Source organism: Trachurus japonicus, chromosome 19 (genome assembly GCF_045865225.1).
Source record: "Trachurus japonicus isolate A0001 chromosome 19, Traja_1.0".
Classification (NCBI taxonomy): Eukaryota; Metazoa; Chordata; class Actinopteri; order Carangiformes; family Carangidae; genus Trachurus; species Trachurus japonicus.
In genome coordinates, this window is record NC_140925.1 from 9,661,009 (window position 1) to 9,779,520 (window position 118,512).

The 118,512-nt window shown below is 41.1% G+C and overlaps 10 protein-coding genes and 1 pseudogene across 12 annotated transcripts; 10 read left to right on the top strand and 1 right to left on the bottom strand.

The window, feature by feature from the left end:
* Nucleotides 1-3,547: 3,547 nt before the first annotated feature.
* On the bottom strand, nucleotides 3,548-31,226 carry LOC146967396 (melanopsin-A-like). Of its 2 annotated transcripts, XM_085762098.1 has the most exons (11): nucleotides 30,994-31,226; nucleotides 24,983-25,119; nucleotides 22,624-22,757; nucleotides 18,415-18,618; nucleotides 16,173-16,344; nucleotides 14,545-14,706; nucleotides 13,371-13,478; nucleotides 10,781-10,952; nucleotides 10,452-10,643; nucleotides 6,032-6,103; nucleotides 3,548-3,834 (listed from the first exon to the last, which is right to left on the bottom strand). In XM_085762098.1, exons 1-11 carry the CDS (start codon nucleotides 31,114-31,116, stop codon nucleotides 3,634-3,636), a joined length of 1,677 nt encoding a protein of 558 aa, XP_085618224.1. In that variant the 5' UTR covers nucleotides 31,117-31,226; the 3' UTR covers nucleotides 3,548-3,633. The 2 variants fall into 2 exon arrangements, with proteins under 2 accessions (XP_085618224.1, XP_085618225.1); XM_085762099.1 differs by lacking the exon at nucleotides 6,032-6,103 and having other exon boundaries at nucleotides 3,549-3,834.
* Nucleotides 31,227-40,709: 9,483 nt separating this feature from the next.
* Nucleotides 40,710-46,642, top strand: LOC146967397 (GTPase IMAP family member 8-like). Its single transcript, XM_085762096.1, has 5 exons — nucleotides 40,710-40,867; nucleotides 40,970-41,656; nucleotides 45,306-46,058; nucleotides 46,189-46,347; nucleotides 46,439-46,642. Exons 1-5 carry the CDS (start codon nucleotides 40,843-40,845, stop codon nucleotides 46,591-46,593), a joined length of 1,779 nt encoding a protein of 592 aa, XP_085618222.1. The 5' UTR covers nucleotides 40,710-40,842; the 3' UTR covers nucleotides 46,594-46,642.
* Nucleotides 46,643-49,109: 2,467 nt separating this feature from the next.
* LOC146967398 (GTPase IMAP family member 8-like) lies at nucleotides 49,110-52,272 on the top strand. Its single transcript, XM_085762097.1, has 5 exons — nucleotides 49,110-49,212; nucleotides 49,304-49,990; nucleotides 50,861-51,613; nucleotides 51,742-51,900; nucleotides 51,983-52,272. Exons 1-5 carry the CDS (start codon nucleotides 49,188-49,190, stop codon nucleotides 52,135-52,137), a joined length of 1,779 nt encoding a protein of 592 aa, XP_085618223.1. The 5' UTR covers nucleotides 49,110-49,187; the 3' UTR covers nucleotides 52,138-52,272.
* Nucleotides 52,273-54,920: 2,648 nt separating this feature from the next.
* Nucleotides 54,921-57,489, top strand: LOC146967399 (GTPase IMAP family member 8-like). The gene is made up of 5 exons (XM_085762195.1): nucleotides 54,921-54,945; nucleotides 55,039-55,716; nucleotides 56,318-57,028; nucleotides 57,171-57,256; nucleotides 57,373-57,489. Exons 1-5 carry the CDS (start codon nucleotides 54,921-54,923, stop codon nucleotides 57,487-57,489), a joined length of 1,617 nt encoding a protein of 538 aa, XP_085618321.1.
* A 2,534-nt stretch (nucleotides 57,490-60,023) lies between these two features.
* On the top strand, nucleotides 60,024-62,813 carry LOC146967400 (GTPase IMAP family member 8-like). The gene is made up of 5 exons (XM_085762197.1): nucleotides 60,024-60,048; nucleotides 60,454-61,140; nucleotides 61,532-62,284; nucleotides 62,398-62,565; nucleotides 62,650-62,813. The coding sequence occupies exons 1-5, from the start codon at nucleotides 60,024-60,026 to the stop codon at nucleotides 62,811-62,813; spliced, it is 1,797 nt and encodes a 598-aa protein (XP_085618323.1).
* Nucleotides 62,814-64,586: 1,773 nt separating this feature from the next.
* Nucleotides 64,587-67,102, top strand: LOC146967401 (GTPase IMAP family member 8-like). The gene is made up of 3 exons (XM_085762198.1): nucleotides 64,587-64,633; nucleotides 64,723-65,409; nucleotides 66,318-67,102. Exons 1-3 carry the CDS (start codon nucleotides 64,609-64,611, stop codon nucleotides 67,100-67,102), a joined length of 1,497 nt encoding a protein of 498 aa, XP_085618324.1. The 5' UTR covers nucleotides 64,587-64,608.
* A 2,396-nt stretch (nucleotides 67,103-69,498) lies between these two features.
* Nucleotides 69,499-71,527, top strand: LOC146967402 (GTPase IMAP family member 8-like; the record flags this gene model as incomplete). Its single annotated transcript, XM_085762199.1, has 2 exons — nucleotides 69,499-70,207; nucleotides 70,749-71,527. Coding segments are annotated over 2 exons (1,488 nt in total), but the record flags the coding sequence as incomplete, so codon positions are not given.
* Nucleotides 71,528-73,813: 2,286 nt separating this feature from the next.
* On the top strand, nucleotides 73,814-76,399 carry LOC146967403 (GTPase IMAP family member 8-like). The gene is made up of 5 exons (XM_085762200.1): nucleotides 73,814-73,838; nucleotides 73,928-74,614; nucleotides 75,146-75,898; nucleotides 76,026-76,193; nucleotides 76,278-76,399. Exons 1-5 carry the CDS (start codon nucleotides 73,814-73,816, stop codon nucleotides 76,397-76,399), a joined length of 1,755 nt encoding a protein of 584 aa, XP_085618326.1.
* Nucleotides 76,400-78,637: 2,238 nt separating this feature from the next.
* On the top strand, nucleotides 78,638-81,222 carry LOC146967404 (GTPase IMAP family member 8-like). Its single transcript, XM_085762201.1, has 5 exons — nucleotides 78,638-78,662; nucleotides 78,752-79,438; nucleotides 79,969-80,721; nucleotides 80,849-81,016; nucleotides 81,101-81,222. Exons 1-5 carry the CDS (start codon nucleotides 78,638-78,640, stop codon nucleotides 81,220-81,222), a joined length of 1,755 nt encoding a protein of 584 aa, XP_085618327.1.
* Nucleotides 81,223-83,122: 1,900 nt separating this feature from the next.
* On the top strand, nucleotides 83,123-94,779 carry LOC146967405 (GTPase IMAP family member 6-like). The gene is made up of 4 exons (XM_085762102.1): nucleotides 83,123-83,208; nucleotides 90,528-91,214; nucleotides 94,211-94,423; nucleotides 94,513-94,779. The coding sequence occupies exons 1-4, from the start codon at nucleotides 83,184-83,186 to the stop codon at nucleotides 94,647-94,649; spliced, it is 1,062 nt and encodes a 353-aa protein (XP_085618228.1). The 5' UTR covers nucleotides 83,123-83,183; the 3' UTR covers nucleotides 94,650-94,779.
* LOC146967406 (GTPase IMAP family member 8-like) lies at nucleotides 83,621-86,034 on the top strand (annotated as a pseudogene). Its single transcript, XR_015034431.1, has 4 exons — nucleotides 83,621-83,759; nucleotides 84,527-85,279; nucleotides 85,392-85,559; nucleotides 85,644-86,034. The product of XR_015034431.1 is annotated as a GTPase IMAP family member 8-like (transcript).
* Nucleotides 94,780-118,512: the final 23,733 nt, after the last annotated feature.

Genomic DNA, 118,512 nt, shown 5'->3' on the forward strand with positions numbered 1-118,512 from the left:
AGACAGTTAACCCGCAATTGTTATGTCGTACTCAGCAACATTTTTTTTATTTATAAAAATAAATAAAAACAACACAAAACATTTTGTACAAAGAAAACAAAACTCAACATAAAACCATCACTTCAATAAAACCATCACTTCATTAGAGCAAAAATGTAAATGTTCATAAATCCCCATTCATGTGAATGGTAAAGTATATTTATATATAATATTCATTTTTGTTTTGTAATAATGCCAAAAAAAAAATTATTATATCCATGACATTTTTTAACATGTAATTTCTATTTGTACATTCATTGATGGAAACGGGTGGACCATTGTTGCCTCTTTAAATAATATCTGAATGTTTCATTTAAGTGTTCATGATTCAACAAACACAAAAATGACAGTGCGTAACGAGAACAGTTATTACAATCATAGTCAATGATGCAGCAAATTTGTAGGAATCTCAAAGGGAACTGCAATGCACAGAGGTGGAGGGAAAAAACATACCAAACAGAAGAAGACGGTGAAACAGCTGGTGAGGTGTTTCTGTACATCTGTCTACGATAACAACCCTGAAACCACACGTCTATGAAAACAGTGAAGTCTCCAACATCTGCTGTAACAGTTGATATCACAGCAAAGAAATGGCATCAAGAGGAGGAATGCTGAATTACAGTACTGAGTCCAGTTCTTACACACACACACACACACACACACACACACACTGGGTGATGTTGTGACAGTTTCGTGTGTCAGGGGCCGGGTCGCCTCGTGTCACCGCGCTGGAAAAATCATTGCCAAAGAGCCAGAGGGAGGACAAACTGGCTGAGCGCTCTCCTGTTACTGTTTAATCTACATGTCAGTTTGTCTGATTATTAGGTTTCTGAGGTAAATCAGCTCATTTTAAAGCAGCATTAAGATTTTTTTGTTGTTGTTTTTGTTTTTTACCACTAGAGGGCAGTAAACTGGTTAAAGCAGAATATTTGTCCGAGCTCACGTTCAGTATCTCAGTGTTTCCTATACGTTGGCCCTAAGAGCTCAACGGTTCTCCCTGTAACAAGTCATTTAAAGGAGAATTTCTGTCATTTTCTAAGTAACGCTCTACAGCTCTAGGTCCCCCATAGTGTTGGAAAAAATCAGAGAAAAATATGTGCAGACGTCACGGGACCTACAGTAGCTCTCCTCCTGCTAGCTGCGCTACACTGCAATTAAACAGCGAAGTAATGGGGGCAGTTCTTCTAACCCCGACTTTGGCCTCTATATAATGCTCAAAATATCACTACAAATGCTATAGTGAGTGTGCATAAATCCGTTAATATGAGAGAGCAGCAGCAGTTAACGTGTGTTTTTATCACTGTTTACTCGTTAGCTTCCAGGGTAGACCTTACTAGTCAACTGTCGAGCTCGGGACCGTTTCCATATCAACAAAGAAAAATGCAAGGAAAACATGGATTTAGGAGGAAAAAAATGATTTTTGATGGGAAAAAAGCAGTTGTGTTCGTATTGATGCTTTTTTCCACATCCAAAATCATTTTTAGGGACCTAGAGCTGTAGAGCGTTACTTAGAAAATAACCGGAATTCCATCCCAATTACTCCGAAGCCGTTTAATTTAGGTAAAAATCTTGCATAGTTCCTTTTTGAGACAACATATGCAAAAACAAAAACATGCAAATTCAGAAAACTACATCATCAATTTGACAGCACAGCGCTGCAGAAATAGAAGTGTTTCCAAGGACATAAAAAGTGACGGACCTAGCTGGGGTTTGCTTCTGTTCATTGCTTCTTGACTTTAGAGGTTATGAAAACATCTACTTGTTTGTGTTTTGTTTATTATTACCAGATATTTTTACAAATACGAACTGAAAGCTTAGCTCTGGTTTTCACCCTGGTCCGTCACTTTATTCGTGTCCCTGGGAACACATACCGTAAGTGGTTTTCTAAATTTACAGCACATTTGTTTTCTTAAGTCGCAGAGCATTGAGCCGTCAGGGCCACTGTAGTTTCCTTTATCTTAATTTAAACATATTTATTGTGGTTCTGGTCCAGGGTCTCAAATTTAGCATTTATATATTTTTTGTCTAAAACATATTTGCACCACCCGAGAAATACTATGAGAATCCATCTGAACTTTTGACAGATTTCCAAGCAGTGAAACATTTTTTAAATATTGAATGCCAAAATACACCAAAAGGTGGGTTGTCTGAATGAATCTGACATTGCTGTGACAATACTAACCATCTGACGTGTAGCTAATGTATAACTCCACTGTCACTTTAAAGCAGAAGCAAGCGATATTTTTGTGTTAATATAAGTCTTAAATAGTTATATCTTCCGACAGCAATCACTTACATAGAGTGTTTGGTGTGAAACACGGGTCTGTCAGTCACTCTGCTCTGCTCTGAGCCGAGGAGAAAACTTTTCTCGTATCCTACAAGTTTTATCCAATGAGGAGAGAGAACGGCTGTGTGTGCAGCCAAGGGATGCGCCTGAATGTGGTGACGTAGGGACGAGCATAGATATATATAAGAACTAGATGACTCACCCGCAGCTGTTTCCCAATGACAAAGCGTAGCCAGTATGGCGGCCATCTTGGGACGGGCAACTCTCTCCCTCAGATCATTAAGCCTCTGGTGCATGTTCTGCTATAATGACCATAACTTGCTCAGTTTTTGTCCGATTTCAAAACGGTTTGATTTTTATGAACGTTTATGCAGTTATGATGCAGCATATTTAGAATCACGGATCATTTTAATAATGTATTTTTTTTTGTAAAAGTAACATTATAGTGACATTATGCAAATAGTTAAAGTAATAGCTACATACTGATTTATTTTTCACAGAGTTATGAATCGTTTTTTTAGTGCAGATGACCGGATCACCTATCTACTGCACTGTAACTGCAGCCAGAGTCAGAGCAAGTTGCCCGTCCTCATATGGCCGACTGTGAGCTACGCCTGTGTGTAGTCCGATCCACCCCCTTGGGGACGAGGACCAATAGATCCATGACGAGGGCGGGGGCTGCTAACTCCATCGGCTGACAAGACGTTATGGTGCGTTCAAGGCAACCCGTAACTCGTGTTTTTCCGACCTGTGAAGTCGTACCAGTTCGATCTGGTACGACTTCACGGGTCAGAAGTTACGAGTGGCCGTTATAGTGACTTTCACCGGTAAAACAGGTCGGAGAAACACGAGTTACGGGTTGCCTGGAACGCTACAAAGTCGTAAGTCGTGACGCGAAGCTGTAATTTACGGTTTCAAAAGCCTGCCTGGAACGCAGCATTAGCCAAAACGACCGGATCGCTTACTTCTGCTTTAACTCACTCACCATCAAACTCAAGCTTCTGCTTCTCTCTGAGTTTCTAAATATTTTTTGCTTACTTTATCATCACTTACTTGTTTACTTTCACATTGTGCAGCTTGTGGACTCATGAGGGGAGAAGCTCTTGGTGCATGTGCATGAGCGCCACCTACTGGACCGGAGTGTGGAGCGTTAGATTGGCAGGAATAAGGAAAACAATTTTATTTTTTGTACTTATTTTAAAGTAGCTCTGTTTCCTTGATGTGACTGTCAAATACTGAAACACTCTCTCTCTCTCTCACACACGCACACGAACAATTACACAGTCATTGCACTTTTGACCGGCTCTTCATTGTAACGCTGTCGTCTCCAGCCTGGATACGTCAAGGGGCTCCTTGGCAACGGAGCTGTAAGTTTTGGTCAATTTGTGGTTGCCATGAAAACCTGGGGGACTGTGCAGTATAGACGGGCTGGATATGGAGGTGACAATGACCGATGATGTTGTTTTACACACAGTCCTCGGCTCCGACTCCTCCATCACGTTATCCAGCTGTGTAGGCAGAAGACAAGAGAGAGGAAGAGAGAGAGGAAGAGAGAGATGTTCAGGTATTGTAACTGAGACCTGACGGGTGAGTTGTAGGTGGTCGGATGTTTGTGGGAGAGAAAAATGTGGAAGAGTGGGCGGGCGGGCGGGCGGCGAAGGGCGAGAACAAAGTTTCATCAACTGTTGCTCTGAGTTGGATCAATACGGCTCTCCTCCACTTAACCCACCCAGCACAAGACATGAACTACTCACAGCTGATCAAAGGCATTGATTGGTCGGATTGATGAATGACTTTTCCATAGTGCCCTTGATGGAGTGCTACTGTATCACTCCGTCGACCCTCACAAGATGAATAGCTCTGCACTATACTGTAGGGCAAAGTACTCCGACTGATTTCTTCAAAAGTCAATTCTGTTTTGTTACAACTTGAGTCTTTTTTTTTTTTTTAAATACATTTTGACCTTTTTTGGGGGGGAAAGTAAAAAATATATGAAAAAAATACTGATATTTGATCAATATGAAGCGAAAAGCAGCTGATAAATTCAGCTTTGATTAGCTGGAAACTGGGGGACGCAGCTAGCCTATACTAGCCTGAGCAATAACTTTAGATATAATAACTTTAGTCAGAAATAACAGCCAAAACTACGTGAATGAGGCTCAAGTTGTAATATTGGTGAATAATATTAGTAATTATACTTTAGGATTGACTTAATTTTACAAATATAAATATACAGAATTGCAACAATCTCAGGTTAAATCTTCATTTTGCATCATTTCACATCAAACTATTGGGAAATTATGTCATTTGTACAATAATTAATAACATTTTTTTAATAGTATATATACATTTCAAAGTCTATTTTTTCAACAATTCTTATTCCAATTTTCTTTTCATGTCTGTGGAGCAGTGAGTCAGACTGCGGCCTGTTGTTAATGTGGCACAGTCGGGCTGTTGTTAAAGCTTTTGACTTGCAGGAAGGAAGTCAATCGCTTCCCACTTTTTGTATCGACTGCACAGCGGAGGAATCGAAAACAGCAAACACAGTCACTTGGTTGCACAAACATGAGGATTGGATGTGAGGAGGAGGAGGAGGAGGAGGACGACGAGTCAGGTCGATGCTGCTATAAGCTTTTGATTTTCCACAAGGTTTGATTAATACTGATGTCAGAAGAACAGGAAATGAGTGAAACGGGACAAGACGGAAAGCTAGACTGGGCTGGATGAGGTGGGGAGGGGGGGCTGAGTAAAGCGATATGCCAACCATTCCGCATTGCTTTACAGTTCCCTTTAAAACAGCTTGTTCAGTATTTCTTTTTCCCAGTGAGCTATTTTAATCTACAGTATATCACTGAGCAATGCAGAATGGGCGACAAACACATTTAAACAATTTGAAAACACAAGTCACACCTGAGCAAGACAAATGGAAAATAATAAATTAAAGGATAAAGATGGTGCAGATTCCTCTCTTTGTAATCGGCGACAAATCCCTTGAAAAGATTAAATTTCATCCCAAAGACAAGAATCATGAGTGATCGCAGCCACCTGGTTGGTTTGAATGGACACAACTCCTTCACATTTACATCTGATTGTGAGAAAAACATTATATCTGTATAGCTTTTGTCCAGAAACCTTCAAAGGCTGCACTGTATTTTATTCTTAAATAATAACATGACGCAGGTTATTCAATTACAGCAAGGGTCAAGGGTCAGAATAACAGAACTTGTGTTAATCGCGTTAACTTTTTACAGCTCGAGTTAGAGCATGAACTTCGCTAAGCTGCTCACGAGGAAGATAATCTTGCTTTAACAAGATCCTGTTTCGCAGATTATTACCTTTTAACAACACACATTTCTTATTATAACACATTTCTTTATCTCTCTATATCAATCTATTTGATATTAACACTCATTGTATTATTTGTTATATTCCTGTACTGTTTCCTACTATTACACAAAACCAATTAATAAAAACAAGAGTCAAATGGTTCATAATATAAAAACAAACAAACTTGTTTCATGACTATACCTGCCTGGACCTTCTGTCCAGTAATTTCATTAGCTTGTGTTCGTTATTAGGAAAATTTTGCTGTTTTTTTTCATGGGATTTGTCAGTTTCTTTGTAAAAAAAAATCCACAACAACAACAAAAACAGATGCCACATCTATTGAACAGAGTGAGAGGTGGAGGATCTCATGACTCTTACAGTAGCAGGCAGACGACTGATCGGCTGCAGGCTGATGTCCGACATGGAGATGTCTTCAGGCTCTGTCAGAGTCTGAACAGTACGCAAATAAATAAATATATTTTAGTGACATTTAGAGTCAGTCATCTACAAAACTCTTGAGGTCAAACTAGTACTAAATACAGAGGGACTTCGATTTCAGATAAAAGAGTATCTCATTGGAAAATAATTTTTCTTTCCATTGTTTCGGAGATATATGGTTTTTCTTTTCAGTCATATGAAAATATGTGTCTGTTAAATATGAAGCTGGAGCCAAGAGAAGAAAGAAGGCAAATGAGCATATTTTCCAAACTGTCAAAGTTATTAGATATATAATATAGATATCTATGAAACACAAAACTTGTAGCAAAAGGTCCAAACGGCCAAAATATGAAAATATAGTGAACTGAAAGAGAAACTAATCAAAGTAGATCACACGCTTCAGTAAAATAACAATATTGTGTCATGAATGTGATGAGCACCAAGATGTAAACTGTGATTAGAAATGAGGTTATATAGAATATGTGCTTATAGTATACAACATATATATCCTGTGGTCTGTGCAGAGTTGGAGGCAGATGGAGGTCAGCGACTTCCTCGTGAATCTGTCGTCTTCCTCTGCAAGCGAACAGTACAGTGTATGTCTACACATGGGGTCAATGCCACACGAGCCGTGGATTAAGTCTGAAACTCCCAGATTACTGGATTAGTTTTTGGACCCTCTGTAATGGAGTCCTCAATGAACCTGACCTGTGTGGTTAATACGCCTGTAGTACTGTACTGTATGTGTGTGTTTGCATAATGTGCGTATAGAGAAATAAGATGATTACAGAGAGAGACGGAAATGCTCCATACTGGATGTCCCACATAGCATGACACTTTGAAGTCACTGGAGCAGATTCGTATAAAAAGTGTCAGGTTTTACAAAACTCCAACATGTGGTTATATTAAAATGCTAATAATTAGGCTGCAAGCAATTTAAAAGAACCTCACAGAGTGTTTATCAGTTCCTTTTCCTTTGATCCTTCATTATTTTTTTACGTTTAACATTAATTTGGAAGTAAGGAGGTCACGATTATAGATTAATTGATCGTGGCGTTTAATACCGTGGTTTATTGAGAAAACAAGTAATTGTGACATCCCTATTTGGAAGCGAAGACAAAGGTAAACTGATGAGACATCAGTGCTCATCCTGAACTAATGCTGATGTGGTTGGTTGACTATTGGTTATCCGTCCTCTTAAAGACAGTTGCTGGACCATGAGTGGGTCAATGGTCCACCTTGTTAACGAATGATGTCATGAGAGTTACAGGAGTCGATGTGAATGGATCTGAAACTGCACCTAAAGGCAAATTATAAACAGACCTCGATGCTGAGGAGACAAAACATGAGAATCAGCTTCTCAGGTCGAGACCACGCGAGTTAAGGCATGGACAGGTCTTAAAGGGATAGTAGCATGTTTTTAAAGTGGGGTTGTATGATCTACAAATAGCCCCTAAGTACTTTAATTGCAGTAGAAGACTCTCTGCACTCCTCCCGTTAGCAACGCCAGCCCATAATAGCCCTGCTCAGAGATTTACAACATACATTGTTGTGAATGGACCCAAAGAAACGGCCTATTTTCGCGGCCTAAAAGAGGTTTTACCTGAAAAAAAATACACAGTTCCATTGTTCGCGATAATATAATTTTTTCCAGCCCCTCAAAGTGCAGGAAAAACACAGTTTTTATTTGGACTTAACCAACTCACGTATCCCTCCGCCCAGGGTTAGCGCCCGCCGATCAGCAGTTGGTTAGCTCCAAATAAAAACTGTGTTTTTCCTGCACTTTGAAGGGCTGGAAAAAATTATATTATAGCGAACAATGGAACTGTGTTTTTGTTTTTCACATAAAACCCCTTTTAGGCCACGAAAATAGGCCGTTTCTTTGGGTCCATTCACAACAATGTATGTTGTAAATCTCTGGGCAGGGCTATTATGGGCTGGCTTTGCTAACAGGAGGAGTGCAGAGAGTCTTCTACTGCAATTAAAGTACTTAGGGGCTATTTGTAGATCATACAACCCCACTTTTAAAAAATGCTACTATCCCTTTAAACTGCCTGCGAAGAGACGTCAAGGGTGGAAACTAAGTGGGTTAAAAGTGGTTAATGTGGTTGCTCCATATCCATTAGAAAAAGAATGTAAACATCTGTATCGTAGGTATGTAACTGAATCCAGCAGTGGTGATATCGGGATGTTTAACTATGAATGAAAACCTTCAGCTGACCGTCAGTATCCCTCTGTGTTGATTCAGCTCCTTGTGTTAGCGATTACTTTGTCTCCCCTGTGTCCACATCTGTGCAGCCAGCCCCCCCGTCGCCGCCCCCCCCGCTGCCGCCACCGCCGCGTTGCACGATATCCTTTTACAGGCAGTTTAAGACACATCGACACCTCGACTCATGCGACTCTAACGACTCTCACATGACAACCAGGTGGAGCGACGACCCTCCCGTGACCTCCACTGCTCTCCAGGTGTGAACAGCACCACAGAGGTTAAGCGCTGAGGCGTGTGCGCCGGGAAAAAAAAACTCCTTTAGAGGTGGTTTGGAGAAAAAAAAACTACACCCCCCCCCCCCCACAAAGGTCACACAGCCACTTCACTTATGGATCTATCAGCTGTGCAAAAGGAAAGAAAGGAGCCAACTGAAGGATCAACTTCTGTTTCACTTCCAAAACGGCGTGTTATAAAACCCTGATGGCCAATCTCATGTCATGTCATATCCTCAGGAAATTGTGAGTATTGAGTCTTGTGTTGAGTTGTACATTCTCCCTCTTTTTTCTGAGGGCAGAGGAAGTGTTACTAGATATATTGTATATCAAAATGTTTTTCTCTCTTGGTTATACTTATTTGTAGCAGTTCTACACTTATTAAATATGTTGATCTGTGACTATTCTGATACTTAAGTTATGATGCTATATTGTATTGAACATCTATTTGTTTAACTCATTTTATGGATTTCTTGTTTTCACGATCATCTTATGTGAATAAAAAAAACAAACAAACAAACAAACTATAGGCTATGAGAAGCACCTGAATGTAATTGTTCAAATCACTGACCTGCAAAGAGCCCGTCGCTCGAAACATTGTCTATTTTAATATACAGCCCTTGAATAAATATATTTCCTATTTTGTGTTGTTGCGAGTTCTCTTTTTCTGTCTTATTGCAGTGTTTTTCAACCTTGGGTCGCCTGGAATTCAAATGGGGTCGACAGAAATGTCTAGTAATTGATAAAAAAAAAAAAAGACTGATAAAAATGTTTTTTCTAGTTATTCTTCTTTTTAAAAACACCACAGGCAATCTTAAACAACTGTATTCTATACTTTCACTTTCTTAAATATAAATCGAGTTCAAATAAAAATCTGAGTTGGCGCATCTTGATTAACGCAGGTCGCCAGAAATTTGTGATGTCAAAATGGGGTCAGGAGGCAAAAAAGGTTGGGAACCACTGCCTTATTGGGTCTTAAAATCTATGTTTGTTTATTACGCAGAATGTCCCATATATGTTAGACGAGAGATGAAAATTACTACACTGGCTACTACTTGCAGCGATAGCATCAAAAACATACACAGTGGCTGCAGCAGCCAATATCCTCCCATGGTCTGAACCCAGGGGTACTGAGAGTTATGATGGCTTATGTCAACTCCAGTCAAACATTTATTAGATGTTGTGTGCACCCAAAACGTCTACAGTACATGCAGACCCTTTTAGTTACAGATAACCGATGCTATTCCAGTCTAGGGGATGTTAGTGTCTAGAAATCTTGTTTTAGAAAAGTCAGTCAGAGCTACTGTTTGTCTGCAGGAAGTTTCATTTTTAGTGTTTTTTTAAACATTTTTAAAAAATACTGAAACATCAGAGAAGGTGGCATGGGAAATACTGGAACCACAGAGTCAAAATTATTCAGGACAATCAGTGTTTTTTAGAGGGGATATCTGCAGCGTGACCTCATCAGATTACACACCGAGGAATCCTGTTCATAACCTTGAGGAGCCTGGATTTTAACAGGGTTACAACCAACATGACCTTACAGAGTTACGCTGCCATGAAATACCGAACGTAAACATGACGTCTATTGACTTTAACAAGACTCCATAACAGCGTGACCTCACTTCTCATATTTAGGAGGACAGGATATAGATTGACCTTGACGTAATGACAAAACAGAAGCAAAACCTCCCATCTTAAACCTCAGGAAACTAACGTGAGAAAATTTAAACAAAGCTCAAACCGATGACACTTTTCTGACACTAAAAGCTTTAGAGTTAGAAATGTACTGACTCTCTGACTGCAGAAATATTCAGTTTAAAACAGACTAGTGTATATTAAGAGTATATATGTAAGCAGGCGAGACCTCCGTACTCACAGTGATCTGTGAGAGGTGACATATGGCTGGGTCAGTGGGGTTGTGGGCGGCAGTCCTCTCAAACTCTCCCGTGTTGTAACCTCTCACCTTTAACCTCTGGCTGGCACATCGCACCTGTTTTACATCACTGGACAACTGACGAGAGACAGGCGTCCGAGACGAGCAGTCCTCCTCTGTGTCTGAGAAACGGGCCTGAGACGACACGCAGAGACACACAATCTCAGACACACGACGAGACTAAAACTGGGCAACCTGTAATTCAAAAAGCATTTGCCATAGGAAGTTTTTTAGGACTGAGACATACCATATTAGATATGAAGTACACTCACTGATTCGCTCTCGGACTGGGAGGAGGTTCGGGCCTTGCCGGGGCCTTTGCTCTCTGATTGGCTGGTGAGGGTCGACCGACGGGTGGACTGGAAGCTGCTGCTGCTGAAACGGTCTCTGCCAGTGATGCACAGCAATGCACCGAGGTAGGGGATGTACCTGCTGAGGGCTGACCTGAGGCGGGAGAGACATTTAAATCCCATAATCATTTTAATACATGACAGTGAAGCGTGGATGAAATTTCCCACTTTTAATTCTCCAAGTCAAAACAGAGCAGTAAAAAATCTGTATAAGCAAATTAAAGTCAGTGACCTCAGCTCCGACATGATTTAGTCCCATCATCCAGCTGGTTGTGAGGCTCCTTTTAAGTTGGATTAAAGATGTGAATTAAAGGGATAGTTCAACATTTTTGGCAAATTCGCCTTATCGCCATAATCCCTGTATTCATAGAAGTAGGTTCATTATCTTTAATTATCGGTGCATGTTGTTTTGAGATCTGCGGGGCAGAGATGTGAGCGGCTGTAAGACAGTCAGACTCCCACCCTGAAATGTTATCTCTGAAACTATAGAAGGTTTTCCCCAGACTGAATGTCACCATTCTACTGTATGTATATTCTGCATTTTGATTATCTGTAAATGAATTAACCACCTAGGTTCGAACCTCACCATTTGGGGACTGTCTCTCATCACTCTAAAGTGTAACACCTTCTGTCTACCCTGACTTCCCCTTGAAATATTGTAGATCTGATGGTCTTAGTGCGAGAAGTGAAAAGGTCTAGGTGGCTCATTGTCATGTGAAAAGACCCCCTGATGGTCAAAAGGTCCCCAGACGGGAATGGCATTCAATTGATATGTGAATTAGAAGTGTCTCTTTTCTGGGTTGATTGAGTATCATGTTCTTATACCTCTGAATACTTCAACCCAGGCAGCAGGGCTATTCTTCCATGTTAAGAAGGTCACTGAGTGTTTAATAATCTATACCATCCCTGAACTAAGACTGATGCCAGATTTCTGAACAATAGAATTTCATTCTTAAAGAGTTTACATTTGAAATGATTGATTAACTTTTAATTCCCACCAATATTTAAGAGTATGTTATTTTTAAATGGAGTCAGATTAAATGAATATTTACTTTACTTTATTTTGAAAACCTCATCTTAACACCGGAAAGACAAGATACATATTGGGGAGATATTGTTATATGTCTCTAGATATTTCCTCCCCTACACTGCTCAGCTCACCCAATGGAGGTGAATAGTACTTTCCCTTTTCCCTCATCAAATACACAATCCAACCACTCCAAAACACTCTCGTGGACAAGTTGTGACCTGCACATTCACCACGCTATGAAATAATAATGTAATAATGAGTTGTTTTTGAGGCAAATGCGTCACTGAAACTACTTTCCAGACACGGCTGCTGGGTGAAGTGATTTCAAAAGCACAAGTAGTTCTGGGTATTTGCTTTATGTGTCGTAATGTTACATAATTATACATGATTATTTCATAACAGTGCAAATGTGCAGGTGTGAACCTACTTCTACGACCATAGGGATTATGGCAATAGACTATTAAACTATCCGTTTAAGGGGCAGCATACGTATGTAGCTGCTATATACAATATCACTAATTTGCCTCAAGATTGCAAACATAAATGAAGAATATAGATTCAGGAGATCAATGAGCAACTTCCACTTGTCCCCAAAACATGCAACCTCCTCAAGTAACATAGTTAACATCAAAATCTAAGTACACACAGGGGCTATGGCAGCTATAGAGAAGCCTAGAGAGCCTACACATTCATCCTAAAAGCTTCTGACACTGTTAGAGATTGTTGAGATTAAGCAAACTGAACATCTACATAATCTGCTTCTATTCAGGAATACACGTGTAGTAAAGGACAGCTTAGCTAACTGGGAAAGAAAGAGCATCAATATCATCTCTGTATGAGAAACATAATTAATGACATTGTGTTTGATCTGGCCTGATGTAGCCTGATCACGTATTAGATCCATCTACTGCTGCAGCACTGCTGTCAAATGCAACACTGAACTACGACGAGACATTAATCCCCCTCCCTGAGTCCGGAATAAATCCATTTTAACAGAACGCCGCCTCAGCACAACGTCCACATAACCTAGATCAACCAGAGTAACGTAAAAGTTCACCAGTGACCGTGTGTGGATCTAAATAATCTCCACCTTCAGATGGAGAGACTGAGCCGTAGCTGTCCAGACCGATGCAGCAAACCTGGCAGCAGTACCAAGAAGTTGACATACTCTCAAACCAAAATACTATTCGCTGTCAACTCTGGGTAAAAGCTGGCATTGCCATGGAAACAGCAATATATATATATGAGAAAGCATGAAAGAGCCTGAGGGGAAAAAAGAGCCACACACGATACCTGGCTTCTTCAAAATCATTTTGTTCATACTGTTTCGGTGTGTATTTTTTTGAATCTTTTAATGGTCTGTTTGCAATGTTTTTGTTACGTTTATTTATTCATAATCATATTTTAAATCATAGTTTGGTGCATATCTATACTGTAAACCTGCATTGGCAATAATAGTCGGTGTAATTCAGCATCACATACCTGTATTTTGGATGTGTAATAGCGTAGATGATGGGGTTGTGGATAGCAGATGCTTTTGCGATCACGGCAGGAACAGAGTTCATATAGGGAGTCAACAGGTCAGCATACCTGAGAGAGAAGAGAGGAGAGAGAGACGGAGGGAGGGAGGGAGGGAGGGAGGGAAGACAAATGAGCGAAGGAAATGAGACACATTCATGTGCCCGGTATGGGATAAGCAGACGCTCAGTCACACCCACATTCATGTTTAAAGATGCCATAAAACGTGCACTTGAACTATCAGAGATACAGCATCTCTAAATGATGACAGTGCAGCGGACAAAGGAGGAGCCCATCAATAACGTTATTACAAATGCAGAGACAAAGCCACCCCCTAACATTATCACTATGACGATCATACACGGTCATAAAAACCTTGAGGTTAATAAAAGTCGTTTTGGACGACTTTGAAACACTAAAAGGTTGTTTTGCTGATTAAGAAATAACAAAAACCAAACAATGATGCGAATATCCTGATAAATTACCAATGAAATAAAGGAGAGCTGTGGGTTCAGGACTATGAATGAATGACCTCTTTTCATATACATGAAGTCATGTGAGCTTTTATTTAAATAAACACATTAATTTGGACTTGGATGTCTCTAAAATGTTTAAGTCGTTACACGCAGGAATAAGGGAGAGATGAATGAGAGAATATACTTGTTATCTCAAGGAAATTTAAATCGAATGCAACTGGACTTGGTTATTTGTCTAGGAAGACGTTTCACCTCTCATCCAAGAGGCTTCATCAGTTCATGTACGCATCTGACCAGGCTGGGACTAGTGAGTCAGATGCGTACATGAACTGATGAAGCCTCTTGGATGAGAGGTGAAACGTCTTCCTAGACAAATAACCAAGTCCAGTTGCATTCGATTTAAATTTCCTTGAGATAACTATGACCTGGACAAATAAGAATATTCACAGGCCTACTTGTTGTTATCTTCTGCTTAGAGGAAACATTTATTAAAATCATGAGGTGAATGACCTTAGGTAAGGGAAACTAAAATAGCATAACCACAACCACAAAGTTATCAGCACTCCCCAGAAAATCAGTTTTCTGTTCTCATGAGTGTCTCCTAAGTAACCTGTAATAGTGCACACACACACACACACACACACACGTACACACACACCTACCCGGCGAATGCAGTGAGGGCTGCACAGGAGTATGGAGCCCAGGAGATGACAAAGAGCAGGATGACGATGAGCGCAATCTTGGCCATCTTCCATTCGCTCTTCATCTTGTGGAACCTCTTTGCAGAGTCTCTGTGTCCCTCACAGTTGATCTTTGTTATGGCTCTGTCAAACACACACACACACAGTTTTATCTAGAAAGTCTGCAGCTCAGAAGACACACACAACAGGACTGAAAGTATTGTGCTGTTAGAAGGACCGTTGGTGTTTGGATCTTGGTCTTGACAAAACCAAGCACAGTACAGGGGATCAACCTGTCTGTCAAACCATTCTTGAATAAAACATTGTGTAGTAAACTCAAGATAGAGAGAGAAAGGATTACTGTAGGTCTACTATGGGCAATGGTTAGAGGGGAATCCTCTGTCAAGACCTATGTCGATTATTGGCGACATAGATTTCCCATCAGCGATGTGGGATAGTGGATTGAGTTCGAAGGCAGCAAAAGGACTGAGTACGACGAATCAGCTATTTCAATGGCAGTGAAACTAAATCCTGCACTCAACTGCAAAAATCAGTTTACACTACCCCCCAGTGATGTGGGCTGATTCCTTCAAATACAGCACCATATTATAAAAGCCATAGAGAGTGGGAATACGTATCAAACGGTATCTTATTATAGTAATAGAGAAAAACGCATGCCAAATAAAAACCATATCTTCTGCCTCTCCAGATTGCTAGCAGCTGATAAGAGAGAAAATACGGGGGCTAGAATTAAATACAATTATTGAGGACAGGACTTGGGAGGATATCTGTACGAGTTGCCACAAAGGTATCAACCGTCATCTATGGGAAGAGTTTGATTGGAAGATTAAAAAAAATGAGATTTTTCAGGGCTCCAATGACAGTAAAGGTTCAGTATCTTCACTACGTTTGGAAAATGACTGGAGACTTCCGGGATTGTCCAGCACCGCAGGGATGTTTGGCAAGATATAAAAGAGGAATTGCAAAAAAAAAAACAAGAAAATTGCCATCTCAATGGATCCGTGAGTTGTTTTCGCTTGGAGAACCAGTGGGTAAAGATTACTGGGTGGCGTGCTTCTACTAATAGCTGAAAAATCATGGTACGGTAAACTGGAGTCAACACAATGACAGGAAACTGTAAATAAAGATGGGAATATTTTTCTTCAAAGATGGATTTTAAATGGAAATTTCCATTTCAATCGTTTTTCTCAAGAGGGTGTTTATTGTCTTTTTCTTTTCGTTTAATGAAATTTGACAGCAATGTTATTCAACATAGACATGTATTGTATTTGTGTTTGTTCACACACACACACACACACACACACACACACACGCACACACACAGAAACACGATTTCATCATCACCTCCATTGCCAGTGTCTGCTGCACAGACGATGTTAGTGTCCAGGCTGAACAAGACATCAGGGGCGATCAATAGGAAATCCCAGACGCATCATTAATCAACGAGCCATCAGCAGCAACACATGTGTGTGGGAGTGTGTGTTATGTTGTGTTGTGTTGCAGCACACATAACAGGAGCCTGACTAAACATAAACAGTGTGTGGTGTGTGTCTGTGTGTGTGTGTGTGGTTTTTTTTGCGAGTACTGACCGCGTGGTGTGTCGGATGGCTCTGAAGATGCAGCAGTAGCAGAAGATGATGATGGAGAGAGGGATGAAGAAGACGAAGGTGAAGAGCAGCATGGTGTAGGAGCGGACGGAGGGGGTAAAGGTCATGTAGTCCCAGGAGCAAGACGTCATCAGACCCTCGGGGACGTAGGCACCTGCAGGAGAGCACGTACACACACACACACACACACACACACACACACACACACTTTAGCGCCATGAGATCTGACGGTTACTATTTTCATGTCAGTTGCTGAATCGTGCAACGTTCAAGCTACTTCACCATCTGAAAGACCTTGAACTGCTTTCATCTGTAATATGGGCAATGACAGTTGTCCTCCAAGTGTGCAGCCGCCTTACGATTATCTGTAGGCGGAGCTGAATTTCAAATGAGAGCGGTATCAATCTTCTTGTCATGACCCACAGAATCAAAGCAAGTTGAAGAGCACAAATACATAGTAATTTAGACATTAAAGCCACAACTTTGTGTCACTTTGGCAGCACTTGAAAAGTGGTAGGAGTCATCTTCAGTTGCTTGTTTGACTTGAAGTGTATTATTCAAATGTATGCAGTATCCGCTTACATGCAATACCACCTGTCAAACATGGGCTTTAATATATTACTATGGGACCTAAGTGGCCCAAGTGCAAAATCCATCAGAGAAACTGGGTGGAGCTGCCTCTGTTGTGGAGATTATCACTCACAGTGTTTGATATTCACACCACAGGGTTCTCCTATATGGGAGCGCATCCTTCATCTTCACATACAAAATACACTATTATGTCTTGATAGTGACAATACACACATACTGATTTATACATATCAGGAGCAGTAGGAGCAGGCTTTAAAAAAACCAAAACAATATTTCTCCTTTTTCCAGACACGGAAGGAAGCCATATGTCACTTTTATTACGTGTTGTGTTAGGTTGTTGTGATGGTGGAGGCCCCCAAACTCAAGAGAGTTTGTAGTGGGAAACAGCCACCACAGCAGAGCGGATGCAGGGGGGGGGGGGGGGAGCAACAAGAGGGGTTAGAAGTAGAGGTGTATATATGTACAGTATGTGTACAGTAATGTGCAATATGCCTGAATGTGATGAACTTCTAAATTTAGGATTTCATTTCTCCGTTCATTAGTGAAAGTGAAGTAAAAGAAGGAAAACATTCAAGCGCCTTGTATTATTTTTTATGCACTGTTTGGATTTTTATAGGTACTATAGTACTCCATGTATCCTACTAAGATTGTAGAGCACATTTATAGACAGGGTTGGTTTCTATATTTGGTTTAATTAATAACTGGTAATGCAGTCTGTCAAAAGCCAAAATCTAAAGTCTTTAATAGCCAAAAGAAGTCCACTTTCCATTGATTGTAGCACTTAACAAATTGCTACTGGAGTTCCCCAGGGCTCTGTAAATGGTCCTCTATTGTTCTGTCACCACACATTACATTATACACCAAGCATGTCCAAACTGTTCCACAAAGGGTCGGTGTGGCTGCAGGTTTTCTTTCCAACCAAGCAGCAGCACACCAGACTTGACTCATTTAATCAGCTGATCTCAGTCTTCAGACAGTTGATTGGTCAAACTGTGTGCTTTTGATTGGTTGGAACAAAAACCTGCAGCCACACGGCCCTCTGTGGAATAGTTTGGACATTCCTGCATTACACAAAGACACAACACACTGACACTGATTTTTATACATACACACTTTCTTACAAATGTGTATACAAATGTCTCCTATGTTTAAGTGCAAATTTAATTTCTCTTCCCACACCGCAGAGACTGAATGACTGTGTTTTGTTGTACTGGTTAATAAATCGCACCCAGACAAGATTGTTTCTGAATGAAGAGTTCCTGTTACTGAATTTCAATAGCAACGTTTATTCCCACTTGGGGGCACATACAATGAATGAGCCTTGAGTTGTTTGTAGGAGAGCAAGACTTGTGACCTTTTCAAAAGCTGCTGGGCTGTTGTTATGTCAGCTACATGTAAGCAAGAGGTGATCTCAGCTCTGATAAATGATTTTGTAATAACTGTATTTGGCATGTTGACAAAATAGCAAAGCAATATCTATTGGACATAATAGCGCAGGTTTCAGCAGGAATTTGAGATGCTGACATAAATAAAAACAGTGTGAGAGCACTGAGGCACGGAGCTCAACAAAATCCCATAGAGAAATCAGACTGATCAATAAAGACTCCGGGTCTCTGAGTGTAGTTGTACTCACTCCAGCCAAAGAATGGGGGTAGGCTCCAGCCCATTGAGTAGACCCAGGCAACTGCCACAATGCTCAGGGCTTTCTTGCGAGACATCGCTCCCAAGGAGGCCAGAGGTCTGGTTATCACCACGTACCGGTCCACGGCAATCACCATCAGCGTCATCATGCTGCAGATACCAAACAGCGCTCCACAGAAAGCATACAACTCACAACCTGTTAAGAGAGAAGGAGAAAAACATTGAATGCATCCCACAGGATAAACACACTTTTGTACAATAGTCCCTGCAGCTGTTGAAGAATAGCTGAAACTACTGCAGCTGTTTGTGTATCTAAACGACTCAGTGCTGCAGCTTGTTCACTTCTTATGAATGTTTTTCTAGTGCCAAATTAGAAAACTGTTGTGTTTTTTTCGCATTTCACATTAGCATGAGTTTCCGTGATACATTTGCACCCTGATTTATCATCATCATCAAAACTGTTTGCATGGCTTGTCCATATGTTGGGAATCCACCATCAGCACAAAATTACCTGTTCCCAAGCTCCACCGGTCTTGTAAGACTTTACTTTTTTTTCCCATGGTAGACACATTATAAAATAACAAAGATGATTAAGTTTTCCAACTATTTTGTTTCACGGTGTGATTTTTTTTTCTTTTGTCTTACATATCATATGTCTTATCCAAGCCCATTTCTTACAGACCAACTTGCTTTCCATTTAGTCATTGTTCACAGCTAATTCAGTCCTCGGAGAGATAACAGCCAATACTGCTTTAAGACTTGTTAGGCATCTCCCAAATTTAATTTCTTTTCAGTCACTTCCAAAATCAGTCTCTATTATATGTTTTGCTCCGGCACAGTAATTTCGTATTTGATTGGAACAAAGGCCAATTGAATTGAATTATGTAGGAAAGGAGCGGGTATGGGGGAAAGAGGTAGAGGAAGGGGAAAAATGCAGAGCTTTAAAAATCAATGGAGGGTGGAAGGCAGGAAAAGGGAGAGTGTAAAGGCAGAGGCAGGGAGAAGGCGAAATGGGTGAGGTGGAGGGAATGGAAAAAGACAGAATAATTAAGAGGAGGGAATTGGATGAGAAAGGAAGAGAAGATGAGGTCGAGAACAGCAGAAAGGGACCCAAGGTGAAGGATGAGTTGGGATGTCAGGTGAAAGGAGGTGGCACCAACATGAAAGATTGATGGAGAGGTAGGCTACAGTAGATTGGAGAAGAATGTGTGGAGGAAGGAAGACGGATAGGAAAAGTGTAGAATCCACAAACAGCATGCTTAAATATTTAATACATGTTGAACATACAGTAATGAAACTATTACTCTGTACGGTTTCATTCAGAGGCTGCCAATACTTCTAACATGTCTCCATTCGTTCCATAATCTGAGCTGCTGTTCTCCATGGAGTCTATTATTATGTTAAATCTATCTATAATGCATGGAGAGCTCTGATACACCCATTCATGCACAGTTGCAGGTATGTGTGAGCCTACAAAGACACACCATAGCTACACACTGACCAAATACAAACTATCAATCTTCACTTTATCAGTTGTTGTCCCACAGGCGCAGAGCTTGTGATGACTATCGGCTATAATGTGGTCACTGCGCCAAGTCGTCACATCCAAACACAAGACAAAATCTGAAGTGTGTCGCCTTGGTGAAGAAACTCAAACAAATACCACTCAGGCAATTAAATATGTATCAGAGTGCCTGCATGCCGGTCGTCCTGACTGTCTCTGCGTGTTTGACAGCCCCTTTTTAAGTTACCGAAACTAATGAAGTCCAGATTGGCTCCCAAGTAACAGCAGATGTTCTCTGGAGAAGAACAATATTTTAAAGTCCTGGGGCACTTTGTGGTAATAGCAAAGTTCATTGCATTGTGGTCAAGCCAAGATAATGAGTACATGTAAAACATCTCAGAAAGGTTGTTTAGTAAGATTCCAAAAGGAATTGTTGGGAGCAAATGGTTGACATTTTTGTGTCTGCACATCCATTCCAGTTCTGGTTAAAGTGGAAAAGTTGTTGAATAAGTTGTTGTTTAGGCTACCCACTAACATTAATGTTAGTTATAGCTTTATTATACATGCAGTTAGCGCGCTAACGTGTATAGATTGAGTCGGCAACCAAGGGAACGCCCATAAAAACGTCACTTCCGGTAAGAGCCGTGGGGGAAAACAAACTATTCTCCCCATCTGTTATAATGGGAAAGCGCGGCATTTTAAACCTTTGTCTAATGCTTGTCCGCTGTCATGTCTTAGTTTGAATCACTTGTATCTGCTGACAAAGAGCTATATATTAAAAAAATTCAGTACGATCGGGGTCGATTGTTGTCCATACATTTTCAAATACTGTGTCAATGATCCGTGCTTTCCCATTGTACAGGGAGAATGGTTTGTTTCCCCCGTGGATCTTACCGGAAGTGACGTTTTTATGGGTGTTCCCTTGATGGTCGACTCAATCTATTTCAACAACATGTAACACTATGTTAGCCTCTGAATATTCATGCAACACAATAACATCCATGGAGCTGCTGTAGGTTTGTTGTCGGGGGGAGGTGGTGGTGACAAGACAAGATGCCATTTTTTGACTGCACTGATTCGCTATTGAAAAGTGAGAGGGTGGGGTCAAGGCTAGCTGGATTTGTGTGCTGACACCAGCAGAAGATTTTTTTCTGAGAACTTGTGATAGGGTGGGTGGGGCATGGGGGCTGTGGAAGTGGGAGAGCAGTGTGTTTTGTGTCTGTTGTATATTTGTTATGTTTTGTGTTTTTTTTGTATCTGTGTTCAAAAAAGAGATGCTGCATCTCAAGTGATTAATTTTATTGCTGAACTTGCCACATTGCAACAGCTCTCGACGCAAACGCTAGCAATGCAGCAATGGCTAAACTTACAAATAGCTCATTTATAAACATTTTGAATGCTTGCTGGCTTCTTAAAAAGGATGGATTTTGGGTAATTTAAAGACAGAAGGCGTACTCTTATGAGTTAGCCTGGGCAAACTTAACGGGCATTAACTTTGTTTACATTCTCAAAGGGACTTTTTCACTTCTCCCACGCCCCCCACTTCCTGAACTACTATAGCTTTGGTGATGTGGTACAACAAATTAAGCCAGGAATGCTCTTGTTGCCTTTTTTTAATGGGGTCATAAGTGTTGGACAAGGGTATTAAAACAATCCTGCTGATGGCACTACAAAGCGGAAAAAGCAGAAGATCAACAAAGTCAGCAGACATGATCCTCTGGGAAAATGGATGTCTTGCAGCAAACTGTTCAACTTACAGACTTATAGATCATCCTGCTGAACAGTGGCTTCCCTGCTGCTAAGAAAAACCCCATCGTTAAAAAGTGCATGTGGAGTTTTGACATCTATCAATTCTTGTATAAACACAAATAAAAGGCAAGGCTCAGCTGGCTTTCTACTTGAGATTTTCCATTTACCTCATTTATCTGTTGACCTCTCTGGTTGTATCTTTAGAAAAGGATAAGCAGACAACAAAATGAAGGGTCTTTTAGGTGTTACAGGGGGGATGGTGTTGGTGTTGGTGTTGGTGTTGGTTAGAGTCCTTTCGCAATAACCACCAGCGGGAGTTGAGCTGCAGATCTGACAGCGATTGGCTGTCTTCATTTAGGTCAGGACAACTCCTGGAGGAAAAAACAGCGCTCCGACTATCAGTGTTTGATCAGTGGAGTGAGGATTCTCTTTTACCACCTCTCTATCTTGGCTCCCAATAGGTTGCACACTGATCTATAATCCACAGCACAGTATGACCCTGCCCCCCACCCCCTACCCCCCTCAAATACACCCATGTAAGACACATTATCAACATGTACTCTCATATGCTCTTTATGATCAATGAAACATAGATTGTGCAGAGTAAGCCTTGGGTGCTGCTTCCTCTGCTGTGGCAGAGAGGGATGACAGAGGGAAGCAGGTTTGTGTGTGTGTGTGTGTGTGTGTGTGCGTGCGTGCGTGCGTGCGTGCGTGTGTGTGTGTAGAATCTCAATCAAACTATAGGTCACATTCTAAAGGGTATGGAAACAATACAGGTCCCTGCAGAATTCAGCGGCGTCCAATAAATGTTAACAACATTTGTGTGCACATGCATTTACATAAATGTGGACAACCTATCACAAGTTGTGTTGTATTTAGGCTCTTGATGTATTGCATTCTTTATTTAAAAGTTCATGTGTTTGTGTAATGAAGTTAAAAATGTGTCACCTTTCTTTCCGAAGATCCATCTCTTGTGCATGCTGGTGATGAAGAAGATGGGTGTCTGAGTGACACACATGAGGAGGTCTGTGACTGCCAGGTTGATGATGAAAATGTTGGACGGCGTCCGCAAGCTTCGGCTCCTGCGCACACAGAAACACATTGCTGTTTAAATACTGTCAATTAATTAATGGTTTAACTGAAATTATGAATTAAAGGGTAGGCACTCATAAGATGGATAGCTTTTCGATCTATGTAATATTTATGAACTAAGTTTGAACTAAGGAATGTATTATTGAAGGTTGATTGACTGTGATTCATGCTTGACTGTAAATAATTTGTGCAAAAGATTGAATAAACTAAACAAAACACAAACAAGACTATAACTAAATTAGCTATCTCATTATCTCACATGTCATTATTGCAGTTTAATTCATAAAAGTGGTGCTGAACAAGGACATTTATAAGCCTAACAGGGTGTTGAGGGCACTGCACTCGACTGGCTCACCTCCTACCTCACCAACAGACAACAGTTCGTCTCCCTCTCCGGCCACACATCCACCCTCTCCCCGGTCACGCAGGGGGTCCCCCAAGGCTCAGTCCTCGGCCCCCTCCTCTTCATCTGCTACCTCTTCCCCCTTGGTCACATCATCCGCAATCTCAACCTGGACTACCACTGCTACGCCGACGACACCCAGATCTATATCAGCACCAAATCCACCCAGAACCCTCCCCTCACCCTCATCGAAACCTGCATCTCCACAATAAAAACATGGCTGACTCACAACTTCCTCAAACTCAACAGTGATAAAACAGAGTTCCTCCTCATAGGCACCAAATCCACCCTCAGCAAAACCGGACCCATCTCCCTCACCATCGACACCTCGACCATCACTCCCTCCCCCCTGGCACGCAACCTTGGCGTTATCCTGGACCCCACCCTCTTCTTCGATCACCATGTCAGCTCCGTCGTCAAGACCTGCTACTTCCACCTCCGCCGCATCGCCAAAATCCGACACTGCCTCTCTCCCTCTGCTGCCGAATCCCTCATCCACGCCTTCATCTCCTCCCGCCTCGACTACTGTAACTCCCTCCTCACCGGCATCACTTCCCATTCCCTCCATAGACTTCAAATGGTCCAGAACTCCGCTGCCCGCCTCCTCACCCACACCCGGTCCCGTGAACACATCACTCCCGTCCTCCACTCTCTCCACTGGCTCCCCATCAAACAGCGCATCAACTTCAAGATACTCCTCCTCACCTTCAAAGCCCTCCACCACCTGCCCCCCCCCCCCCCCCCTTACCTGTCTTACCTCCTCATTCCCCACCGCCCCACCCGTGCCCTCCGATCCTCCTCCACTCTCTCCCTGACAACACCCATATCCAAACTCAAATCCTTCGGCGACCAAGCCTTCTCCCGTACTGCACCCCGACTCTGGAACTCTCTCACCCCATCTGTCCGCGACTCACCCTCACTCCCCACATTCAAGTCCCGGTTAAAGGGATAGTTCAACATTTTGGCAAATTGGCCCATTGCCATAATCGCTATAGTCATAGCAGTAGGTTCATTACCTTTAATTGTAGGTGTAAGCTATTTTCAGTACGGCGGAGCGCAGCAGCTGGCTGCTCAGAGCTACGCTATGGAGGCTAACGGAATTCAACATCCCAAAACTCCACAGCGCTTTTGTAGACAAGTTGTGACCTGCACAACCACCACGCTATGAGATAATGACGGAACGATACGAAACGGAGCCGTTTTCGAGGTAAATACAGGGTAAATACGGAGACTGCTTGCTGAAAAACTGTCCCTGAACGCAATGCGCATCAGCGGTTTTGTATGAATTTACCTCGAAAACGGCTCCGTTTCGTATCGTTCCGTCATTATCTCATAGCGTGGTGGTTGTGCAGCTCACAACTTGTCTACAAAAGCGCTGTGGAGTTTTGGGATGTTGAATTTGATGAGTTTAATGAGGGAAACCAAGAAATTCCGTTAGCCTCCATAGCGTAGCTCTGAGCAGCCTGCTGCTGCGCTCCGCCGTACTGAAAATAGCTTACACCTACAATTAAAGGTAATGAACCTACTGCTATGACTATAGCGATTATGGCAATGGGCCAATTTGCCAAAATGTTGAACTATCCCTTTAAAAACATACCTCTTCTCCCACGCTTATGACCTCCCCTACCCATGGCCGGTCTCTCCATCACCTTGCTCATTAATGTGTCACTGTGTACTGTCTCTCCCTCGTCTCCCCCTGTTTGTCTCTACCCTGTTTCTTTGTGTCTTTGTAAGCGTCTTTGGGTTACTGAAAAGCGCTATATAGATTAAATGAATTATTATTATTATTATTATAAAAAAAAAACATGGTACCTGCAGAAGGCATATATGACCAGGAAGTTTCCCAGCAGGCCTGTGATCCCCACAACCAGGATGACAACACCAATGGTGTAGTGAGCGTGGTCTGGGACGTCGACCGTTGGAAATGGGTGGCTGGTAACTATTGAGCCCTATAGCAGCAGGAAAAACAAGTCAATCAATAAAAATCACAAATCAAGGACTCATGATATAAGTCATTAATGGGAATCTAAATCTAAACAGTCCAGTCCTTTTTTTTTCACTGCAGGTCCAATAATCATTGCTGTCAAGGAAAATTTGCTGGCTTAGAGCCTGAATGTCACTGCAATAAAAATGGAAATTGAAAATAGGCAACAGCCAATACATTATTACTATCTCATCACTCATGATGAGCCCACGGTTTTAATTTAATTGATTATTAAAATGATAAATTGATTAATAATTCTTCCACCCACTACCGCTCATGGGAAATTTGAAAACTGTATATCTTCTCTTTCAAAATTTCAGGACTTGAACGTTCAGTTTTTATTTTCAAATTGTTGCAATAGCCTTTTTTTTTTTTTTTCTTGTTATGCATGTTGTTACTCAGTGGCCGATGATAGACTCTGCCTGTTCGCCTTTTAGACTAATTGTCCATTTTTCTTTTTAATCGTTGAAATGTTCCCCTAAAGAAAAGGCAAACATCCTCTCAGATCGATTGTGTGTTTCAGCCCTCGTGTCTTCTGACATTTAAAGCAATGAAATTCAAGATGTGTATATTCTTTGGTGGATGCACATTCAAATGTTGTACTTAGACTAAAGCCTTGAATGCATGGGAAAAAATCCATTTAGTCTGGAGCCCAATCTGAAAGAACTCAATGGACAACAAGTATGTCCTGTCTAAATAATAATGAGATAACAATTCAAGCCATAATAATAATAATAGGGTAATAATTGCTTTGAACTTGTACATTTTTTAATGATGTGATGACATTAAGCAACACTACCCACTCTAAACAGCTCATCTTGTTCCCAGAGCTGAGAGAAGATGAAAGCATCTATCTGTGCTTTATGCTCCAGTAACTATTTTCTTTTTTGAAGGTCATCAAGAGATCAACGACCACCATCGACCGCTGACAGCAGAAAAGAAACTCTCCAAGGCCTCTGGCAGAGCTTATGTGGGTTTATAGTATCTGTAGCTGCCTGGCAGGACCTGAAAAGTATTTTATTCAGAATACAGCGCAACAAGTAAAATGACTATTCATCAGCAGAGATTGAACCATACATCCAAGGTTGAAGATGTATTTCTATTCATCACTCAGTGTGAAAGAGACAATACTTCAAGAGAAACATGCTTTGGTAGGAACAAAACACTTTACAATCTCTCAGCATCAACAGTGCATGATTAAATACTTCTGAATACCTCATTGTTGCTTAAGATATAAAAATATCTGTAGTGATTCATTGTAATTGGAAACTTTTCAATTGTTATCTATCTATTGTAGTACATCGATCACAGAAATGTAAATGGAGATGTTAAATATTTCCATTGATAATAAAATATGTGAAGTGAAAGGCTGCACAAAATAGAAATATTCTTGCAGTAGCAGCTCATTATTAAAGGTATGCTATAGAGTTTTTGACCACTAATACAGTAGTGCTATAGATCAATGCTTATATAAAGGTTTTTCTGTAGTAAGCTCCTGTGTGATCACCCAAGTTGCACTATATTGTGTTGCTGGTTGCTGGTTGTATGCTCCACCGCTCATCAACATAATAATGAATATCAACAACACAAGTTTTAAATATATTTTTGAAAATCACCTTTACAAATGTTTTATGATGAAGGAAATGTCCTTGATGTGTTTGTTTGACCTCAAGGCTTCACAATAAAGCTAAAAAAGAGGAGGTTTTTTCTTTGTGAACACCTAAAAGCAGACCTTTTGTCAAGGAGACGTTTTCCCCTTGACACCATCATTCGGTGTGTGAGAAGCTGCTGCACCTCAGAGTGAACCGCTCCTCTCGAGAATTCATTTCAGGAGCCCTGACACACTCCACTGCATTAACACTTCCCTTTTGTCTCTTACTGTGTGTCTTTCAAGCATGTGCACACCCACTCGCTCACTACTGTATTTGCACCGAGCTAAATCTTCCCCTTGCTGCCTTAGTGTTTCACTAGATGACACACACACACACACACACACACTCACATACACGTTCTTTCATTAATCCTGGCCTCCACTGGCCTCCTAAGCGTGCGCGTGTATGTGTGTGTTTGTTCGACATCTGTTTCAGCAGGCCTACTTTCCCTGCAGGGTGACAAGCTCCTGTTACTGAACGGAGAACATTTGAATGGTACAGTGAAAAGTGATGGAGTGGTTATGTAAGCAAATGAGGGGAAAAGGTCATGGGGATGTGTTACTGAAAGTGGGGACAAGTGCAGTAAGGTGGTATGCAGATGTGGCGTGTACGTCGTATGTGTGCGTGGAATGTAAACACACTCAGATCCAGTCTAACCCCGTCACTCGTGATGTGGCGGTGTCACACTCAAGGTCTTCCTCCCTCCCTGCTTTATTTCTCCCCCCGGTTGCATTTCTCTTTCTTTTTTTTCATGTCCCTGCCACTCTCCCTGCTGGATGTATTTCTCATCTCTGCTATCACTGCTCTTTCCCAATCTCTATTAATTCCTCCCTTCATGTTTCCTCCTTCTCCCGATCACTCCTCCCTTTCCTCAATCGCCGCCTGTCTCCCAGCATGAGCGGCTCGGGGGCCAGATAAATGGCGATCACACAGGGAAGGTTGAAAGGAGAGGGACAGAGAGTAGGATGGCATGGCTACATTTGTTTGTGATTTAAAGACTAAAATAGTGATGGCATTGCTGGGTTTTTTTTTTTGTTTTTTTTGTCTTCGTCAGAGCCGAGCAACTAATATAAATGTAAATGGTCTGGTGGCTGTCTAATGCACAGCATTTCAGAACCGGCAAAGGCAAACAAACTGAGAGAGGCATAGATAAAGATTATAGACAGAAGAGAAAATGAGAGACGGAGCCGAGACGAAGAGGAAGAGAATTAAACATCCACTGATGGAATTAAATCCTAATTTTAAAAAACACACGCATCCTGGCACATAAGCATAGCTGTGCACGTTTGTGTGTTTGAATGCCTGTAAACACACATGCCAGCATTGTAAAGACTCATCATGTTTATAGGCACCATATGTGTACTGCACATACACACTATAGATGGATTAACGTGTAAAACAGAAAATTACATCAGTACATTATAGCCTATAGTAATCTAATAAATACAGCCAAGGGGGCCCTTTAAATGAAAAGCTCCTGTGGTGAAGGCATTATCGAACTCCTAATCAGTGTAATGGTTCGTTTACAGTAGAGAGGTGTATTTCATTAGAAACTAGAAACAATTATCTGATTCTGCAGCCGCTCATGTTTCATTTTGCCTCAGAGAGCCACGGACTCAGGGTGACTGTGTGATTGAGCATTAAAAGTAAATGAAGAGCTTCGCTTGCATATAGAAAAGGCACTAGATGATAATTCAGCACTGCACTCTGTGTTTCTGACAGGTCTGTTACATCACATCAGGATTATATATTGACATAGATTTTGTTGTCATTACTACACAAGTACTAAGTATTGGGTTGGGCCACACCTATCCTTAAACTCAGGCTTCATTTGGCATCAACTACACATGAAGACTGTATTGCATTTGCAACACAAAATATTTCCACAGAAGACCAATCAGGGATCAGTAGATTTATTCACTCCTGTCCCTCAGACGGCTTTTTCCATCCACCCTGAGATGGGTCGGACCAAACACAACTCTATATCTAAAAACTGTTTGGTACCATAAGTTACAGAGACGAGACATTTGTGCTTATATTTGTTGTATCTGCTGTCACAACACTTTTTAACAAACTGCATCATGCAAGAACAAAAACATAGATTTATACCATTGTTGGTAAGATGCATGTGTTTCCCTTGTAAAGGTTTTAAAGGTGTTCTGGTTGGTCGTATCTGATTGTGTCCACAGATATTTTTTAGTCTGCAACGACGAAGTTCCAGACACATTCACAAATGTCAATTGGTGTGATGATGCCAGGCCAAGTTTCTTCTACACTGGTGGCACAAGAAACAAAAACAACACCAGTCCAGCTCCAGAAAAAGACTGGATTTTGTAGGCAGGCGATTCCTTGGACAAGCTGCTTGTAGGATACAATCCAGAGTTTACAACTGAGAAAGGGAAGCACGTGTATGTAGAAAAGAGGAGAAGACTAATTAAGTCACAAAATTTAGTTTTTATCGAATACGTTTTACTAGCTTTATAAATTTAAATGCTTGAATAACTTCGTTTTTACAATGTTACATCACTGAACCAATCAAAAACTGATTCTCTAGAGACCTGACTATTGATGAACAATGCACTCACTGCACATCTGATTATCTGCCCACTGAATCCGCCACATGTCACAAACAAGTTGTTGATCTGCCTAACACTGAGTGGGGCAAATAAATCATTATCTGCGACTCCTTTGTTCATCAGCAAACACTCTAATCAACCACAAGGCAGTCAAAAGACAAGGACACACAAACATTATCACTGTGTCACACAATGGTAATTCAGGTCTGAGGACTTTCTGACAAAAACTGATGTGCACAAACACAATCACATCACATCAGCTGTCACAGACACCCACAAGGATTCACAAATTGGAGCCATATTTATTCTATGATTAACCAGAGATTGTAGATCAGATGGATGATTGAAAGTGAAGGAGTATGAAGCAGTGGTGAAGGGAAACAAGAGCTCTGGAGCCAACGACAGAAAACCTGGAGAGCTGCTAAATAAAAACCACACTTCTTCTGGAGTAGGAGATCCCATCTGTCTCAGCAGAAGCTGCCCTCGGGCACCGCTCCAGTATCAGCTTTCCCTGCGCTTCCACCATGAAGTCCAGACCAGAAAAGCTGCAGAGAACTGAAGCCTGCAGGTTTGAAACATCAAAGTCAGGATCCAAACTGAACCATTCACACTTGCTGAACTACATTTGCCATAGTGGTGCACCCCATGTGTTTCTGTGTATGTCCTCCAAACAGCTGTTACATACTCTCTCAAATCACACTCAAGGTCCGTCTGGGCTCCTGGGGGCAAACTCATAGGCAGCAGTATTTTCTTTTTATACGTTATAGTTTTACGCAAAAGTCCATGGATGTGGATACACATCTGTATAATAGGATTTCCCTAAAGGCTACGCATAAACTAATCCCACGCTCAGACAGAGAGGGAGACAGAGAGATGGAGACTGATTCATCCATGAGACTTGGTGAGGAAATCATTCTAGCCTCACATCTGGGACTTTACAGAAGTATAAATACAAACACAAAACTGTGACAAACATCTCAGCTCAAACCTTGGTGCAACAGTTAGGCTCAAAAATCAATACTGAGCACACAGAAGTCCCCTGACTGACTGTGTGAAAAAAAAAGTCCTTAGACTCACCACAAATTCAGAAATGCTTTGACAAAAATACAGACCTGTAATTTTTTTTTTTTTTTTTGACAAACGGTGGCACTGACATGATGCGCAGTCTGTTACAGGCGCTTCACCCATAACAGAAACTGAACAAACATCGGAGTTCCATTCAGGTCCGATGCTGAATGAGCGGAGCGCAGATGCGCAGGGGGAGGTGATGATGTGACTCATTCATTCACAGAGTTAACACCTCGCTCGTTCACACCTCCCTCGTACTGTATACCTCACGTTTTATGAATGATTTGGTAAAGAGAACTAAAGAAATTAAAGAAAAACTGATGTCTTTTTCGCCTCTTTTACCAGATGGCGAGTTGGTCTCTCTGGCTGCTCTGGATCGCGGTTACGCATCGCTGCGGCGCGCACCAAGTCACACCAAAAAGGGATGTTCCTTGAAGCTGCCACAATTAATCAAACTATACAACAACCTTTCCAGAAAAATAAAAGAGGAAAATGAAGAAGAAAAAAGAAGAGGAGGAGGAAGCGTGGGAGCTTGGCACTTACAGTTGTGGCGACTGGCGCCAGCTCCATGAGCCGGTGCGGACTGATGGAGCTGATGTTCCAGGGCGCCCGGGCGGTCGGGTGCAGCGTGGGGATGCCCGGTCCGATCATCAGCCTGGAGTCCATTCCCACTCCACTGGTGATTTATGAGAGGATTTCTGAGCGCGCGAAAGACGTGTGTCAGAGTGGAAATGAGGTGGTCTGACTTAAGAGTCCAAGTGGGCAGTAGTCATCGCCGCGCTGCTCTCATACCCCACTGACAGGACCACTGGTGGAGCAGCAGCTGTGGAGGGGTGGCAAAGAAGTGCGCGCTCTCTCTCTCCCTCTCTCTCTCTCTCTTCCTCTGTTTGTATGCGTGTCTCTTGTCCAATCCCTGCTCCGGGGATGCCTCTGAGTGTGTCAGTAGGTCTGGTGCGTGTGTGCACTGGTAGAAATGTCAGTTGTTCTGTTTGTTTGTTTATTTAACTTTAAAGGGGGAGCAGTGTTTCTTCACATGTCAAAGCCTCTTTTCATTTTTATTTCCCCCACCTCCCTCTCTCTTTCTCCTCTGCTTGACTGTTAAGTGGGGAACACTAACAACACCATCAAGCAAAGAGGGATCAACACAACAAGGATTCACCCTTCAGTCTGAATCACACAGGGACTTGCACGTCTTGTGTTATCTATTTACAGGCTTTTTTCCCCCCATTGTCTTCTGGGACTTCAGCGGAGAATCCCATTTTCATCTTGCGGAAATCTTGCTTGTGCATTTGCATAATAACAGATAAAATCTATTTGCAGGGAAGAACAAATGGAATGTGTTTTATTTGTTCGGAGAGAGGCATTTGATTTCTGAGTGCTGCTCTGTAAGTAATAAAGATGGACAGGAGAAATTGATTGATAATGGAAGGATTAAAAGTATTCATTTCTGAGGTTAAATTGGTCACATCATAACTTTAGTGTGCAGTGTTTTGCTCCAAAAGAAACAAAGGGGCACATGAGGACATAAGAATGTGAATAATAAGAGATATTAACATAAATTATGCAAACTTAAAGTGAAAATTTTGCATTTTTCTACACACGATCCTGTCCATTCTGAGTAGGTGGTCATGGTAGAGGTACAGGTTGGTACAGTATACCAATCAATAGCTAGTTGGGTAAGCAGACAGCTTGCACAAAAAAAAACCCTAAGCAGTTTGCAAAGCCAGCCAATTAATTAGGTTAATTCTCTGTGTTTACTTTCAGCCATCAGACTCAGAGTTGTGCCAGAATTGTGTTTCTCTTCAATAAGTCAGAAAAGGCTCAATTATTTGTACTGCTGTATACATAAATTGATTCACATTTTCAATATCTGAGTTTTCTTGCCACTTGGAGCAACATGTGAACACACAAATGTCCCACTGACACAGCGGAAATGTTATCAAATGTCTTATAACTACATATCCAAGAGGTACAGATAAAACACTGATATAAATTTGGAGCCACCTGTTTATGGTAAATCCAGAGTACACCCCCTTTCAGTTCTGGGTCTTAAGATGCTAAATGTGCAATTTGGTGGTGGGCCTTTTGACGTCAGACAGTTACCTGCTGCAGATAAAAACAACAGCCACAACAGCAAAGACGTGGTTTGGAAAAACCAAACAATGCGCTTAAGTGCTTCGCCTACTGGTTTAAAGCCTATTGCAATGTTGACTACAATCTAAAACACAAAGATATTTCACTAATTAAAATCAAACCCCCCTACCGCCTTGCATTTGTGTGCAGCTTCTGTTCCTGAGTTTCCGCCATGAATAATGGGCAACATTGTTTTTACAGAATATTTTGATGTCTCAGTGAATGAATTCTTGAATTATGGCCAAAAGCATGTTTTCGTGAGGTCACACAGATCTTGTCTTTAACCTTTGACCACCAAATTACAGTTCATCTTGGAGTCCATGTGGCCATTTGTGCCAAATCTGAGGAAAATTGCCTTGAGACATTTCTGACACAATGTCATGTTCATGACGGACTGGATGCTCGGACAATCTGCCAGCAAATTTCTCGCTATATAACTGTCGTAAAAGAAAGTCCACATTTGTGTGAGTGAATCTGTGGCTGTAAAGCTTCACGCTATAATGTTTGTTTAGAGCCGTGTGCCCAAATCACAGCTACAGCCACTGATAGAGATCAAAGATGAACTATATTTGTGCATAATGACACCACTGTCTCCGTCTCATGATTCCTACAGCGTGTTAGCTGATTTACTACAGAGGAAGAGAGAGCGAGATCTGTACCCGGGACATGTTTTGTATGTGGCTATAACTGCTCCCTGGTGAACAATAAAGCATCCCTTTCATCTCTACAGATCCAGGATGACATTTAGCTGAGAGCTCTCTACCCTGTGGACCAACACAACAGCAGACGCTGATAGAATAATGGTGGTTTGTCAACAGAAGAAGAACGATGCTGAGGAATTTAAGCATGACCATCCAGCAGTTTTTTCTTCTTCTGGAGGATAATGAAAGGTCTCATAATGCCTAACTCATTTATGATGCTATACTGTAGCATCCTTCTTGACCTTACCTCCTCTTGTTCTCCTTACTCCATCAGTTTGGCTTTTGCGCACCAAGGCAAACTAACCCTTGACCTCATAACCTATTTTACTGTTTATGTAACACCCTTTCTGTAGCCTTCGGTTTTCAACACTATGTTCCTAATGCTCCCTAATGCCCTTTAATGCTACATGCTACAGCAAAACCGCCTCTTCGACTCCCTTAAACCCAATCAGGTTAACCCACCGCAGGAATGCTGGGTGCTGATATGAGGAAATTCTAGGAGACAGTGGCTTTAATCCGGTGGGAATTTAGTTTTTCGTTGTTTTTTTTTTTGTTCTGTAGAAAGATGTGATTGGTTAGAGGAAAGGTGAGTCACGGAGTCTTGTGTGCAAAGACTATCTACAGATCCTTCCAGGCTTAGTCCCCGGGCACTTCAGGGCTTTCTGCTTTCCTGGCTCTCTCATAACACCTTACTACTAGACAAAATCTCCACCACTTATCCCCACACCCTCCCCCCATCCCACACACACACGTTTAAATGTTTAACCTCCATCCTCTTCCCTGCTCACTGAACTCTCTGACAAACAAACACATCCTTCCTGCATGGATGCTGTGTATTTAGATTTCAATGTGTTTTCATGTGCGTGTGTGTGCGTGTGTGCGTGTGTTTGAAAGCAACACAGCCTTCTGGCCGCTTCGAGACCCAACTGGTCCTGTGATGGGAATTCTGGCCGATATTAAGAGGATCAGAAATTGGGTCTGGCTTTACACAACAGTAGCATTATACAAACAACTGAGGCCAAAACAATACCACTCTGTGTGGCGTGACCCACCCGCCACCCCACACCCCCACACCCCCACACCCCCACACACTCACACTTCCTTCCTACATCTTACTGATTCCTGTGCAGGTTAAATAAGGTTGTTTTTCATCCCAGAGTACCTACGTCATCCACGCAGCAGCTCAGAGTTGAGAATAATAATTATTAGTTTCAAGTCCAGTGACCCAATTTTCAGGTCAGGGGAGTTGATATATCCAGGATATTGCAGACATGTTTGTTGTTGTACATGCCAATAAATAATCTGTCAACAGCCAAATCAGTCTATTAAGCACCCGTCAGGAAAAGTAAAGTGTAACAGAGTAAAGTGCACACAAACAGAAATAGTGCAAATATTTAAACTATTGCAGAACACACAATAAATAATCTTGGTTGTGCTAAATATCTGGCTAAGGTGAAGCCTGAACACTGGAGCGTGGACACATTTGCCTGCAACAAGGCCTCACAAATGTGTTCCCTAATTGAGTATGATGAAGGTTTCGTGCCAAAGTGTTTGGTGAATTGCTCATCTGATTCTGTCCAAGAGTCATCAGATGGGGAAAGGAGGGTTTCATGGCAATGCACAAGAAGAGGAGGACCACAGGGGGCAATTAGCTACAACTGTCTGGCATAATGGAGCCAAAAATCTGGTTAATGAAGTCAAGTGGTCTTCTTCTAGTTAAAGTAGATATCAGTGGCACGGCCGTTTCGGCTAATGCTGTGTTCAAGGCAGGCTTTTGAAACCGTAAGTTACAGCTTCAAGTCACAACTACGACTTGGTAGCGTTCCAGGTAACCCGTAGCTCGTGTTTTTACCGTCCTGTTGTCTGTGAAAGTTCCCTATAACGGCCACTCGTAACTTCCGACCCGTGAACTCGTACCAGATCGAACTGGTATGACTTCACAGGAAGGAAAAACACAAAGTACGAGTTTCCTTGAACGCACCATGAGTTAGCAGCCCCCGCCCTTGTCAGGCATCAATTGGTCCTCGTGCTACGTCACCACATTCACGCGCATCCCTTGGCTGCACACACAGCCCTTCATGCCGTTCTCTCCCCTCATTGGATAACACTTGTATCCCACAAGGAAAATTTTCTCCTCGGGTTACAGCAGAGCAGAGTGACGGAGAGACTCGTGTTTAGGCTGAAATACTTCATGTAAGTGATTGCTGACGGAAAATAGGACTATTTAGGACTTATATTAACAAAAACATTCCACTGATATCTGCTTTAAGCTCCTATTTTCTCAAACACAATAAACTGCAAGAGCATTTCATGAGATCGCTGGGTTTCCTAATGTGGTTGTGCGTCTGCAGCCTCCATCCACCAGTGATGACGCTTGTATCAATCACAAAAACTATCACTCTATTAATGTCCAGTTATTTAATGGTGCCGCCCTCTCCCTGTTGAACGCGATTATGTCAGTAAAGTCCCCCTTCTTGGCCGTCTTCCGTGTCTCCATGTCGTAAAGTGGGCAGGGCGAGGCCTCTAAAGCAGGAATATATCGGGGCATGACATTAAATTATTAAATTACGATCGTTTTCACGCCGGTTCTACACCGAAATCGGCAACGTAGGCCTACACACTTTTCGCACACTGATATTTACACCACAATCTAGACCAGATTCTATGAAAGTTTGATGAATGAGGGCCTTTGAATCAAAGATGATCTTTTTTCCCATGAAATTAAAATTCCACCATCTGGTTGACACACCTTTACTGCTCAGCAGGAGGTGCCGGGGGAAGTTCATCAACTGACATCAAATTGAAAGGTGAATAAGCATCAATCAAATCAACTATCGTAACCCAATTTCCCCTGTGCATCTTCAGCTTTAACAATGAGTGCATCCAGGCAATTCATAAGCTGCTTAAAGGCCAAGACATGACGCATGTCTCTCGTTTTATCCCTATTTTCCAAGAAGTAACAAGAATAGAGTCCTTTCTCCCAGTTCTGTATAGGATCTATTAAATTGCTCCCTTGAGCAAAAGTTTCAGTCCTCAAATGAAAAGGACTGAATGCTCTTTTTCTTTTCTTTTACACTTGTGGGGTCAAGGATCGCAAACTGGGGGCAACTTGTTTTGTGGGCAGCAGTTAATGTGTTAATATTTTTTTATGTGACAGCTGAGGTTAGTGTCATTTCAGATAACAGATGTAACTGACATTTAGAAAATCTGTATCAGTGTGGGGGACATCAGGCCAGGCTGTGGGACTAGTATCACAGATTTTCCTAGAAACGACATGTGGGGTCAGTACATTGACATATTCACTCTGCAATTTCAAATAGGATGTACTTAGCAACCAGGCTAACGGACTAGACTGATAGAGAGAGAAAATAACAGATGTAGGCAACTGAATTTCCTTGCAGAATGAGACCTACGGTATACAGTTGTCCTTGTGAGTTTGCCTCAGTTAGCTAACATTATTAAGAAAAAAGGACCAGTCTATGGCCATGCTGGCTCCGTTGTGTTATATAATCTATTAATATAATCAGAATGACAATATACAAAAGACTGTAGCAGGAAGGCTATACCGTTTACCATATTTATTCTCATAGTTTGGTGAAGCAATAATTTGCTAACCATTGCCTATAATCCTTTGGTTAGCTCTGTTAAATGGTCTCATTATAGCATACACAATTTCCCCATGCTGTCTGTACTTATATGCTGTAAGGTACAAAGTGGAGGGAGGCAGCTGCATAAGCTGTGACATTTCTGGAGCACACATTACATGGTCTAGGTAAATATTTCCCCTACTGGAGTCATATAAAAACACCTGTGACAGGAGAGATGTTGTAAAGGCACACGAGGCACACATAAAATATACAATCATGTTTCCTCAATAGCCAAACAAACTGAAAACAGGGATAGCTCCTGTTTCATTGTGAAAACAATAGCAACTTCCCCTCCAGGTTCCAGGAAATACAAAGGAATTTCCCAAAGGGGGGTTACTATTGGTTTTGTGCTGCTAAATGCAATTTGTATACTAATCAATTGCACCTAATTGTCCAAAATTGTAAAGTGGCAACATATAGCCGTTAGAAATAGAGGCTATGAGCAAAGACAATACAGATTGAAATATCCACATTTAATTAACTCCGAGCCAAGAATTAGATTATAGGATAATTAAATGAACTTTCATTTCACACATTTAAATGTGTAAATGCCCAAACAGTAACCTTGAGCAGAAAGTGGTTGGGAATGAAATGAAAATTAACTGTACATCATGAGAGTAAAATATCTGGTTAATATCTGTTTGAGAAGTTGTGATTTGTTTCAAATACTGTCCATTTATAAATATTAAAAAAATATATAGAATTTATATTCAAACGTGAAAGGTAAATCAACCAGATGTTGTGGGCACAGAAGAAAGCAACATAATAGATTTGAATTTTGGACCATCAGGAAAGAAACATTATTGAATATAAAAGAATAATCGATACTGCCTATAGATAGGATCTGAGCCATACAACCTCCTCTTCACCATGAAGACATGGAAAGAAGACAGACAACACAAACCTAGACAAAACTAAACCACATAATTCCCATGTCCAGGAGAAGTAAACAAACACAGCAAGAGTGAGTAACGTGGAGGAGGCTGTGACTCCTGGAGGATGAAGATCACAACCCAGAACATCTGGAATGAGGCACCGACTGCCAGGGAACCCGGACAGAAGTCCCAGGGCGTCCAACTGTCCAATACAGAGAGGCTCAGTGAAAAGAGACGAGGGAGGGAGCAGAACATAGGGGAAGAGAGAGAGAGAGAGAGAGAGAGAGAGAGAGAGATAGGCACACAGCCTGCAGGCTCATGTGCTTGAGGAAATAAACAGGCAGAGGATTAGAGAGCTGCCGTGGTTATCAGAAAGTTAACAGTAATTTCATTGGCAGGTCCACATGACGACTGTCGCCTGCGTACCAGGTTTGTGGTTTCATGGAGACTGAAACTGACCCACTATTGGGAGAACAGTACAGGTATAGAATGAAAAAAAATAAGCCACTGAGAAAGATTTTGGTTGCCTGTGCACACGACAACGAGCTCACACAGATGTGATTATATGAGGAATTTTTGGGTGTGTTGTTGGCGACTTCAACACTACAAGAGGTAGGAAGGACATTCGATTCCAAAGGCCCCAAACCACACTACCTATAAATCCAGCAGGATTGCTTGCCAAGCACTAAGTCACTAAGGTCAAACCTGACTTCAAACCTTGACTACTGTAGATATTCCTGAAGTAGCAGCACCTGTTTCAAAACGATAACGCCGTCAGGGCAGCCCCAGCAAAAAGATCATCAATAAAAACCAAACCCCTGCTCACTACAGTGACTAGCCAGTAGCCACATAAGCCTACTCATTACCAGTGTTGTGCATTAATGCACTAAATGAGAACTCTTTATTGAGTTGTGGACCTGTACGCCACAGGACTACAAACAGGGCAGGACCTCTGCACCACCTTGTGACAATGCAACGGTAGTGCTCATGCTATCAGCACTGTCTGAAATGACTGTCACATCTGTGGTAACATTGGGAAACAATACTGTAGCTGTTGTGTATGTGACAGACAAGTTTCTTTAGCTTTTGCATTATAAGGTAGAGAGTCTGACATTATGATGTCCTCTGGCTCATTTATCAAAAGTTCAAATATGCTCAAAAATACTAAATAGGGGTAGTCTACTTAAAGCTAAATGACTCCTTGTCCTGATTACATAAAACATATAGGCTACTGTGTTGGCCAACATTTAACCCTCTGAGTGGTTTGCTGTTTAAGTTATGAGAACAGTGATCTGATTAAGTATTGTACAATTTATACTAATGGGTAATTGGCCATCTCTAACCAGCATTAGGGAGGATTTTCATAGAGCAAGCACTGTAGATTTCTAATGTTCCAAGTAAGCAAGGCAGCACTCCAGGGAGCTGGATTAACATGAATAATTATTAGGACAGATGAAAGTGAATTATAGGGCTTTCTGGTCATGCTGGCAAGAACTCTGTGACCCCTCTCTGGCATACTGGTGTGATATGTAACAGCTATTACAAAACATTTCCAGTGTATTCTGCTCACACCACGTTGATCAAGACAATATGATAATTAAACTGTCATTGGTCGGCGTATGTGTGAGTGTGTTGCTATTAACACGGTTATGTAAAGGAGCTGGCAGAGGCAGCAGGTACAGCCTAACACAAGGAAGCTGCTTTGGGACCTGGAAATGATCCAGACCAACCAGTTCAACAACATACCAGCACCAACGGAGTCTCTGGAAAACTACAGGTGACGTAGACAGAATCATTTGTTCTCCTCCATGTCCAAACAAACTTGTCTCAGATTAGAATTTGCTTCATTTATGACCACTGTTGTAAGAAAATATGCAACAATGTGACAATGATATACTATGACACCAAAAATAACCAAAAGCAAAAATGATCATCAAATGAAAATATATGATGATTGATACAGATTTATGCAATATAAATCTACCCAGTCACACAAGCCACGCATTGCTGATGTGGTTGTAAATTCTGAAATTACTATCAATGCAAACAGGTGAAATATCAAGTTGTTGGAAAAATATGTCTGATTGCAGGACATAAACAAACAGCAAAACGGATTGTATGAGAACAACAAGTGTAATATTCAGGCACACATTCAACTTGACAAGTTCTTGAATCACCTGATGTTTTGGTCTTGTCAAGGCGTGAGTTGACAAAATAAACATTGACACAGTGTGAGGGCTAAAGTACAGAAAGTCCTAAGCTCACTCAGTCAACAGGATATAGAGAGGATGAAAACTTATTAGTAGATTTCCCTTTTCAGAAAACATGGAGAAAGTTACAACTGCCAAAGGTGAGTCGATAAAAAATATATATATATAGACTACTGTAATTAAATGGTTCTCCTAAGAAAAGTGTAATTCATCCAAATGTACCAAATATTATTGAATGGAGTGCAGTAAATTGTAAATTATTTTTCATGTTACAAACACATGGTTTTAACATTAGACTTCCTCTCCTTATATGATTTATTCTATCATCCGAGAGGAATTCAGGATCTTTATACAGCAATATGTACATTGCACTGTATGTAGTGAAAAAACAATGCCTAATTCTCATAAAACCTGTTCATACTAAAGGAAAAAAGTAAACAAACACACAACATGGAGTGCACTAACTGGTGTCTATATACTATAAATTAACTCAACCACACAAGTCACATATTACTGATGTAGTTGTAAACTGTGATGAATGTCAGTGAAAGGTTTTGTTGTGTGAAGAAAAAAGCAGCATATGAGTTTCATGAAACCAACAGCTATGATTTACAGGTCCAGCATGGAACAAGGAAATCAAGATAACTAGTTTTATCAGGCATCTAATGTTTGAAAATATGCTGTTGGTCCTGTTAATGGTAGGAGGGAGTTGCAGCAATAAAATATGTGGAAGTGTCAGAGCTACATTCAGTGTTGAGCTCACACAATTGACAACAAGACATAGAGAGAATGAAAACGTATTAGCAGATTTCCAGCTTCTGAAAACATGGAGAAAGCTACAACTGCCAAAGGTTAGTCGACAAAAAAAAAAAAAAAAAAACTGTGATTCATCAGCAGGATGTAAGTATGTTTGCCATTATGTTAATGTCTCTGTCTCACTGTCTTTCTGTCAGAGCTGAATGCAGTGATTGTGGGATCAAGGGGCTCAAATAAACATCTGGTCGGAAACATAACTCTGGGAAGAAACGTGTTTGATGCCAAAGATGCAACATTCGACAATGAGAAAGGAGAAGGAGAAGTATGTGAGCGCAGAGTCACGTTGATCCAAACCCCCGGGTGGCTACCAGGATATCAGCCCTGTGATACAGCAGAACTTTTCAAGACAGAGACTATTCTCAGCGTCACTCTGTGTCCACCTGGACTGCACGCTTTCCTCCTGGTGATTAATGCTGAGCTACCATTCATAGATGTCTACAAGAAGGCAACAAAGCAACATATGGAGCACTGTTTTGGTGAGAGGGTGTGGGATCACACTGTGGTGGTCTTCAGCCACAGAGGTGACCTAGACCATGAAGACTTTGAGGATTACATCAGAAAAGGGGGGGAACCACTGCAGTCACTTCTGGAGGCCTGTGGTAAAAGGTATCACATCTTTTGTGTTGACGGCAATGACAACAGCAAGAATATCAGACAGCTGTTTGAGAAGATTGACAACATGGTGGCAGAAAACAGCTGTTATGAAATCGAGACCACACGGATCCAAAGTGTTCAGGAGAGGAGGAAAGAAGTGGACAAACAAGCCGAGGAGCTGCGTCTGCAGACAAAACAACAAAGGGAAAAGCTCAGAAGTCTGCCGAGTGGTGAGTTGAATTTGCTTGCTGTTAGAAACATTTGTTAATGGTTACAGGCTATCCTTGATGTTTAGGTATAGCCATACTAATAGTATTGGCAATGGCATTAGTAGCTCAACTTGTTGATGTTTCACTGTGGGCAGTGATCTACTGTCCAGATGAATTGCTTAAAGTTATTTGTTTAGCGCTTTTCCCCCACACCAGTCACACAAGTGCTTTACAACAACAATTAGTAAAATCCAATAAAAGAACTTGAACACGTCAGTAGAAGTAAAAAATTATAGATTCTAGAGCAGCGGTACTCAATAGGCGGCCCCCTATTTGTGGCCCCCAAACTGTTATTTCTTCAGTATGTGTTTTGGTTGGGTCAACACTTGTATATCGGGACTTGTCTCCATGCCAACGATACACAGACAGCCTGTTACTGGGTCGCCCTGCGAGCGCATTTTTAAAGGGACAATGAGGCGTTTCTATTTGGTTATAAAAAAGTCTCATATTAATGTGGATGAATCTACGCTAACCACACTTGTTAATGGCTCCATTGTCGATAAATATATCATTTTGTCTCTATCGTTATTTTGTTATTTTAATTAGTGGCGGAAACGCTGGGCGAGCTGACCAGCGTTTCTTTACTTTCGGTTTCGCGGACGCTGCCCAGCGGGTCATGAGAATAACGCCGCCGAATCGCCGTGGAACTACGACAGTATATGTGATCGTCTTCGAACCTCCGACTTTCATTGTTGATGAATGAAAACATTCTTGGCAAGATGTCTGTCTTGCGCCGGTCCAAGAATTTCAACGTGCGCGCGAAGGCTCATGGTAAATGTAGTATGAGAACACTTTGTTTTCCAAAACTCCTCGTTGTCCCTTAAGTTTCACTTTCATTTTTGAAGCGGTTCGCATATTGTCACTTTGCCAGCTGTGAGCCTATTGCGCACAAATGAACACTTGCAACTAGGGCTGAACGATTTTAGGAAAAGATCTAATTGCGATTTTTCTGGCAGATTTTTCGATTTCGATTTGTTTCACGATTTTCTTCAAATCATGTTTCAGTGCAATATACATAATGTACAGTAACATTTAGGGATGTCCCGATACCACTTTTTCACTTCCGATACGATACCGATATTGCAGCCTTCAATATCGGCCCGATACCGATATTGATCCGATATTAGGGGTGGTGGAAAAAAAACGATTTATATTTTTCAAATTCTAATACAAAGGAGATCCTCCTGTTGCTGACTGACAGGCTGCTGCTGTCATGTTCTTCTATGGGACAGACAGTAGTGAGCTTACTTTTGAACTGTAAAATATTAAAAATTAAACCTTATTTACAACTGTTATTGAATTACTGTATGTACATCAATGTCAAACAAAAGGCAAAAATCTTCTTGCTTCAAGGTTTTATTTGTCACTCCAAATTGAAGATTATAGCCTGCCTTACAGTAAAAATGGCATACATAAAATAAAAAGAGGAGTAAAGCAATATATTAAGCAGCAATATTTAAGCATCAAAGATGTTTAATCAAACCCACATAGTTTGAAACAACGTTCAAAACACACAGCCAGTGTCACAACTAAGCATAAAGCCCGCTAGCTTAATGCTAACGTATAATGTAAAACGCCATAGACAGGCTAACATAAATTAGCATCGTTAATTTAATGCTGGCTTTAGCACTGTTACTCGAGCCCGGTGTGAACGCACCGTAACCTGACCGTAACACGGCACAACATGTGGACCACCTGGTCTTCCTCCAGAAGAATCTGACCACCGACCTTTAGAGCAATATAGCGTATTACCGTGCGTTCACACCAAACGCGATGGAAGCGATGCCATCGCCCGTAACGCGAGCATCGCGCCGCTTGACATATTTGTCACATTTTTTCGCGCTATGATGCAACCCACCTCCCGCTATTTTCTTTCTCTCCTCAACCATGGCTGAGAAATAAATATAAATATAAATACATATGAAATATTCACAAGGAGGAAGCTGTAGGTCCTCTGACCCTCTGCAGGCATTATCTTTTTTTATTACGACCGCGGTAAAAGTACGACGTCGTGTCATAAAGCTCCGGGAAACGGCCATGGATGTATATTATTGATCTGAGGAAAACACACACAGCCCCTGGGTTGTTTTTTTTTTTTTTTACACAGCCACAGGTTCTCTGGAGGAGGGTCTGGTGAGCGAGTACAGCCACAGTGATCTTCTCCACCATGTTTTGAAATGTGTGTCTGCAGCTGTGCCGGTGACGTGGTTGAATATCAACACTGATTGGATGTCGCGGCACAGCGTCACGCGATGTCGCTTGAAAAGTTCAAATTTTTCAACTTCAAGCGATGGACGCGATGATGCGATGGCCGCGATGGACGCGTCATCGCTTCATCGCGTCGCTCGTATCGCCCGAAACGCGCCGCCCGACGCGCCATCGCGTGTCATCGCGCCATTTACATTGACTTTTAATGGAAAGTTGTGGCGTTCATCGCGTCCATCGCGTTTGGTGTGAACGCACGGTTAGCGGGCAAGCGCGACCTGTCCATGCACCCGTGTCTGTGTTGTTGTTGTGATCATGTGATCTCTGCATGCTGCAGCCGGCCGCTCTTCTTCTCTGGCGGCCGGCGCACCAACATTAAGGTGCAGTACCGCCACCTACTGTGTTGGAGTGTGAACGACAGTCACCATCATATGGGACAGAAGTGGCAGGATGGCACGGAGACGGCATGCATGTGTGAAATAGTCGAAAACAGATCCTAGGTCAGTCAGGAGCACTAAAAAAAATCGCAGCTTTGACGATCACGTGATCGCGCTGTTTGAAATCGCGATTTCGATCAGAAAACGATAAATCGTTCAGCCCTACTTGCAACAGTGTGTCCGCCTGGCCATCACACACCATTTGAGCCAAAGTTCCAAAGACTGGCAAAAGACACAAGTAGGGATGCATTTTGAATTTTTTTCTGGCCGATTACGCTCGTTAACCGATTAGATTACTACGCTGGCGCCGCAGGTGTGTTTAACGGCAAAAAAATAAAAAATAAAATCGCTCAAATGTTTTTCTTTTTTTTGCCGTTAAATACACACGTGCGCTGTGACAGCTGATCAGTGCCACATCCACTGTGCTCTGTCTCAGCTGATCACGCTCATATCCTCCATATGAGCGCACAGAAACGTTTGTAACAGCAACGGAAAAAGTCGCTAGATTTGTTGCTAGTCGCTTTTGACAAAAAAAGTCTCCAAGAGGGTTTGGAAAGTCGCCAGATTTTGCAAGAAAGTCGCCAAGTTGGCAACACTGTGTAGCCGACAGCCGTACAGCACACTATACTTTGTCCCCAGAGCAGCGTTAAAGGAGACCGATTACTCAGACAAAACCAAGATCACACAGTTTATAAAAACCATTATGTTTTGATTGTAGTTTAAAACAGGTTTACATATCAGAGGACTACCATATTCACACACAGGGTACCTAAGAGTGTCTATTATCATAATCTGTAAAAACGGTTTTGACGAGTTAACTTGTCAATGGTCCTGAACGTTCGGCACTCTGTGACGAGTTTACTCGTCAATGGTCGCGAAAGAGTTAAATGACAAAAGCCAAGATGTAATGATTAAGAAATGTCCTTATTAATACAGTTATTACATTTGTCAAATCTGTTTTCATACAGAGCTTAATCCCCACCTGAGAATCTTGATAGTTGGGTGGGTGTTATCTGGGAAGAGTGCTGTCGGAAACACCATCTTAGGACGTAAAGTGTTTGAGTCTGGAGAGAGGACGATGGAAGTCTTAAAGCAAAGTGGTAAGGTTGCAGGAAGAGAGGTCGTGGTGGTGGACACTCCTGGATGGTGGAAGTACTTCCCAGCATTGCTCACTACTCAGAGTGTGAAGTCTGAGATAGTAAAAGGAGTGTCTCAGTGCTCTCCATCACCAAATGTTGTTCTGCTAGTGGTGCCAACTGACACAGCATTTACAGATGAACAAAAAAAAGTCATGGTAGACAACATGAAGACACTTGGACACAGAGTTTGGAGGCATGTTATTGTGCTGTTTACATATGGAGATGCTTTAGGGAACAAAACTATTGAGCAACACATTGAAAGTGAAGGAACTCCTCTCCGTTGGCTGATTGAGAAATGTGGAAGGAGGTATCATGTCATTGACAACACCAAGACTGCTGGTGACCAGGTAACAGAGCTGCTGGAGAAGATGGAGGAGATGGTGGCAGGAAACTATTTTCTGTACCTCAGTCACACAGATGATCCACAACCTGAGGAAGAGGAAAGTGAGAAACCCACTGAGATCAAATATGAGAGCACAGCCAAGGAGATCATAAAACAGCTCAACATCGGATGGGATTGCAAGCAGTGGGAAGATCACCGTCTGTTAAAAGGAAATGACAGCATGGAAATACGTCCACACTGTAAGTATCGTGAGGCATTGATAGAGCAGTGAAAAGCTACAATACGTTCCTGCTGTGACTGAATTTGTTCCATCCTTTTGTGTAACTAACGGTTTATTGTGTTTTTTTTTACCAGTTAGTGAAGAACCAGTTAGTGAAGATAAACAGAGGCTCAAAGATTTTGAAGGAGAGGAAGAAGACAAATCAGAAAGCAAGAATGATGTAGGATCAGGCTTTCTGGACACGATGAATGGACTGATGGAGAGAGAGTGGATCAGACGAGAAGCATCGTTCTACAATTTCTTTGCAGGTGAATTAATTCAATAACTCAAGTGATTGCAAGTAATGTATTATATTATTTTTCACTCTTGTATTGTTTTAATATTTGTTTTCTGCCCCAGACCAGACAGCTATCTCTGAACCAGATCATCATCAGCTGCAAGTATCACGACAAAAAGTACTATTATGGTGGGAATCCTGCACCGTTTCAGGCTACGAGTCATCCTCTGTCACCAGTCGGGAACCAGAGGAAGACTATGAACAAGGACTTCAGTAGTTTAATATAAAACCATATGTTTGTAATACAGTATGAAAGATAATAAGGCATTTACTGCACTTCAATCAATAATATTTGAGTACAAAGCTTTCATCAGGATGATTTCCACTTTTCTTTTGAAATTTGTTTAATTTAGGGTTTCTTTAGGGTTCTTTTTTCTTATTGTCCTTTGGAGCAGACTATTGTTATCTGGCCAGTATCTGAAACAACCCTTTAAATAGGGCCTCAGGTCACAACTGTTTATTTTATTTGAATGTAAAAACACTTACTGGATCGTATATTAATATTTTATTACCAATATACTTAACTCTTGTTGACTCCAGTCTGTGAATAAATATGGTCTGGGTGGAAATGTACATATTTGTATAGAAGACATAGTTTAAACTCGTGGACCTGCGCTGTGCAGTGTGAAGGGCAAATACCACCACTAGGCAGAATGAATACCTGTCATACTGCACACTGTTTTTACTGTAGACAACAGCTTGTTATATTTCTCAGAATGATTTTGTGATATATGCAAACTCTGATACCATTACTACAAGCAAGAACTATTTTGATTTATAAATTAGAACCTCTGATTAAAGCTTTTACACAAATATCCAGTGTTGAGACTAACGCCGTTAGAATAAACGCGATTACGTAACGCCGTTACATTCCTCTGTAATTTGTAATCTAATTAATTACTTTATCCAGCGTTACTAACGCCGTTTCCGTTACTAACATGACTTGTGTTGCCGTTACTAAAATCGGGGCCCCAGCGCGATCATGGTAAAAAAAAAAAAAAAAAAGCCTGCAGCCAGCATGAGTTCTAGGCTATTGTTTTTTCTTTTCTTCCTTTCCTCCTCCTCACTTCATAAGCGGGCTGCAGAGTAGAGAGCACACTAGCACAACACGGTTTCGATAAATACCAAGGATAAGACAGGTCATGTTTTGCGGATAAGGAACAAGGAAGTAACTGACTTGACGATGTATAGCTGCGTGACATCATTGACGAATCCTTGTAGGAGTTTATTTTACACACAAACCGACGTAGCTTCTGTGCGGCGCACACACACAACTTTCGACCGGTAAAACCAAAGTGATAGACAGAGAAGAAATGGCGAGTACAGAAGAGGAGGATAAAGTGGGAAAGTCGGCGTTTAAATCACTTTATGTTGTTTAACTGTTTAGTTTTGTGCAAAGAAAGTACTTGAAGTAGGCTACTCACTGTATGTATAGAAGACAGTTGTCTGAACATGTAAGCCTTTTTGTTTCTTCTTTAATTTGCACTGTTTGCACTGAAACATAATATTTTCAGATGTGGGTCAGAGACTAAATACCTTTTGGGGTCCTTGACAGCCAGGTGAAAAGATTGAGCACCACTGACTTAGAACCATACTGTATGTGTTTAGAAAACAGTCAGGATTTAGTAGACATTTCTACTGTAGCTACATTTGATATCAGGTCTGAAAGGGATTGTTACGCCAGTTGCTGATGTGTCAGTTTCAATAAATATTATGTTGATGAGCAATAAATTGAATTATTGAAGTTCATATCCCCCCCCCATGGCAAAGGATATTTGTTTAAGGTTAATTATCTCTCTATGCTGTTCTACTCTATGAAACTGGCGTGTGAAACATGCTTCTAAAAAGCCGAATTCTTTGACATATTACTTTGTTTTAGTAACGCAAAAATTACTTTTCCTAGTAATTAGTTACTTTTATAATAGAGTAATTGAGTTACTAACTCAATTACTTTTTTAAGAAGTAATTTGTAATTGTAATTAGTTACTTTTTCAAAGTAATTTGCCCATCACTGCAAATATCATTGCAAATAATAAAGTCCAACTTTGAAATGCTGTTATACGCAACACTAATAAAGCTGGATTAAATTGATCAAAGGTTGGGAATTGTTTTTCTGTTCTTTTTTCAAACTTAAATAGAAGCTTACAGCACAACAACAGGCGAGTGGTAGTGAGCTGGCTGCAGCCTTGGCAGAGTTACTCTGATTACTGGAGAAAAGAGGAGGAGTAAATGCAGGGCTGCAGATAAGCACGCAAAAACAAAACAATCCAGTTCGTAACTGACGGTGGAAGAAGAGAAAACTTCTTGAGACTGGATGTAGTTGCAGGGTTAAATAGGTGAACAGGTGATTGACTGATAGCAGACCATCATGCATGATGGACAATGTCTCAAGTGTAGAGAGAGAGAGAATAGCAAAATAGACTGATGTCTACATACTATGGATGCAAAGTATGAATTCATCCAACCACACAATATCGCTGATGTAGTTGTAAACTATGAAACTCAATATGAACAGCTACAAATGTCAATGAAGGTTTCATTGGATGAAGCAAACAAGCAGCAAAAGAGTTTCATGAAACCAACAGCTGTGATTTACAGGGCCAGCATGGAACGAGGAAATCAAGATAACTAGTTTTATCAGGCATCTAATGTCTTGGAAATATGCTGTTGGTCCTGTTAATGGTAGGAGGGAGTTGCAGCAATGAAAATATGTGGAAGTGTGAGAGCTACATTCAGTGTTGAGCTCACACAATCGACAACAAGACATAGAGAGAGTGGAAACTTATTAGCAGATTTCCAGCTTCAGAAAACATGGAGAAAGCTACAACTGCCAAAGGTGAGTCAAAAAAAAAAACTGTGATTCATCAGCAGGATGTGAGTACGTTTTCCTTTGTGTTCATGTTTCTGTCTCACTGTCTTTCTGTCAGCGCTCAATGCAGTGATTGTGGGATCAAGGGGCTCAAATAAACATCTGGTTGGAAACATCATCCTTGGAAGAAATGTGTTTGATGGCAAAGATGCAACATTCAACTGTAAGAGAGGAGAGGGAGAAGTATGTGAGCGCAGAGTCACATTCGTTCAAACCCCAGGGTGGTTACCAGGATATCAACCCTGTGATACAGCAAAACTTCTCAAGACAGAGACTATTCTCAGCGTCACTCTGTGTCCACCTGGACTGCACGGTTTCCTCCTGGTGATTAATACAGAGCTACCATTTCAAAATGTCTACAAGAAGGCAACAAAGCAACACATGGAGCACTGTTTTGGTGAGAGGGTGTGGGATCACACTGTGGTGGTCTTCAGCCACAGAGGTGACCTCAACCATGAAGACTTTGAGGATTATATCAGAAAAGAAGGGGAACCACTGCAGTCACTTCTGGAGGCCTGTGGTAACAGGTATCACTTATTTTGTGTTGACGGAAAAGACAACAACAAGAATATCAGACAGCTGTTTGAGAAGATTGACAACACGGTGGCAAAAAACAGCTTTTATGAAATCAAGACCACACGAATACAAAGTGTTCAGGAGAGGAAGAAGGAAGTGGACAAACAAGCCGAGGAGCTGCGTTTGCAGTCACAACAACAAAGGGAAAAGCTCAGAAGTCTGCTGAGTGGTGAGTTGAGTTTGCTTGCTGTTAGAAACAATTGTTAATGGTTAGGCTATCCTTGATGATTAGGTATTAGTCATACTAATTGTATTAGGGTAGCTCAACTTGTTGATGTTTTAGTGTGGACAGTGATCTATTGAAATTCAATTCAAATCCCATTTTAATGGCATTTATAAAGTTTATAAATGTACAGTAAAGAGTTGTGGAGCTTGTGGGTTTTAAATGAAAAAATAAAGTTGGGTACGAATTTATTGATAGTTTTTCAAACTGTGAGAAATAAAATGGGTCCTGCGAAAGACCTCACTATCAGAAATGCCTCTCCTGCGCAGTTCCAGGTGCAAATGGTGCCTCACCCAGTGTATAAAAATAAAATGGATGACAGTATCAAAACATCTTCCGTGTCTGCAGCCATTACAGTCTCATTAGAGGCTTTAACAGGAACTGTTTTAGTGAGGTAGCTGGTATGACATAAATACCAGCTCTCCACCAGAGCAGGACATTAACCAGTATCACCAGCTGCTGTCCAAGAGGTGGAGTTACAGTCTGTCATTGTGATAAGAAACCTGCCTGAAGTTGTAAAGTGCTTAAGTACAGTAGAGGGCAACTGGACTTCTTTAATTTCTTGATTTCAAGAATCTAAAGAAGTCCAGGTCATTGACTACGATGACCTGGGTGACTATGAACCTTCAAGGACAAGCCTGCCTAAATTTCTCACATTTCAGTAGGATGTCAGTTTAAAAAAATGATTACATTCCTTTTTATTTTACGAATTCAGCCCTTACGCTTAGACTATTTTGATAGATTTTTCAATGACAAAAGCCAAGAAATGTCCTTATTAATACAGTTATTACATTTGTCAAATTTGTTTTCATACAGAGCTTAATCCCCACCTGAGGATCTTGATGGTTGGGTGGGTGTTATCGGGGAGGAGTGCCGCTGGAAACACCATCTTAGGACGTGAAGCCTTTCAGTCTGGAGAGAGGACGATGGAAGTCTTAAAGCAAAGTGGTAGGGTTGCAGGAAGAGAGGTCGTGGTGGTGGACACTCCTGGATGGTGGAAGTACTTCCCAGCATTGCTCACCGCCCAGAGTGTGAAGTCTGAGATAGTAAAAGGATTGTCTCAGTGCTCTCCAGCACCAAATGTCGTTCTGCTGGTGGTTCCAACTGACACAGCATTTACAGATGAACAAAAAAAAGTCATGGTAGACAACATGAGGATACTTGGACACAGAGTGTGGAGACATGTTATTGTGTTGTTTACATATGGAGATGCTTTAGGGAACAAAACTCTTGAGCAACACATTGAAAGTGAAGGGACACATCTCCGTTGGCTGATTGAGAAATGTGGAAGGAGGTATCATGTCATTGACAACACCAAGACTGATGGTGACCAGGTAACAGAGCTACTGGAGAAGATGGAGGAGATGGTGGCAGGAAACAATTTTCTGTACCTCAGTCACACAGATGATCCACAACCTGAGGAAGAGGAAAGTGAGAAACCCACTGAGATCAAATATGAGAGCACAGCCAAGGAGATCATAAAACAGCTCAACATCGGATGGGATTGCAAGCAGTGGGAAGATGACGGCCTGTTAAAAGGAAATGACAGTATGACAATACGTCCACTCTGTAAGTATCGTGAGGCATTGATAGAGCAGTGGAAAGCTGCAATACGTTCCTGCAGTGACTGAATTTGTTCCATCCTTTTGTGTAACTAATGGTCTATTGTATTTTTTAACCAGTTAGTGAAGAACCAGTTAGTGAAGATGAACAGAGGCTCAAAGATTTTGAAGGAGAGGAAGAAGACAAACCAGAAAGCAAGAGTGATGTAGGACCAGGCTTTCTGGACACGATGAATGGACTGATGGAGAGAGAGTGGATCAGACGAGAAGCATCGTTCTACAATCTCTTTGCAGGTGAATTAATTCAAGTGATTGCAAGTAATGTATTATATTATTTTTCAGTTGCTATTGTTTTAATATTTATTTTCTGCCCCAGACCAGACAGCTATCTCTGAACCAGATCATCATCAGCTGCAAGTATCACGACAAAAAGTACGATTATGGCGGGAATCCTGCAAAGTTTCAGGCTACGAGTCATCCTCTGTCACCAGTCGGGAACCAGAGGAAGACTATGAACAAGGACTTCAGTAGTTTAATATAAAACCATATGCTTGTAATACAGTATGAAAGATAATAAGGCATTTACTGCACTTCAATCAATAATATTTGAGTACAAAGCTTTCATCAGGATGATTTCCACTTTTCTTGTGAAATTTGTTTAATTTAGGGTTTCTTTAGGGGTTTTTTTTTCTTATTGTCCTTTGGAGCAGACTATTGTTATCTGGCCAGTATCTGAAACAACCCTTTAAATAGGGCCTCAGGTCACAACTGTTTATTTTATTTGAATGTAAAAACACTTACTGGATCGTATATTCATATTTTATTACCAATATACTTAACTCTTGTTGACTCAAGTCTGTGAATAAATATGGTCTGGGTGGAAATGTACATATTTGTATAGAAGACATAGTTTAAACTCGTGGACCTGCGCTGTGCAGTGTGAAGGGCAAATACCACCACTAGGCAGAATGAATACCTGTCTGTAGTGTTTACTGTAGATAACAGCTTGTTATATTTCTCAGAATGATTTTGTGATATATGCAAACTCTGATATCATTACTACAAGCAAGAACTATTTTGATTTATAAATTAGAACCTTCTCTGAAGCTTTTACACAAATATCATTGCAAATAATAAAGTCATACTTTGAAATGCTGTTATAGCACTAATAAAGCTGGATTAAATTGATCAAAGGTGGAGAATTGTTTTCCTGTTCTTTTTCAAACTAAAATAAAAGATTACATCACAACAACAGGCGAGTGGTGGTGAGCTGGCTGCAGCCTTGGCAGAGTTACACTGACTACTGGAGAAAAGAGGAGGAGTAAATGTAGAGGCTGTAGCTAAGCACGCAAAAACAAAACAATACAGTTTGTAACTATGACGGTGGAAGAAGAGAAAACTTCTTGAGACTGGATGCAGTTGCAGGGTTAAATAGGTGATTGACTGATAGCAGACCATCATGCGTGATAGACAATGTCTCAAGTGTAGAGAGAGAGAATAGTAAAACACAGACTGATGTCTACATACTATGGATGCAAAGTATGAATTAATCCAACCACACAAGTCCCATATTGCTGATGTAGTTGTAAACTATGAAACTCAATATTCAACAGCTACGAATGTCAACAAAGGTTTCATGGGATGAAGCAAACAAGTGGCAAAAGAGTTTCATAAAAGAGTTTCATGAAACCAACAGCTGTGTACAGGGCGGGGCCAGCTTGGAACAAGGAAATCAAGTTAACACACTCCCACGATGTGGAGTGAAAAAACTTACATCTACTGTACATACTGCGCATACAAAGTATGAATTCACCAAACCACACAAGTCACATATTGTTGATGTAGTTGTAAACTATAAAACTGAATATGAGCAGCTACAAATGTCAATGCAGGGCTTGACGCTAAGCTTTTTTCCAAGTAGCACTGTGCTACCATGCTGAAAAATTTAGTAGCACACAACATTTTTTAGTAGCACAATAAAAATTTTGTAGTTTTGGTGAAAATATCATTTTCAAACAAATAAAGTAGATTTAGCCTATAATCCTAACCCTGTAGACTAATTTTTAATGTTTTAACTGGCTCTTTGCCTTAACAAAAATCAGGAAAGACAAACAATGCAAATATGTGTGAGAAAATAGAATATTTATTACAACCAATATTAGTTTTTAGTTTTATGCTGTATGTGTGTGCATGTGGCCCAGGGGTGGGGGTATTGATGAGCAGTGAACCTATTCCCTCAGTATAAAAAGCTGAACATTACATACAGGGCTCTACACTAAGATTTTTTAGGAGCACAATGAAAAATGTTGTAGCAGGCTGTTTAAGCCTTAAATAATGCTGAGGGTCCAACATGACCCATTTTTACATTTGAGAACAGTAAAAACACCAAACATTTTTCCTCAACAACCTGTCACACAAGCAGCTCCATGTTGCCCCTGTGTGATGTTCAGGGACAGGTCAGACAGGGAGCTTTGAGGTTGAAGTTTATATGAATGTTGCACTGTGAGACTGTGACCACATGTCAGCTGTTCTCACCGCGACAAGGGTTTTTTTTTTTTTGATAGCTCCGCGGTAGCCTCGGAGGCCACGTACCACCTAAGGGCTTCCTTCACCTTTCAAACGGGGCAGAGCTCCGTGTGAAACAGTAGGAGAGACACAGCCCGAGACCGTGTACCGGAGGAAGAAGCAGGTCGAACGTGCACGGAAAAAAAGCGCATCGCACCGAATGTGCGCTGCTACGGTGTCGCCTTGGCGAGCATGACGCGCGTCTACCTTGAAAGTAATGTGCGGAAAAGACGTTACATCTGAACGGCCCCGATGTACACAAGCTTTAATCAATGCGGCGGCCAAAATCACCAAACAGGCAGGGGGGGCGGGGCGGGGGGGATACTGCTCACGTTAAACAGCATGCAAAGCGGTGCATGCAGTTTCTGTCCGAGTCGCACTGATGCGACTGAATGCAATTTTTTATTCGCACGGGCTATTATCAACTCGCAAATGCGAGCAAAACTGTCGCACTGTCGAGCCCTGCAATGAAGGTTTCATTGGATAGCAAACAAGCGGCAAAAGACTTTCATGAAACCAACAGCTAGTGTACAGGGACAGCATGGAACAAGGAAATCAAGATGACAAGTTTTATCAGGCATCTAATGTTTGAAAATATGCTGTTGGTCCTGTTAATGGTAGGAGGGAGTTAAAGCAATGAAAATATGTGGAAGTGTCAGAGCCACATTCAGTGTTGAGCTCACACAATCGACAACAAGACAGAGAGAGAGTGGAAACTTATTCGCAAACTTATTACAGCTTCAGAAAACATGGAGAAAGCTACAACTGCCAAAGGTGAGTCGATTAAAAAAAAGCTGTGATTCATCAGCAGGATGTGAGTATATTTTCCTTCATGTTAATATGTCTGTCTCACTGTCTTTCTGTCAGAGCTGAATGCAGTGATTGTGGGATCAAAGGGCTCATATAAACATCTGGTTGGAAACATCATCCTGGGAAGAAACGTATTTGATTTAATAGATGCAACATTCGACAATGAGAAAGGAGAAGGAGAAGTATGTGAGCGCAGAGTCACGTTGATCCAAACCCCAGGGTGGCTACCAGGATATCAGCCCTGTGATACACCAGAACTTTTCAAGACAGAGACTATTCTCAGCGTCACTCTGTGTCCACCTGGACTGCACGGTTTCCTCCTGGTGATTAATACTGAGCTACCATTCAATGAGAAGACAACAAAGCAACACATGGAGGACTGTTTTGGTGAGAGGGTGTGGGATCACACTGTGGTGGTCTTCAGCCACAAAGGTGACTTATATCATGAAGCCATTGAGGATTACATCAGCGAAGAAGGTGAACCACTGCAGTCACTTCTGGAGGCCTGTGGCAACAGGTATCATGTTCTTCGTGTTGACGACAATGACAACAGCAAAAATATCAGACAGCTGTTTGAGAAGACTGACAACATGGTGGCAAAAAACAGCTGTTATGAACTCGAGACCACACAGATACAAAGTGTTCAGGAGAGGAGAAAGGAAGTGGACAAACAAGCTGAGGAGCTGCATCTGCAGGCAAATCAACAAAGGAAAGAGCTCAGAAGCCTGCTGAGTGGTGAGTTGAATTTGTTTTGAGGAAAATTATTGGGTCTTATTTCTGTCATTTTGGGTATGATTAGATTAGTGATATTAGATTAGATTAGAATCTGGTTTACCACCAGAGCGGACATACAATGTATACGGACACAGACATTGTAACATGAAAGCTACTGAAACATGATTCAAAGCTAATAGGAAACGATTAAAGCCTAAAAGTGATAATATGTAACAAAATAAAAGACATTCATTGATAAATACCAGTGGGAAAATACCCCAGCAAATCTGTACAAACAGTAATAGGCCACATCTAACAATGTCCTTTGAAATATCTGATCACTGCAGGGACCAAGGACCTTCTTAGCCCCTTACTGGATACATACAAGATCATACATTTAGAGGTCACCCAAAGTCTGGGAACTCAATGGCAAATGCACAGTCACCACTGGTTTTAATGTGAATAGATAATTATATAGGTATCAATGATGCTGCAATCTACTTAATAGCCTTAAAGTTCTTCATAAGGTCTTCAAGATTTAATCTCAAGTCAAACTGCATGGCCTTTTACACAGAATTTTTTGATAAATATTTTGATCTTTAACAACTGTTTTCATACACAGAGCCAAAACACCACCTGAGGATCTTGATAGTTGGGTGGGTGATTTCCGGGAAGAGTGCCATTGGTGACAGGATTTTAAATCGTGAAGTTTTTCACTCTGGTGGGAGAACGGAAAAAGTTTCAAAGCAAAGTGGCGAGGTGGCTGGAAGAGAGGTTGTGGTCGTGGACACACCTGGATGGTGGAAGTTCTTGCCAGCAACATCAACCCCTTCAGATTTGAAGACTGAGATTTTAGCAGGAGTGCCTCAGTGCTCACCATCACCAAATGTCATTCTGCTGGTGGTGCCGGCAGACACGTCATTTACAGAGGAACAAAAAAGAATCACAGTGGACAACATGAAGATATTTGGACAAAGAGTGTGGAGACATGTTATTGTGCTGTTTACATATGGAGATTTTTTGGGGAGAAAAACTATTGAGCAACACATTGAAAGTGAAGGGAAGCCTCTCAAATGGCTGATTGAGAAATGTGGAAAGAGGTACCATGTCATTGACAACACGAGCAAAGATGATGGCCAGGTTATAGAGCTGTTGGAGAAGATGGAGGAGATGGTGGCAGGAAACTGTTGTTTGTACCTCAGTGAAACAAATGATCCAGAAACTGAGGAAGACAAAAGTGCTGAACCAACTGGTATCAAAGTTGAGAGCACATTCATGGAGATCATAAATGAGCTCAACATCAAATGGGATCCCAAGAACAGGGAGGAACCCCGTATGTTAAAACGAAAGAACAGTATGGATGAAAAACTAACCTGTAAGCATCATGAAACACTGACAGAACAATTTTACAGCTTGCTCTGAAATTTGTCTCATCCTTATGTATAACTAATTCCATTATGCATTTATTTAATCAGTTAGTAAAGATGAAAAGAGCCTCAAAGAATTCAACAAGATCAAGAGATTGCTGGAGAGAGAATGGATCAGACGGACAGCATCATTGGTGAAGTTCTACAGGATCCTTGCAGGTGAATTAATTGAATAACTCAACTAATTACAAGTTAATTTAGTCTTGTTCAGTCTTGTATTGTTTTAACATTTTTCATATTTTTGCCATAGACCAAACAGCCACCCCTGAACCAGATCATCATCAGCTGTGCGAATAAAAAAGGTTTGATCATGGCAGCAAACCTGTTCAACTTCAGGCTATGGGTCAGCATCGGCCAACAGCTGTAAGGCAGAGGAAGACAATGAATAAGGAGAAGAAGTAGTTCAAGGTTAAAACCATTTACTTGTAACATGGAGGATGTGAAGGCATTTTATGAACTAAAAGACACTTTAAGAAGCAGGCCTTAACACTAGGGCCTTGGGTCATGTTTACTTTGATAGTCAAAAGTATAAGCACAAGTCTATGGTTTTAAGTAATGGTTCATATAACTATATTTTACCAAGCTTTTGTCAAGCCCCGATAGTGAATAAATATAGACCCCTTCATGGCCTACGTCAATGTGACATCACAACATTAGCTGGAGGCAAGCTTGAGGCGAACACTGTCGCTGTTACTTGCGAAAATGTCGTCTTGCTGTGTTTTTGGGTGCCAAAACCACAAAAACACGAAGTTGAAGTCTTATCTCATATCAGTCAGAGAAATCGTAGACGACTTTGGTTGAACGCGGTTATACAAAAGAATTGGACTGAAAGTATCATCACCAACGCTCGTGTTTGCAGCACACACTTCATATCAGTTAAGATTAATATGTAATGCATCATCAGTTTCAGCCTGGATAACTTTATGGGTTAGACTAAATTGTGATTGAAATAACGCTGAGTTAATCATTATTTAGGGGATTCATGAAACATGTTAACACTAATGTTAATGCCAAGCGCTAGCTAATTCAACGTTGTAGTAGAGATGTAGTTATAGACGTGTAACGATTTTTATGTCTTTCTTCTGTGAAGATGTCTGGTCATTGCACGGTGGGCAGTCCTGTCAAATCGTCCATCCAGTGAGTTAGAGTGAAGGGGTTGATGAATGTCAGCCCATTATTCAGAGTCAACTTTTTAAAATAACACTCATGGTCTCGGGAGAGTGAGTGTACACTATACATGTACTTGCATATTCACTAAAATATGTGTTTTCCTCGTCCATGCAAAAACAGTCCATTAAAACATGCTAACCAGCGTTTACAAGCTAGCGCGTTTGAGATGTCTTGCCTCCCGTTAAGCCCCACCACACCCACCGCCCCAAAAAACACGTCACACTGTTTTCAAGCTAAGGGGTCATAGTCTGCTTTGTGCTGTCTGTGGGGCAAATAGCACCACTGCCTTACTGAATACATATTGCACTTTTCTTTTTTTTTAAATAAAGACATCAGCAGTTTGGTCACTTTGTCACTGGATGATTTAGTGATTTGCAAACTCTGATACAATTACTGCTACGGGGGAAAACAATTTTGATTCATAAATGAGAATATGACATTTTATTATTTTCACATTTAGAGGGATTGTTTTAGAACTTCGATTTGTTCTCAAGCTGAAATGTGATCTGGCCTGGTATCAATGAAAATATTTCAAATAAGATGATTGAGCAATTTATCTTTAATTCACTGAAACCACTTTTGATTACTGAGACTCTGTTAAATAAGCTTCTATAAGTGATATCTAATATATAAAAACTGTATTTTATATTTTTCGAAGGGGGGGGGGGGGGACGACGAAAAAAGCTTTTTTCGTCTCTGTATTTTATATTATTTCTATTTGTTATTGTTTTTTCTTTTAATTGATAGGGACTATGAGAACTCACATGAAAGTTGGGACAAGAGTGAGGGAATGTTATGTAGCAGAGAGTTTTATCATACATATTGTTGTACTGTACAGAAATCATGATGCTTTCTCTGATCCATATTAAAGCTCTCACACAAGTATCATAGCAAATTATAAAGTCCAATTGTGAAATGCCTTTACAGTACTAATAAAGCTGGATCAAATTGATCAAAGGTGGAGAATTGTTTTCCTCTTCTTTTTCAAACTTCAATAAAAGCTTACAGCACAACAACAGGTGAGTGGTGGTGAGCTGGCTGCAGCCTTGGCAGAGTTACACTGATTACTGGAGAAAAGAGGAGGAGTAAATGCAGAGGCTGCAGATAAGTACGCAAAAACAAAACAATCCGGTTCGTAACTATGACTGACTGAGATGGAAGAAGAGAAAAAGTCCAGAGACCGGATGCATTTGCAGGGTTAAGGTGAACAGGTGATTGATTGACGGCAGGCTATCATGGATGATAATGCCTCAAGTGTAAAGAGAGAGAAAAAAACAAAAAAACAAAATACACAAGGCAAAAAATTAACACACTCCCACAATGTGGAGTAAAAAAACTGATGTCTACATACTGTGCATACAAAGTATGAATTCACCAAACCTCACAAGTCACATATTGCTGATGTAGTTGTAAACTATAAAACTGAATATGAGCAGCTACAAAGGTCAATAGAAGATTCCATTGGATAAAGCAAAAAATCAACAAATGACTTTCATGAAACCAACAGCTGTGATTTACAGGGACAGCATGGAACAAGGAAATCAAGATGAAAAGTTTAATCAGGCATCTGATGTCTTGAAAATATGCTGTTGGTCCTGTTAATTAAAGGAGGGAGTTGCAGCAATAAAAATATGTGAAAGTGTGAGAGCTACATTCAGTGTTGAGCTCACACAATCGACAACAAGACAGAGAGAATAAAAACTTATTAGCAGATTTCCCTCTTCAGAAAACATGGAGAAAGCTACAACTGCCAAAGGTGAGTCGATAAAAAAAACTGTGATTCATCAGCAGGTGTGAGTATATTTTCCTGTATGTTAATGTCAAGGGGAGAAAACAGCCAGCACACTCAAAATATCCCTTTGATGATTCTTTAATTCAGGACAGGCAAGGCACGGATGTTTCCACCTAAGTCTTTTTCAATGACATTGCAACAATCACATTGAAAAAGACTTCGGTCGAAACGTCTGTGCCTTGTCCAGAATTAAAGAATCATCAAAGGGATATTTTGAGTGTGCTGGCTGTTTTCTCCCCTGGTCAGTCTGCTGCCGCGGCCGTGCACCTCCTTCAAGATTTATTCTTTTATTATTTTTTGGGTGAGTGCTCGCTTCTCCCTCCTGTGTCCCTGTATGTTAATGTCTCTGTCTCACTGTCTTTCTGTCAGAGCTGAATGCAGTGATTGTGGGATCAAAGGACTTAAATAAACACCTGTTTGGAAACATCATCTTGGGAAGAAATGCATTTGCTGCATTAGATGCATCATTTGACTGTCAGAGAGGAGAAGGAGAAGTATGTGAGCGGAAAGTCACATTGGTCTTAACTCCAGGGTGGCTCCGAGGATATCAACCCTGTGATACACCAGAACTTTTCAAGACAGAGACTATTCTCAGCGTCACTCTGTGTCCACCTGGACTGCACGGTTTCCTCCTGGTGATTAATGCTGAGCTACCATTCAAAGATGTCTACAAGAAGGCAACAAAGCAACACATGGAGTACTGTTTTGGTGAGAGGGTGTGGGATCACACTGTGCTGGTCTTCAGCCACAGAGGTGACCTAGACCATGAAGACTTTGAGGATTACATCAGAAAAGAAGGGGAACCACTGCAGTCACTTCTGGAGGCCTGTGGTAACAGGTATCACATCTTCTGTGTTGACGGCAATGACAACAGCAAAAATGTCAGGCAGCTGTTTGAGAAGATTGACAATGTGGTGGCAGAAAACAGCTGTTATGAAGTCGAGACTGCACGGATACAAAGTGTTCAGGAGAGGAGGAAAGAAGTGGACAAAAGAGCAAAGGAGCTGCGTCTGCAGACACAACTAAAAAGGGAAAAGCTCAGAAGTCTGCTGAGTGGTGAGTTGAATTTGCGATTTGTTTTATCCATGTTTGTTGAGGAAAATTTGGGATCTTGTTTATGCTGTTTTGCCTATGATTAGATTATTAAACTTTACTGATTTCGATAGGAAAACTTGTTTACCAGAAATCCTTAGACTTTGAGTATTAGTCATACTAACATTGTACTAGTGTCATTACGGTAAGGCAACCTACAGTACCAATCTTTGACTGTGAATTATGATCTACTGTTAAGATAAACTGCACAGAATGCCTCATTAAAAAGGAGCTACATATAGACATTTAAATGTAAAAGTTCATTCAATGCTAATTCAGTTCACTGTCAATGCCTAATAAGTTTGTCTTTTACCTGATCACCAACCTGATCATATTTGTAACCGTTTTTGTACAGAACTAAAACCCCACCTGAGGATCTTGATGGTTGGGTGGGTGTTTTCTGGGAAGAGCGCCGCTGGAAACACCATCTTAGGACGTGAAGGGTTTCAGTCTGGTGAGAGAACGATGAAAGTTTCAATGCAGAGTGGCGAGGTGGCTGGAAGAGAGGTTGTAGTTGTGGACACTCGTGGATGGTGGAAGTTCTTCCCAGCATCATTTAACCCTGCAGTGGTGAAGACTGAGATATTAAAAGGAGTGTCTCTGTGCTCACCATTACCAAATGTCGTTCTGCTGGTGGTGCCAGCAGATTCTGCATTTACAGATGAACAAAGAAAGGTCACAGAGGACAACATGAAGATACTTGGACAGATAGTGTGGAGACATGTTATTGTGCTGTTTACATCCGGAGACACTTTAGGGAACAAAACTATTGAGCAACACATTGAAAGTGAAGGAACTCCTCTCCGTTGGCTGATTGAGAAATGTGGAAGGAGGTATCATGTCATTGACAACACCAAGACTGCTGGTGACCAGGTAACAGAGCTGCTGGAGAAGATGGAGGAGATGGTGGCAGAAAAATATTTCCTCTACCCAAGTCACACAGATGATCAAGAACCTCAGGAAGAGAAAAGTGATGAACCAACTGAAATCAAAGATGAGAGCACAGCCAAGAAGATCATGGAACAGTTCAACATCGAATGGGATTACAAGAATTGGGAAGATCACCGTCTGTTAAAAGGAAATGACAGCATGGAAATACGGCCAATCTGTAAGCATCATGAGACAAAACAAAAACAGTAAAAAGCTACACCTTCCAGTATGTTCCTGTTTCATCCTCATGTATAACTAACATGATTATTGTATTATTTTTTTTACCACTAGTTGGTGAAGAAGAACAGAGGCTCAAGGATTTTGAAGGAGAGGAAGAAGACAAAACAGAGGCTGCAGATGATGCAGGATCTGGCTCTCTGACCATGATAAAGGGATTGCTGGAGAGAGAGTGGATCAGACGAGAAGCAGCAATGGAACAGTTCTACAGGTTCTTTGCAGGTGAATTGATTGAATATAAAGGAAGTGTTAGTAACTTCTGTCTTGAACAGTTTTGTTGTTTACAACTTTTATTTTATGTCACAGACAACGCAGCCATTTCTGAACCAGATCCTCATCAGTTGCGAGAATCAAGAGATAAAGTACGACTATGGCAGCAAACCAACACAGCTTCAGGCTACGGGACAGCCTCCTACACCTCCAGTAAAGCAGAGGAAGACAATGGGGGACAAGAAATCAAAAACACCTGATTGTAATGTGAAACCTAAGTCATTCACTGCATTTTATTCAATCATGCAGCGATTTCTGTTATGAAATGAAATAATTTAATTCCAGACAAAAATGCATAGTAGAGGGAAATTGTTCTGCACTGATTATTTATTGCCTATTACTGTAGGACATGCAGAAGTTATCATTTTATATTCATATATAAGTTTAGATATTAACAAAATATTGGAATAGTGTTAGTGAAAATATACACTGTATTACTGATAGAGCATGAAAGTGATCAACTTTATATGACAGCATTTTATCCATATCCCTCACCTCACTCAACCAGTTTATCCTTTTACTGTTTAAAACATTTTTATGATGTTGAACAAAGGAACTGAGCACATGAAGGCGGCATGCAGGTATTTTAGTTATCGTCCTTTAGTGCAGACTACTGTTATCTAGCCAGTATCTGTGGTGGTGCCACCTGATTCTTCTTTTGCTTAAGTGAGGGCATTGGGCTATTAGGCTACAGGGACACTTCAAGACACAGGATTTAGGCCTAATAATAGGGCCTCAGGTCACAACTGTTTGTTTGATTTGAATGTAAAAAGAAGAAACACAAGTGGATGTTTTTGCATCCATAGTATGTTGAACGTGTAACAGTACAGCATTGAATTATACTTTATTACCGATACTGTTTTATAATATTTTTTTGTTGACCCCACATGGTGAATAAATGTGGTCTGGGTGGAAATGTATGTACAGTATATTTGTACAGTTACACTTGTGGACCTGCCCAGTGCAGTGTGAAGGGAAAACAGCACATTTACTGCACATTTATCTTCCATGTGTTGTAAAGACTTGGGAAGGGAGATTTACTCTATGTTCCTAAGTACTCAGGAATTGTATGTCATTGTGCTGTATTGAAATAATGATGTATTACAGCTCTTACACAAATATCATAGCAAATAACAAAGTCTGTCTTTGAAATGCTGTTATTACATTGATAAAGCTGGATCAAATTCATCAAAAGTGGAGGATTGTTTTTCTGTTCTTTTTCAAACTTCAATAAAAGCTTACAGCACAACAACAGGTGAGTGGTGGTGAGCTGGCTGCAGCCTTGGCAGAGTTACTCTGATTACTGGAGAAAAGAGGAGGAGTAAATGCAGAGGCTGCAGATGAGCACGCAAAAACAAACCAATCCGGTTCGTAACTACAGTATGACTGTGACTGAGATGGAAGAAGAGAAAAAGTCCAGAGACTGGATGCAGTTGCAGGGTTAAGGTGAACAGGTGATTGATTGACGGCAGGCTATCATGGATGATAGATAATGCCTCAAGTGTAGACAGAGAGAAGAAACAAAAACAAAATACACCCATTCATACTGTACCAAAGGCAGAAAGTTAACACACTCCCACAACGTGGAGTGAAAAAACTGACATCTACTGTACATACTGCGCATACAAAGTATGAATTCACCCAACCACACAAGTCACATATTGCTGATGTAGTTGTAAACTATAAAACTGAATATGAGCAGCTACAAATGGCAATGGAAGATTTCATTGGATAAAGTAAACAAGCAGCAACTGAGTTTCATGAAACCAACAGCTGTGATTTACAGGGCCAGCATGGAACAAGGAAATCAAGATAACAAGTTTAAGAAGGGATCTGATGTCTTGAAAATATGCTGTTGGTCCTGTTAACGGTAGGAGGGATTTGCAGCAATGAAAATATGTGGAAGTGTCAGAGCCACATTCACTGTTGAGCTCACACAATTGACAACAAGACACAGAGAGAATGAAAATTAGCAGATTTCCCTCTTCAGAAAACATGGCGAAAGCTACAACTGCCAAAGGTGACGAACAAACTGTGATTCATCAGCAGGTGTGAGTATATTTTCTTTTACTGTATGTTAATGTTTCTGTCTCACTGTCTTTCTATCAGAGCTGAATGCAGTGATTGTGGGATCAAAGGACTTAAATAAACATCTCGTCGGAAACATAATTCTGGGAAGAAACGTGTTTGATGCAAAAGATGCAACATTTGACTGTGAGAGAGGAGAGGGAGAAGTATGTGAGCGCAGAGTCACATTGATCCAAACACCTGGGTGGGAGCGAGGATATCAACCCTGTGATACACCAGATCTTCTCAAGACAGAGACTATTCTCAGCGTCACTCTGTGTCCACCTGGACTGCACGCTTTCCTCCTGGTGATTAATGCTGAGCTACCATTCAAAGATGACTACAAGAAGGCAACAAAGCAACACATGGGGCATTTCTTTGGTCAGAGGGTGTGGGATCACACTGTGGTGGTCTTCAGCCGCAGAGGTGACCTAGACCATGAAGACTTTGAGGATTACATCAGAAAAGAAGGGGAACCGCTCCAGTCACTTCTGGAGGCCTGTGGTAACAGGTACCACATCCTTTGTGTTGACGACAATGACAACAGCAAAAACGCCAGGAAGCTGTTTGAGAAGATTGACAACATGGTGGCAGAAAACAGCTGTTATGAAATTGAGACTGCACGGATACAAAGTGTTCAGGAGAGGAGGAAAGAAGTGGACAAAAAAGCTGAGGAGCTGCATCTGCAGGCAAAACAAAAAAGGCAGAAGCTCAGAAGTCTGCTGAGTGGTGAGTTGAATTTGCTTGAAATGTTTTTAATGGAAAATCCTTATATAGTATTGGTCTAACACATTAGGGTGGATAACTTGTCAATCTTTTACTGTGGATTATGATCTACTGTTCAGATGAACTGCACAGAATGCATCAGTAAAAAGGAGCTACAGATAGATATTCAAATGTAAAAGCTTATTCATTGCTGATCAGTTCGTTGTCAACCCTTAAAAAGTTAGTCCTTTAACCGTAGCAAAGCAAGCAAAAGTCATTTTTATAGCACATAAAATCAAATGAAAGAACTTAAACATCAACAGAAGTTAAAACACTAGATTAACACCAGATACTATATAGAACAATGGTTAAAAGCATAAAATGCCATACAGCAGACATGTGGTCAAGACGTACAGCTGTGACCAGTCACAGTCTCACGGTGCATCTCAATCAAATAAACTTCAAACAATCTCAAAGCTCTCTGTCTTCAGACTTCCCAGATAATCAAACAGGGGAGAACATGAAGCTGTCTTGCGTGATTGGTTACTTAGTTGAATATCAGTCTCTACATTAGGCTGATTTGTTAGTGCTTTGTTATGTTGTTATGATAATTAATACATGCTAAGTAACAATCATGTAAGTTTAACAATTCCTACAGGAAACACAAATTTATGTTTAATGAATCAATTATTGTGTTGGTCATAATATAGACCAGGGATTTATTGTATCTGCTGAACACTGATGATAAGGAGCTTAAAAAATAACCGGATATTATATCGCAATTGCAATATTGGTAAAGAAAAAAAAAAATTACAATGAGGTTAATTTCCCAAATAGTTAAATGTGACTACCTGTGTAATTTTCTTTAAAAACCTTGAAGTAACCAAATGTCCCCTAAAATTATCATATTTGTCACCACTGTTTGAAAACAGGGCCAAAACCCCCGCTGAGGATCTTGATGGTTGGGTGGGTGTTTTCTGGGAAGAGCGCCACTGGAAACACCATCTTAGGACGTGAAGTGTTTCAGTTTGGTGAGAGAACGATGACAGTTTCAAAGCAGAGTGGCGAGGTGGCTGGAAGAGAGGTTGTAGTTGTGGACACTCCTGGATGGTGGAAGTTCTTCCCAGCATCATTAAACCCTGCAGTGGTGAAGACTGACATATTAAAAGGAGTGTCTCTGTGCTCACCATTACCAAATGTCGTTCTGCTGGCTGTGCCCTCCGACACATCATTTACAGATGAACAAAAAAAAGTCACAGAGGACAACATGAGGATACTTGGACAGATAGTGTGGAGACATGTTATTGTGCTGTTTACATCTGGAGACATTTTAGGGAAAAAAACTATTGAGCAACACATTGAAAGTGAAGGAACTCCTCTCCGTTGGCTGATTGAGAAATGTGGAAGGAGGTATCATGTCATTGACAACACCAAGACTGCTGGTGACCAGGTAACAGAGCTGCTGGAGAAGATGGATGAGATGGTGGCAGGAAACTATTTTCTGTTCCTCAGTCACACAGGTGAGCCAGAACCTCAGGAAGAGAAAAGTGATGAACCAACTGAAATCAAAGATGAGAGCACAGCCAAGGAGATCATGGAACAGCTCAACATGGACTGGGATCGTAAGAACTGGGAGGAAGCCCATCTGTTAAAAGGAAATGACAGTTTAAGAATACGTCCAAACTGTAAGCATCATGAGACATTAAAAGCACCGTAAAAAGCTACATTTCACAGTTTGTTCCTGCAATGTCTTTTGTTTCATCCTTTGTGTAATTAACACAATCTTTGTATTTTTTAACCAGTTAGTGATGATGAACAGGGGCACAAAGACTCTGAAGGAGAGGAAGAAGACAAAACAGAGACTGCAGATGATGCAGGATCTGGCTCTCTGACCATGATAAAGGGATTGCTGGAGAGAGAGTGGATCAGACGAGAAGCGGCAATGGAACAGTTCTACAGGTTCTTTGCAGGTGAATTAATTGAATATAAAGGAAGTGTTAGTAACTTCTGTCTTGATCAGTTTTGTTGTTTACAGCTTTTATTTTATGTCACAGACAACGCAGCCATTTCTGAACCAGATCCTCATCAGTTGCGAGAATCAAGAGATAAAGTACGACTATGGCAGCAAACCAACACAGCTTCAGGCTACGGGACAGCCTCCTACACCTCCAGTAAAGCAGAGGAAGACAATGGGGGACAAGAAGTAAAAAACACCTGATTGTAATGTGAAACCTAAGTCATTTATTGCATTTTATTCAATCATGCAGCGATTTCTGTTATGAAATGAAATAATTTAATTCCAGACAAAAATGCATAGTAGAGGGAAATTGTTCTGCACTGATTATTTATTGCCTATTACTGTAGGACATGCAGAAGTTATCATTTTATATTCATATATAAGTTTAGATATAACAAAATATTGGAATAGTGTTAGTGAAAATATACACTGTATTACTGATAGAGCATGAAAGTGATCAACTTTATATGACAGCATTTTATCCATATCCCTCACCTCACTCAACCAGTTTATCCTTTTACTGTTTAAAACATTTTTATGATGTTGAACAAAGGAACTGAGCACATGATGGCGGCATGCAGGTATTTTAGTTATTGTCCTTTAGTGCAGACTATTGTTATCTAACCAGTATCTGTGGTGGTGCCACCTGATTCTTCTTTTGCTTAAATGAGGGCATTGGGCTATTAGGCTACAGGGACACTTCAAGACACAGGCCTTAATAATAGGGCCTCAGGTCACAACTGTTTGTTTGATTTGAATGTAAAAAGAAGAAACACAAGTGGATGTTTTTGCATCCATAGTATGTTGAACGTGTAACAGTACAGCATTGAATTATACTTTATTACCGATTCTGTTTTATAATATTTTTTTGTTGACCCCATATGGTGAATAAATGTGGTCTGGGTGGAAATGTATGTACAGTATATTTGTACAGTTACACTTGTGGACCTGCCCAGTGCAGTGTGACGGGAAAACAGCACATTTACTGCACATTTATCTTCCATGTGTTGTGAAGACTTGGGAAGGGAGATTTGCTCTATGTTCCTAAGTACTCAGGAATTGTATGTCATTGTGCTGTATTGAAATAATGATGTATTACAGCTCTTACACAAATATCATAGCAAATAACAAAGTCTGTCTTTGAAATGCTGTTATTACATTAATAAAGCTGGATCAAATTCATCAAAAGTGGAGGATTGTTTTTCTGTTCTTTTTCAAACTTAAATAAAAGCTTACAGCACAACAACAGGTGAGTGGTGGTGAGCTGGCTGCAGCCTTGGCAGAGTTACACTGATTACTGGAGAAAAGAGGAGGAGTAAATGCAGAGGCTGCAGATAAGCACGCAAAAACAAAACAATCTGGTTCATAACTACAGTATGACTGTGACTGAGATGGAAGAAGAGAAAAAGTCCAGAGACCGAATGCAGTTGCAGGGTTAAGGTGAACAGGTGATTGATTGACGGCAGGCCATCATGGATGATAGATAATGCCTCAAGTGTAGAGAGAGAGAGAGAGAGAGAGAGAGAGAGAGAAGAAACAAAAACAAAATACACCCATTCAAACCAAAGGCAGAAAGTTAACACACTCCCACGATGTGGAGTGAAAAAACTGACATCTACTGTACATACTGCGCATACAAAGTATGAATTCACCCAACCACACAAGTCACATATTGCTGATGTAGTTGTAAAATATAAAACTGAATATGAGCAGCTACAAATGGCAATGGAAGATTTCATTGGATAAAGCAAACAAGCAGCAACTGAGTTTCATGAAACCAACAGCTGTGTTTACAGGGCCAGCATGGAGCAAGGAAATCAAGATAACAAGTTTAAGAAGGGATCTGATGTCTTGAAAATATGCTGTTGGTCCTGTTAGTTGAAGGAGGGATTTGCAGCAATAATGTGGAAGTGTCAGAGCTACATTCACTGTTGAGCTAACACAATCGACAACAAGACACAGAGAGAATGAAAACTTATTAGCAGATTTCCCTCTTCAGAAAACATGGAGAAAGCTACAACTGCAAAAGGTGAGCATATAAAGAAACTGTGATTCATCAGCAGGTGTGAGTATATTTTCCTGCATGTTAATGTCTCTGTCTCACTGTCTTTCTGTCAGAGCTGAATGCAGTGATTGTGGGATCAAAGGACTTAAATAAACATCTGTTTGGAAACATTGTCTTGGGAAGAAATGCATTTTCTGCATTAGATGCAACATTTGACTGTGAGAGAGGAGAGGGAGAAGTATGTGAGCGGAAAGTCACATTGATCCAAACCCCGGGGTGGCTGCGAGGATATCAACCCTGTGATACACCAGAACTTCTCAAGACAGAGACTATTCTCAGCGTCACTCTGTGTCCACCTGGACTGCACGCTTTCCTCCTGGTGATTAATGCTGAGCTACCATTCAAAGATGTCTACAAGAAGGCAACAAAGAAACATATGGAGCACTGTTTTGGTGAGAAGGTGTGGGATCACACTGTGGTGGTCTTCAGCCACAGAGGTGACCTCAACCATGAAGACTTTGAGGATTACATCAGAAAAGAAGGGGAACCACTGCAGTCACTTCTGGAGGCCTGTGGTAACAGGCATCACATCTTTTGTATTGACAGCAATGACAACAGCAAAAACGTCAGGCAGCTGTTTGAGAAGATTGACAACATGGTGGCAGAAAACAGCTGTTATGAAGTCAAGACCACACGGATAAAGAGTGTTCAGGAGAGGAGGAGGGAAGTGGACAAACAAGCCGAGGAGCTGCGTCTGCAGTCACAACAAAAAAGGGAAAAGCTCAGAAGTCTGCTGAGTGGTGAGTTGAATTTGTGACATGTTTTATCCACGTTTGTTGAGGAAAATTTTGGATCTTGTTTCTGTTGTTTTGCCTATGATTAGATTATTAAACTTTACTGATTTCGATAGGAAAACTTGTTTACCAGAAATCCTTAGACTTTGAGTATTAGTCCTACTAACATTGTACTAGTGTCATTAGGGTAAGGCAACCTATCAATCTTTGACTGTGGATTATGATCGACTGTTCAGATAAACTGCACAGAATGCATCATTAAAAAGGACCTACATATAGACATTTAAATGTAAAAGTTCATTCAATTTTAATTCAGTTCACTGTCAATGGCTAATACGTTTGTCTTTTACCCGTAGCAAAGCAAGCAAGAGTAATTTGTAAAGCACATAAAATCAGACGAAAGAAATGAATCACATTAACATAAGTTAAAACACCAGATATAGAATAATGGTTAAAAGCATAAATACCATAAAATAAAACCATAAAAAGTTTTAAGAACAGACAAATGCCTTCTAAAATGATCATATTTGTAACCGTTTTTGTACAGAACTAAAACCCCACCTGAAGATCTTGATGGTTGGGTGGGTGTTTTCTGGGAAGAGTGCCGCTGGAAACACCATCTTAGGACGTGAGGTGTTTCAGTCTGGTGAGAGAACGATGAAAGTTTCAATGCAGAGTGGCGAGGTGGCTGGAAGAGAGGTTGTAGTTGTGGACACTCGTGGATGGTGGAAGTTCTTCCCAGCATCATTTAACCCTGCAGTGGTGAAGACTGAGATATTAAAAGGAGTGTCTCTGTGCTCACCATTACCAAATGTTGTTCTGCTGGTGGTGCCAGCAGATTCTGCATTTACAGATGAACAAAGAAAGGTCACAGAGGACAACATGAAGTTATTTGGACAGATAGTGTGGAGACATGTTATTGTGCTGTTTACATCCGGAGACACTTTAGGGAACAAAACTATTGAGCAACACATTGAAAGTGAAGGAACTCCTCTCCGTTGGCTGATTGAGAAATGTGGAAGGAGGTATCATGTCATTGACAACACCAAGACTGCTGGTGACCAGGTAACAGAGCTGCTGGAGAAGATGGAGGAGATGGTGGCAGAAAAATATTTCCTCTACCCAAGTCACACAGATGATCAAGAACCTCAGGAAGAGAAAAGTGATGAACCAACTGAAATCAAAGATGAGAGCACAGCCAAGAAGATCATGGAACAGTTCAACATCGAATGGGATTACAAGAATTGGGAAGATCACCGTCTGTTAAAAGGAAATGACAGCATGGAAATACGGCCAATCTGTAAGCATCATGAGACAAAACAGTAAAAAGCTACACCTTCCAGTATGTTCCTGTTTCATCCTCATGTATAACTAATGTGATTATTGTATTTTTTTTTACCACTAGTTGGTGAAGATGAACAGAGGCTCAAGGATTTTGAAGGAGAGGAAGAAGACAAAACAGAGGCTGCAGATGATGCAGGATCTGGCTCTCTGACCATGATAAAGGGATTGCTGGAGAGAGAGTGGATCAGACGAGAAGCAGCAATGGAACAGTTCTACAGGTTCTTTGCAGGTGAATTGATTGAATATAAAGGAAGTGTTAGTAACTTCTGTCTTGAACAGTTTTGTTGTTTACAACTTTTATTTTATGTCACAGACAACGCAGCCATTTCTGAACCAGATCCTCATCAGTTGCGAGAATCAAGAGATAAAGTACGACTATGGCAGCAAACCAACACAGCTTCAGGCTACTGGACAGCCTCCTACACCTCCAGTAAAGCAGAGGAAGACAATGGGGGACAAGAAGTCAAAAACACCTGATTGTAATGTGAAACCTAAGTCATTTACTGCATTTTATTCAATCATGCAGCGATTTCTGTTATGAAATGAAATAATTTAATTCCAGACAAAAATGCATAGTAGAGGGAAATTGTTCTGCACTGATTATTTATTGCCTATTACTGTAGGACATGCAGAAGTTATCATTTTATATTCATATATAAGTTTGGATATTAACAAAATATTGGAATAGTGTTAGTGAAAATATACACTGTATTACTGATAGAGCATGAAAGTGATCACCTTTATATGACAGCATTTTATCTATATCCCTCACCTCACTCAACCGGTTTATCCTTTTACTGTTTAAAACATTTTTATGATGCTGAACAAAGGAACTGAGCACATGATGGCGGCATGCAGGTATTTTAGTTATTGTCCTTTAGTGCAGACTACTGTTATCTAGCCAGTGTCTGTGGTGGTGCCATCTGATTCTTCTTTTGCTTAGGTGAGGGCATTTTATGGACTATTAGGCTACAGGGACACTTCAAGACACAGGCCTTAATAATAGGGCCTCAGGTCACAACTGTTTGTTTGATTTGAATGTAAAAAGAAGAAACACAAGTGGATGTTTTTGCATCCATAGTATGTTGAACGTGTAACAGTACAGCATTGAATTATACTTTATTACCGATACTGTTTTATAATATTTTTTTGTTGACCCCATATGGTGAATAAATGTGGTCTGGGTGGAAATGTATGTACAGTATATTTGTACAGTTACACTTGTGGACCTGCCCAGTGCAGTGTGAAGGGAAAACAGCACATTTACTGCACATTTATCTTCCATGTGTTGTGAAGACTTGGGAAGGGAGATTTACTCTATGTTCCTAAGTACTCAGGAATTGTATGTCATTGTGCTGTATTGAAATAATGATGTATTACAGCTCTTACACAAATATCATAGCAAATAACAAAGTCTGTCTTTGAAATGCTGTTATTACATTAATAAAGCTGGATCAAATTTGTCAAAAGTGGAGGATTGTTTTTCTGTTCTTTTTCAAACTTCAATAAAAGCTTACAGCACAACAACAGGTGAGTGGTGGTGAGCTGGCTGCAGCCTTGGCAGAGTTACACTGATTACTGGAGAAAAGAGGAGGAGGAAATGCAGAGGCTGCAGATGAGCACGCAAAAACAAAACAATCCGGTTCGTAACTACAGTATGACTGTGACTGAGATGGAAGAAGAGAAAAAGTCCAGAGATTGGATGCAGTTGCAGGGTTAAGGTGAACAGGTGATTGATTGACGGCAGGCCATCATGGATGATAGATAATGCCTCAAGTGTAGAGAGAGAGAGAGAAGAAACAAAAACAAAATACACCCATTCATACCAAAGGCAGAAAGTTAACACACTCCCACGACGTGGAGTGAAAAAACTGACATCTACTGTACATACTGCGCATACAAAGTATGAATTCACCCAACCACACAAGTCACATATTGCTGATGTCGTTGTAAACTATAAAACTGAATATGAGCAGCTACAAATGGCAATGGAAGATTTCATTGGATAAAGCAAACAAGCAGCAACTGAGTTTCATGAAACCAACAGCTGTGATTTACAGGGCCAGCATGGAGCAAGGAAATCAAGATAACAAGTTTAAGAAGGGATCTGATGTCTTGAAAATATGCTGTTGGTCCTGTTAGTTGAAGGAGGGATTTGCAGCAATAATGTGGAAGTGTCAGAGCTACATTCACTGTTGAGCTCACACAATCGACAACAAGACACAGAGAGAATGAAAACTTATTAGCAGATTTACTTCTTCAGAAAACATGGAGAAAGCTACAACTGCCAAAGGTGAGCATATAAAGAAACTGTGATTCATCAGCAGGTGTGAGTATATTTTCCTGTATGTTAATGTCTCTGTCTCACTGTCTTTCTGTCAGAGCTGAATGCAGTGATTGTGGGATCAAAGGACTTAAATAAACACCTGTTTGGAAACATTGTCTTGGGAAGAAATGTATTTTCTGCATTAGATGCAACATTTGACTGTCAGAGAGGAGAAGGAGAAGTATGTGAGCGGAAAGTCACATTGGTCTTAACCCCGGGGTGGCTCCGAGGATATCAACCCTGTGATACACCAGAACTTCTCAAGACAGAGACTATTCTCAGCGTCACTCTGTGTCCACCTGGACTGCACTGTTTCCTCCTGGTGATTAATGCTAAGCTACCATTCAAAGATGTCTACAAGAAGGCAACAAAGAAACACATGGAGCACTGTTTTGGTGAGAGGGTGTGGGATCACACTGTGGTGGTCTTCAGCCACAGAGGTGAGCTAGACCACAAAGACTTTGAGGATTACATCAGAAAAGAAGGGGAACCACTGCAGTCACTTCTGGAGGCCTGTGGTAACAGGTATCACATCTTTTGTATTGACAGCAATGACAACAGCAAAAACGTCAGGCAGCTGTTTGAGAAGATTGACAACATGGTGGCAGAAAACAGCTGTTATGAAGTCGAGACCACACGGATACAAAGTGTTCAGGAGAGGAGGAAAGAAGTGGACAAACAAGCTGAGGAACTGTGTCTGCAGTCACAGCAAAAAAGGGAAAAGCTCAGAAGTCTGCTGAGTGGTGAGTTGAATTTGTGACATGTTTTATCCATGTTTGTTGAGGAAAATTTGGGATCTTGTTTCTGTTGTTTTGCCTGTGATTACATTATTAAACTTTACTGATTTCGATAGGAAAACTTGTTTACCAGAAATCCTTAGACTTTGAGTATTAGTCATACTAACATTGTACTAGTGTCATTAGGGTAAGGCAACCTATCAATCTTTGACTGTGGATTATGATCTACTGTTCAGATAAACTGCACAGAATGCCTCATTAAAAAGGAGCTACATAAAGACATTTAAATGTAAAAGTTAATTCAATGCTAATCCAGTTCACTGTCAATGGCTAATAAGTTTGTCTTTTACCCGTAGCAAAGCAAGCTAGAGTAATTTGTAAAGCACATAAAATCAGACAAAAGAAATTAAACACATTAACATAAGTTAAAACACCAGATATAGAATAATGGTTAAAAGCATAAATACCATAAAATCAAGTTTTAAGAACAGACAAATGCCTTCTAAAATGATCATATTTGTAACCTTTTTTGTACAGAGCTAAAACCCCACCTGAAGATCTTGATGGTTGGGTGGGTGTTTTCTGGGAAGAGTGCCGCTGGAAACACCATCTTAGGACGTGAGGTGTTTCAGTCTGGTGAGAGAACGATGAAAGTTTCAAAGCAGAGTGGCGAGGTGGCTGGAAGAGAGGTTGTAGTTGTGGACACTCGTGGATGGTGGAAGTTCTTCCCAGCATCATTAAACCCTGCAGTGGTGAAGACTGAGATATTAAAAGGAGTGTCTCTGTGCTCACCATCGCCAAATGTCGTTCTGCTAGTGGTGCCGCCAGACACATCATTTACAGATGAACAAAGAAAGGTCACAGAGGACAACATGAAGATACTTGGACAGGGGGTGTGGAGACATGTTATTGTGCTGTTTACATCCGGAGACATTTTAGGGAACAAAACTATTGAGCAACACATTGAAAGTGAAGGAACTCCTCTCCGTTGGCTGATTGAGAAATGTGGAAGGAGGTATCATGTCATTGACAACACCAAGACTGCTGGTGACCAGGTAACAGAGCTGCTGGAGAAGATGGAGGAGATGGTGGCAGGAAACTGTTTTCTGTACCTCAGTCACACAGGTGAGCCAGAACCTATGAAAGAGAAAAGTGATGAACCAACTGAAATTAAAGATGAGAGCACAGCCAAAGGGATCATGGAACAGTTCAACATCGAATGGGATCATAAGAACTGGGAGGACACCCATTTGTTGAAAGGAAATGACAGTATGGAATTACCACCACACCGTAAGCATCATGACACATTAACAGAACAGTAAAAAGCTATACTTTACAGTATCTTCCTACAGTGTTGTAATTTTGTTTCATCCTTTGTGTAATTAACACAATCTTTGTATTTTTTTTTTACCACCAGTTGGTGAAGATGTACAGAGGCTCAAGGATTTTGAAGGAGAGGAGGAAGACAAACAAGAGACTACAGATGATGCAGGATCTGGCCCTCTGAACAAGATGAAGGGATGGATGGAGAGAGAGTGGATCAGACGAGGAGCGGCAATGGAACAGTTCTACAGGTTCTTTGCAGGTGAACTGGTTGAAAATAAAGTAAGTATGAGTAACTTCTGTCTTGAACAGTTTTGTTGTTTACAGCTTTTATTTTATGCCACAGACAACGCAGCCATTTCTGAACCAGATCCTCATCAGTTGCGAGAATCAAGAGATAAAGTACGACTATGGCAGCAAACCAACAAAGATTCAGGCTACGGGTCAACCTCCTACACCTCCAGTTAAGCAGAGGAAGACAATGGGGGACAAGAAGTAAAAAACACCTGATTGTAATGTGAAACCTAACTGTGCGTTCACACCAAAAGCTTCCAAATCGTCAAAAACGCTCGAGGGTGGGCGTCAGACAAGACAGCTCCCAAAACGGCAAATATTTTCAGCCGCTTTGGCCGCTTGTCACGTGACTGACGTCAAAGTTCGATCGCGGTGGTCATTGGGGAGCCGAAATACAAAAAAAAGAAAAAGAAGGCAGCCGACGGACATCTCTATTCTGACAGGCTGCCGCCGGTTGCCGCTTAACCGCGTCATAGCTCATTACCCTAAAGTTAACCACGGCTCAAATTCTCATCTGGTGACGCTTTGGACGCTTTGGAAGCACGGCGACGCCTGTTGACGCTTTGGACGCTCGGTGTCGCCGGGCGCTCATTGAAAATGAATTGACTTCCGGCGTTTTTGACGCTTTGGAAGCTTTTGGTGTGAACGTACAGTTAGTCATTTACTGCATTTTATTCAATCATGCAGCGATTTCTGTTATGAAATGAAATAATTTAATTCCAGACAAAAATGCATAGTAGAGGGAAATTGTTCTGCACTGATTATTTATTGCCTATTACTGTAGGACATGCAGAAGTTATCATTTTATATTCATATATAAGTTTAGATATTAACAAAATATTGGAATAGTGTTAGTGAAAATATACACTGTATTACTGATAGAGCATGAAAGTGATCAACTTTATATGACAGCATTTTATCCATATCCCTCACCTCACTCAACCGGTTTATCCTTTTACTGTTTAAAACATTTTTATGATGATGAACAAAGGAACTGAGCACATGATGGCGGCATGCAGGTATTTTAGTTATTGTCCTTTAGTGCAGACTATTGTTATCTAACCAGTATCTGTGGTGGTGCCACCTGATTCTTCTTTTGCTTAAGTGAGGGCATTGGGCTATTAGGCTACAGGGACACTTCAAGACACAGGCCTCAATAATAGGGCCTCAGGTCACAACTGTTTGTTTGATTTGAATGTAAAAAGAAGAAACACAAGTGGATGTTTTTGCATCCATAGTATGTTGAACGTGTAACAGTACAGCATTGAATTATATTTTATTACCAATACTGTTTTATAATATTTTTTGTTGACCCCATATGGTGAATAAATGTGGTCTGGGTGGAAATGTATGTACAGTATATTTGTACAGTTACACTTGTGGACCTGCCCAGTGCAGTGTGAAGGGAAAACAGCACATTTACTGCACATTTATCTTCCATGTGTTGTGAAGACTTGGGAAGGGATATTTACTCTATGTTCCTAGGTACTCAGGAATTGTATGTCATATTGAAATAATGATGTATAACAGCTCTTACACAAATATCATAGCAAATAACAAAGTCTGTCTTTGAAATGCTGTTATTACATTAATAAAGCTGGATCAAATTTATCAAAAGTGGAGGATTGTTTTTCTGTTCTTTTTCAAACTTAAATAAAAGCTTACAGCACAACAACAGGTGAGTGGTGGTGAGCTGGCTGCAGCCTTGGCAGAGTTACACTGATTACTGGAGAAAAGAGGAGGAGTACATGCAGAGGCTGCAGATAAGCACGCAAAAACAAAACAATCCGGTTCATAACTACAGTATGACTGTGACTGAGATGGAAGAAGAGAAAAGGTCCAGAGATTGGATGCAGTTGCAGGGTTAAGGTGAACAGGTGATTGATTGACGGCAGGCCATCATGGATGATAATGCCTCAAGTGTAGAGAGAGAGAGAGAAGAAACAAAAACAAAATACACCCATTCATACCAAAGGCAGAAAGTTAACACACTCCCACGACGTGGAGTGAAAAAACTGACATCTACTGTACATACTGTATACATACAGTATGAATTCACCCAACCACACAAGTCACATATTGTTGATGTAGTTGTAAACTATAAAACTGAATATGAGCAGCTACGAATGGCAATGGAAGATTTCATTGGATAAAGCAAACAAGCAGCAACTGAGTTTCATGAAACCAACAGCTGTGATTTACAGGGCCAGCATGGAACAAGGAAATCAAGATAACAAGTTTAAGAAGGGATCTGATGTCTTGAAAATATGCTGTTGGTCCTGTTAATTGAAGGAGGGATTTGCAGCAATAATGTGGAAGTGTCAGAGCTACATTCACTGTTGAGCTCACACAATCGACAACAAGACACAGAGAGAATGAAAACTTATTAGCAGATTTCCCTCTTCAGAAAACATGGAGAAAGCTACAACTGCAAAAGGTGAGCATATAAAGAAACTGTGATTCATCAGCAGGTGTGAGTATATTTTCCTGCATGTTAATGTCTCTGTCTCACTGTCTTTCTGTCAGAGCTGAATGCAGTGATTGTGGGATCAAAGGACTTAAATAAACATCTGTTTGGAAACATTGTCTTGGGAAGAAATGCATTTTCTGCATTAGATGCAACATTTGACTGTCAGAGAGGAGAAGGAGAAGTATGTGAGCGGAAAGTCACATTGGTCTTAACCCCGGGGTGGCTCCGAGGATATCAACCCTGTGATACACCAGATCTTCTCAAGACAGAGACTATTCTCAGCGTCACTCTGTGTCCACCTGGACTGCACGGTTTCCTCCTGGTGATTAATGCTAAGCTACCATTCAAAGATGTCTACAAGAAGGCAACAAAGAAACATATGGAGCACTGTTTTGGTGAGAGGGTGTGGGATCACACGGTGGTGGTCTTCAGCCACAGAGGTGACCTCAACCATGAAGACTTTGAGGATTACATCAGAAAAGAAGGGGAACCACTGCAGTCACTTCTGGAGGCCTGTGGTAACAGGTATCACATCTTTTGTGTTGACGGCAATGACAACAGCAAAAACGTCAGGCAGCTGTTTGAGAAGATTGACAACATGGTGGCAGAAAACAGCTGTTATGAAGTCGAGACCACACGGATACAAAGTGTTCAGGAGAGGAGGAAAGAAGTGGACAAACAAGCTGAGGAACTGTGTCTGCAGTCACAGCAAAAAAGGGAAAAGCTCAGAAGTCTGCTGAGTGGTGAGTTGAATTTGTGACATGTTTTATCCACGTTTGTTGAGGAAAATTTTTGGATCTTGTTTCTGTTGTTTTGCCTATGATTACATTATTAAACTTTACTGATTTCGATAGGAAAACTTGTTTACCAGAAATCCTTAGACTTTGAGTATTAGTCATACTAACATTGTACTAGTGTCATTAGGGTAAGGCAACCTATCAATCTTTGACTGTGGATTATGATCTACTGTTCAGATAAACTGCACAGAATGCCTCATTAAAAAGGAGCTACATAAAGACATTTAAATGTAAAAGTTCATTCAATGCTAATCCAGTTCACTGTCAATGGAAGAAGTTTGTCTTTTACCCGTAGCAAAGCAAGCAAGAGTAATTTGTAAAGCACATAAAATCAGACAAAAGAAATTAAACACAATAACATAAGTTAAAACACCAGATATAGAATAATGGTTAAAAGCATAAATACCATAAAATCAAGTTTTAAGAACAGACAAATGCCTTCTAAAATGATCATATTTGTAACCTTTTTTGTACAGAGCTAAAACCCCACCTGAAGATCTTGATGGTTGGGTGGGTGTTTTCTGGGAAGAGTGCCGCTGGAAACACCATCTTAGGACGTGAGGTGTTTCAGTCTGGTGAGAGAACGATGAAAGTTTCAAAGCAGAGTGGCGAGGTGGCTGGAAGAGAGGTTGTAGTTGTGGACACTCCTGGATGGTGGAAGTTCTTCCCAGCATCATTAAACCCTGCAGTGGTGAAGACTGAGATATTAAAAGGAGTGTCTCTGTGCACACCATCGCCAAATGTCGTTCTGCTAGTGGTGCCGCCAGACACATCATTTACAGATGAACAAAGAAAGGTCACAGAGGACAACATGAAGATACTTGGACAGGGGGTGTGGAGACATGTTATTGTGCTGTTTACATCCGGAGACATTTTAGGGAACAAAACTATTGAGCAACACATTGAAAGTGAAGGAACTCCTCTCCGTTGGCTGATTGAGAAATGTGGAAGGAGGTATCATGTCATTGACAACACCAAGACTGATGGTGACCAGGTAACAGAGCTGCTGGAGAAGATGGAGGAGATGGTGGCAGAAAAATATTTTCTCTACCTCAGTCACACAGGTGAGCCAGAACCTATGAAAGAGAAAAGTGATGAACCAACTGAAATTAAAGATGAGAGCACAGCCAAAGGGATCATGGAACAGTTCAACATCGAATGGGATCATAAGAACTGGGAGGACGCCCATTTGTTGAAAGGAAATGACAGTATGGAATTACCACCACACCGTAAGCATCATGACACATTAACAGAACAGTAAAAAGCTATACTTTACAGTATCTTCCTACAATGTTGTAATTTTGTTTCATCCTTTGTGTAATTAACACAATCTTTGTATTTTTTTTTTACCACCAGTTGGTGAAGATGAACAGAGGCTCAAGGATTTTGAAGGAGAGGAAGAAGACAAAACAGAGGCTACAGATGATGCAGGATCTGGCCCTCTGAACAAGATGAAGGGATGGATGGAGAGAGAGTGGATCAGACGAGAAGCAGCAATGGAACAGTTCTACAGGTTCTTTGCAGGTGAATTGGTTGAAAATAAAGTAAGTATGAGTAACTTCTGTCTTGATCAGTTTTGTTGTTTACAGCTTTTATTTTATGCCACAGACAACGCAGCCATTTCTGAACCAGGTCCTCATCAGTTGCGAGTATCAAGAGATAAAGTACGACTATGGCTGCAAACCAACAAAGATTCAGGCTACGGGTCAACCTCCTACACCTCCAGTTAAGCAGAGGAAGACAATGGGGGACAAGAAGTAAAAAACACCTGATTGCAATTTAAAACATAATTCATTTAGCCTACTGTATTGTATTCAATGATGCAGGGCTTTCAACCGGATGGTTTACATTTTTGTTATGAAATGAAATCATTTAAAGCAGAAGTAAGCAATCCGGTCGTTTTGGCTAACTTTGTTAGTTAGCAGCCCCCGCCCTCGTCATGGATCTATTGGTCCTCGTCCCAACGTCACCACATTCATGCGCATCCCTTGGCTGCACACACAGCCCTTCATGCCGTTCTCTCTCCTCATTGGATAAAGCTTGTAGGATACAAGGAAATATACAAGACGTTTTCTCCTCGGCTTACAGCAGAGCAGAGTGACTGACAGACCCATGTTTCGGACCAAACACTAAGTGATTGCCGTCGGAAGATATAACTATTTAAGACTTATATTAACACAAATATTCCGCTTACTTCTGCTTTAATTACAGAAAAAAACGCACAGTAGAGGTTGACTGTTCTGCACTGATGATTTATTGCCTATTAGGACATGCAGAAGCTGTCATTCTATATATACATTTAGATGCATGCAGGTATTTTTCTTATCGTCCTTTAGTGCAGACTATTGTTATCTAGCCAGTATCTGTGGTGGTGCCACCTGATTCTTCTTTTGCTTACTGTAAGTGAAGGCATTTTATGGACTATTAGGCTACAGGGACACTTCAAGACACAGGCCTTAATAATAGGGCCTCAGATCACAACTGTTTGTTTGATTTGAATGCAAAAAGAAGAAACACAAGTGGATGTTTTTTAAGTGTAACATAGTACAGCATAGAATTATATTTTATTACCAATACTGTTTTATAATATTTTTTTGTTGACCCCACATGGTGAATAAATGTGGTCTGGGTGGAAATGTATGTGTACAGTTACACTTGTGGACCTGCCCAGTGCAGTGTGAAGGGAAAACACTGCACATTTATCTTTCATGTGTTGTGAAGACTTGGAAAGGGAGATTTACTCTATGTTCCTAGGTACTGAGGAATTCTATGTCATTGTGTTATATTGAAATAATGATGTATTAAAGCTCTACACAAATACCATAGCAAATAACAAAGTCTGTCTTTGAAATGCTGTTATTACATTAATAAAGCTGGATCAAATTTATCAAAGGTGGAGGATTGTTTTTCTGTTCTTTTTCAAACTTCAATAAAAGCTTACAGCACAACAACAGGTGAGTGGTGGTGAGCTGGCTGCAGCCTTGGCAGAGTTACACTGATTACTGGAGAAAAGAGGAGGAGTAAATGCAGAGGCTGCAGATAAGCACGCAAAAACAAAACAATCCGGTTCGTAACTATGACTGTGACTGAGATGGAAGAAGAGAAAAAGTCCAGAGACCGGATGCAGTTGCAGGGTTAAGGTGAACAGGTAAATGTTTGACGGCAGACCATCATGGATGATAGATAATGCCTCAAGTGTATAGAGACAGAGAGAAGAAACAAAACCAAAATACACCCATTCATACTGTACCAAAGGCAGAAAGTTAACACACTCCCACAACGTGGAGTGAAAAAACTGACATCTACTGTACACACTGCGCATACAAAGTATGAATTCACCCAACCACACAAGTCACATATTGCTGATGTAGTTGTAAACTATAAAACTGAATATGAGCAGCAACAAATGGCAATGGAAGATTTCATTGGATAAAGCAAACAAGCAGCAACTGAGTTTCATGAAACCAACAGCTGTGTTTACAGGGCCAGCATGGAGCAAGGAAATCAAGATAACAAGTTTAAGAAGGGATCTGATGTCTTGAAAATATGCTGTTGGTCCTGTTAGTTGAAGGAGGGATTTGCAGCAATAATGTGGAAGTGTCAGAGCTACATTCACTGTTAAGCTCACACAATCGACAACAAGACACAGAGAGAATGAAAACTTATTAGCAGATTTCCCTCTTCAGAAAACATGGAGAAAGCTACAACTGCAAAAGGTGAGCATATAAAGAAACTGTGATTCATCAGCAGGTGTGAGTATATTTTCCTGCATGTTAATGTCTCTGTCTCACTGTCTTTCTGTCAGAGCTGAATGCAGTGATTGTGGGATCAAAGGACTTAAATAAACACCTGTTTGGAAACATTGTCTTGGGAAGAAATGCATTTTCTGCATTAGATGCAACATTTGACTGTGAGAGAGGAGAGGGAGAAGTATGTGAGCGGAAAGTCACATTGATCCAAACCCCAGGGTGGCTGCGAGGATATCAACCCTGTGATACACCAGAACTTCTCAAGACAGAGACTATTCTCAGCGTCACTCTGTGTCCACCTGGACTGCACGGTTTCCTCCTGGTGATTAATGCTGAGCTACCATTCAAAGATGTCTACAAGAAGGCAACAAAGAAACACATGGAGCACTGTTTTGGTGAGAGGGTGTGGGATCACACTGTGGTGGTCTTCAGCCACAGAGGTGACCTCAACCATGAAGACTTTGAGGATTACATCAGAAAAGAAGGGGAACCACTGCAGTCACTTCTGGAGGCCTGTGGTAACAGGTATCACTTATTTTGTATTGACGGCAATGACAACAGCAAAAACGTCAGGCAGCTGTTTGAGAAGATTGAAAACATGGTGGCAGAAAACAGCTGTTATGAAGTTGAGACTGCACGGATACAAAATATTCAGGAGAGGAGGAGGGAAGTGGACAAACAAGCTGAGGAGCTGTGTCTGCAGTCACAGCAAAAAAGGGAAAAGCTCAGAAGTCTGCTGAGTGGTGAGTTGAATTTGCGATTTGTTTTATCCATGTTTGTTGAGGAAAATTTTGGATCTTGTTTCTGTTGTTTTGCCTATCATTACATTATTAAACTTTACTAATTTCGATAAGAATTCTTGTTTACCAGAAATCCTTAGACTTTGAGTATTAGTCATACTAACATTGTACTAGTGTCATTAGGGTAAGGCAACCTACAGTACCAATCTTTGACTGTGAATTATGATCTACTGTTCAGATAAACTGCACAGAATGCTTCATTAAAAAGGAGCTACAGTAGACATTTAAATGTAAAAGTTCATTCAATGCTAATTCAGTTAACTGTCAATGGCTAATAAGTTTGTCTTTTACCCGTAGCAAAGCAAGCAAGAGTAATTTGTAAAGCACAAAATCAGACGAAAGAAATGAATCACATTAACATAAGTTAAAACACCAGATAGCCTATATGGTTAAAAGCATAAATACCATAAAATAAAACCATAAAAAGTTTTAAGAACAGACAAATGCCTTCTAAAATGATCATATTTGTAACCGTTTTTGTACAGAACTAAAACCCCACCTGAAGATCTTGATGGTTGGGTGGGTGTTTTCTGGGAAGAGTGCCGCTGGAAACACCATCTTAGGACGTGAAGTGTTTCAGTCTGGTGAGAGAACGATGACAGTTTCAAAGCAGAGTGGCGAGGTGGCTGGAAGAGAGGTTGTAGTTGTGGACACTCGTGGATGGTGGAAGTTCTTCCCAGCATGATTTAACCCTGCAGTGGTGAAGACTGAGATATTAAAAGGAGTGTCTCTGTGCTCACCATTACCAAATGTCGTTCTGCTGGTGGTGCCAGCAGATTCTGCATTTACGGATGAACAAAGAAAGGTCACAGAGGACAACATGAAGATACTTGGACAGATAGTGTGGAGACATGTTATTGTGCTGTTTACATCCGGAGACACTTTAGGGAACAAAACTATTGAGCAACACATTGAAAGTGAAGGAACTCCTCTCCGTTGGCTGATTGAGAAATGTGGAAGGAGGTATCATGTCATTGACAACACCAAGACTGCTGGTGACCAGGTAACAGAACTGCTGGAGAAGATGGAGGAGATGGTGGCAGAAAAATATTTCCTCTACCCAAGTCACACAGATGATCAAGAACCTCAGGAAGAGAAAAGTGATGAACCAACTGAAATCAAAGATGAGAGCACAGCCAAGAAGATCATGGAACAGTTCAACATCGAATGGGATTACAAGAATTGGGAAGATCACCGTCTGTTAAAAGGAAATGACAGCATGGAAATACGGCCAATCTGTAAGCATCATGAGACAAAACAAAAACAGTAAAAAGCTACACCTTCCAGTATGTTCCTGTTTCATCCTCATGTATAGGCTAACTAACGTGATTATTGTATTTTTTTAACCAGTTGGTGAAGAAGAACAGAGGCTCAAGGATTTTGAAGGAGAGGAAGAAGACAAAACAGAGGCTGCAGATGATGCAGGATCTGGCTCTCTGACCATGATAAAGGGATTGCTGGAGAGAGAGTGGATCAGACGAGAAGCGGCAATGGAACAGTTCTACAGGTTCTTTGCAGGTGAATTGATTGAATATAAAGGAAGTGTGAGCAACTTTTGTCTTGATCAGTTTTGTTGTTTACAGCTTTTATTTTATGCCACAGACAACGCAGCCATTTCTGAACCAGATCCTCATCAGTTGCGAGAATCAAGAGATAAAGTACGACTATGGCAGCAAACCAACACAGCTTCAGGCTACGGGACAGCCTCCTACACCTCCAGTAAAGCAGAGGAAGACAATGGGGGACAAGAAGTAAAAAACACCTGATTGCAATGTGAAACATAATTCATTTAGCCTACTGTATTGTATTCAATGATGCAGGGCTTTCAACAGGATGGTTTACATTTCTGTTATGAAATGAAATCATTTAATGCACAGTAGAGGGAAACTGTTCTGCACTGATGATTTATTGCCTATTGGGACATGCAGAAGCTATCATACAGTATATTCATATTTTCAATACTAGCAAAATATTGGAATAGTGTTAGTGAAAATATACACTGTATTACTGATATGACTACGTTTAACAAAGGAACTGAGCACATGATGGCGGCATGCAGATATTTTTCTTATCGTCCTTTAGTGCAGACTATTGTTATCTAGCCAGTATCTGTGGTGGTGCCACCCGATTCTTCTTTTGCTTACTGTAAGTGAAGGCATTTTATGGACTGTTAGGCTACATGGACATTTCAAGACACAGGCCTTAATAATAGGGCCTCAGGTCACAACTGTTTGTTTGATTTGAATGTAAAAAGAAGAAACACAAATGGATCTAACACAGTGGATTGTAAAACTATATTTTATCATCAATACTGTTTTTAATAAACTTTTTATGACTCCAGATGGTGAATAAATATGTTCTGGGTGGAATATATTTGTACAGTTACACTTGTGGACCTGCCCAGTGCGGTGTGAAGGGAAAATTGCACCACTGACTGACTGCACATTTATCTTTCATTCCTTGAAACCAGCTTTTTACTCACTGGTTACTGAGGTTTCTTACACAATAACATTGTAATTTCTATGCTTATCTATTATTTTTTGCGTTAAATTAAGAGGGACAATGAGAGACTGACAGGAACGAAACTGATATAGAAATCAGTTTCCATCCAAATTCAAAATATTTGTCTTACACAAATATCATAGCAAATAATAAAGTCCGTCTCTGAGCTTAGGTGGAAGAAGAGAAAACGTCTAGAGACTGGATGCAGTTGCAGGGTTAAGGTGAACAGGTGACCGATTGATTGATAGCAGACCATCATGCGCGATAGACAATGTCTCAAGTGTAGAGAGAGAGAACAGCAAAACACAAACTGATGAAAACATACTACGGATGCAAAGTATGCGTGTTCCTCCTTTTCCTCCTCTGCTGCCACCCCCCTCCAAAAGCTGTAAACCTATAGGGAAACACTGGAATAATGGAATAATACAGAAATTTGTACTTTAAATTTCTTTATTTTAACTATTATTATTCTATGTTCAGGGTTTTTCCTGCGTTCAAAATTGCGTGGCGGCCACCTCCACCTTATTTTGTGCCGCCCCCAGCGATATGCAGGGTTTTTTCTGCATTATAAATTTTGAGGCGGCCGCGCGCCTGAATCTTAATTGAAAATCAATGAAAGCTCAGTGGCGCTGTTTTCAACCAGAGACGTTCTCAACTCGACCGCAACAGAAGGGGTGCGTTTGATTTAAACTCCGGGCCGGGCCGCAAGATGACGTTGACGCGCTGCTTGTGTGCCCGCGGGGGCGGGGCTCATCGGGGCTCCGCTCCGTTCAGACGTTGTGCTGAGCGTGAACCAACGCACCTCACCAGCGCAGAGCGTGAAGAGAGACAAGGAGACGCGGTGGCGTCCTTTGCAGCTTGGTGACAGGACTTCAGGTACTCGTAAAAGCCGACTCCCAATTTACTGCCGGTCCCAAATTTTTAATAATCATGCTAGCGTTTCACCAGCTCTCATCTCCGCCAGTCAGCCTCTCAACCTGCCGCCTCTCTCGCGTGCGGGCGCACCGCACGTAGACACACGTGAGGAAAAAAAAAAAATATTTTTTTTTGGATAGGCCTACTTTTTTTTTTTTTTTTCTGTTAGTGGGAAACACTGATCGAGCTGTGCGTACGCACAACTCTCCGCAATATTCCATTGATAAATCACACCGGACCCAAGAATGGTGCGGACATGAACACACCTCATATTCCACCCCCAGAATGCCTCAGCACAACCATATATGGTCAGCACGTGCATAATTAAGTAGCCATGTGCGCTCTGTGGAGCGGCAACAAAGTAACAACAAAGACAACGGGCGGAGAGCGTTATTCACCCAGAATGGTGCTTCGGCGAACCTGCCCTCGCTTTTGAGGTCGGTTGTGAGAAAAATGCCTGCTGTCCAGACAACTGTGTTTTTTTAAATATACTTTTTTTTTGTTGTTCTTCATCACGCGATCGACCCACACTGTGTCGTAATGAGCACCCCTGGTATAAGCATTGTCACGCAGCAATATGGGACTCCACCCAGCGGAGGAACCTGGGAGTAGGTAGGCTACACCTTCGGATAGTTGAGATGGCTCATGTAGGACACCCCCAGGAGGACAAGTGTGGCATCCAGGACGGTTTTTGCCTGGGTGAAAATGAAAAAATCCTCAGTCACGTCAGTTCAACATCAGTCATATGCCATGAAGGCAACAAAAAGTAAACAGTACGACCTGTAAGTTTGGTTGTAAAATTAGTGAACAAACCTCAGAAGAAGTAGCAGCCTCCAAACACACGTCAAACTGCTGTCCAGCAACACAGACGTCTTCCTCTTCTTCCTTCTGCTCACGTGACTGTACGTGCGACCTGCAGTGCGTCTGTCTGTGAAGCATAAATAGCGTTTTACTATTTAACCTACAAGCATAAAAGCTCATTTATATAAAGATAGTTTAATAGCTGTTAATCACGGCATTCCACACACTTTGTAAGGTCTGTTATTTCTTTCTAACGGGCCGTTGCTATGTGTAATAGACCGTTGCCAGGGGCCACTCAGCCGTTACTATGGGCGCATAGCAACAGCTGTTTAACCGCTACATGCAGTTTTTCTTTCAGAGGCAATTTATAGATCAAAAAGATCGCATTTTAATCACAATTTGTCTTAAATTATTCATTTCACCCGTAAACAGCATTGCAATAACCGAGTAGCCTAATGAATGAGCAGGTTATCCCTCACTTAACTAGCAGTTAGCCGTTGGTTAGCCTACCGTTGCCGGCCATTAGGGTTCATATTAGAGACGATATGGAAGAAAATAAGCGAAAAGTAAACAGTACGACATGTAAATTTAGTTGTAAAATTAGTGAACAAACCTCAGGAGAAGTAGCTGTCTCCAAACAATGTCAAACTGCTGTCCAGCAACTCAGACGTCCTCTTCACCCCGCTCCTCTTCTTCGTTTTGACGGCTCAACGGCAGACTGCTCACGTCACCGTGCGTGTACGTGCCCTGCGTCGAGTCCGTCAGGCGAGCTTACTTGAGTTTGACCCGTGACCTGCGCTGTGTCTGTCAGGCTGCATAACCTGTCTCACTTACTCTCAACCCTTGAAGACAGTCCACATACAGTGTCTTAAGCCATCTTAAGATTTGAATGTCTTAAGACAAAATAAAGATGTCTTAAGATGTCTCAAGATGTCTCAAGTCAAGACACTCAATGTCTTCAAGACACAAAATTCTGTCTGAGAGCATCCCATGTGCTGCCCTTGCATGTCTTCAAATTTTTGTCTTAAGATGTCTTAAGACGTCTTGATGTGCAGAAATGTCTTGAGACGTCTTGATTCCGCTTATTGAGACATCTTAAGACATCTTGAGACGCAGTGATGGCTGGGTATGTAATTGATACAAACCGTAAGAGACTGACAGGAAAGTTGAGTGAGGGAATGACATGTACTGTAGAAAAGAGTTTTATCATATCTACACATTGTTGTACTGTACTGAAATTATGATGTTTTCTCTGATTCTTATCAAACCTTTTACATATTGCAAATAATAAAGTCCAACGTTGAAATGCTGTTATAATATTAATAAAGCTGGATCAAATTGATCAAAGGTGGAGAAATGTTTTCTGGCTTCTTTTTTTCAAACTTAAATAAAAGCTTACAGCACAACGACCGGTGAGTGGTGGTGAGCTGGCTGCAGCCTTGGCAGAGTTACACTGATTACTGGAGAAAAGAGGAGGAGTAAATGCAGAGGCTGCAGATGAGCACGCAAAAACAAAACAATCCGGTTCATAACTATGACTGTGACTGAGATGGAAAAATACAGAGACTGGATGCAGTTGCAGTGGGAGCCACATAGAAGTTCCCATCCCAGCTGGCTGCCATTCAGCTGTAGGTGAACAGGTGATGATTGATGGTCGACCATCATGCATGATAAGCACTGTCTCAAGAGAGAACAGCAAAAATAAAGCACACTCATTCATAGCAAAGGCAGAAATTAATACACACTCAACAAGGAACAAACTGGTGTCTACACACTTGTGTAAAGTATGAATTCACCAAACGCCACAAATTGCTGATGTCGTTGTAAACTATGAAACTGAATATTAGGCTAACAGCTACAAATGTCAATGGAAGATTTCATTGGATGAAGCAAACAAGCAGCAAGTGACTTTCATGAGCCAGCTGTGATTTACAGGGACAGCATGGAACAAGGAAATCAAAATGACAAGTTTCATCAGGCAACTTATGTCGTGAAAATATGCTGTTGGTCTTGTTACAGTAATTGCAGCAGGGAGTTGCAGCAATGAAAATGTGTGAAAGTGTCAGAGCTGCATTCAGTGTTGAGCTCACACAATCGACAACAAGACGAGAGAATGAAAACTTATTAGCACGTTTCCCTCTTCAGGAAACATGGAAAAAGCTACAACTGCCAAAGGTGAGTCGATCAAGAAATTTTGATTCATCAGCAGGATGTGAATATTTTCTTTCATGTTAATGTTTCAATTCTGTCTCACTGTCTTTCTGTCAGAGCTGAATGCAGTGATTGTGGGATCAAAAGGCTCACATAAACATCTCGTTGGAAACATAATTCTGGGAAAAAACGTGTTTAATGCAATAGATGCAACATTCGACTGTGAGAAAGGAGAAGGAGAAGTATGTGAGCGCAGAGTCACGTTGGTCCAAACCCCAGGGTGGGCACGACTCTTTCAACCCTGTGATACACCAGAACTTCTCAAGACAGAGACTATTCTCAGCGTCACTCTGTGTCCACCTGGACCACACGCTTTCCTCCTGGTAATTAATGCTGAGCTACCATTCAAAGATGGCCACAAGAAAGCAACAAAGCAATACATGGAGCATTTCTTTGGTGAGAAGGTGTGGGATCACACTGTGGTGGTCTTCAGCCACAGAGGTGAGCTAGACCACAAAGCCTTTGAACATTACATCAGCGAAGAAGGTGAACCGCTGCAGTCACTTCTGGAGGCCTGTGGTAACAGGTATCATGTTCTTCGTGTTGACGACAATGACAACAGCAAGAATGTCAGGCAGCTGTTTGAGAAGATTGACAACATGGTGGCAGAAAACAGCTGTTATGAAATCGAGACTACACGGATACAAAGTGTTCAGCAAAGGAGAAAAGAAGTGGACAAAAAAGCTGAGGAGCTGCGTCTGCAGACGCACGAAAAAAGGCAAAAGCTCAGAAATCTCCTCAGTGGTGAGTTTAATTTGTTTTATTTCATAAATATTAAAAAGAAATATATCTGTAGTTTTATCCATCTCTCCTATTAGTTGTAATATCAGTGTAGTGGGTATTGCTATGGCAATAAACAGCAGGTGTAAGAAAATCAGCTTTTTGGAAACCCGAAACGAAACAAACAAACAGTAGCCTAAATTGTATGAAACAAAACAAAACTAGCAGCTGTGACTAGTGAGATTGAAAGCTCAGAAAAAAGAACACTTTTAAAGACCAAATCACCTATTGGCTGTATTTTAAAAGTGTCCTTACAGTAAGTTAGCTAGCATTATAGCTGTTAACTGGTGCTAGCTAACATTTTGTTAGACAATGCTATCAGGCTAGCATTGCTATCAGGCCAAATTAAAATAAAATCATTTGCTATAATTTGTTGCTCATCTTTGTTTTGTTTTGTTTTTTTTCTATGTCCACTTACTCACATCTGAGCAGTTCTCTGCTCCCTCTTACCTGGTGCAGGTGCTGCTCCTTCGTTTCCTATGACCTCAAACTATATTCTAAATAAAATAAAGAACACATTGCAGTTACTCACCTTCACTCACGAGTCCCAGGCAGCCATTGATACTCGTCTCTTGACCTCCCGTTCGGTAGTTGTGATCCCAGGCATTAATAATCCTCTTGTCGCCACGTTAAATATATGTGATGCCTTGATCCTTTCGCTGTCCCGTTCCGTCGTTGTGGTCGCCGGTCGCTGACGGTCGCCATTTTAAATATCCCGCGCTGCTGTCTGGCGTATCCTAGCAACGCTGGCAGCACTTCCGTATCCTCTTGAGACAGCCTGACGCAGCCTGAGCCTGACAGGCAAATCCTAGGCCAATATTTCTCTAGTCACTCCTCCTATTAATAACAACAGTGTATCTAGACAGACCATCAGATATTTGAAAACTAAAAAAAAAGAAAGAAATTTTTTATTTAGTTGTATTTTATATTATTATTTTTTTCCTACCTTTTCTCTGCAGTGTTGTTCGCACTCCTATAGTGTTAGCTAACATTTTGTTAATGCTATCAGGCCAAATTAAAATAAAATAATTTGCTATCATTTATTGCAAGTATTTAATTATTTCTTAAAAGTAGGCCTACCCTACAGAAAAAGTGTGTCCCATATCAATTTAAAGGGATAGTTCAGCTTTTTTGAAGTGGGGTCCTAATGGCCATTAAGTAGGCTATAATAGGCTATAATAGGCTATCTGCAGTATCTGCGCGATGCTCCGGTGTTTCTCAGTGGGGGGAGCAGAGACCTCTCTACTGCAGATAATGGCCATACCTCACACAACCCCACTTCAAAAAAGCTGAACTACCTTTACTGTGCAATTACAGGACAGTTTTGTAATTTACGTGACATTCTGGATTTTATGAACACACCATTATTTTTGACCTTTTGTTTTTGTTATTGATTTTTTTTTTAAAAAAACAACCAACAACTCATACACAAGCTAACTGCTATTTATATGATCTGACTTTTTCATACACAGAGCCAAAACCCCACCTGAGAATCTTGATGGTCGGCTGGGTGTTTTCTGGGAAGAGCGCCACCGGAAACAGCATCTTAGGACGTGAAGCCTTTCAGTCTGGTGAGAGGACGGTGACAGTCTTAAAGCAAAGCGGTAAGGTTGCAGGAAGAGAGGTCGTGGTGGTGGACACTCCTGGATGGTGGAAGTTCTTCCCAGCATCATTTTGCCCTTCGGATTTGAGGAGCCAGATTTTAGCAGGAGTGTCTCTGTGCTCTCCATCACCAAATGTCATTCTTCTGGTGATGGCACTTGAGACATCATTTACAGATGATCAAAAAAAGGTCATAGAGGACAACATGAAGATGTTTGGACACAGAGTGTGGAGACATGTTATCTTGTTGTTTACAAGCTGGGACACTTTGGGGAACAAAACTATTGAGCAACACATTGAAAGTGAAGGAACGCCTCTCCGTTGGCTGATTGAGAAATGTGGCAAAAGGTACCATGTCATTGACAACACCAAGACTGCTGGTGACCAGGTAACAGAGTTGCTGGAGAAGATGGATGAGATGGTGGCAGGAAACAGCTGTTTTTACCTCCCTGAAACAGAAGAACCACTAACTGAGGGAGAGGACAGTGAGGAACTGACTGACATCAGAGATGATAGCACAGCCAAGGAGATCATAGAACAACTAAACCTCGAATGGGATCGAAATCACTGGAGAAAAAAAGATGACGACAGTATGGATGCTGCAATTTTCTGTAAGCATGCAGGGACATAAAAAAGACAATAATTTGAGGTCTAAAAGAATGAATCTGAATGCTATGCAGTAGTTCTGTCTGTTTGCACATGGCCACAGCAGCGTATAATGGGAGCAGACAGATCTTAGGTTGTTTAGGCTATTTGCATCCCACAAAACCGCAATTTCTTTCACAGACATGGTCAGATGGCTATTCAATAATACACCAAGGGGTTTGTTTACTTCAAGAAAGCGGACATGTTCATAAATATAGCTGTAATACAAAATCTTGCATGAGAGTCAAGTTGACGCTGTCAGTATGTTTAGTAGTCTGAAGGCAGCGCTCCCATTTGTTTCATCAACAAAGTAATATATACGGTAGCCTACTTGGAGGCACAACGTTTTTGTTGCAGTAAGAGTAAATTTGGTTTATTCTGACAAAAACAAATGGGAGCGCTCCTGTTTGTTTTTGTTTGAATAAACTAACTTGACTGGAAACTGTAAATAAAAGATGAATGCAACATACTTGAGGACTATTTGGACAAATAATTGTTTACGACATGCCTTGAATTGGGACATGCACACTCAATAGTTGGTGGGGACATGGGCCAAAGATCAGGCCTAAAATCATCTAGTGTGTATTGAGTATCAGGTCTAGCTTGATGCAGACCTTTATCTTGGCAACAACATTGATCTGATTAAAACAAACAAATTCCAGCTAGTTTTATCAAATACAATTAACATGATTATTGTTGTATTTTCTACCCAGTCAGTGAAGCCAGGGAGAGGCTCAAGGATTTTGAAGGAGAGGTAGAAGAGATGAAGGACCATCATGACGACTCAGACGATGAGTTCAACATCTTTGAAGAAGTTGAAGACGATTCAGGATCTGGTGCTCTGAGCAGGATGAAGGCACTGCTGGAGAGAGAGTGGAGCAGACGAGAGGTGTCAATGGAATATTTCTACCGGCTCGTCCTTGCAGGTGAAAAAAAAAAAAAAAAAAAATCAATTTGTGAATAACTCAAGTTTCATTTGGTTTTGTATAGTTTAACATTTTATTTTCTTCCATAGGCCAAACAGAGGAAAGTTCTCTTCAGCTGCAGAAATCAAGAGGTAAAATACTATCGTGCCTAGAAGCCAAGAACAAGAGAAGTCCTGCAAACACCCCTCCTCTCAGGCCTCGTGATAATTACCCTGCTGTGAAGTGAAAGCAAATAACGAGCTGAGACAGAGACACGTCTTAATACCATGTTCTGAGTTTAGTACTATTTTGTTATGAAATTGCCATTGGATGTTCATTGCTGGATGTTTTAGAGCTAAAACTACAGGACTCTTACTGTGCATGCTGCTGGTACACCATTTAATGGTGCAGCTTCAGAGAGACAATGGCGGCAAAGATGATCTGAAATACCAAACTGCATAGTTTTCCTCTGCACTCAACAGTTTGTGACTCGGTCCAAGAATGAGCCGTGGGATAGAGAGACAAACTCTGATGCAACCGCTTGTGCAAAGGAAGAAATATTAGGATTTTGTCATGAGAATCTTTCTCAGAGAAATATAATATTGAAGGTGCAGATTTTATTATTTGAAATTTATGCTTTAGCATTACATTTCTTAGTCCAAAATGTTTGTAAAAAATGTTTTAATAGATTTTGAGTGAATCTGTACTAGATGATACAGTATGATACGGCGTGAGGATGTGATGTGTAGGCCGAATGCTCAGAAGTGAGATTTACCCCAAGAGATTCTTCCTGGAAATGCAGCTGCAGGAGCTCAGGATTTTTATGTACAGATTGTTAGGTTGTATTTACAGAAAGAAAAAAAGAAAGAAAGAAAGAAAGAAAGATGCCTACATGCCTGCATGTTAAGTACAACTTTAACATGATTATACTAATAAAGCTGGATCATTAAAATAGCAACTTGCATGTCACTGCATGGTGCAACCTCCTCGCAGCTAAAGGTGCTTTCAACCTGAACCACTTTGATGTAAATAAACTGCTGCTTCCATCGATTAGTTTTGGTTCTTTTAGTCTGGTGTAAAACTGTGAATCTAAGTCAAACTAAATAATCAGACCGACGCAGCACAAAGATGTGATTCTTGGTCTATTGCCAACAACACAGGAGGACTATCGTTAAATCCATCATCTGGCCACAAACTGTTAAGGCGACTGCAGGTCATGCAGCACGTTGCAGCGTATAATATATGTTTATTTATCTCCTCCTGAAACTGCACAGACTACATGTATTTGCAATGCTAGTCAATACTGAAACGATGAAGAATGACAACTATGTAAAATATTACAGTAGAACCTATTGTAATGTTATTCACTGTTGCCCATAAAGTTGGAACATAATAATAAAATATTTTATTGCCTCTTCTCATGAAATGATTGTGATTTATTCTTTATAGATAAAGTGTATATCTTCTCAAAACTTGATTAACCAATCTCTTCCCAACATAACGTTTCGTAAATGATTCAGGTTTTCATAAAGCACAAAGAGAAATACAGGTTGTCGCAGGTTGCACGCATCTCCTGCTGCTGTTTGTCGCAACAGTGCATCAGTCTGACATTCAGCTAGTTACCGGACCACATTCCTGCAACCAGGGACAAACTGAATGCAGTAAGATCCAAACACTAACATGGTGGTGAGATGCACACATTAGTCACTCCTGATTCATAGGTGTAAGTCAGAGCCAGTTAGTCACATGTGGAGTCACCGAACTGCAGCAGGTGAATAGATCCACCTCAGTTTCCTCCAGGCAGATATTACAACCAGACACCACTCTATGCCTTTTTACTGAAATTGACCTTTTTGTGATTTTCCTTTACTACTTTATTGATATCCTCAGGTCATCGCTACAAAAGATGTTCGTACAACCCCATCTAACTGCTTTGACGAATTACAATGGGTCAGAAATAGCAGAGATGTGTAGAGTTGCGTCAGATGAAGAGCGGGAGGGAATGTGTACTTGAATCCTAGCGAGGTCCCCGAGCTCATCAGCAGGACCAGCAGAGGGGATTAGGAGTGCCATGGATTACCAGCAGAACGGCGAGAGGGGATCTCTCTGTTTTATCAGAATGAACATTAATCCAGAGCTAAACCCTCTAAAATGTCTGTATTCACAAGGACACGGACATCGATATGTAAATACATAACACGCTCTCTGTTTGATATATCATTTAACATATCAATAGGTCCTTTCACATTCTGGGCTCTTGTGCACAGACAGACACATAAAAGACCAACAGGTGGGTTTGAATATAAAAGACAGGAAGGAAGAAGAGGTGGCAGGATTGTAAGAAAGAGAGGTAACTAAGAGGAAAAAGAAGCAGACAGAGGTGATAATTGTATTCACAGATAATGACCTCTGTGTTCTAATAAACAGTCAGGATGTAGCACTCGTCCTCTGACATGTTGCTCATTAACACGGTCAGAAGTGTTAAGGTTTTTTTTTTCTTCTCTTTTCATTTGTTTTTCATCTGCACAGTGCACACAGTCACTTCTTCAGAACAACTGACCCCGGCCGGCGCTCATGGAAGAAACATAAACGCTGTCTGCTTCTCTCTGGTATGTCAGCAAATCACTGCAAATAAAAATAACACGGGAGGAAAAGCGGAAAATTCACAAGAAAAACAAAAAGACTTCACGGTTGTCTGAGGCCGATGCAGCAGCACTGAGAAAAGCAAACTGCGACAAAAAGAAATGAAAGCAGAAGAAATCATAACGTACCCAAAGCATATGACATTAACATCCACTGACGCTTCGGCTCCACTGGAGAAGCAGGAAAAAAACAAACATCAGATCCGTGTGGACCAGTGAGGAGACTACGGTGGCCCTGAGGGCTCAAAGCACTGCAATTTAAGAAAACGCATGCAAAACGCGCCACAAATACAGAAATGAATTTAATCAATTTGACAACACATGAACTACACAACATACACAAGTGAAGACTATGCTAAGCTTTATTTTAAAACATTACTGACAGGTCGCCGTCCTCAAGCTCTCTACAAGGCTTTAAATAAGAGTTGCAGCATTTACATTGTGTTTTTTTTTCCCGAGTTTGTACTGTGTTTATGTCTTTATGCATGTGTTTTCTCAAGTTGCAGTGTGTTGATCTATCTGGGCCACCGTAGGAAACTTTAACACTGCTCAAATGAATATGTGCGACACGGATAGGAATGAGCTGAAATTTGGGTGACTGCTCATGAAAAAAGGTCCAAAAAGTTTAAACCAATACTTATGCTCTGTTACATGGCAGCAGCAGTGGAATCACGGGTAAATTTGCAACTGGGTTTTCTATTCATTTGTCTGAAAGCAGTAATTTGGACCCCACTGTGAATGCGTTTCTACAAAAGCTTTAATCAAGAGCAGTCTGAAGAGGGTTTTCTCTCTTTCTTGTGGCCCTTGACTGCACATAGCGAGACTTTTTAAATTGCTTTTTTTCCAAGGCGCACTACACCGCTCTCTCCTCTGATGCATCTGTGCAAGACGAGAGTTTCGACCTGATGCTTCACATAATGGTATAAAGACAAGAAGAAACCTGCAGCTCCATCTATGTTTTATAGATTAATTCAAGCCAGAGCTTTCACCCGAATAAATTCATGTAGTATGTTAGCTGGGCTGGGTTCAGTGGCAGTGCTGTGTAATCACTGTTGACTTTTTCAGTATTTAACCAGACCAGGATCTTTTTCTAACCTTAACCAAGCTACAATACAAGTGTCTGGACACAATGCGAAAATTTGGCTACAATGGACAATAATTATTGTTGTTGTAAGCCACCATATTTGTCTAATTTGCAATTAATTTGTGATTAACTGGTGATTAACTATGAACACTCATGATTAGATATTCATTTGATTGGCAGCCCTCATTAAAAGCCTTTGTTATTATGTTTAACACTTCATCTAGGTGGTATTACACCAAAAGCAGGAAAATTAGCAGTGTATTTCAAGGGGACATTGTTCCCTTTTGTTACAAATCATAACACCAATCAGTATAACCTGTGGTTTTCATCGATACACTCACTCCCCACATTCCTTGAGGTCTGAACGATGTGTTGTGTTTTGTTTTGTTTAATTCCCACGAGTCAGAGGAGGATTCAACCAGCATGGATGATAAAGACAAAGAAAGAAAGTCTTTGTAGCTCAATCAGATACCAAGTGTTTCCCCTTCCTGGGAAGTCAGTGCGTCTCCTTCCTCGGGTCACAACCAAAACTTGTGACCACACACTGAGGCAAGTTGAATCTGTGATACAAAATAAAAACCCAACAGCAGACTGGCTCTCTGAGAACACAAGACATAAACAAGTGAGGCAAAAGTGGGGTAAAAAGAGGAAGAAGAGTGGTTTAAAGCAGAGTCCAAGTCCAGTTCATTGAGGTTTGAGCCAAACAACTGAAAGTAGACAACAAACTGAGAACAGACGCACTGGCAGTAATTTGATTTAATCCAATTATCATGAGATTGTGAGTTAATTTTCCTGAAATCTTGGGATAGCATGTTAATCTGTCATTTTGTGAAACTCATAATGAGATAATTATCCGCTGCTTTGGAGAAAATTACTTTGGTATCTCATGATACAATGATGATGAGCAAGCTGGAGCCATCTGAGAGAAGTTTAAGTAAAAGCTGCTCCACTGTGACCGCAGATGAAACTGAAAATCTGCTCCTCAACAGCACTTGGCTCCAGTCTCGTCTCTCTCGTTCCCAGAGACGGTGGCGAGGAAATCACGACCATATTTGTTGACATCATAAAATACGGTAGTACAATATGTTTTTAAATAAAGGAATAATGGAGCAGCAGTCAGAACATTATGATTTTCTTGTTCATAACAATTTTACATTCTGAAAAGGAAATGAATACAGAGGCTGTTTCATCCCACTTATTTATATTCTATTGTTACTTTTACTGTTGCTTTCCATCTGTTGTTCATATGTGATCATATGTATGGTGTTTTTTTGGTTTCTATTTGCTTACTGTTGCCCTGTTATCTTCTCGCACTTTGCGACGCCATGCTGAGAAAGTGCTCTAGAAATAAAGAATTATTATTTATTTTTATCTATATTTTTCCTTGTGACTTACTAAACTGCATGAAGATTTCTTCTGTTATTTATGAAGAAATTCAATTATAGAGCTTTTGCATGTATTAGTTTTGTGTTGGTTGTTTTCACAATTGCAGGGGTGAGCATGATCGGTAATAGAATAACAATACAACCTCATTTTGCAATTTGTTTTTATTCTGTAGCTTGAATATTATCATAGTAAGGATAATAACCGTGCCAGTATTATGTATTAAATGAAAAAGAAATACTGGTTTTATGTCGGTTTACATTTTCATGTTGTGGTGTCACTTTGATGTCTCACTGCTGGGAGAATCTGTGGCTTTTATTTTCAGCATCTTTGGAGAACTGATCTGTGATCAAGTGGTGAGGAGGTGGACACACATCGACATGTCACAGATACAGGAAGTATAATCCAGAATGAAACCACCTCGTTTTTCTCCTGTCAACTGTGTATAATTACCTCACATAGCAAATGGCAATTTAAGAAAACACCGGCAAATACAAGAAGAAAACACGCACTGCTAAAAAAAACTAAACAAATCACAACACGACAGAAGTGTCTCCAGGGTATACTGTACTAAAAACTGCAGCGTTTAATTACCAGGTGCATCTCAGTGGGTTTGTCACTTTTTCCTCTCAAAGTTGTTATTTCACCTTAAAGGACAATTCCAGGCGAATTCAACTCGGGGGTGTATTTTCCTATCATTTTAGGTCTAAAAGAATGAATCTGAAGATTTTCAGTTTAATTGCTCCTGTTTTGCGGTAGTTGCATCTGTCCCCGCATCGCCACGGCAGCAATGAATGGGAGTGGATGTAAGTTCCGCTGTTTAGGCTGTTTCCAGCCCTCAAATCCGCAATTTTTTTCGACAGACAGCGTCAGATGGCGACTCAAACATGCACCGAGAAGTTTATTTACTTCAAGCAAGCCGACATGTTTGTAAAACTAGATCTAATTCAAAGTCTCCCGGAGTCTCGTGCGAGACCCAAGTTGCAGTGCTGGTGTATTCAGGCGCAGTAGGAGCTACCGCTTGTGTCATAAACACAGGAATATCAAGTCTTTACTTGCTTGAAGTGTACATTTTTTTCCACAGACAGCGTCAGATGGCTACTCAAACATGCACCGAGAAGTTTTTTTTACTTGAAGCAAGTAAAGAGTTGATATTCCTGTGTTTATGACACAAACGGTAGCTTTTCCCACTGCACCTGAACACACCGAGCACGGCAACTGGGTCTCGCGCGAGACTCCGGGAGACTTTGAATTAGATCTAGTTTTACAAACATGTCGGCTTGCTTGAAGTAAATAAACTTCTCGGTGCATGTTTGAGTCTCCATCTGACGCTGTCTGTGGAAAAAAATTGCGGCTTTGAGGGCTGGAAACAGCCTAAACAGCGGAACTTACATCCGCTCCCATTCATTGCTGCCGTGGCGATGCGGGGACAGACGCAACTACCGCAAAACAGGAGCAATTAAACTGAAAATCTTCAGATTCCTTCTTTTAGACCTAAAATGATATGAAAATACACCCCTGAGTTGAATTTGCCTGGAATTGTCCTTTAACTCGAGAGTGAGAGTGAAAGAGACAGGAAAGTCAGGGAGAGAGCGAGAGAGGATGATATGATGCAAAGGACCGCAGGTGAACCTGAACCTGAGCTGCTGCAGTTATGGGATGACGTCTTCATGTTACTCTGATAAGGAGTAACTGTGAGTGCAACACCAAGAGATTGGTGGCAACTTTCCAGCAGTGAGGAACATCTAGCATAAAAAAAAGGTATTAACCTGCAAATATGTAGTTTTCATGTGGCGGTGGTGGAAGTGATGTGGTAGCCGTGAGGTCAGGGTGTCAAACATCGATCAGGCTGCTCATCGGCTGGTTTACCTCATCTCCACGTGACGCCGCAGAAACTCTCGCTTTTCATTTCAGCGCCAACGTCAGCGTTGGCCTGCAAAGGTCAGTGCATCTGCACATGGAGCCTGGTTTTCACGTGTGATGTTCTCAGCTAAAAGACACAAAGAAAAGATCTGTTGGTTTTCATATAGACATTAAAACTGCAGCAGCACACAATGACACCTTTGACTATAGTTTAAATGTCTACGCTGAGTCATAATATGGAAAAGACATGAGAAAAGTATAGCATTAGTTTGCATGGTAGTGGAGGAGAATGTGGAGACTACATGATTATAGTTGACTCATTGCAGAAACCCGAGCATTGTGGGAAGGAAAGCAGTTTTCCTTTCAATATCTACAAACTGAAATTTATAATGAAATGAAATTAAACACTCCAATGATGAAAGGGAAAACACAGGTGACAGCAGATTGAGGTAAGTGATGCAGCCCAAGGCCACAGCTACATTTACACACATTTTAATAAGTCATTGCTGTGGTATGTTGTAAGTAGCTATATGATTGATTTGCTCCATTGGAAACATTCATTCATATGCAAAGGGAGGAGTGATGTAATGTTACAATGAATCCCAGGAGAGATTCCAGAGGAGAAGAGAAGAAGCCTTTGACTTTGCAGAGGGAGGGGGGAAGAAGAAAAAAAAACCCAATAAACACGTCAGGCTTGAAGATAAAATCAGTAATAAGGGAGGAAATGGAAAGCTGGGTTGTTTAAAGAGCATGCAGCGTGCAAGGGAGTGATTGTAAGAAAATGACAGTAGTGGAGATGATTACCTGCTCATCAAGACATTTCCGACACTGACGGGGAGAGCGGATGATTTAGCTTTGTGTTCGCTACGTGAGCGTGTACTCAGAGGACGGCGGTGAATGAAACAGAGGACATCACTTAATCGCCAACACAACGGTGCCCGTGGTGTGTCTTCATTCGATACAGTTGCCACAGACACACATATATACAAAAAAAGCATCTGCCTGCCTGCCCTGTGCACTCTTCACATAAAAAAGGCAAACAGATTAGATTAAAATGGCATACAACAGATTAAAATGGCACAGCGGGGGGAAGCGATTTCATGCAGCTGGTAGATGAGATGAACGAGGGCATGTCACAAAACTGACAAACAGCAAGTTGGGACTCTTTCTGTCTCTGTGTGTCTGTGTCTGTGTGTATGAAAAGAGGAGATTAGGTGAGACTGAGTGAATGAGGGAGGGAAAAACATTAATCATCAGGTTTTGTGAGGGAGGGCGGGGGTAAAAGAGTGTGTGTGTGTGTGTGTGTGTGTGTGGGAGGAGGAAAATGAGAACAGAGGAGGAAAAAATTTAGTTTAAAAACACCAAAAAAAAAAAAAAGACAACATACAAAGAGGCCATGTGAGATAAGCCTCAGTGCCCCTGACTGACCCCGTCAAGTGAACAGGTTCAGTTCAGAAAACGCAGACACTGCACCGTGCAAAGGAGAGGAAGCCTTTGTAGCCGAGGGAGGAGGCGGACAGCACGGCCACATCCCAACACTATTTTTGGATGCTTCTATTGTTCTTCACCAAAACATCTGACAAATTAAACAAAGGGCATAAATGAGATCTGATGAGGATTTCACCACCTGCTCGTATAGTGTACACAACACGCACACACACATATAATGTTACATAGTGCTGTGCTGCCAGGTGTGATTGCATTGAAACATTACATCATTCCTCTAAACTATATTACGCACTATTCACCCAACAGACGATAAGACGCCAGAGTGAAAAAAGTCAATGGCACGTTCCCAAAGCGAGAAAATCCATCTCCACCTCTAAAACCCATTAGCACGTCGCACTTTGTATAATCTGCACGCAAACTTTCAACAAACGTGTTAATTGGTGAACTTCAAGCTTGTTAAAATAAACCGGCCAGCTGTTGACTGTGTGCGACAGACAGATGTTCTCATCTACAGTAAGTCCTCGTGTTGGAATTATTCCTGTAATTGGAGATTGACTTGTTCCAGCTCCACTTTTCAGAGGAACGTGGCATCATGTACAGTAGTACTGTAAAGTCCCCGAGAGCTGATCAGATATTAAACTCGACTGTGACAATTCAGCAAAAAAAGAAAACGCCAAAGATAACGTGTGGCTTCGCTAGAGAGACCGACACAGAGAAGATGGTGAGATATCAGAGTGGTTCATCTGCAGCAGAGATCAGGTAGGATTTCATGTTTGAATCTGGTTCACGCAGACGTCCTCGTGTAAACAAGGCGACTAAATCCACATTACACAGGCCCAGAACATGTGTAATGTACACATTGCACACACACACACACACACACACACACATACAATCTGGATGGTGTCCTGCTGCTCATCCAATTACGGCAGTGCCATGGGGGGATTGGGATGAGGACGATTTAACTGGTCAGCGATGATGAATGAGAGATGGAAGCATTAAGGAGGAGAGATCAATCTCTCTCAAAGAACAGGAAATGCCAACCGAGTGATGAGGACACTACCAAGATAGAAAAATTAAACTTCTGGGTCCAGGGTAGAGGCCCGAGTCCTCGGCTCTCGGAGTTCGGCCTACATAACATCCACGTCTGAGAGTCCAGCTGTTCTCTGCTGGTTGGTTTAAACTGGGATATTTAATGTGCATGAGCCAGAACTGGTCCAGATGTGGAGGTATATGGGTCAGAAAAACAAGCATGTGGTCCAGATATAGTCCAGAATTATTCCGCTATCTGGGAAAATTACTGCAAATTGTTGTAAATTATTGCAAGAAACCTGAAACTCGGACGTACATAACAACTTAACGAACCGAGGAGAAGCTCTAACTTCTTCCGATATCATATATAAAAACACACGGTCGCGGGCCGGCGTCTGCACACAGTATTCATCTCACTCTGGACGCAATTTGCATCTCTTGTCATTAAAATTCAGTGCAAGTGCGAGTTAATAGAAAAATCAATTATATCCAAGCAGCAGCAGCAGCAGCAGTGAAGCCATCCACGGCAGGCAGGACGGTGTTGGACATGAGGAGCAAAGTTGAACTAAATGAACTGTGACCTTGAGGGAGCGGCGGCGGAGTAAGTGAGCACACATGGAGCAGATTATTATGAGAATGTCGAGTATGCACGGTGTTGATCGCTGGGATCCATAGGCTCTGACCTCCTCGCTCCCTACAAGGAGACAAACTGTTCTGCAGAGCAAAGGCTGAGCAGCTTCTCCTCAGTCTGCAGGTGGAGGTGAAGGTGGAGGTGGAGGACAGGAGCTCGCTGCTGCACCCGTCTGTCATTTACAGTTTTTCTCAATCGCTAAAACACTAAACCCAAATTCTCAGTTGCTTGAACCCACAGATTGAACCAGTCACTTCTTTTGGCAAAACCATCAGCACTTTTCACCTGTTTAGACCAGGGTTCCTACACATTTGAAATTTCCAAATTCCATACTTTTTCCAGACCCTAATTTCCAGATTTCTTGGTTAAAAAATAAAAAATAAATAAAGAATTTGTGATATTTGAGGAAAAATTTGTGTATCATGTAAATAAATCATGCAATTAATCATTTGTTTTCATTATTCTGAATGTGTATGCCATTATGTAACCAAATAATTTCCAGGAGATTGTAGCTAGGTACAATAGCGCATACAAAATAATTAACCCAAATAACTTCAGGTAAGACCAAACTCAGATGAATATATTTCCATACAATAGTTTCCATTTTCCATACTTTTCCACAGCTGGAAATGTATAAATCAAATTCCATACGTTTCCATACTTTCCATACTTGTGTAGGAACCCTGTTAGACACAACTCACCAACACATTTTCATTGTGATGCACCTGTGTTGCAAAATGCTGAGCACAGGTGGCAAAAGTCAAACACAACTAAAGCACAAGTTTCACCGGTTGAACACAACAACTCAAAATTGATCACACTTGTGTCCAATGATGTGAGGGCACATATACTGTAAGCCAGTTCAAGATGAAGTCCTGTGGCCTGATCCAGTACAGAGAAATGATGCTGTGGCTGAGTTGTGCACTTCTCATTTCTATATTTTTGTACTTTATTTTTACTTATAGGCTTACTGCATACAAGTGCTAAATGCACAAGATTTCTGTTTGTCTTTGTACTGTACAAGTGCTAAATGCACAAGATTTTTGTTTTGCAAGAGCAGAAGATGAGAGACGACAGGGAAGAAAGGACGAGGGAGGGAGGGATGAACTGGGAAGAAAAAAGAAGAAGGAAGGAAAAGGGGATGAAATGGATGTGGGGAGGGAAGGAGGAGGGTGAAAGAAAGGGAAGGAGAGAAGTGCTACAGTGTAAATGCACAGGTTTTTTGTTTTGCAACATGCATTTAGCTACAGTGAACGATAAACATTTATTTCTACAGCTTCATGTGCTGAGCATTGTGTTTTCTATTTTTCTATGTAGTGTTTAGTGACTGGCTCAGTAGTGTTTTTAATTTTGATTGACTCGGGGCACGATTTGACAACAGAGTTCAAATCGGACTCTGCAGTCGCCGTGCGCTCTCATCCGACCACTTTTTTGCTCATTTTGTCTGACATTAAAAACCTAATCATTTTCTCCCGCCCCTTCAGGTAACATTTCAAATCGATTGTTTCAGTGTTTTATTATTAATAATGTGTCCTTTGGCTGGAGCTGCTGCCACATGAGCGACATGGAACAGTTAAGCCACCAGATCTGTAGGGATGAAGTGGAGAGATATGAAGCGCTGGAGGAGGAGGAGGAAGAAGAAGAAGAGGAGACGGCGGCGAGGATGATTGAAAGGCAGAGCATGAAAGGGAAGATGGAGATGAATCGGCGAGGATCACAAAATTTCCAGAAAAGAGGATGAGACTGAGAGATGAGACGATTTGATAGAGGCAGAGATGTGTGTGACAAACGAGAGAAACGAGAGAGAGAGAAAGAGGGATTCCTGGAAAACGGCGACGAAAAAAGCCGTAGAAATAAAAGGTGAGATATCAATCAGCAGCGTTGTCACCTCTGACACCGCAGTGTTTTCAATTATGTCAATAGAAAACAGCTAGGGCGCAGCGAGGAGAGGAGGGTGGCGGCGGCTCGACATGATGAAACAAGAGAGGTGAGTGGGAAAACAAGGTGGAGGAGAGGGAGAGGCAGAGAGACGGATCAATTAGGCCAGTAGAGAGTGGATGGCCTTGGCATGAAGCATTACTGTGACAGATTAAGGGTTAATGTCCAACTGGGGGCCCTTTATAGAAGAGTGTAGTACTACTACACACACACATACATGGGGGGTGGGTGGGGCTGGGCTGAAATCCAAAGCGGTTATTCTGATAATAATAATTGCTGTGATTACTGCTTGTTCACATATCTCCCGGCCATTATTCCAATGTTTTCTTTCTTTTTTTTTTTTTCCTACTCGACCGTGTAGCCTGCATTAAATCTCTTCAATCTCAAAGTCTGTCAGCAACAGCGAGCAGAGCCGAGGAAGAGATCTCACACACACACACACACGCACACACACGCACACACATACACACACATCCTCTTGCTCTGGAGTCACAGATGGACCGCTGCTGCTGAAAATGTCATCAAACCCCTGAAAGGGAGTTTTGACTTTTATTCTGTGGAAAATAATGCCAAGCTGATGGGTTTGTATGTGTATGTGTGTGTGTATGTGTGTGTGGGTTTTAAACTACACAGGGGGGAGTGACGTACATATCACAACCTGTACCTACGGCACATCACAGCAGGGTATTAATTTGTGGCTGCAGCTTAAGCTTCCGGACAAGACGAGAATAAATCCTTTTACATTTCGCGCAATTCACGGCAAAATCTCTGCGATCAATGTTTCCTCACAATGAATGTTCAGCTTCACATGACGCACTGCTGCTAAATGTGACCACGTACAGGAAGCTCAGAGTCACAACATAAACTTTTTCTTTCTTTTTTTTCTTTACTCTGCCCACATCTGCACTAAAAATATCTTCGTCTGAGTTTTCACATCTAAAATAACTTGAGTCCACACGTTTTTCTGCTACAGACACAGGAACATGTTGTTTTCTGGCCTCTTCCTCATGAGCACAACATCTCGGCACCACCTTCATGAAACTACATCAAACTTACTTACTTTATTTTGTAGTTTCACAGTTTTTACTGATATTTACGTATTACATTTCTAATATTTTGATTAGCACTGACTGGAGCACTTTTATTGTATTGTCTATTAAGTTTTACCCTGTATGGTGTATATTGTGCTTTTTCTGTCTCCCTCTCCTAAGGGAACAAATAAAGTAATCTGAACCTGAACTTGAACCTTAACACCCAGAGGGACGTTCATTTCCTCCAGCAAACTGTGACATAACACCAGGGCCGGCCCCTGGCATAAACACTCTATGCGGTTGTTTAGGGCCACAGCCGTTAGGTGGGGGGCCACATGATCAGAAAGGTACCGGGGTTCATCAAGTCATTTAAACATCCTGAGGTCTGCACGTGCAGCTATGAGCTTTATATGTCATTTGAAGTCAATATTCAGCTTCTTTTATCTCACATTTGAGACATTTGGTGAAAATAGAACGGCAGAATGACAACATTTGTGCTCAAAAAACAATCTTACAAAATTTCATTTTAGACTTGTTTTCTACACTTATCTATAATTACTGTATTCATATCCTATTTCAAGCACCAAAACAGTTCATTCTCATCACTGAAGGAGTGTTTTCACAAGGGATTTGACATTTTTCAAAAAGCAGACCTCAAATTTCCAGCATTTGGCCTAAATTATTTCTTTCTACAGTGTTCTAGGACAAATTGGCCTCAGTGTGCTTACAGCGGAGGTTCTAATATTTAAACATAAAACACTTGAGTATTGTTACATCTACAAGTATCTTAAAAAAGATACATTTAAGAAAATATGTCGAGAAAATGGCCTCAAACCTCAGAGGGCATAAACACGTCTGTATTCAGTTTTAACCAGTGATTTGGTGTTTGCGCTTAGAGTGCAGGGCCACAAACAAAAATCTTGTTTAGGGGGCCACCAAAATCCTAGGGCCGGCCCTGCATAACACACAAAGCATAGTTTTAGCTATAAGTGAAAAATAAACTGTGGGCTAATTTGATTTTGACATTTATATCCAACTGAACAATGGTTGACTTCACTTTGCTTCACAAAAAAAACACATCTGTCCTTTGATCAAGGCTCAGGGGGGAGGAGGAGGTTGTGACAATCAAAAGAGCAACAAGACACAACATATAAAGGACAAAATCATTTCATCTTCAGCCTCCATTCAGCTGGTTAAACAACAGAAGTGCAGGTCAAAGCAGAAGTCTGGTGACGTGTGAGACAGACAGACACACACACAGACAGACGGACACACACACACACACACACACACACACACACACAGACAGACAGACACACAGACACAGATGGGGCAACCAGATCATTAGTTTACGGTGGAGAGGTCCTCTGACAAAAATCAGCATAAATGCAGCTAAATGGAAACAGCTGCGTGATCGAAATCTCAATCTGGTGATCAGAGAAAGTTTTTAACTCTGCTGCGGAGCTACACACACACACACACTCACACACACACACACACACACACACAGACAGTCCTGCTCTCTCTGTGACCACCTGTACTGTTTTCGTTTACACATTCACATCCCCGCTGTCAGACGAGTCCGACTGAGCGAGTCTGAGACAGTGATGTAACCGCGGCCTGTGAACGCTACCTGTTAACCTGTTACTTATTCCTGTTGCCTGCTGCTGATGAAATCATAATGTTGTCTGAGAAAATCACCATCAAACTTCACTTTGGCACCACAAACACAGCCTCCAACCATGACTGGGCCGGCTTACTGTAACATTACATCACCACCTCCCCCCCTCTGTGCACTTGTCTGCAGCACCCAGAGTCATAAATAAATTCACACAACGCTCTGGAGACTGTTTAGGAAACACCCAGTTTTGACTGGAGCGGAGAGAAAATGAATGTAACCAAGCAAAGATGTGGATAAAAGCCTCACATCTCCAACTGTGTAATAATCAAACAACCGTCCCTCAGTGCCTCTATAAGATTAAACTATTGTAATGCACTTTATTCTGTAAATGAAACATCTACAGGTTCACTGGTTAGCTCTGGTTTTAGAAACGATTGAGATTTCACTGCTTTCACTCACTTTTTTTAAACCTTGAATTATATATATGATGTGTGAACTCTGTATCGTCTTTGAAATCTCTTCTTAAGACTCACTTTTATCTCATGGGCTTTTATTGACTCAAGTTTTTATTATTTATTGTTGTATTTTACATTTCAGTTTTTATTACACTGTAGAGCACTTTATTTTGAAAAGTAAATAGTTTTTATTGTAGATGTTGTTGTCATTGTTGTTATTATTTTAGGCAGTGCGTGTTGTCCTTGTAGTTTACAGTACTTTGTGACACAGTTTGTTCATTTGACTCAACTCTATGTTACATATTGAGCTGGACCTGTGTGATGGTGTTGTTGTTGTTATTATCAATATTTTACCCATCTCACTTAAAAATGGAGGAACAATCTGTTCCCTTATTCAGCATTTATTAAGCAGCCTGAAAAGTTCTAATTAATTTTTAATTATTTCAGTCATTATCATGTAGTGTGAATGTAATAATAACATTTTTTGTAACAATTTTAACATGTCCTGTGAAAACATATATCAGTTTTTCTGTATTGTCATTTATCTGAACACTGTTGAGTGTCCACAAACACATGCAACTATAATATAGTGTGTTTTGTGCACCTAATATTATAGATGATTATTGACCTGCTGCATCGCCACAGTTGAATCGACATCTCTCACAAAGCTGCAGAGACTTTATAGCTCTTCTATATTTCATGGCAGTGGTGTTCAAGCCTCTGTTTCTCCGACCACTCAGTCGTGAGTCGATGCAGCATCGTCACAAAAAGCACCAGACGGAAAATAAAACTAACAGGACTGACTGTGCTGCTGCTGCTGCTGCTGCTGCTGCGAGTGTGAATGAATGAATGAATGAATGAATGCATGCCATGGATGGATGCATAGATGAAGGGAAATAGAGAATGAATGAATGGGCCCAATCTTCTGCACGTGTGATAGCCTGATGATGGGTAAGTCCTGGTTGCTATGGTAACAGAGCTGTAGCTACATCTTTTTTTTTTTTCTTTCTTTTTTTTTTTTAGTTCCCGTGCCAACAACATGAGGACCGGGCTGCTGCATGTTCTGGGGTTAAGTGTATTGATTTGAGGCGGTGGTCGGAGTGGGAGAGTCTGTCTGGAGGTGCGAGACATCCATCATATCCATCGTGACCCTGAGAAAGTCACGGAGACTCCACATCCACGTGAACACACACGGGGACAGAGAGAGTAGGCTGCTGCTGCAGGTAAAAAAAGACTGATACATCTCATAAATAAAGACAAAAGGGGGATTTTCGTGGGGGAGAACTCACACCTTCATGTTGTTGCTGCTGCTGCTGCTGCTGCAGAGGGACGAGTGGTGGTAAAAATAACCTCCAAGTTTCTATTTCTCTCCCGTCACAGTCTTCTCCGCCTCCTCTCCCTCCTCCTCCTCCTCCGTGGAGCTATTTTTATCCCACGATGACTCTCCCGCGGAGAGCGTGAGCTGCTCTGTCTGCCACCGTCGCGCACGTGAGTCCCGCTGCACGTGCTGAGCCACTCCGGTGGTGCCGTGACAGGAAGCGCGAGCGTCAGACACGACCCCGCATCACCACCCGTGCCAAGACCGGAGGAGGAGGAGTAGATGAGGAGGGAGATAGATAGATAGATAGATAGATAGATAGATAGATAGATAGATAGATAGATAGATAGATAGATAGATAGATAGATAGATAGATAGATAGATAGATAGATAGATAGATAGATAGATAGATAGATAGATAGATAGATAGATAGATAGATAGATAGATAGATAGATAGATAGCACAATTATGAATATCAGTCAAGTCAGTCAAAATAAGATTGCAAAACAAATAAAGTTCAATCAATCTCATATTTCTCCCAAGACTTTTTTTGTTTTGTCTTGTTTTGTGAGTTTGTTATACTTGATAAGACCCACAAACAATCCAATACACAGCAGGGAATATACTGTATACTAGCCTATATATGCCCATATTAGTGTATATACCAATGTAAAGCTCAACAATACGTGACCTTGGTTTGCTGCAGAGCATCAGTTGGTGGAATAATGAACCAGATGGAAACAGCAGCAGGTTAAAATAGAAACGGCTCGATGAACTGATGGAGTGTTTTCAGTCCTGAAGCTTGTTCAAATGTCACAGTCCTCCGGCCTTTGTGTTGTTTAATTTGGAGGATTTGCTGCATGATTCACATTTCACCACCGTTTCTAACTTTTCATCCACTTTTATTTTCTTAAACAATAATAAACCTGCACGGTTTTTCTGACAGTTTTTCTGACTTTAAGTGTTTGGAGCCGCGGCTGAGTCGCAGGGACAACACATGCCTCTCTGCGTGATGCAGTAAGGATTTTGTTCATGTATTACCGGTATGTTTACATTTGTGTTCTCAGTCTTATCCTTGGATTTTTGCAGTTCATCCATTTTCAGTGCGGGATTTTCTGTTTTGTGGACTTGCCCATCTGCAGATTGCACCATGTTTGATCTGGGATCAGCACTTTGTTCTCTTAACTTCCACAGGAATCCGGCGACCATCTCCACATATCTCCGGTAGAGGTTTTTAGTTCGTCTGCTTTGGTTTCTGTGGAGCCCGTTCTCAAGACGACGGTGCTCTCATGCAGAGCTGAGCTGTTTCAAAGGATAAAGACGTGCAAGTCAGGGATCACAACCATCTGTATGTGTTTTCTTTGAGCATGAATAAGACATTTTAAACTTGATTTGAGAGCAGGATGTGTGGGTTTTATGAGATTATGCAGCAAAAGCTCCACTATTCAGGGAATTTTTAGTCATACGGGCGGCGCAGCTCTGGGGAGGGCAAGTGCTGGTCTGTGGTGAACCGTCCAACTCTGTGGACCAGTATCTCAAAGCTCATCAATGGACAGTACTTTGTGCAAAGGTTTATCGTCTTCAGGGGTAAACCGACTTTGATAATCCTCTGACTTTTCCCTTTAGCACTGGCGACTGGATGGATCACCGCGCAATTTGGCAAAGACTTTATGTCCCTCCCCCGAGAAAAACTATAATAACCATGGTGATCTGCTGACTCCAGCACCATCATCTGCTCAAAATTTGATTATATCCACTATACTGTGTACTGTTTGTGACCAAATACCTGCAAAATGATTGATTGAGTGCTGCAGGGACGACGCTAACCCAAGATTCAATGGGATTTTTAGTTAGCCTTTTTAATGACAGCGAATAAATTCAGGGAAAAACTAAAAACTTCTATGTTTACTGAGCTGAAATACAATCACCAGAGGTAAAAAGCTAATGCTAGGTTATAAAAAATACACCGCAGACACGTTTTCAGTGTCACGGCTAACAGGAATCACAAGTGTCGTGTTTACTGAGGTGTTTTTATGCCGTAGAATAGAGCGTCACGAGCTTTGACATTTACCCAAAAACCCTCAGGATGTAGAAATCAAAGATGATAAAATGCTAATTATCTTCGTCCCTGAACCAATCTAGTCCCATTAGCCTCAGCTATTACTTGGTTAACTAAGGTTCATTTTTACACCTGCAACAAATCAATAAGTTTATAATCAATAAAAAATTAACACTGACCTTTAAGTATAATGTCAAAATGTATGTGTAGATTAGGCTATAATGAGATTTGTTAATATTTCTGAGCTTCATAATTATCTGCTCCACCTCACAGCCACTCGACTATGTCTCTTATATCTGCATGTGGAGCATGAATTAAAATCAATCAATCAATAAAAATACAGTTTTCTTCTCTTTTTCAATTACTTCCAATCCTGTCTTAATGGATGAGTTACAATGACCCATCTCCTTTGCGGGAACGAAGGAAACTTATCTTTATGTTGCACTTACTGTAAGGTTTCATACATGATATACATGAACTGTCCCTGTGTGGCCGAGTCTTTAGGTTTATTAACTCTGTTGAGACTTTGTCCACCCCAAGGAAAATTGTATCGACTGCTTTTTGAGCAAATTGAGCCATTAACAACCCTTTTCTGTGTTTAAATCCAATTGGCAGAGTCACAGAGGCCAAAGTAATGAGTGTTGTTCATCAGGTGCAGGAGAGGAAACCGTAACAGCAGTAGGTCTCATGGATGGATGGGTGGACGTATTTCAGAAATGAGACAGGAGACACTGCTGTTTGTTTCCTGTTTCCCGCTGACAGTCGATGCTGGTTTCAACCATGTTCTCTGACCTTCACCAAGTAATTAGTAGCCTATTTTAAAGAAATTGTTTGACCAATTGAGAAACGTGCTTGTTTGGCTTCTTCTTCGTAGTTACATAAGTAGATATAAAGATATTGCTACTCAGCTTAACTTAATTTAACTTAGCACACAGATGGGAAACAAGGAAAATAAAATAAAAATCTATCTATCAGCAACTCTAAACTTTCTCTAATCTAATTCTCAACCACTTTGCTTCTTTGCTGACTCTTTACATTACTGAAATCTGGTCCAAAAAAAGTGTGTAGCTGTTGATGAGTCACAGATAAAACAACACTGATGGATGTTGGTGGAAGTAAAGCTGCAAATAATGAGAGGTAAATCAAGTATTGCAGAGGAAAGAGGAGGTAAAAGTGCTGAAAGTGAGATGGTCTCAGATGTTTTGTGTCTTAAGCAATAATCTTGGCTGTGAATTAGTGTTTTTTTCCCCCCAATGACGATGATTAAATCTTTGTTTTTTACAGTTTGTGCTTTAGCATTGTGCTACAGTGAGCAATGTTTTCACAGAGTACCATATCACACCTTCCTGTCCGGGTTTTTGAGAGCAGTATTGCGTGATCGGACATTGTGTTTTTTTTTTTGTGTGTGTATAAACTTTCCCTGAGTACTTTTCCAGATTGTGTTTTAAATAATTCAACTTCCTATTATTTGATGTTGCAATCTTTATGCATTGTCTTGCTCTTCCTCACACAAATACGTCCTGATTCACGTTTTTTTCCCCCGTGTCACAGTCACAGCTGTCGGTCGTCAGCGAACAAGTCCGCATCATCCAAGTAATGTGGAAAATTACAGTTAAAGACAAATGGAGGCCTTATAAGAATCAGCGGCGTCTAAATGGGTCATTGAACGTGCACAGGTGAGAGCGTTCAGCTAGAGATAATCATCACGAGCTAATTACATGTGATTTCATCCGCAGTTGACGGCTGACGGCAGATGTGGGAAATTCTCTTGTAACAGTAGCAAACAGTACAGGATGCATAAAGAAATAAGGAATAAATAAAGGATTTACTGTGCACAAGAATGTAACTATGTAAAAAATTAAGATATGTAGGGGAGAGTGGGGTAAGATGAGCCAGTGGGTAAGTTGACCCACCCCTTGTTTCTAGGAAACTATAGGAAAAAGTTAGCATGTGACCAAATATTTGGGAGGCAGGCATCATTTCATGGAGTCTGTGAAGATTAGAACCACGTGAGTAAAGTGGTTTAACATTTATGACCAAAAAATAATTTTTCACTCTCAAGAGTGAATTTTGTCGATCATAAGTTTCATGAAAATTGTGTTTAGACCAAAAGAGATGATTGCAAATTTGTTTTATACATGGGTTGTGGTATCTATGAGCTACAACATGAGGTAGTAAACCTAGCTTGAAACTGCACCATTTTAGCTGTGAGAGCAACAAACCCAAGCTAAGGTAGCTGTGGGGTAAGTTGAGCCACCTATCCTATACACTTAATGAATGTATTTTGGCTGTATATGTCCAAATGATTAAATCAAGATTCTGTATGTTTGTGATTACAGTAAGTATACACAGGAAAAGTTGTTTATAGTGAGGCCAAACTTTACTTTCAAAGAAAAATATCTGGGATTCTTCCCAAGATGCCACGTAATTGCAAAACTCCCCAAATCTCAGTGAGTTGGTGGCTCAGCAGGAAGTCCCTGCAGTTTGTGTTCAACTGTAACCTGGACAGATGAAATATTAAGTAAAGGGGGAGGTAGGAGATGGATGGAAGGAAAGAAGGGGGGGTTGATCAATTTACCCCACTCCTATGGTCAACTTACCCCATTCATGGGGTAAGTTGAGTCACAAGACCACTTTTTTTGAACATGCTATATTTTAAAAACAGTTATATTTACACTCATTCTGTTAATTTGTAGGGATGCAAAACATCCTGAAATATATGCAGATGTGTTAGTTAGCAACAAAACTATAATTGTCTTGATGTAGTGATCCTGAATACAAAAAGTGGCTCAACTTACCCCACTCTCCCCTACTGTCATGTACAAAACATATTTAAAAAAAACTATGCTGTTTGGTCAAAGATATTGCACAGTGTGGGTGGTCATGAAGGACAAGTAAGTAAGTATGGCCTGTATGAGTGAACAAGGTAAACATACACAAGAATAAATTATGTAGAAAAGAAAAAAAAACTTTAAAAGTACAACTTAGTGAGGTAAAGTGAAGTGAGTGTAATGGAGAAAGTGGCTTGTGCAAAAGTTGGCAGATCAGTAATGCAATAATGTCAAGAATAAATAGAGTCCAAAGTGCAGGTTATTATTGGGTCGGACTGGTGTTGTACAGTCTGACGGCAGCTGGAATAATGACCTGCGATACCGTTGTTTCCGACAGCATGGGTGCAGCGGTCTGTTGCTGAAGGAGCTGCAAAGGTTTTCAACATGTTTCGTGCAGCGGGTGAGAGGGGTTGTCCATAATTGATGTACAGTACTGTAAGCTTGGCCAACATCCTCCTCTCACCCACCACTTCACTGGAGTCCAGGACAGAGCCAGCCTGTCTGACGAGCAGCAGCAAAGCAGAGGCCACCACAGAGTCGTGAAAAGTTCTGAGCAGTGTTTTGCACACACCGAAGGACCTCGGTCTTCTCAGTAGGTGGAGACGACTCTGGCTCTTCTTGTACAGGACATCAGTTTGTGACCAGTATGAACACCCAGGTATTCGTATTGCTCCACGATCTCAACGTCCGAGCCCTGGATGTTCACCGGTGTCAAGTGGTTTCTTGCTGAAGTTGACCACCTCCTCCTCTGTCTTGCTGGGGTTGATGTGAAGGTGGTTCAGTTCACACCAGTCGACAAAGTTGGTGATGATGACCTCCCTGTACTGCCCTACAACGGAAGAAAGGGGTAACTCCTCAGAGTGCAGTTCTAAGAAAAATGAGTTTAAAGTATTTTTGTTGTCCAGTCAACTGTATTGAACTTAGGATTCTGAAAATTGGTCAAATCCTTGCTTTTGCGAGTAGTATTCTAGCTGTCTAAAAATATTTAACTCAAACTTAACATTTTACCCTTAATTCAGAGTTACCTCTGTCTGTTTGTGCATTGAGGCAAAGTATAAGCTGGCCACACAACGCAAGAAAGGGGAAACTCCCATTGGTTCATAAAATGGTAGTAGCCTGTTGTACAGTAAGCGTGTTGAACATTCTATACACAGGAAGTAGAGGTCTTCACGGGTCCAATTTGACGGACCCGAACCCAAATGGACCCGTGAAAATTGGACCCGGACCCGACTGGCCCCGAGCTATTATTGTAAATATGAGTTCCGAACCCGAGCTGAACCCTAAAAAACCCGTGGACCCGAAATGCCCGAGTTGCTTTATGATTTAATACAAGTTGTCTAGCGTTAAATAAGACTTGTTTTTACTTTCTGTTTCTTACCTTAACGTAGTCTTCTTCTACCTGGTTCCGGCTGCGGCCGCTGCCAGCCCCCCCGGCCATAACGTGATGTAAACAGAAATAAATCCACGTCGTCATTTTCTTGTTTAGATGGTCATGTACTGTAATCCTTCTTCTTAGCCATTGCTAACGCCAATCCACCGGTCATTTCCTCTTGTTTAATTAACGTTATCATTTTGGAGTTTCCATGTGCTTTGCGGAGCGTAACGTTACCGCGGTAACAACCCGCTACGGCAACTCGATTGTTTAACTATTTTGAACCATTAACCAAAATGTTACGTTAATAAACAAACTTTTTAACTGCCCCGAGTCCTGACCTAGGCTCTAACTTTAGCTTGAACTGTCACCTTTGACGTCATCATCAGAGTCGTGTAGTTGTTTTGATCACGTGACATAAGTCACACAGGCAGCTCAGCCTCGCATTGGACGGAAGGGGGTGGGGCGGGGTGATTGACAGCTGTGACAGCCAATCGCCGGATCCTCTCGGGTACTGTAGGACCCGGCCTTTCACAATAAAAGACCCGAGCCCCGAGACAAACTCCACCGGTTCCGACCCGACCCCGGCGTCACTTCTTGTGAGTGGACCCAAACCCGAGCCGGGTCGGAACCTCGGGTTTTCGGTTTTTTCCGAAGACCTCTAACAGGAAGAAAAGGGTAACTCATGTTACTGTGTTCTCTTGTTGTTTCACCGCAGCTTGGTTCCAGGGTGCCATTCCGAAGGGCCGCCACTCCGAACGTTTACTTTAATTTGTCGGAATGCCGACCCTTAATTATTTATGGGAAAAGGGTGCCATTACGAACCTGAAAGAAAGGGTGCCATTCTGAACCTGAAAAAATCTTGAATGGTTTACGGCACGGAGTAAACAAGCCTAATTGCGGTGGTAGTGTAGTGGTCAGAGCATCTGCTCTTGACGTGGTGGATCGGGGTTCGACTCCCAGGGGAGATACATATTAACTGCGATTTTATTGGCCTCTACCTAACCTTTTTACTAAACTTAACCAACTCCTTTCTACATTGCCTAAACCTAACCAAAGCACAGAGCAAGGACATTTATTTTCAGCAGGAGTGCCGCGGCTGCATCAGACCATGGATGTAATGCATCAGACTCGCACCTGGGTGAAACTTTGGAGGCGGAGGGGGAGGGGGAGGGGCCGGTCGGGCGCTGTCCCCGCGGCGCGTCGTGTCAAGCCGGGCAGGAAGTCAAACCACGAGAGAATCCGGTCAATTTTCAAAATAAAACACATGACATGAACGGCGGCCCCTCGGGAAGTTCGAAATGACGGACCTTAGGGAATTTTCGGACTGGCAGACCGTCGGAATGGCGGTCCTTCGGAATGGCGGTCGCCCCCCCCGCACCTTTAGGTAGTTCTATACA

Bases quoted from the DNA above. Each gene is read 5' to 3' on its own strand.
- LOC146967396 (XM_085762098.1), bottom strand. From the start codon at position 31,116: ATGGACTCCAGGCTGATGATCGGACCGGGCATCCCCACGCTGCACCCG. The intron at 25,120-30,993 runs GTAAGTGCCAAG...CTGCTGCTATAG, and splicing joins TGGCGCCAGTCGCCACAACT to GGCTCAATAGTTACCAGCCA. The intron at 10,953-13,370 runs GTATGTGATGCT...CTCCCGCCTCAG, and splicing joins ATTACACATCCAAAATACAG to GTCAGCCCTCAGCAGGTACA.
- LOC146967397 (XM_085762096.1), top strand. From the start codon at position 40,843: ATGGAGAAAGCTACAACTGCCAAAG. The intron at 40,868-40,969 runs GTTAGTCGACAA...TCTTTCTGTCAG, and splicing joins GAAAGCTACAACTGCCAAAG to AGCTGAATGCAGTGATTGTG. The intron at 46,348-46,438 runs GTGAATTAATTC...TTTCTGCCCCAG, and splicing joins GTTCTACAATTTCTTTGCAG to ACCAGACAGCTATCTCTGAA.
- LOC146967398 (XM_085762097.1), top strand. From the start codon at position 49,188: ATGGAGAAAGCTACAACTGCCAAAG. The intron at 49,213-49,303 runs GTGAGTCAAAAA...TCTTTCTGTCAG, and splicing joins GAAAGCTACAACTGCCAAAG to CGCTCAATGCAGTGATTGTG. The intron at 51,901-51,982 runs GTGAATTAATTC...TTTCTGCCCCAG, and splicing joins GTTCTACAATCTCTTTGCAG to ACCAGACAGCTATCTCTGAA.
- LOC146967399 (XM_085762195.1), top strand. From the start codon at position 54,921: ATGGAGAAAGCTACAACTGCCAAAG. The intron at 57,029-57,170 runs GTATGTTAAAAC...TTATTTAATCAG, and splicing joins CAAGAACAGGGAGGAACCCC to TTAGTAAAGATGAAAAGAGC. The intron at 57,257-57,372 runs GTGAAGTTCTAC...TTTTTGCCATAG, and splicing joins TCAGACGGACAGCATCATTG to ACCAAACAGCCACCCCTGAA.
- LOC146967400 (XM_085762197.1), top strand. From the start codon at position 60,024: ATGGAGAAAGCTACAACTGCCAAAG. The intron at 62,285-62,397 runs GTAAGCATCATG...TTTTACCACTAG, and splicing joins CATGGAAATACGGCCAATCT to TTGGTGAAGAAGAACAGAGG. The intron at 62,566-62,649 runs GTGAATTGATTG...TTTATGTCACAG, and splicing joins GTTCTACAGGTTCTTTGCAG to ACAACGCAGCCATTTCTGAA.
- LOC146967401 (XM_085762198.1), top strand. From the start codon at position 64,609: ATGGCGAAAGCTACAACTGCCAAAG. The intron at 64,634-64,722 runs GTGACGAACAAA...TCTTTCTATCAG, and splicing joins GAAAGCTACAACTGCCAAAG to AGCTGAATGCAGTGATTGTG. The intron at 65,410-66,317 runs GTGAGTTGAATT...GTTTGAAAACAG, and splicing joins GCTCAGAAGTCTGCTGAGTG to GGCCAAAACCCCCGCTGAGG.
- LOC146967403 (XM_085762200.1), top strand. From the start codon at position 73,814: ATGGAGAAAGCTACAACTGCCAAAG. The intron at 74,615-75,145 runs GTGAGTTGAATT...TTTTTTGTACAG, and splicing joins GCTCAGAAGTCTGCTGAGTG to AGCTAAAACCCCACCTGAAG. The intron at 75,899-76,025 runs GTAAGCATCATG...TTTTACCACCAG, and splicing joins TATGGAATTACCACCACACC to TTGGTGAAGATGTACAGAGG.
- LOC146967404 (XM_085762201.1), top strand. From the start codon at position 78,638: ATGGAGAAAGCTACAACTGCAAAAG. The intron at 80,722-80,848 runs GTAAGCATCATG...TTTTACCACCAG, and splicing joins TATGGAATTACCACCACACC to TTGGTGAAGATGAACAGAGG. The intron at 81,017-81,100 runs GTGAATTGGTTG...TTTATGCCACAG, and splicing joins GTTCTACAGGTTCTTTGCAG to ACAACGCAGCCATTTCTGAA.
- LOC146967405 (XM_085762102.1), top strand. From the start codon at position 83,184: ATGGAGAAAGCTACAACTGCAAAAG. The intron at 91,215-94,210 runs GTGAGTTTAATT...TTTTCTACCCAG, and splicing joins GCTCAGAAATCTCCTCAGTG to TCAGTGAAGCCAGGGAGAGG. The intron at 94,424-94,512 runs GTGAAAAAAAAA...TTTCTTCCATAG, and splicing joins CTACCGGCTCGTCCTTGCAG to GCCAAACAGAGGAAAGTTCT.